Source organism: Rutilus rutilus (assembly GCF_951802725.1).
Source record: "Rutilus rutilus genome assembly, chromosome: 6".
Lineage (NCBI taxonomy): Eukaryota > Metazoa > Chordata > Actinopteri > Cypriniformes > Leuciscidae > Rutilus > Rutilus rutilus.
The window spans coordinates 7,630,805-7,753,141 of NC_140214.1; the positions used below are offsets into that span (position 1 = coordinate 7,630,805).

The 122,337-nt window shown below is 37.8% G+C and overlaps 5 protein-coding genes across 41 annotated transcripts; 3 read left to right on the top strand and 2 right to left on the bottom strand.

Annotated features, from left to right (window-relative positions):
• Window positions 1–1,918: 1,918 nt before the first annotated feature.
• LOC311292359 (E3 ubiquitin-protein ligase TRIM47-like) lies at window positions 1,919–4,887 on the top strand. Its single transcript, XM_084412031.1, has 4 exons — window positions 1,919–2,588; window positions 2,742–2,837; window positions 2,977–3,210; window positions 4,476–4,887. Exons 1-4 carry the CDS (start codon window positions 1,998–2,000, stop codon window positions 4,692–4,694), a joined length of 1,140 nt encoding a protein of 379 aa, XP_084268157.1. The 5' UTR covers window positions 1,919–1,997; the 3' UTR covers window positions 4,695–4,887.
• Window positions 4,888–9,530: 4,643 nt separating this feature from the next.
• LOC311292360 (delta-like protein C) lies at window positions 9,531–12,747 on the top strand. The gene is made up of 5 exons (XM_084412032.1): window positions 9,531–9,747; window positions 10,191–10,433; window positions 11,664–11,724; window positions 11,796–12,053; window positions 12,170–12,747. The coding sequence occupies exons 1-5, from the start codon at window positions 9,697–9,699 to the stop codon at window positions 12,361–12,363; spliced, it is 807 nt and encodes a 268-aa protein (XP_084268158.1). The 5' UTR covers window positions 9,531–9,696; the 3' UTR covers window positions 12,364–12,747.
• Window positions 12,748–18,421: 5,674 nt separating this feature from the next.
• LOC311291460 (E3 ubiquitin-protein ligase TRIM47-like) lies at window positions 18,422–22,819 on the top strand (the record flags this gene model as incomplete). Its single annotated transcript, XM_084410495.1, has 4 exons — window positions 18,422–19,012; window positions 19,189–19,284; window positions 19,377–19,610; window positions 22,793–22,819. Coding segments are annotated over 4 exons (948 nt in total), but the record flags the coding sequence as incomplete, so codon positions are not given.
• Window positions 22,820–32,161: 9,342 nt separating this feature from the next.
• Window positions 32,162–43,730, bottom strand: LOC311292358 (tripartite motif-containing protein 16-like). 3 transcript variants are annotated; one of them, XM_084412028.1, is made up of 7 exons: window positions 43,692–43,730; window positions 42,835–43,426; window positions 42,663–42,758; window positions 42,309–42,542; window positions 33,974–34,127; window positions 33,827–33,889; window positions 32,162–33,569 (listed from the first exon to the last, which is right to left on the bottom strand). In XM_084412028.1, exons 2-7 carry the CDS (start codon window positions 43,420–43,422, stop codon window positions 33,043–33,045), a joined length of 1,662 nt encoding a protein of 553 aa, XP_084268154.1. In that variant the 5' UTR covers window positions 43,423–43,426; window positions 43,692–43,730; the 3' UTR covers window positions 32,162–33,042. The 3 variants fall into 3 exon arrangements, with proteins under 3 accessions (XP_084268154.1, XP_084268155.1, XP_084268156.1); XM_084412029.1 differs by having other exon boundaries at window positions 43,662–43,693; XM_084412030.1 differs by having other exon boundaries at window positions 33,827–33,886; window positions 42,835–43,703.
• Window positions 43,731–48,023: 4,293 nt separating this feature from the next.
• On the bottom strand, window positions 48,024–105,550 carry mbnl1 (muscleblind-like splicing regulator 1). 35 transcript variants are annotated; one of them, XM_084411616.1, is made up of 12 exons: window positions 105,457–105,515; window positions 85,197–85,803; window positions 61,623–61,793; window positions 59,618–59,869; window positions 57,764–58,003; window positions 57,042–57,095; window positions 55,995–56,145; window positions 54,704–54,739; window positions 52,557–52,648; window positions 52,012–52,056; window positions 51,364–51,435; window positions 48,024–50,297 (listed from the first exon to the last, which is right to left on the bottom strand). In XM_084411616.1, exons 2-11 carry the CDS (start codon window positions 85,368–85,370, stop codon window positions 51,379–51,381), a joined length of 1,272 nt encoding a protein of 423 aa, XP_084267742.1. In that variant the 5' UTR covers window positions 85,371–85,803; window positions 105,457–105,515; the 3' UTR covers window positions 48,024–50,297; window positions 51,364–51,378. The 35 variants fall into 35 exon arrangements, with proteins under 35 accessions (XP_084267742.1, XP_084267743.1, XP_084267712.1 ...); XM_084411617.1 differs by lacking the exon at window positions 105,457–105,515 and adding an exon at window positions 102,295–102,424 and having other exon boundaries at window positions 52,012–52,038; XM_084411586.1 differs by lacking the exon at window positions 105,457–105,515 and adding an exon at window positions 102,295–102,424.
• Between the last annotated feature and the right edge of the window lie 16,787 nt (window positions 105,551–122,337).

A 122,337-nucleotide genomic window follows, 5' to 3' on the forward strand; every position in this document is an offset into this window, starting at 1 on the left:
ACAACAAAAATAGGGACACACGAGAAAGCCAAAATAGAATGCAAAATTTATTAACAAAATAGAACTATACAGAAAAATTTTTTTACGTACAACGGTAACAGCAAACAAATTCATAATCCGTGCACGCTTTCGCAATCGTTGTTTTGTAAATCGTCCTTTCGCAATAGTTGTTTGTAATATTCAGTTCCTGTGAAAAAATGTGGAATACTGTTCTAATAGGTGAAGTTACACAACAATATGCTGATTGATTACATAACAATATTTGGATGTAATATTCAGTTCCTGTGAAAACCTGCTCCAGCTAATGGAGTAGCCTACAGGTGATGAGTAATATTCAGTACCGGTAAACTCCACCCGTTGGAACAGTTTCTTACAGTAACTGAATATTACACAACATCACCTGTTCAGTTTTGAAAACTGTAGCCTACTCACAGATTTGTGACCTATTTCTTATTTTAGAAATCAGTTTTTCTGTAGGCTATATTGATTTGTTGTGTATTGTTAAGATGAATACAACTGTCTTAACTGAATTTTTCTATGATTTGGCGATGGGGTGTGTAACGTATAGATGACATGAAACCACATGTGGTTGAACTGAAACCCCTCCAGGTCTCCCGTATTTTGGTACCCAAATGTTGACAGGTAGGCTATATTATTAATTCGTGGCCACGAAACAATATTCACCTGAATATTCACCAGTTCACAAAAATATAGGTCTTTATAGCATTCACTAATTAATAGTATTAAACTGTTTTTCTTACCTGTGAAGATAACTCTTCAGTGAAGGCCGACTATAGTGTTTGTTCTAGTAGGCTACAGCTTTTTATTCATTTTGCAAAGAAATTGCCGTTTTTTAATAAGCAGGAAAAATTTCCGACTTTAAACAAATACCCATTTAAATGCTTAGGATGTTTGAGTTGTAAGAATGTACAGGGAGACTTTCGATTTAACGGTGTCTCCTTATGCAATGTTTTCTGTCAAATCATAACATTTCCTATTGATTCAAAAGAATTCACTTTCGTATGACTCTATTAGCACCGCAATTCACTCCGTTTCTCCCAGAAAAAGCACAGTTGTGAAAATCAAGATCAAAACAAAAACGCGACACGAAATACAACACCTAGAAATCCCACAAATGTATCCGTGTATTTCACTGAGTTAAATATTTCCGGACCGGGACTCCATCATTTGTCTGGTGACAGTCAGAATGACAGACAAATGTGAACGCGAGAAGAGAACAACGCTTATTCACCTCAGAGAAGAAGGTAGGCCTACATGGAGTGTATTTCCTAACAAGCCTACTGCATTATGAGGCACTTCCAGTTTGGGGAAGTTTCACTCAAAAAGATTAGTGACCTGAACATGGTGTCACTTTATTTTGGGATAATCATGTGTTCCTTATGTGCCATATGAATCTGGGGATCACAGGAATGACTCCCTCTGCATGGACAGAGAGCATCTTTACTGAACTGATAAGCTCCATCTAGAGAAGGTTATACAGATGATCAGAGATCAGGAAAAGGGTGAAGTGAGCCAAACTGAAAGATTAAAGATTAGCCAGAGCAGAATATTAAAGAACTGTGGAGGAGAGACGCTGAGCTGGACATTTCTAAACACTTAATGTGGCTTAAAGTCCTAAAACTACAACCAGGGACAACCAATTTCTCTTATCATATAAACACTATCTATTGCAAAGATAACAACACCATGATACAAGTGGAAAGACAATATTCTTACTTTAAATGTTCTCCCCATAGAGAACAGTTTTATAAAAAATGCATTCCTGGCTTCAGCGAGAGACTAACACCTAGTGGATGTTCTTTATTATCTGAACTAAACTACAAGTCACAGCAGATACACATACCTGGTTTGCATATTCTTGCAGTTTGGAAACTATTTTAGCTTTAATTTCAGGGAAAACGAAACCTAGGCTAAGTGTAGATAAGCTGCTGTATGTATCTGTCTATCAGTGTCTATCAGTTCTACCGTACAGTGAAATGGCAGAAGACCGTATTTCAGTGGCTCGGGATCAGTTCAGCTGTTCAATCTGTCTGGATCTACTGAAGGATCCAGTGACCATCGCCTGTGGACACAGTTACTGTATGAGCTGCATTAGAGACTACTGGAATAAAGATGATCAGAAGAGAGTTTACAGCTGTCCTCAGTGCAGACAGACCTTCACTCCAAGACCTGCTTTAGGTAAAAATACCATGCTGGCTGAAGTGGTGGAGAAACTGAAGAAGAAAAAAGTCCAAACAGCTCGTCCTGCTCTCAGTTATGCTGGACCTGGAGATGTGGAGTGTGACGTCTGTACTGGAAGGAAACGCAAAGCTGTAAAGTCCTGTATGATGTGTCTGGAATCATATTGTCAAAGTCACTTTGAGTGTCATGAAGGATCTCGTTCAAGGAAACGACACAAAGTGACTGATGCCAGTGGACGACTGCAGGAGATGATCTGCTCTAAACACGACAGACTGATGGAGGTTTACTGTCGCACTGACCAGAAATTTATTTGTTACAGGTGTGTGATGGAAGAACACAAAAATCACGATACTGTTTCAGCTGAAGCAGAGAGATCTGAGAAGCAGGTATGAACTGAAAACACATAAACTGAGTTGATTCTTGAAGTTATGCCAATTAATGATGACATTTTCACACAATAATAAAAAATTTTATATTAATATTTAATTAATTTGCACTGAGTCCATTGAGGAGGATTACAGTTATTTTTCGTTCCTCAGAAAAAGGTTGGAGAGATACAAGATAAATTCCAGCACAGAATCCAAGAGAGACAGAAGAAGCTTCGGGAGCTCAGAGAGGCTATGAAGACTCACAAGGTGAGACTCAGACTTACCAAGTACCCTACTTTCACCAGTCAGAGCTCAGTGTTAGACGAGTTTCCAGTTCTACTGTAACCCACTGTGTTTAATAGGCTGATGTTGAGTGAAAGGTCTGATTGTCTGTGTGTCCTAACAGAGCTCTGCACAGGCTGCAGTGGAGGACAGTGAGAGGATCTTTACTGAACTGATCCGCTCCATTGAGAAAAGGCGATCTGAGGTGACACGGATGATCAGAGATCAGGAAAAGGATGCAGTGAGTCGAGCTGAAGGACTCTTGAAGCGACTGGAGCAGGAGATTGATGATCTGAGGAGGAGAGAAGCTGAGCTGAAGCAGCTTTTACACACAGACGATCACATACATTTCCTTCAGGTAACAGAAATCTGATCAATAGAACAGTGTCAAGTCTTTTCATTAGTTACAGTCTTATTTTCTCATTTTACTGTAACATAACTATGATCTGAGCCACTAAAATAACAATTCAAATGTTAGATCCTTTTGCTTTACCAGATCCCATCATGAGATGTTTTTGTGGCACCTAAAATCAGTTCAAGTTTTGTCTAATACCCCAAAACAGTAAATCCTCAAATCTCTGTAACAATAATAATAATAAAAAAAAACAGTAGGCTAATACAAAAACAAGATTACAAACAAGCAAATAAAACACATTTGAAGAATTGTTGAAGAATACAAATTGGAAAATACAATGGAAAATGACTGCTTAACAACATCATCATGATTCATGTGACACTAAAAACCTTGAGTTATAGACATTCCCTTACATCCCCTATAACTTATAAAGACATAAAGACGAGATAGTACGCAATATTCATAACACCACCTGACAGAATTTCTGCCAACATTCTAACCAACTTCAAAACAACAGTTGGTTGGAATGTTGTCAGGAATTATGTTAGGATTGTGTTCTTACTATAATAATTTCATTAACTCTACAGACAGGGTTTTTTTTATACAAATGAAATTTCACAATGCTATACCACACCTAAAACTACTAGCCTAACTAATATAAAGTTCAGACATTATTAAAGAGAAAACACTAGTTATAAAATATGAACAACTGAACATATTGTAAGTAATAACACAAATAAATGGAATAGAACAAAAATACAAATGAATTAAACAGTGCTTTAAGTTTTATATGTCTAAGTATTCAGTTACAGAAATTGGATAGTCTTCAGTGTATAAATGAAATATAGATGAATCCTTTTTAAAGTTATTCAGTCAAGAGCAGTGAGTGTTTTTCTGTTTGTCTTTTATTGTTTGATTAACATTAATGAAACACAGACAGAATATTAGGCTGCAGTCACTTTAAGAATTAATTCACTTAAGACAAGAACATAAAAAGCATAAAAAGAGAACTCAATTCGGAGTTCTCGCGCTATCTGAGAGGTGGCTTTCTGTGCATGTGCTTCAGATGTGTGTGCACAGAAAACCATCTCAGACAGCGTGCAAGTAGCAAACTGAATGGTTTAAAGTTGCTTGAAAGTTGCTGGATGTACAGAATCACTACAGATTAATTTGGAAAAATAAGTGTGGTATAAATCTTGGGGAGGATGCTGGTAAAACGTTGTTGTGTCTTTGTATCTTTAATGTTTCTGTTTATTTATTTTCTCTAGAGTTTCCAGACTCTCTCTGACCATCTGGAATCTTCAGGCGTACCCAGAGTTACCAGCAGTTCTGTCCACCTTTATAATGATGTGAGAAAATCTGTCTCTCAACTGAAAGACAAACTGGAGAAGTTCTGTAAAGAGGAGATGGAGAAAATATGTGGTCAAGGTAAAGCGGCAGAAACATTGGCCGTTTCTCAATACCAAGTACGCAAACTTCAGACTTGAGTCCTTGGTAGTTCGGACTTGACAAGTTCGATTTAGGAGAACGAACTACCAAGGACGGAAGGACTCAAGTCTGATAATTCTGCAAATGGAACAGCGGCGTACTTGATAGCGTCACTCAGCTCGCTCTGGCTACTCCGGTTATCTCTTTATGTATATTTAGGCTACAATAAAACAAAATATGTTATAAACCACCACTCTGCCTCTTTTCATTTTCATTTAAAAAAATCTTAAACATATTAATGGCCACACAAATGTGGTTCAGGCAACAAAATTTATTATCTTCACTGCATACATTTATAACAACACGAAATATAAAACACAACCCCGACTCTTTTTGTTTTCATTTAAAAAATATGACACATAAAAAACATTACAATATTGATCATTAAAACTGACATTTAGCAAAAAGAGACAGGGTTGTGTCATTTTATTTGATTATATATGTAGGCTACATACAGTGAAGAGAATGGCAACATGTTTTAAATATATAAAATAAAATGACATAACCTTTTTTGTTAAATGTCAGTTTTAATGATCAATAATAGCCATTATAAAAGTATAAGTAGCCTAAAAGGTATAAGAAGCTATACAATAATAAAGCAAACGATTCAGTCAAACATAAGTCAGCTCTCTAGGCTACAATGTTAAAGTTAAATAGACTAAATATATAAAGCTATCAAACTTCACTTTGCCCTCAGCCAAAATGTTTTGCCAGGGAACAAATTATATATTAATGAGACAAATAAATAAATAAATAAATCGCACGTTAGATATACACAAGATGATTTATATCTCATGTTAAACCACTAGTCTAGAGACATCCGAGCCAGCGGCAAACGTCAGCAGCACTAACCGAGGAAAGGCTGTTCTCGGCGGGGTACATGAGCGCCGAGCGTCCGATTGCCTGGATCTCACAACTTCAAATTTGTGACAATCAATCAAATTTTCAAATAGGCGCAATCTTTATAAATAAACCAAAGATTTGAGCTTTAAACAACTACATTATCGCCTGAAAAACTCTTAAAACTAAATTTCGTGACACAATAACAGCAGTATTTTTAAATTTTCTGGGATACCTGCTCCTGCTGGCTGTCTCTCAAGTCCGCACAAGTCACCTCTCGATGCATCCTCGGTAAAAGGGGCGGATCAAGAACACATCCAGGGATTTGAACTGGACGTAATGAAATAAATTGAACAACTCATGAATTGCCAATCAGAAGTGTGTTTAGCAAGGTCAGTGACTTTTATTACAGTCTGTACTGTTCAGTACAAAAAAGTGATTATTTAATTAATTACTTGTTCAAGTGTTATTCAAGTGTTAATTATTCAATCAATTCCCCTTTTGACCAATTATTTTCTGCATTGTTCAGCAGATACGCCCAATATGTCCATAGAAGACTTGGAAATGTTTGGTGCCAAAAAGGCGTATCTGACGTTTTTTGCCATATGTTTTGGATTTTAAAATGTTTTAGAACATGTTCATTGTGTTAATATGCCATAAGTTTATTACTTAAATACTCATTCATGTAAGTATGCCTGTGGTTACAATGTTTGTGGTTTAAGGTTAATAATACAGGTGATTGAAGTGTGGTCAAAATTTTGTTTTGTCTCTCCTGTAAAGTTTGTCAAAAGCCACTTACGCCCCTCTGGCTCCAAGCCCTCATATTGATCAGGTACCTGCCCAGCAAACACAAAAACGTTGCAAAAACGTTTTTTTCACGTCGTGAAAAAGTTGTCACAACGTTTTTATCCTACGTATTTAATACGACAGATGTCGGGTTTTTTAAACGTTATAAACACGTATTTTCACAACGTGGCTGAAACATTTTTTTAACGTTATAAATACGTATTTTCACACCATTGATGAAATGTTTTGTAAAAAAACGTTTTTTTAAACGTTGCTTCGACGATATGCGTCATGTTCAACATTTTCAAAATGTCAATATCACGTCTTATGTGGTACTTTTTTTCCTATTGGTTTTTACCACGTTCACCCGAAAAATTCACTGAAAACGTTTTTTTGACTACCTAAAGAAAACATACCTGGTTGGTATTTTCACAACGTTTCTAAAACGTTTTATTTTGGTTACATAATTTTTTTAATTTAGGTGTGGTTTCTTAAACGTTTTTAAAACGTTGCAGTGCAACATTACCTAATTGCAACCAAAAAACAACGTTGTAAAAACGTTTTGTGTTTGCTGGGTGGTGCCTAACGAAGATCTGATCTGTCAAAACGTTGCATAGGTATGCTGTATGGAGCTGTAACTTCAGTGAGTGGAGTGCAGACTTTTTTTTTTTTTTTTTTTTTTTGCACCTGAGCCTAATTTGGGTATAGGATGTGTACACCTTTTTGTCATTTTCTACTCTTTATTGTGTAATGGGTTAATATATGCGTCTGCTGAATGTAGTCCATCATCCAGTCCTGGCTTCAGTGTGAGACTGACACCTAGTGGATGTTCTTTATTATCTGAACTAAATTACAGGTGAGTCACACCATATATACCTACCTGTTTTGCATTCGGTTCTTATTTTCAAAGATAACTAAACCTAAGTGTTGTTAACCCACTGTAGATGTCTTTCTATCAGTGTGTTCGTGCAGTAAAATGGCAGAAGCCAGTATTTTGTGGGATTAGTTCAGCTGTTCAATCTGTCTGGATCTACTGAAGGATCCAGTGACCATCGCCTGTGGACACAGTTACTGTATGAGCTGCATTACTGACTGCTGGAATAAAGATGATCAGAAGAGAGTTTACAGCTGTCCTCAGTGCAGACAGACTGTTGTTGTGCATCCATCGCCAGTAAATACCTCTTTGTTTGTTTACATTTTTGTCTTTTAATAATAAAATTGCATTTGTTCTCCAATTCAACAAATGTAAAAAGGTTGGCTCACCAGCAGGTGGTGCAAGCGCGTTTGACGAAGACCAGAGCAACAGTTAGGGCAAGTCATGCATTCATAAAACCGATTTACAGAAATGGAGCAAGCGTAAGTATTTGTGATGATTATCAGGGCCAGTATATACGTACACCAATGAGCCAAAACATTATGACCTAATATGCGGTTGGTCCTCCGTGTGCTCCCAAAACAGCACTGACCTGCCGAAGCATGGCCTCTATCAAGACCCCTGAATCTGGCAATGGATCTCCAGATCATGTAGCCACTCTGCAGAAGAGCTCAAATGTTCAGAAGATCCTGGAAAGCCAAAGAATGTGTAGTACCTGGAGGATTACTTTTTCACACAAGTAATGCAAGTTACTTTGTTTTCCCATTTACTGACTGACAGCTCTCCTGTCCCCATGTTGACAGAAATCGGGAGTAAAGTGCAGAAGCATGTGTGCGCTTGCTGCTTTGTTAACATAATTATTGTAGTTCTAGACCTAATGTGAGTATGCATTTACTCATTTCACTTGAACAGAAACAGATTCAGTATTCCTCCAAATGAATAAAAGCAGTTAAATGCAAACTCAAAATACTGTATTATGCAAACCTGTAATAAGTAAATGTTAAATAACACACACAATTATAAACCAATGTCTTTGCTGCTGATCTTCAGTGATACAAATCAACTGTAGCAAAAATGACTTCAGATATCATCACATTTGCTTATTTTATATTTTTTTTATATTGCTGAAGTAAGTGTGTTGAACTTTCTTATCCTGCTTCCTATCCAGAATGGCAGAGCGTTTGTTTGAGCGGCGCCCTCTGCTGTACAGGTGTGAACTTGCATTTCCTTCAGCCTGAGGCTTATTCATTTAACTTTTGGTGTGAAAGGGCCTTTTTTTTTTTTTTTTGCATAAAAACAAAAAAGCAAATCTAGCCCAGGTGAGAAAAAGTAACGCAAAAGTAACGTAATGCATTACTTTCCATAAAAAGTAACAAAATAACCGAATTAGTTACTTTTTTAGGGTGTAACACAATATTGTAATGTGTTAGGCCTACTTTTAAAAGTAACTTTCCCCAACACTGCTCATAAGCAACAATCATAAAACATGCAAAACAGCCATTGATCGTTGAGGAACTTTTATACTAACATGTAAATTCTGTATCATTTTGTCTTGTGGACTGTATATAAACAAGTTATGTGAAATGTCTCATTCAGGACAGTGCTAAAAATATAAAAGGTAATTTTTATGATCCCTCTTATTTTTTTAATGATAAACATCCTTTGCAAATTCTGCTAGTTGGACACAATCTTATGATATACAGTATATATATATATATATATATATATATATATATATATTGTGTAAGTTGTGTTTGGAATAATTTTTATTTAATTTCAATGCAGTTTTGAAAGCAGTGTGTTAGTGTTAGAAAAAATGTGCTGCAAATAGTGTCTTGCAGATGGTGAAGTATGAATGACAAAAGTGTTTATGGATTTTGGAAAATGTGGTCATTAAATGCATTTTGTGTGAAAGCAATGAAAAATTATTCACAGTTTGGTCCTCAAAGACTTCTGTTTCGCTGAATGTGTGAAGAGTTTTGAAAATATGGCTTCAGTATTGAATGGTGCTTGTTAGCAATTGAAAAAAAAAAAAAAAAAACAGCATAATGGGTATTAGCAATTGTAAAAACTGTGATTAATTTAAGCCACAATAAACTCACATTATTAATTTTGCTCAGTTTCATAAAAAGATTCACTGATTCATTTAGGGCCAGGCCATCAATACTGTTCCCATATACTTTCACAGAAAAATCTAACATCATAACAAGGATGTTATACAGCTTATATTACCAGTCTGTAGTAAGACGATGTTTGCTGTTCAATGTTCAAATGATGTTTTGGTGTTCAATGTTCAGAGATGTTTGTCAACTTTATTTGCATAGTACGCCATACTACTCCCACACTGAAGTCTATATAAACCACAAGCGCTCTATACCCTGGAGTTAGGAATACTTTTTCTTTACTTTGAGAGCTGAAATTTTACATTTTTTTTTTTCACTTTTTAATTTCTGTATTTTTTTCCAACTATTTGTCTTAACTGACAGACGTGCAAACGTGCAATGGCTCAGTTTTTATCAACATGCTTCTTAGTTTTGATATCAGCACAACTGGTGAGTATTTCTCCTTACATTAATGTAATCTTTTTATATATATATATATATATATATATATATATATATATATATGGCAATGATTAATCTCGATTAATCGCATCCAAAATAAAAGTTTGTGTTTACATGTATAATTATTTTGTATATAAAGAAGAATTTAAGAAAAAATAGTTTTTTATATATAACATATTTATATTTATATATAGATTAAATATAAATTATGTATAAATATATATACAGTGTATACATGCAAATATTCCATAAATATATATATGCATGTGTGAATTTATATAGGCCTATACAAAATAATTATACGCAGTACACACATATATTATGTAAACACAAACTTTTATTTTGGATGTGATTAATCGTTGCTATATATAAATCTTGTAACTGTTCTATATGTGTAGTGTTCTCATATTCACATCATATTATTTTTATAGGTCAAATCATCTGGTGTGTTTGAGTTGAAGGTTCACTCTTTCACAACCAACAGCAGCAGTGTGTGTAAACAGTCCAGAGAATGTAAAGGTTTTTTCCGTGTTTGCCTGAACCACACAGAGGGTGTCTTTTCATATAGGCTGGCATGTTCAGATGGCACTGGACTGACCGGAACATTCAGCACAGACCAGAGCTCCATTTCCACTAGTGCACCAATAACTGTGCCCTTTAACTTCAAGTGGCCGGTGAGTAGCTCAAAGTGAATGAACATTAAAAAATATAACAGATTTAATATCATGCTACAGTAGGCCTACATATAGCATAGACTTTGCGTAGGCATACACAACAAATGTCATTAACTGACAGATATCACTCAAATAGATCCTGAAATAATCACATCTTTCTCACTAATGCTTAAAAGAAATGTAACTGCGGTCAGAGTCTTTGTTTATCCAATCAGAAGACTAGCCGCTTTCTGCCAGTAAATCATTTCGCAGATTCAGCCCATGGGAATCAGGAAGCGGGGAAAGGCAGTTATCAGATTGTCATGTGAGAACGCTATCGAACTTGCTACCGTTGCGTTGATTTTGGATTTGACCACTAAAATCAAAATTCCAGTATAAAGTAGATTAGATATAAAGCCTTGTGAAGCTCTGAAAAAGCTTTCCTTTGATCATGCAGGGAAGCATCGACAACAGTTCCATCTGCTGATTCGTAACATTGACAGTAGCCGTAAAACCGATAATTAAAGGCAGGCGATTTGTTCCAAAACCATTTTTTATTATGCTGGTTAAAAGTCTCTTCACATCTTGATAGCAATCACTAAGTTAAGCTTTGGAGCCGCTCTGAAGAGAGGGTGTGATCTTATGCTTTCAAAGCTAGCTCACTATTGCTAGCCTCTCTGAAAATCGCCTACCCCACCTTTAATATGTAGGCTATGTGATTCTTCTTGCAGATGCCATTTCTTACAGAGTATATAGGCTACATCAGAGTTTACATCATAAACAAACAATAACTAAAATGTCCAACAATTAAAGGTATAGCGGAGGATCTTTCCGAATTTTAGATAAGACCCGCCCTCTCCACTTTTTGAATAAGTTTGATTGATTCACCAGAATGATTGACAATTAGGAGGACCAATAGTATAGGTGATCCACCCGGAAGTAAAAAATCCTCCGCTATACCTTTAAGTAAAGGTTTTTGATATATGCAATGGAGCCTTGGTGCCATATGTAACACAACTAATGTAAAGTTAAGTTCGCTGTTCGTGTATGCAGACATGATTTTTTTTTATTCTTACCTGTGACATTGAGATGATGCATTTTTGCTCACCTGTCACCCAACGCGACAAACACCGAAAGCCTAAACTAACACTCTGTTCTATTTCTTATTAACGGTCTGGCGCTACATTCGACAGTACAAATGGATTTAAGCGCCCAGTGTAGCACGGTGTTACAAAATTACTGTCATTACAGGGAACTGTCTCAGTGATAATTGAAGCATGGAACACAGAGTCCTCCAATGATCTGTCAACAGGTATGCCCCTTTTTTATATTTCACATTTTATTTAGAGACCAGTTTTTAATAATGCATTTATTGTTTTTCAGAGAATCTAAATAGTATGATAAGCCACTTTGTCACAAAAAGAAATCTTACTATTGGTGAGAAATGGTCCCAGGATGTGCATCTTGGAGAGCAAAATAAACTACGCTTTTCCTACCGCGTAGTGTGTGATGAATTCTATCATGGCGATGAGTGCGCCGATTTCTGCCGCCCACGAGATGACCCGTTCGGTCACTTTAACTGTGACGCCGCTGGAAATAGAATTTGCTTGCCGGGATGGGAAGGCAAATATTGTGCAGAACGTAAGAGTTTTTTTTTTTTTTTTTTTTTTGTCCATTAACATCAAAACAACCAATATATATATATTTTTTTTTTTGTATTTTTTTTTTTTAAATACATATATTTTATATCTTTTCAGCTATCTGCTCATCTGGCTGTAGTGAGGAACACGGTTATTGTGAGGCCCCTGGTCAGTGCAAGTGCCGCCTTGGGTGGCAGGGCCCCCGCTGTGATGAGTGTAAAACATATCCAGGGTGCAAGCATGGCACCTGCCAACAACCCTTTCAGTGCAATTGTGACGAGGGATGGCATGGGCTGTTCTGTGATGCTTAAAATGTCTGAATTCAGAAATTCAGTGTTTTCCTGGTTGTTTTTTCATTTATAATAGGCTGCTATGGGGAAGAAAACATCTGAAATACAAAAATACAATAAAATTACTATTTTCTTTTTCCAGGACATCAAAAATTATGATGTCCTGTTAACAATAAACAGTGTTTATGGCAAAATGTGACATTATTATTAAACTGTTTAAAATTGTGTGACATCAAAGAGACATTTCAACAGCAAATGTGCTCTATAATACAAAGAAGAGGTACATGTATACCCATCACACCCAAGTTGTGCTATCATGACCCTTGCTGGTAGATGTTGGAAGTACATCTTATGGCTGCAAAGAGCATCTTTCTCCATTGACAGTCATTAAAAAATATATGTGCATTCCGACAGAATTTTTGCTGGCAACAAATGGATAGTGAATATTTAATTTAATATATTTATATATCGTATATATTCACTTTAAAATACAAGATGCTTTACCAGGGACCTTTTTTGAAGGCTCTCGAGGGTTAGTTCATACAAAAATGAAAATTCTGTCATCGTTTACTCAACCAGTAAGACTTTCATTGATCTTTAAAAACACAAATGAAGATATCTTAATGAAATTGGAGACCTTTCTGTCCCTTCATTGACAGTCTACGCAATTACCACTTTGACGTTTCAAAAAGTTCATAAAGAGATCGTAAAACTAATCCATATGAATGGAGTGGTTTAGTAAAAATTTTCTTTAGACATTGAATTTGGGCTTTTATTCACATAAACAAACAAATCAACTCACACATGAATTATATGTGACATGTAGGCTATAACTGCAATGCGATATACAGCAGGTTATTTCTTAGTCGCCAATGCTAGCAAAGCAAATCTTTTTAATCCCTGATCAATCACAATCATTTGTTACACAATATTAGAAAACATCATACAATAAAAAATAAAAAAAATAAAAAAAATAATTTTTAAATAAAAATCCAGCAGGTTTTCCTTGTATTGGCTTTGGACACAGTCACCTACATTTTGTGTTGTAATGAAACGTTTAATGAGTCCAGTTTCCAGTTTGGGTTAAACTGTACTTGGGATTGTCACCGGAAAGATGGGAGAGAGGAAGCTGCTATCCACATTTACCACTCATTCATTTTTATCAGCATGCTTAAACCTGTATATAATACTATTATTCATAGAATCTCTGCAGATGACAGTTTCACTGTTGGTCCTAATTAAATTGACCCCAAATAGAGCGGCTGAGTGAATGTGGTCTGGGATACAATCATAAAGTTTCAAAATAATCCTTAGGAAACCAATAGGGCCTTCACCCTTTCAGGGCTTGGGCCCTAATAAATATGTTCTTGGGCTTCAATTAGAGGCACTTTTGACTTGAAATCTTGAAAAATTAAACTTCTTTAAACTTTGTTGGATCTATGTTAAACATGACCTTCTCAGCACTTAATGCCGAGTTAAGACTGCATGATTTTAGCCCCGATTTTGGCTCGCCGACAGGTTTTGAGAAATCGCCGACAAATGCCCGAAATCACAGGCAAATCGGTGCTCGTTCACGCGAGTGACAATCACGCAGTGCGAATGAGCAAAGACGCGATCTGAGAGAATCACCGACGAGTCGCCGACGCCCGTGAGATATTTGGCATGCTAAATATCTGGACCTGTCGGCGATTCAAAATCCTGCTGTGTGAAAAGTGTTCTGACTGAAAACTACATCGGCGATGACCGACAGCCAATGAGAGAGCAAGATACAGAGCAGCGAGGAGTTCGGGGAGGAGTTATAGACCACAATATCAGTATTTTAATAGATATATTTACAATTATATCAAACAGAAACAAAGCACAAAGCACAAACAAACAGCAGCAACAGCAACACATTGGAACATTATTTATTTACCCCAAACTCTCTTTGCAGAACACACAGTCCTTGCTCCCCTTAATTGTCTTCCCAGCCATTTCCTCACGCATAATGTTTTTCTTTTTCTCCTTTTCGCTGCAAATCAGTGCACAGACAATTTGGATCGCAAGCTTCTTGCAGGCTATCATTTTTAATAACAATTTCAGTCTTGCGCGAGAGCTGCGGTCTTACGCACGCGGGATTTTGCGTTATTTCCTTATCACTTCTCGCGTGTGTTTGGTTGCGAAACGTAGTTTGCGGATCAGACAGAAGTTGTCGGCGATTCTTCCTCCTGAAAGTTATGCAGTGTGAAACCTCCTGTCGCCGATGCATCGTGCAGTGTGAACACACCAGCAACTGAATCTTACTCTGCATAGTCATGCAGTGTGAAAAGAACAGTGACCCGACTCTTTTGAAAATCGTGCAGTCTGAACTCGGCATAAAGGTGCTCTAAGCGGTCCCGGAAGACGTTACTTCTTGTTGACGTTCGAATTGTTGTCAAACAAAACGGAAGCTAGCTAGACCCTCCCTCCTCCTCATCCCGTCTCCTCCCTCCTCCCCATCCCGTCTCCTCCCTCCTCCCCTCCCTTCCGACATAAAGGAAAGTCAAAGTAGTCACTACAAACAAAGTTAAGTTTTACTGATACTTCATTCAGTGTTATGTCGCCAAGTTAGATAAATGCTTTTATATAGCCTATTGCATAACAGAATGCAGAAAAAGAGAAACATTATCTTAAAATCGTTTCGCCACCTGAGGTTATAATAACTATAACTTAGCTCTCATACAAGGACGCAATAATAGCAAGATAACGTTAGCTTCGCGTTTCCCGGTGTCGAGTGAGCATAAACAACGGCGGCGCCGGCGGCGTAACGTTAAAAAATTTAGTCAAAGTTGTCAATAGCCTATAAATGAACGTTCAAACACGTCAAACAGTGGATGAAAACAATCGTTCACACAAATTGTCGCCCTACTGTGAATTTGCTTGATCATTTACAATAGAGATTGATCGATCGCTGCTAGAAACATACATGTTGTATTCACCAAAGTTAACGCAGACTGCATAGTTCTAGCTAATTACATCCTTGTGTTGGTTTGGCGAACATGAACGTCAGTATAGAAAGAAAAATAGATTTACCTGTTCTGCAAAAACAGAGCAACTATGTCGGATTGGAAGCCCTTCTGCCGGCGGAGTTCTCGCCACCTTTCGAAGGTTTTTCCGATGTAAATTCGGGACTTCACGCGTTCCTTATCCTTGTCCCTCTTCTTTGCAATTTGTTCATCGGAACGTCGTCTCTTTGGTCGTGTGTCGGCCATAATTCAAACTTCCCTCTTCATGCTTCTCTGTTCTCTCTCCTCCACACCCCCTTCACGTGCACGCGCACTAACCCTCCAAACCCCACCCTCAAATACTTCTTGTCGGTTATTGGCTGAAACACTGTTTATTATGTTTCGTGGTGCGGGTGAGCCCAGTTTGTTTTTGTTGCCGTTTGTGGAGCCTGTGGTGTCTAGAGAGACCGCGTTTTTTTACAGTGTGTTCAGGGGACAGGCAGCTAGCGGATAGTGAGGAGATGTTTGCTGTATGTGACAAAAAATGTTTTGGCCTAAAAAACGCGTCGCATCACTTAGAGCACCTTTAAGATTTGCATGACAAAAGTTTGGAATCACTATGATTTAAGAAACGTATACTTTTATAGCAAGAAAGGATGGATTAAATTGATCAAAAATGACAGCAAAGACATTTATAATGTTTACAAATGTAATCTATTTCAAATAAACACTGTTCTTTTGAACTTGCTATTCATAAAGAATCCTAAAAACAGATGCTGTATAATGATTTCCACAATTCATAAAGCAGCACAACCATTTTCAACTGTGAATGTAATAAGAAATGTTTCTTAAGCAGCAAATCAGTATTAGAATGATTTCTGAAGTGTCATGTGACACTGAAATCTGGAGTAATGAGCTCTGCTATCACAAGAAAAACCAAAAACATTTTAAAATATTAAAATACAAAACAGTTTGTAATTTTTTTTCCCAATATTACTGTTTGCTTTTTTAATCAGATAAATGCAATCTTGGTGAACATAAACATAAAGAACCACACACTAAACTTTGGACAGTAGTGTATATTATATCAAAACCAGCACAAGCACACTTTTCAATCAAAACATTTTAAAAAATTCAATTTGTTACATTATTTTGCTAATATATATAATTATATATATTTTTAATTATAATATATAATTTTTTGTGATCATCAGATTGGTTGCTTATTCTATTCCATAAAAGAATGTTAAGTTTTATTCTCATTTACAGTAGCCTAGTTGTACCAAATTACACTTTTGTCCTTACTATTTTGTTTAATCCAAATTGTAAGCTACTTGTAATGTATTAAAGCAACACATTCATGCTTGTGTGTGTTCTTAAGTTATTTAGCTTATACAAAATGTTACAAAATGAACAAGAATTTAAGAAAAATCACACCAGGATATATATATATATATATATATATATATACACATATATATATATATATATATATATATATATATATATATATATATATATATATAAAACTTGTTAGTCCACAGATACATTTATGCAGGTATATTTCAATTATTGCATTCAACAAATGACAACGAGTAAAAGACAGTTTTAAAGCATCGCAAGGTATAAAGGTGTATACAATGTATACGACTTTTGAAGTTTGCTGTGCTTTATCCTAAACACAAAGTGAATGCCTGCAATCATTCAGTCAGGGACGAATGCACAAAACGTGCAAACTAATAAAAATATCATAAACGGTTACGAAATGATACACAATTAAAGTGTATGCATAAGTTCGTGCGACACTGAAACTATTTACCTATTTTTGTTTAAAATATATAATCCATTAAACTTACTGAGACAGGCCTACAAGGAGGAGCGTGAACTAAAATTCTCAGTTCCATTCGCATGTCCAGGAAACTCATGAATATTCATAAGCTCCGCCCACTGAAACTCTCGTAACAACTGGCCCAGAGGAAGCCCCGGAAGTGACAGTGGAAACGCGGCTAATGATGTATGACTGAAGTTCTGACAGAACTGGAAACATTTCACATTAAAAATTAAACTCACCTGATGTGTCTGCACAGCCTCTTTCAGCACCCGATGCTCCTTCTCTATTTCCTGAATTCTCTGTTGGAACTTTGTTACCCAAGGATTTCTGTAACAGATAACAGCAAACTTCAACAATCCTCCCACAATTTGAACAATCCTCAAAGGGATAGTTCACCCAAAATAAAAAAATATGACATAATTTACTTACTCTCATGTTTTTTTCAAACATGTATGACTTTATATCACAAAATATTTATATAAAAATATCCTAGACATTATTTTCCATATAATAATAGTGAAAAGAACTAAATCCATGCTTATTTTTCTGGCCAAAATGACACAAAATCTTTTGATATCATTCAATAGCTTTGTGTGATTTTAAGTCAGTGAGAAGGACCTAGCTAATGCTCACAAATCTGTTTTTATAACAGTAAAAGCTCTTTTCATGTAGTCGCGATGTTATATTGTCATGTTTATAAAACTGATAAAAAAAACATAGACCCCACTTCGTTGATAGTATAGCCTATGGGTTTATGTTGAACTTGTACATTCTTGTACAAACAGACACTGCGTACTCGATGCGAGCTTATCACTACGAGTTCATCATCCAGCCCTGGTTTTATTGAGAGACATAGTAAAATACAGATGAGTCACACCTGACATGTTTTGCGTACGTCGCTTAAACACCAGGAAACGGTTTCATTACAGAGAAAACAAAACCTTTTCCTACGCATAGTGTAGATAAGCGGCTGTATATTTCTTTATATCTGAGTATTCATGCAGTGAAATGGCAGAAGCTAAAATGTCAGTGGCTTGGGATCAGTTCAACTGTTCAGTCTGTCTGTGTCTATTGAATGAGGTTAGCCAAAAAATAACGTTTTGTCTTAGTTATATTGTTACCATAGCCTACAATAAATAGATGGATCCTTGAAAAAGACTTTGGTCACACCTACAAACACAGCTCTTTTGCACACGTCTCGAGACAGTAAACACTTCTCAGTTGAGAGAAATTGAAACTGAAGTGTTGTTCAGCCGCTGCTGTATCTGTGTATTCGTGCAGTGAAATGGCAGAAACCCGTATTTCAGTGGCAGAAGATCAGTTCAGCTGTTCGATCTGTCTGGATCTACTGAGGGATCCAGTGACCATCGCCTGTGGACACAGTTACTGTATGAGCTGCATTACAGACTACTGGAATAAAGATGATCAGGAGAGAGTTTACAGCTGCCCTCAGTGCAGACAGACCTTCTCTCCAAGACCTGCTTTAGGTAAAAATACCATGCTGGCTGAAGTGGTGGAGAAACTGAAGACGACAAAAGTCCAAACAGCTCGTCCTGCTCTCAGTTATGCTGGACCTGGAGATGTGGAGTGTGACTTCTGTACTGGAAGAAAACGCAAAGCTGTAAAGTCCTGTATGATGTGTCTGGAATCATACTGTCAAAGTCACTTTAAGTTTCATGAAGAATCTCCTTTAAGGAAACGACACAAAGTGACTGATGCCACTGTACGACTGCAGGAGATGATCTGCCCGCAACACGACAGACTGATGGAGGTTTACTGTCGCACTGACCAGCAATGTATTTGTTTACTGTGTATGATGGATGAACACAAAAATCACGATACTGTTTCAGCTGAAGCAGAGAGGACAGAGAAAGAGGTATGAACTGAAAGCACGTATAAATAAGCTATGCTGATTCTTGCAGTCATCAGAATCAGAATAAGTGTCATTATGCCAGTTATTATGCAGTTAATGGTGACATTAATTTGAATGTTGATAAAAATATAAAGATAGTTGTAATAACCTTTCAAACAAAACTATTTTTCCTCCTCTAGAAACAGGTTGAAAATATACAAGGAAAATTCCAGCAGAGAGTCCAAGAGAGACAGAAAGAGCTTCAGGAGATCAGAGAAGCTGTGGAGATTCACAAGGTGAGACATTTAGTCACTGAGGAGTGAGGAGCACAGTGCTGGGCCACTTTCCCATCCCACTGAAAGTTCTGATTGTCTGTGTGTCCTAACAGAGCTCTGCACAGTCAACAGTGGAGTACAGTGAGAAGATCTTTACTAAACTGATCCGCTCCATTAAGAAAAGCCGATCTGAGATGACAAGGATGATCAGAGATCAGGAAATGGCTGCAGTGAGTCGAGCTGAAGAACGACTGGAGCGACTGGAGCAGGAGATTGATGATCTGAGGAGGAGAGAAGCTGAGCTGGAGCAGCTTTCACACACTGACGATCACATATATTACCTGCAGGTAACTGAGATCTTAATAACAAGACTGTTGTCATAAGCAACATCTCTCCTAATTTTACTGTAATAATAACTATTATCAAATCCACTAAAATAATAATACATAGGCTACCTGTTACATTCATTTGCTTTACCAGATCCTGTCAGAAGACACTGTATCTGTTTTGTCTAAATTTTTTGCTATACTGGTTGAAAGACTCTGTACTATGAAAGCTTGTTTCCGCCACAGAATAGAAAATAAAAAAGGTAATTGCAACTTTTTATCTCAAAAGTAGGACGTTTTTACAGAAGTTTACATCTCCTAATTCTGAACTTTTTTCTTAGAATTGCGTGATATAAAGTCGCAATTGCAAGAAAAAAAATTAAGAATTGTGAGATAAAAAGTCACAATTATCTTTTAAATTGTTTTATTCTTTGCCGGAAACAAGCTTGCATACTTTACAGCCTTATAGCAATCAATAATTGAAGTGGTCTAAATATATATCTTCTGTGAAATTCTCAGGACTATAAAATGTTAGTCCAATCATTGCATTCGGACCGAATGAAGGATACCTGCCTGTCAAGCTATGTATTTGCATACCTCTGTGCAGTAATGGTTCTGGCTTATTTGGTAGGCTTCTCTAGGTGAAATAAGACATGTCAAAAATAGTGGGTCACCACTTTTGAATAAGAAACAATATCAAGTCTAAACTCGTCAAAACTCTGCAAAACACAACAGGCATATCGGTTAGTACACACTCATAACATACAGTAGCCTACGTTTTTTGAAAATAGCCTAGTTCTGCTTACCGCAGGCTCTATACACTCACTCATCTCTCTCCTTATCCTCCTCACTATCATCATCAGCCACTGGAGCTGATGAAAGTCCTGCTGCTGCAGAAAACATATCTGGTATTTTGACACATTTTACAGCGTCTGCTTTAAAGGCCTGTTTCTTTTTTCACGCTATTTCGCTGCACATTCCTTGCGTTTCTTCTCCATCTCTCTGACTATTTTGACAGATACACATAGAGCTGGTAAGTCCCGCCCATCCGTAAAACCCCAAGTTGAAAAATCATCATTCAAGTGAATGTGAGAAAATAATTATTTTCTGGTCCCGTTTGAATTGTGCCATGCATGTGAACATATGTTGTCTGTGAATTTTTTATATAATTTTTCATGTTACGACTTTGACAGTATATTGTATGATTCTTTGGCTAGCAGTTGTGGAAAAGACATAACGAAAAAGACTAGGCCTACATGTCGCCTATGTGACGTCACCCCATAACACATTTTCCCTCCACTTGTCAAATCACGGTGCTAATGCTGCGATAATCTATGGAGACAGATCGAGATGCTTATGTGTTTTGTACCCAAATGTCACCATTCAAACCAAATGGGCTGTTCTTTCTTCAGATTCCCGTCTGAAAGCAGCGAAGAGTTGTAGTCCACAAAGTGCTCTCACACAAAGTCTAACCGTATCAAACTTCTACCCGCTAAATTGTAGCATTCTTTACACGAAAAATTATATTAAAAATTCACAGACAACATATGTTCACATTCATGGCACAATTCAAACGGGACCAGAAAATAATTATTTTCTCACATTCACTTGCATTGACGATTTTTCAACCTAGAGGTCCAGCGGGGTTAGCGGAAGGGGTGGGACTTACCCGCTCTATTGAACTGCACCATAGACATAATATACATTATGTCTATGAACTGCACGCTCGCTCAGAGCCCAAAGGGGGAGGTGTTAAATATATGATTGGGCCAGCCCAGTGTCAATCAAGAAAATAACCAATGGGCCGCTGATCTACGTGTTTCATGGGCCGGTCTGTCAGATACTGACATATTATCGAAAAGGATCGATCCTCACATAAAAATATCGATCCAAATGTGTGTGTTTTTTTTACCAGTAATTTTTTATTAATTTAGCACGCAATTCAGTGCGTAAAATTAGCGTCTAAGTGGAAAAATAAACGAATGTTAGTGAATAATTGTATTACATCTGGATACAAGACGAAACCAATCAATCACAGAGAGCGTTCGATGCTGGTGCCACAGTGGGGCCACAGTGCGTTTGGAAAACGAAGCCTTGCTTAGATGACAGAGAAACAATCGGGAGTTATTTCGCAATAAACAAAATAAAGTGTACATACCGGTTCAAAATGTTTACGTCAGTAAGATCTTTTTTATGAAATCAATATTTTTATTCAACAAGGATCGATGCATTAAATTGATCAAAATTGATCAAAAATCATCTTGAGCAGCAAATATTAAAATATATTTAATATTAGCATATTAAAATATTAGCATATTAAAATTAGCACATCTCATCATGAAGGATCCTGAAGACTGGAGTAATGATGCTGAAAACTCAGCTTTGATCACAGGAATAAATTACAGTTTACTATGACATAGAAAACAGATAGCCTACATTAAATTGTAATAATATTACAGTTTTTACTGTATTTATGATCAAATAAATGCTGAAGAGAATTAAAAATCTTACAGACCCCAAACTTTTGAACAGTAGGCTAGTGTACAATAGTGCATTTACTATAATTAGGGTAGTTTGGTTAAAGTCACTGACTAATTACAGGCGGGTTGAGAGTACAAATCACAAAATATTTAGTAGTCATGAAAACATATTCAGATTTAGCATATTAATGATGCATTCACCTCATAAATCATGCCACACTGCTCTGGCACAGGAAAGTGCATATGAGTTCAAGTACATGCTTTTAAAATTAAAAAGTATTGGTATCGGTATCGATATCGGCGATACTGGCCCTGTATCTACTTGGTATCGGATCGATACCAAATTTTGCAGTGGGCTATTGTCCACCCCTACTTTCTACGCACACTGCAACGGTGTAGCACTTAGCATTTTAGCATTTTCATTGTGTCAGTGACCACAAGACAGATGACAACTATATTTTGTTATTGAAAAATAATATTTAATCACTGCATTAATTCACATCTTTATACTCTGGAAAATACTTAAGAGCATAGAAAACACACCAGTGTTTCCTCTATGTAAACTTGGTGCCTGTCAACATGTCTGGTAGGCAAATAATAAAGTTTACCAGACAAAATATCATCTCATTTTGGTGTTTATTAAATATCAAGGGGAGGATGCTGCTAATGAAGTTTTTTCTTTTATAATAATCTTTAATATTTCTGTTTATTTATTCTCTCTAGAGCTTCCAGTCTCTCTCTGAACCTCTGCAATTCACAGATGTATCCAGAGTTACTGTCAGTTCTGTCCTCTCTTATGGAGATGTGAGAAAACCTGTCTCTCAACTGAAAGCACAACTAGAGAAGTCCTGCAAAGAAAAGATGAAAAAAATATCTGGTCAAGGTAAAGTGACAGTTTACATCAGAAAAGAGTTACAATATGTAACAAGCGAAAATAAGCTTGAGAGCATGATAGAAATAAATATGAAAGTGATACTTTTTGAAAAATAATTACAATCAAGAATTAGAACTATTTGTTTATTTAATTATTTAGCAGACGATTTTATCCAATATGTAAGTGCTGTTACATTAGTCTAGCACAGTAGCTACACATAGCAAGGTTTTTTTTTTTAAATAAATAAATAAATAAATAAATAGAAAGAAAAATAGATAGATTAGAAATAGAATAGAATAATAAATGTTAGTATTAATGGGTCAAGTTTTGACGAAAAAGATGACTTTATCAAAAAAGACTTGGCAGCTCGGGTTGTGATAGGCAGGTCGTTTTACCAGCAGGGAATAGGTCCATGAAAGTGATTTTGGGATGGCACCACAAGACACCATTCACTTGCAGAACGCAAGCTTCTGGATGACACAAGTCTGAAGTAGTGAGTTTTATAACTATTCTAATTATGTATATGTGTTTATTTTCTTAGTAACAAACATCAACGTCATTTCCAGTATTGAACCCAAGACTAGGGAGCAGTTCCTGAGTAAGTCATTATGAAAACACACACACACACACACACAGAGAGAGAGAGAGAGAGAGAGACTTGCATATATATTTCACGAAACTCTTAATAAGCATAATTGTGTTGAGCTGTTTCATAACACATTTTTTTAAATCAGGTTGAGGCAGATCATTAGCAGGTTATTAGTTTCTATATAGTGTTTCAGCAAAGTTAAACATACAGTATATAATGAACGGGAGTTTCAGAAAATTTTGTGTTAAATATGCCACCTTATTTTAGCCCAGACAAAGAAAATCCTGACAATTGTCAGTTTTTTCAAAATCAAGAGACAGATATTCAGTGCTGCCTCTCATGGGGTGTCATACATCTTAATATTCAGAACAATGTTCACAATTTTGCTTCTTGAAAGTTCAGAACAAAATTCAGTTAAAACCACGTAAGGTTATATGGCAAGGTAATGAATGAATAAATGAATATATATATTCATATATTTATGGAGGAGGCAAAGTCCTCAAATTTTTTATATATCAAATGCAAATGTATGTCCCTGTTACACTGAATTTTCCTGGTTAAATAAACATTACATAAAAAAGAGAGACCAAATACAAATCTATTTATTTCTTTTTATTTTGGTATTTTTAGACTATGCAATGTTCTATTTATTAAAACCAAGTATAAATTTCATCAAGTTGGTGTTTTTACGCATTTTTCCGTTTATTCCAAAATATTAACTCAAGGCAGTAACAATTTAAGCAATATATTTTTGTTTGTGAACTAATGTACAGCTTTTCTTTTTAATAGACATTATAGACCTATCTGACAGCGAAGAATCAGACTTCGAGCCGAATTCCAAATCAGCACTCAGGACCCTAAATCAGATCCATTTGGGATGCCATTCACTCTAGAAAACCCCAGCTAAGTACTTTATACACATGCAAGCTTGAAAGAGATGATAAAGGAAAAACATAGTCAATGATAGGCACTTTAGGCAGTGAACCCAAGACTAATGGAAGAAAAAGGACGAGACATCGTGACTCACACGAAGAAAACCACAAAGATAACGTTGATAAGGTTATTTGATCCCTGAGATATAGATACAGAAAAGACTTTCTTCTTCTTAAAGACCTTTGAATGACCCACAGACACGGGGTTGAAATCCACAGAAAGACCACAGAGACTGTTTTTACATATAAAAATGCTAGACGGACTTATAATAAAACAACTGCATAATTCTATATTATGTCTACAACCTATATGTGTGACTATTATGCTTAGATCACACATCATAATTCATGCAATTGTTATAGCTATTAAATGGTTTAATGGAAGCATGGAGTGTTTGATATCAGTGTGAATGTTGTCTGACCTCTTTAATTATTCTGTCAGTCATATCGGTGTAAAATATATTGTATTCTTATTATAGAAATCATGTCTAAACTGTACTCTCTAAACATGTCTACTCTCTGCTAAGAGCGGGAAAGCTAGGAGACCATCAGGTAACATGTGGGTTATTCTTCAATTGGGGTGGCAAATGAGAGGCAGAAATTGTAAAAATGCTTGTTTGTTTTCTTTTATAAAATGTATTGCTATGCATTTAAAATTAGTTTAATATTCTATATCCATTAAAATTGAAGCTTAATAACATTTAGATTTTTAAATAATTTGAATCAAACACTGGTGAAACAACCACTTATGTCTATGGTGTTACCAATATTTGAAGTAAAATGTTGGTTTGTTTTAAAATGAGCAGGGATATGCAACTTTAGGTAATAATTAACAAATACATAAATTACTTTAAGGACTCAGTTTCATTGATCATTTAAATTTCATTTTTCAAAAGAAATGTTTAATTGTTCATCTTGGCCCCTACTTTTGCCAATTTTTTTTTTTAAATACATAAAAAAGCAGGAAAAATGGTCTGTGCTATACCTTTATAGTCTTTATTCTAAAATGTTAAAACCACTTTACAGTCTAAAAACATTAAATTATAAGATTAAATGGCTCTGAAGGAAAGAAATTTCAGATAAGTTTTGAAGTAACACCACAGACGTAATATTGCATAAAAGGTTAAACAATTAAAAGTTTATTGAGCAAAAACAGACAAATTAGCCTAGATCCAGACTTTTCTAAAATGGATGCTGCCATCATGATGATTTAAAGATCAGGGGACATTTTAGAAATATGAATAAGTATTGTTGTATTACAAATTTATTAAAGGAGAACTCCGGTCAATTTTAACATTGAGCTCGTTTTTTTGTACATTTGGAGTGCTGTCAATACAGAGAACAACGACAAAAATCGGTGTTATCCTCTTTTTAAAATTTGCACCCTGTTGACTTCAATGGGGCAAGTTTTAAACCTGCTTTTAGCCTCTTAACATCCTTGATGTGTCATGACAAGTGCCCAGCCAATGTGAGTGCAACAGGGTGCAAATTTTAAAAAGAGGATAACACGGTGTAGGCAACACCGATTTTGTCGTTGTTCTCTGTAATGACAGCACTCCAAATTTACAAAAAAAAATTCTCCTTTAAATTTTTAATTTAGGTTCCAATACAATAGTATATAAACTGGGAAAGTTGAGTAGATTGAATTTATTTGAGGTATAGATGATGATTATATCAACTGTTAGAGTTTCCAGCAAGAGATTCCTGCTCTATTGTAAGTTAAATGAGTCAGATTACTGAGACTCTCACCCTTTGTCTTTAATGGCTCTTGGAGCCCCAGCCCCAGTCGTTGAATAGTTATGCTGATTGAATTAGGATTGGTAACACTCTAGAGTCTAGGCCGGGTTCCTAAACCTGTACACTTCATGCTTTGTTAAGAGTGTCTCCACCTCTATGTAAATCCCTTATATAAATGTATATAAATTGCAATGTAAAGTTCCTTTAGTCAGACTTGGATGACTACAGCGACGCACAGCGAGTTCTCAATAAAGAGTAACTTCTGCTTGAAAGACGTCTCCTGGTCTCTGCTTCGATGAAGGAAAAGTTTCCAACAGTTTTTATCAAAATTTTTATTAAACTATGTAAAATCTGCAAGTTATCAACATAACACCACAGACACTAATAAAGTGTGACACATGGAATTGTCATGAATTTAGCTAACTTTAAGAAAATGAATAAGAAAGAATGTACTCACCATGCACCCCTCAGATCAACCAGCACCTGCAATGACCTTTACACACAGGAAGTAATCCAAATAGATTTCCCCCTTTTCTTAAAGGGAAGACATCCATTGATGTAACACCACAGACATGAATTTGGGGGACACTATTTCTTAGATATTACAAAATATGTATTTTTTTTAAAACAATTTAATAAAATTGTACATGTTAAATAAAATCTATATTCACAATATATCCACTTTATTTGTGTTACAAATGTTATATTGTTGCAATTACATTCCATGATACCTCTCTGAGGTATGGCGGGAACATGCATATTTTGTTACAAATGCAATCTCTCAAACTCAATTAAATATTCGAAAAGAGAATCGAAAAGACGACAGATCAAGACAGCAGAAAATGGATTAACAGTTTCATTCAAGCCATAACGACTATAGTGTCATCTACTTTTCTTTCCTAGTTCTTTTCTTTCCGTAGAGTCTCGTGTTCAGTTAAGTTTTGTTAAATGTTAAGTTTTGCCGTAAAGCCCGCGTCAATATTCAAACCGGAGGCTGCATTTTCAGGACAGCAGTTCCAGGACCGCATTTCTAGGACCCTAGGTTTTTAGTGACAACGCCACCTACCGAATTAGAGGACCAGCGAAGATGGATGACAATCAGAGTGTGAGTATCAAATGTGAATCAAATTTATTTTGTTAAACTGTAAAAATAATTGTGATGCATTTCATTGGAAAGTTAACATAGCCAGTGTGATGGTGGTTTGCTAAATAGTCTTGAATGCATAGCCATATTAGCCTCTAATGCTGTAAAATGAATTGTTAGCACATTCATTTAATGGAACTGTTGCATGATAAGCCTGTGTTGACATATTGACAGCACAATAAACTGTAGCATGTTCGATCTGAAAGCCTCTGGTGTTCTTTTTCCAGAGGTATGCATGACAATATGTATATGCATGACAATAATATATTGTGCATGTTTCTGCCCTTTCAAACCCTACTGTATATTAAACCTTATGCTACTTATGTACAGACCTGTGTATATTTCAATTAACAATTTTCTTTTGATAGGCCATCATATATGGCCTGGCTGGGCTTCAGAATTTGTCTCTGCAGGATGCTGAGCAGGCCTTCCTCTCTGGTCCTGATTATCATCACAGGTAAGAGTAGAAAATGGAATTGTTTTTTATACAATGTCCAATGTATCCTTTTTTAAGCGTTAACAGTATTTCTGTTAACCTAGCAGTGATTATGTTCTCCACTTACTATTTCAGTAAAGTGGAAGAATTTAATACGGTGATAGAGAAACAATTGAGAAAAGAGGGGAGAGCATCCAGGTGGTAGGTAGTGCTGCTGCATACATCACAATGTGTGCTTTAAATATTTATTTATATATATATATATATATATTTAATGTATATATATACTTATATATATATATATATATATAGTATATGTATATATATATACCTTTCCTGACCATATATACAGTATATATATATATATATATATATATATGGTCAGAAAAAGTTGTGTCAATAATATCTTATTTCTATTCAGATTTCTTGCAGCTCTCTCTATTATTTTTTTAATTATTATTCTCTCTTTTATTATTTCTATTATAGTGTTTCAAGAACCTTTGTTCCCACAACATCAAAATTATTTTTTTCCAAATCTTTGAACAGTATGCAATAATAGTATTATGAAAAACCTACTTTGGTGCACTAGTCCTCGGCTTTTGGCAAGATTCTCTGGAGTCTGATTGTCAATAATTATCAAGAAAATTCGAAATTTCGCGGCACGGTCGCTAGGAGGTGCCAAAATTTTCTATATGTCAGTGGCCATATTTACAAAAATGGCTATAACTCATGAACAGAACTAGATATTTTCACCAAACTTGGGACACGTGTATGAGCCAAGCGGCAACATTCTGATCTGAAAAATGAAGCCTACCCGGAAGTGCGAAAAACTGCAATACATCGAAAATCCGCTAGGGCGAGGTCCCAAAAGGGAGCAAATGTCCATAGACCCCATATTAAAATGTCAGTTTTCACAGCATAAATTCATGTTTTTACAGGTTGGTCCCATGGACTTTTATTGTATTTTTCGATATCTTCCAAGTGCCTGACAACTGTGAGGGGGGTGAATTTTTTTCTAACTCGTTAACTTTAGATCGTATTTAGATATAAAATGTATGACAATAAGGGCGTGGTTAACTTTGATTGACAGCTTGATTGACAGCTGACAAGGCAGCGCCACGGAGAATGACAACATAAGAAGCGCCATTTTTTAATACAGTTGACATATAATACTACTGTTTCTGTATCATGAAATGTAGTTTTAAGAGTTTTTCAGGCGAGAATGTAGTTGTTTAAAGCTCAAATCTGTGGTTTATTTATAAAGATTTATGAAAATTGTATCCAGTTGTGAGATCCAGCGATGACCGGGCGCTCGGCGTTCATGTACCCCGCCTGGAACAGCCTTTCCTTGGCTAGTTGTTCTGAGGTTTGCCGCTGACTCTGACGTCTCTGTAGTGGTTAAACATGAGATATAATTCGTCTTATATCTTATATGTATATCTAACGGGCGATTTTTGGTCTCGTAAATCTATAATTTGTTCCCTGGCCAATCGTTTTGGCTGAGGGGAAGTTTCATAACTTTATAAGCTATTTATCTTTACCGTTGTATGGTTAACGTTAGACTAGATCGAGCGCTGACTTTGTATGTTTGACTGAATTGTTTGCTTTATTTGTATAGCTTCTTGTAACTTTACCTGCGTCAGAAGGTGGGCGGGGTTAGGATTTCCCAAGATTTTCCAAGATGGCGCCGCCCATACCCCCCATAAACGGCTTCAAACCAAGCGGGAAGGAAGTCGACCGGAAGTTGAAGCCGGCCGTGTGCCACCATCTTGTAGCAGAACTTTACCTGCTGTTAGCATCCCATTGACTCCCATTCATTTTGGCGTCACTTTGACAGCGAATAACTTTACATCTGAGGCGTTTGAAGACTCCATTTGTCCATTTTTTATTTCTAAAGAAACACGACAATGTATAAAATGCTCCATTACCTTGTAGCTTCCGTTATGGCCCCGTAGAAGCAGTTTTTTTAAAAAGTAGGCTAACGATTGCGTCATAACCACGCGACTCTCTGTCGCGCAGTAGAGAGATTACCGTATGGACGGGAGGAGAAGCTCGCGGGCAATCGGGGGGACGTGGAGGCAAAATGACAAAATAATTAATCAGAATACCTAGCAAAAGTTTCTCCTGCTCCAAGCTCATGGACAGCTCCTACTCACGCTCTCCGTCTCTGCAAGATTCGGAAGGGAATGATTCAGATTTCTCTTGGCACAGCTACTAGAAGACAGACGGGTTGCTCACGTCACATCTACGTTGTCAAGCTCTGTTTGAGTCGGTTTGAGTCTGCGCGTCAGGAACGGAAGTCCTAAAAATTCGCTAAAAATGGGCTTCACTTGTCTCAATTGAGTTCCAATGAGATGGCTCTGTCCACTTCTTATACTGTCTATGCTTCAAACCCGTTCTTCAGAAAGTCTATGGGTGACGTCACAGACGCTTTGTCCATATTTTTTACAGTGTATGGTATGAGCTCAATCTGAGGTTACTCGTGACGATTGGCCACTTGGTGGTGCCAAAAAAATATAAAAATGTCTATAACCACCCAACCATTAGCCCAAATGACTTGAAAATTGGCATGGCTGTCTTTGTATGAGGTGCCACGATAGTCTATGAGGACAATGGCGTATCTCAAAAAACATGGCCGCCAATGAAATTTGAGTAGCTATCAGACAAGGTTACCAAAGGCTGATCAGAACAAAACTTGTGAGCGAGCAGTAACTGCAAGCACTCTGAGTTCATTTAAAGTTTGTAATTTAAGTGGTTTTACTCAATATAGTGAAGTTTCAGTTATAGAAAGTATTTGAATGCAGTGAAGTTTAATTGTGTATTAAGAAATATCCTTGTTTGAGTGGACTCAATTAAAATAAGTTCAGAGTACTCATAACTATTGTTTTTTATCAAATTAATTGAATTGAGGTAATCAGTGTCCTCAAATGTTTTGAGTTAGCTGAACTTGTTGGGTTTTACAGTGTGCGGCTAATCGCTACACCTGTTTAGAATGTATAATGTAAACATTCTTTATTCATATGAAAATACTAAAATATGAAAATCACACACAAACCATCAACCATCTTATTCATGTGTTTATTATCTTCTTATTTCAAGTGTAGAAATGTTTCTTTGGTTCGTTCTTCACAGAGCAGGATTATGACTCGTGTACAATGATTGACAGCTGTAGAGATCAAATGAACGTGCGACGAGTCATAAACTGATGCAAATTAGGAAGAGGAGACAGAACTTGCTCTGAACGCTCTTTCAGCTCTTCAGATTGAATAATTCAGTGGGAAATAAATAAAAAGGGTATTCTATATGACAAAATATTTTGCAAACGTGGTAATAAATCAATATTTCTCCAGATATGCACACTTTTGAACTAAGTGCCCTAACGTACACTGTCTGCATGTATGTGAACACATAAACCACAGTAGACATGAGTGAATTCATATGAGTGTTGCTATTCTATTTCAAATATCATACATTACAGATGGATTATTTTGCAATCCTGACATAAATTAAGAAATGAATGTCACTGCAAACTAGTTTTATTATAAACAGAGGTCAAATATCACAGCTGGAGTCTTTAATCTTTCTAATGATACTCAAGTTTGTCCAGATCAAGTAAGTGTGATGTTTTAAAATGCAATGAATGTTTAACAACAATAATCTGGGGCCATCTGCAATCTTTTTAACCCCTATAAAGGGGTAAGATGGCTAAGATGGCGCATGCTCTGCTGCGACAGCACGGTCTGTACTTTGTTTGTACTTTCTGTTTGTATTATGTCTATTTGTATTATATTGGTTATGTTGTGTGTGTTAAACAAGTGCAGTGCTGTGGAAAAGAATTTCCCCCTGGGGACAATAAAGATAAAGTAAAAGTAAAGTAAATAACTATATCTAAAACACAAAACTACCACACAGTAGCAGAGGATAGCACTCATTGACTCATTCTGCTTAAAACGCTTGAACCCCGTTAATTGCTGCTTGCAGCTATATTTATTATTATTATATGTTGTATTTAAGTCACTTAAAAAAATGATGCACATAATTATAATTATGCAATAAGAAGGAAGAACTGGCATGAATATCAAATATATTTATGTTATTCTAATTTCCTCATTCCTCTCCCTCTCGTTTTGAACAGCTGCTCATCCGGCTGTAGCCATAAAACTAATCCATATGAATGGAGTGGTTTGGTCAAAATTTTCTGAAGACAGATTGAATTTAGGCTTTTATTCACATAAACATTCATCAGCTCACACATCAGTTATGATAAACGGAAGCTCAAGCATGTTCGCTTGATGTGCGTGAACCATTGAAGTTCTTTCTTGTGTTACGCAGCACGTTTGAGCTTCTTCAAGAATCAAAATCCATTTAGTTTTATTAAGGTTTTTTATTCATAAAAGTCAGAGTCAATTCTAACAATAATAAATGTGCATAAAACAAGTCTTTTAGAATGCAGCACAATATCTTACAGCAACTATAAGCAAAGGGCAGGTGTAAGATTCCATGGAGGGCGTTAAGCATCCAAGCAAGTGCTTTCAGCAGGCAGGACCACCTGTGGTTTCACCGTTAGGAACGGCCGACCAGCTTTTAGGCATTGTGTTTAGTGAAGGAAAGTGATGCTTTGGTTTAATAGCTCTTGTGCAGCAACCTCGAATGAGTAAAACGCTGACCTCAGCGGAGGATTTGACAGTTTTTATTCTTCATGCAGTTATTTATGTCCATCATATGACAAATACTGTGTTTTTGAAGGTGTATCTATTAAAAAAAAAGAAAAGGATTTCCCATGACAACAAGCCTAAAAACAGACTTATATGAATTATATGTGATGTAGGTTATAACTGCAATGCAATATACAGCAGGTTATTTCTTAGTCGCCAATGCTAGTAAAGCAAATCTTTTTAATCCCTAATCAATCACAACCGTTTATTGCACAATATTAGAAAACATCATACAATTACACCAAAAAATAAAATATATATTTTTTTAACCTGTTAATCTTTGCCAGCGCACCGGCGCACTGAAGCGTTTTTTTTTTTTTTTTTTTTTATCTAGCAGGTTTTCCTTGTATTGGCTTTGGACACAGTCACCTACAGTTTGTGTTGTAATGAAACGTTTAATGAGTCCAGTTTCCAGTTTGGGTTAAACTGTACTTGGGATTGTCACCGGAAAGATGGAAGAGAGACAGCTGCTATCCGCATTTACCACTCATTCATTTTTATCAGCATGCTTAAACCTGTATATAGCACTATTATTCATAGAATCTCTTAAGATGACAGTTTCACTGTTGATCCCAAATTGACCCCAAACCCCGGATAGAGCGGCTCAGTGAATGTGGTCTGGACTGTGTGGATGAGGGTCATTGTGTCAGAGACGCTGTAGAAGGACAGAATTCCTGCACTGTGATCCACATACACTCCTATTCTAGAGGAGCTGGAGATTACAGGGAGTTTAATTTCTTTCTGATTGTGTCTGAATGCACACCTCGAGTCAGAGCAAGACAATCTCCAGGACTGATCATTAAATCCAAAGACACAATCATCACCATCTCCCTTTCTGCTGATGCTCTTATATGACACTGATATTCCCACCCCAGCCGTCCCACTCCACTCCACCTCCCAGTAACAGCGCCCACACACACTCTCTCTACACAACACCTGAGAAAAATCATGAAATCTGTCCGGATGTTCAGGGTACGGCTGCTCAGTCCCAATAAAAGTAGCCGCTCTGTTGCCTTCAGAAAGACGGAGGTATTTATGTGCAGTGTTCGAATCCAGTGTGGGCTGACAGGAATCTGATTGAAAAAGAAAATTAATGATATAACATAATTTATATATTTCTGTCAATTGTATTATAGTCACCTGCATTGTGAAGCAAAACATGTAAGGGTCAACTTGGAACCATAAATTTAAGGGTCCACAAACCAACCATCCCCATCACTCACCCCCATCACCAGCAGACAGATAACTAATAACAAGTTAGAATTCAGGTGATCACTGATTTATTTTTCGTGAAGATTCATATAGAGTTTGCTTTAATAGTAACACTTACATTGCAAGAAGTCATCTCTGGTCCTGAGTTCAGTCGCAGTAACAATTTCAATGTATGTTACTACTGAAACCAACAGACATGTACAGTGTAATTCATTGGATATTATATGGTGTATGATTGAAATTGCTTAAATAAATGAATATTTACCTTTGCCAAATATATTTTCTGTTGCTTCTTTGCAGACGTATTCAAGTTTCCCTCTTAGCATAGAGACAGATAGAGTCAAATCATCATAAGAGAGGAGAGAACTGACATTGATGCTGTCTGTGGATGCAGGAGGAACAGAGAGAGACTGGAAACTCTACAAAGACAAACAAAAGAACAGATTTTAATAATCAATGAGTCTCATTCACTAATGCGTACACATGTATTTGTGCGTAAAATCTGTGTCCACGCATTTTTTTCTGAATTTATGAGAGTGCATGAACAAAGAGCAGTGCCAGCAAAAAGGACGGGGTGAGCTTGAATTTTTCCCCAAACCAGTTATGTGCAAGTTAACCACAAGTTATCCACAGCCGTTTAAGTGCAAGTTAATACTGAAAACATATCTGTCAAGTTAACCGCAGGCATTTCATTGGTTACCTCAATCACACATTTTTGGACTTTATGGATTAAGTTTAGAGTTCAGAAAAAATCATGGATGGATCAGATTGACAAACATACATTAATGCTGTCTATCAGGTTGTGGTGCCTACTCTATTATGGTTAGAGGTTTGAATTTCTTTCAGAGTTGTGCAATCAATCAGCACTGTGATTGACATGACCAATGAATGAACAGAGATGAGAGTCTGTCTGCTTGTCTTTTCACTGATGTCATTACATACTGATCATTACATACACACACATACTTAACTCAGCAAGTCCTGATTCATGGCACAATTACTGTCAGAATAACGACTGCTAATTACACGTCTGTTAAAGCACTAAAAAGGGTCCTATTATGCTTTTTCACTTTTTCAACTTTAGTTAGTGTGTAATGTTGCTGTTTGAGCATAAAAAAAGATGTGCAAGTTTACAAAGCTCAAAGTCCTCTCCAAAGGGAGATATTTTATTGAACAGAATCCACTTTCCAAGAACTACAATGAACGGCCCCTTTGGACTACAGCACGTTTTTTCCGGGCTTTGTGAAGTGATAATGTTCCTCATTTAAGTAATCCCCGCCCACGAAATATATGGAAAAAAAGGGGACAAGTCCTGGTTGAGCTGCATTAGAGAAGACAGTGTTGTGGCTGTCAAAGTGACACTGTTTTGTCCACCCTGTTTCCAAAACTCATTTGTTTGAAGGCTGACGAATGTTCCTGAACTTTATCTCTGTGCTGCACATTTTATGGAGAACAGCTTCCAGAACCACAATGCAGGCTGTAGCTTTTGCAAGGCTGTTCACCACCCCTTAGGAAAGTTAACATTGGTTTTGTGATCGATTACTGTTTGTATTACCATAGTTTCCGACAAATATGATTAAATGGTGTATAAAATCGTATCTAAACTGTATGAAAAAATTACACAAAAACAAACATCCTGTGAAATCCGTGCTTGCAAAGTCTGTGCTCTTGTTTGTTAACATTCTTTAGTCTGAATCAGGCTTGAATTGATTTGAAATTGACACCACCCTTAATATTTACATCTGAGTGGAGATTACGGTTATGGCAGGGTGGGACATTTCCCGAACATGTGCTAGGCGGTGCCAACACTGGGCCAGCTAACCAATCACAGCACATTTCGTATTTCGGAAGGAGGGGCTTCGTCGAAACCTTAAATAAACGACGCGTTCGAACCAGACTGGGGAGAGAGATGCAGTAATTATGTAAAATATGTGAAAAACAATGTTCCCTTTCGTCAGCAGGGAACTCCGACGCCTCTTCGGGGGAGTTCCCCTGACGAATTGGGATCACGCTAGGGATTGCCTTCGAGTGAATTAAAACGAGCCAATGAACATTGGCATGCAAGGTTTGCATTCCGCGGCCCGCCTACCAGTGCGGGTATAAGGCGGAATCAAGCGCATACACAAACGCTTTCTGCTTCGGAGCCGACCGGTTGTGTCCTCTCTGAGTGAATGAGTTTTAAGATTGTATTTATCTTACGCTCTACGAGTCTGCTGTTTCGGGAAGGGACCTCTCTGTGTTGGTGAGACGGCGTTTCAGCGACCGCGCGATTTCCTGTCTGCCGGCTGCGTCTACACGCTGTTAATTCAAAAGCTGTTTTTACAGCTGGTAAACGGTTGAGTGCGCACAGCGGGCTTGCAGTTTCCCCGCTGTGTCGCCGCGTTGGGTCCCTGTGTGCTTCAGCACAATAAAGAGAGTAATTTCTTCCTGAAAGAGCAACACGAGTGAAGATCGCGTCCTTTTCAGGATGACGTCTCACTCGTGTGTTTCTGGATGCGATCGTTCCTGTCCTTATTTGACGGCCACGTTAATTGTTTCACATGCCTAATCAGTGTGTGAGACTGCGTTCGTGGGTGGTTCATGTTCTCTCATGAGTGCATGACCACGTCGGCACGTTGTTCGTCTCCCCTTTTTAAAGGCTCGAGCCGCTCAGCGTGCCGTGTGCCGTCGAGCGCCGGTTGACAGCGTGGGTTGTCACGGCAACCCAGCGCGCGTCATTCGGCGCTCAAGATGCGTGGTCAAGATCAAGACTCGCGTGCCTCTATGAGTTGAGTCCCTTTGCTTGTTTCCCGATCTAGTTTCTCTTCTGGTGCACCAGGAGAGGGCTACTTTGGCAAATAACATTGGTGATCTGAGGGTTACAGTGCGGAATGTCTCGCCATGTGAAAGACCCTCACGAGCTTCCCACTCCTCTAGCGCATCACAAACATGCTGAGACTGTGTTCGTGGGTGGTTTGTGCTCTCTACATGAGAGCATGACCACGTCGGCACGTTGTTCGTCTTGCCTGAGGGCTTGAACGCTCAGCGTGCCGTGTGCCAGCGATGGCCACGTTCACTGTCTTGCATTCCTGGTTGACGGCCATGATCGCTGTTTCACATGCCTAATCAGTGTGTTGAGACGGCGTTCATGGGTGGTTCATGTTCTCTCATGAGTGCATGACCACGTCGGCACGTTGTTCGCCTCCCCTTTCTCGTAAAGACTTGAGCCGATCAGCGTGCCGTGTGCCGTCGAGGCTTTGAGTGGGATTTTGGTCCTTATCATGAGGGACCAAGCATTTCATTCGGGGCCCCAGGGGAGGACAGATGTCGATTGCTACATCGGAGAGAGGGCTGTTATACTCTGAAAATGATGCTGAGTTCCTACTGTAATGGTGTGTTCTCATGCTGAAGGTTCAGACTTGACAGCCACACTTCCTGGGTCTAAAGTGCCTAGATGTGTGTGAAAAATTTTGGCAGTATGGAAGTATTTTGGTGCCAATATGGCAAGCCAAACATGCCTAAATCTGCAGAAGTTTTTCCTCTCTCACTACCCCTGCACATTCAGTGCACGTGGGTAGTTCTGACTCGGAGTAGAGCTGCGCTTTATGACTGACCGTGATTAGTCACAGCGCTGGCCTTCGGTCAGACGATGTCCACACTGTGGTCCAGAAGCGCCTTAAAACCAGCCCGCTCGGAGTTCGTTTCCCCCCCAGCAAAAGGAGGGGAAATGACCCTGAGAGGAGCGACCCAGAGAGTGTGACGAAAACTGCTCTTTGGGAGTGTGTGTCATCACCACTCCTTCCCCCGGAGGAGGGCCGGGTGGAGAATCCTTTGTTAAATTTTTCTAGTTTCTGTTCCACCGCCGACCAGCTGGTCGGTGGTACCCAAAACCTAAAAAAGAGCAGTTTCTTCCTCCTCTGGGTCATTCACGGTTGGGACTGCCGAACATGCAGTCTCTCCCGCTCAAGAGTAGGACGTCAGTGTGCGCCACCCTCGGGTCTCGCCACTCTCAGTCCTCTCTCCCCAGCTCTCAGATAGCAGTGGCGCCACCTCGGTCACGCCACTCCTGTCTGTCGCTGGGCGGGAAGGCGAGACCAGCAGCCGCCCTCGGGCCTTGCTCCTTGTCTCCTCCCCTTCCCTCGCCAGGCGACAGACCGCAGCAGAACACTCTCGGGTCTTCTTTGCCGTCTGTCCCCCGGTGGAGGCAGGTAGGTGTTGTTCGAATACACACCCAGACCCCGCTCTCGGCCGCCACAATGTCACCAGAGCCGTGTCCCTGCCCTCCACCTCGCTGCCCCTCCGCGGGAACGCCGGTCGTGCGGGTGGGCTCGTTGCGGCGGTTTTTCAGAGCCTGGTTAGAGCTCCCGAGTCCGTCGCGCTGGCTCATCCGCACCAACCGGCTCGGCTATGCAATTCAATTTGCACGCCGGCCTCCCAAGTTCAGGGGCGTCCACTTCACCCATGTGCGTCCAGTGGATGCCCCGGTCTTGCGGAAAGAGATCGACGTCCTACTGGCGAAGGACGCGATCAAGCCGGTCCCTCCAGCCGATATGAGGTCAGGGTTTTACAGCCCTTACTTCATTGTACCCAAGAAAGGCGGTGGGTTACGACCAATCCTGGATCTGCGAGTATTGAATCGGGCCCTGCACAAGCTCCCGTTCAAGATGCTCACGCAGAAACGCATTTTCGAGTGCATCCGTCCCCAGGATTGGTTTGCAGCGATCGACCTGAAGGACACATACTTTCATGTCTCGATTCTTCCTCGACACAGACCGTTCCTTCGGTTTGCTTTCAAGGGTCGAGCATATCAGTACAAGGTCCTACCCTTCGGGCTGGCCCTGTCACCCCGTGTCTTCACGAAAGTCGCGGAGGCGGTCGTTGTTCCCATGAGAGAACAAGGCGTTCGCATTCTCAACTACCTCGACGACTGGCTCATTCTGGCACACTCGCGAGATGTGTTGTGCGATCACAGGGACATGGTGCTCCGGCACCTCAGTCAGTTGGGGCTTCAGGTCAACTGGGACAAGAGCAAACTCTCCCCTGTGCAGAGGATCTCTTATCTCGGTATGGAGCTGGACTCGGTCGCCCAGACTGCGCGCCTCACGGAGGAACGCGTCCAGTCAGTGCTCAACTGCCTCAAGTCTTTTCGAGGCAAGTCAGCGGTTCCACTGAAACAATTTCAGAGGCTCCTGGGGCATATGGCAGCCGCAGCCGCAGTAACGCCGCTCGGTCTGTTGCATATGAGACCGCTCCAGCACTGGCTTCGCGATCGAGTCTCGAGGTGGGCGTGGCAGAGCGGCAAGTTCCGGGTCAAAGTCACCCCGAGCTGTCGCCAAACCTTCTCCCCTTGGTTGGATCCTGGGTTTCTACGGGCCGGAGTGCCCCTAGTCCAGGTTTCCAGGCATGCTGTGGTTTTCACAGATGCTTCTGCCAAGGGCTGGGGGGCCATGTACAGAGGGCATGCAGTCTCGGGTCTGTGGACGGGGCCCCAGCTGCATTGGCACATCAACTGCCTAGAGTTGCGAGCAGTACACCTAGCTTTGTGTCGCCTCAAGGGGTTTCTCAGACACAAACACGTACTGGTCCGTACGGACAGCACTGCGACCGTTGCGTACATCAACAGACAAGGTGGTCTACGCTCCCGTCGTATGTCGCGACTCGCCTCCCACCTCCTCCTATGGAGTCAGAAGCTTCTGAGGTCGCTTCGTGCCGTTCATGTCCCCGGGGAGCTCAATCGTGTGGCCGACGAACTTTCACGTCGGTCCCCCCTTCCGGGAGAATGGCGACTTCATCCCCAGGTGGTCCAGCTGATCTGGCGAATCTTCGGAGCCGCACAGATAGACCTGTTTGCCTCTCCGGACACGACCCATTGCCAGTGGTATTACTCCCTGACCGAAGGGACTCTCGGCACGGATGCCCTGGCACACAGCTGGCCCCGGGACCTACGCAAATATGCGTTTCCCCCAGTGAGCCTTCTTGCACAAACTCTGTGCAAGGTCAGGGAGGACGAGGAGCAAGTCCTTTTGGTGGCCCTGTATTGGCCAACCCGGACTTGGTTTCCAGAACTCATGCTCCTCGCGACAGCCCCTCCTTGGCCGATTCCTCTGAGGAACGACCTTCTTTCTCAGAGACGGGGCACCCTATGGCACCCGCGTCCAGACCTCTGGAAACTCCATGTCTGGTCCCTGGATGGGACGCGGAGGTTCTAGATGGCCTACCACAGGCAGTGGTAGATACCATCTCTTCAGCTAGAGCCCCCTCTACGAGGCGCCTCTATGCTCTGAAGTGGAACCTGTTCGTCGGCTGGTGTTCTTCCCACGGGGAGAACCCACGAACTTGCCCGATCGGTGTAGTGCTCTCCTTCCTACAACAGGGGTTGGAGCGAAGGCTGTCTCCCTCCACCCTCAAAGTGTATGTTGCCGCAATAGCCGCGCATCACGATGTAGTTGAAGGTAAGTCCGTGGGGATGCACGACCTGGTCATCAGATTCCTCAAGGGTGCTAGGAGGCTAAATCCACCTAGCTACTTGCACCCTGTACCCTCTTGGGACTTAACTTTAGTGCTCAAAGTCCTCCTTTTGAGCCTTTGCTGACAGTCGAGCTTAATATCCTGTCCATTAAGACAGCACTCCTGTTAGCATTGGCTTCTTTCAAGAGGGTGGGGGATCTGCAGGCTTTTTCGGTCGACGAATCGTGCCTGGAGTTCGGGCACGGCCTTTCTCACGTTGTGTTGAGACCCTGGCTCGGATATGTGCCCTTCGCGGACCAGGTAGTGAACCTGCAAGCGCTGCCCCAGGAGGAGGCAGACCCAGCCCTAGCTTTTCTCTGTCCCGTCCGGGCCCTCCGGGTTATATAGACAGAACGCAAAGCTTTAGGACCTCAGATCAGCTCTTTGTTTGTTATGGAGACCAGCAGAAGGGGAAGGCTGTCTCCAAGCAGAGGTTAGCCCACTGGCTAGTGGATGCTATCACCAGGGCTTATGAGTCCCAGGGTGAGCCCTGCCCACCCAGGTTGCGGGCTCACTCCACTAGGAGTGTTGCCGCTTCTTGGGCTCTGGCACAAGGCGCCTCGCTAACAGACATTTGTAGAGCTGCGGGCTGGGCGACACCGAACACGTTCGCTAGGTTTTATACCCTACGTGTGGAACCTGTTTCCTCCCGAGTACTTGCTACGGCCAGTAATTAGAGGGAATAGGTGTGTCGGCTTGCGACGCCATTCCGTGAGTGGATACGTGCGTCTTTTTGCTCCGTTGGTTACCCAACAAACGGCTAACCTCGTGAGTTCCTCCATCACCCCCTCCGGTGCCAGGCGTTGCGGACCGCCCGGCACCAGGTCTGCTACCTTCAGTAAGGAGTTGCTAGTAGACTGGGTGTTTTTCCAGTGGTCCCTGCGGCGACCCATGATTGCCACGTGCAGTTCAGCCGTGTCTTCCCCTTGACAGACTCATTCTGTCGTCCTTGTTGAGTATGCTCCTCACTCCTCCGGACTGGGACTACCTTCAAGGACTGCCATATGTTTCACTACCCTACGTGGTTAGTACATATGTGTATTGAGGGCCTTCTTCTAGGCTGCCTCAGCTTCCGCAGCGTCCCCCCCCCCTATTATATCCTTGGGGTCGGACACGCTTTCCCAGTGTTATCCAATATCCACTGATTGGGTCTTGCGGAACAGCAGTGTGATTCCCTAGCTAGCTCCCGCAAAATTTCTGGAAACTGCTGCAGGGCTGTAGCTTAGCTGGGCGCTGGAAGGGGCCAGCACCATGGCGTTTTGGTAGGGATCCCAATTCGTCAGGGGAACTCCCCCGACGAGGCGTCGGAGTTCCCTGCTGACGAAAGGGAACGTCTCGGTTACGTATGGTAACCCTCGTTCCCTGAGTCCAGGGAACGGAGACGCCTCGTCCCGTCGCCATGCTGCTGTACCTTCGCGGAGGACTGGACACCGTTCGGCTCCTCAGCGAAAAGCGTTTGTGTATGCGCTTGATTCCGCCTTATACCCGCACTGGTAGGCGGGCCGCGGAATGCAAACCTTGCATGCCAATGTTCATTGGCTCGTTTTAATTCACTCGAAGGCAATTGGTCTCCCTAGCGTGATCCCAATTCGTCAGGGGAACTCCCCCGACGAGGCGTCTCCGTTCCCTGGACTCAGGGAACGAGGGTTACTATACGTAACCGAGACGTTTTTTGAACAACATAAAAGCATATTCTAGTACACCCCAAAAACAAAATCAAGACTTCACAAAAGAGCATTAATTAAATTAAATTAAAATATAATTAAATAATTAATTAATTAAAGTGCTACACATAACATCTTTTTTCCACCCTCAATATCTATTGTTTTTATAAAGGAGCATGCAGGTCTTGAAACAAAATGAATTGAGGTTACTTCATATATAACTTTATATAATACTTTATATAATATTTATTACAGCAAAAATACCAGAGGAAATATCTTAAGCAATGTAATAGGGGGAATTAAAATTGTTTTGGACAATGTGTCAAAAAGACTGAAAAAACCCAAAAAGAGTCAAAAAGATTGAAAAGCGCTGACTTAGTTTTATTTTTAGAAACTCTTTCACTGTAATAATAAGATAATCTTAAATGTACTGCTTCTGAAATCAGTTACCTGTAGGAAATGTATGTGATCATCTGTGTGTGAAAGTTGCTTCAGCTCAGCTTCTCTCCTCCTCAGATCATCAATCTCCTGCTCCAGTCGCTTCAAGAGTCCTTCAGCTCGACTCACTGCATCCTTTTCCTGCTCTCTGATCATCCGTGTCACCTCAGATCGGCTTCTCTCAATGGAGCGGATCAGTTCAGTAAAGATCCTCTCACTGTCCTCCACTGCTGCCTGTGCAGAGCGCTGTTAGGATACACAGACAATCAGACCTTTCACTCATGGGCTTCAGTGGGACTGGGCTCCTCAAGTCCTTACTAGAGTCCTTAAAGAACCTAAAACATTTCCGACTCCCCTTAAACTTACCTTATGAGTCTTCACAGTCTCTTTCAGCTCCTGAAGCTTTTCCTCTCCCTCCTGGATTCTCTGCTGGATCTTTCCTTGTATGTCCCACAGCTGTTTCTGTAAGAGTAACAGATAACAGCTCTTACTGTATTGCATCAGAAACGTGTATTTTACTAAGATTTGCTTTTCATACCTGTTTCTCAGATCTCTCTGCTTCAGCCGAAACAGTTTCATGATTTGTGTGTTTGTCCATCGTACATAGCAAACAAATACAATGCTGGTCAGTACGACAGTAAACCTCCATCAGTCTGTCATGTTCAGAGCAGATCATCTCCTGCAGTCGTCCAGAGGCATTAGTCACTTTGTGTCGTCTACTACCTGAGTGAAATTCCTCATGTCGCTCAAAATGAGTTTGACAGTATGATTCAAGACACACCAGACAGGACTTGACAGCTTTATATTTCCTTCCAGTACAGACGTCACACTCCACATCTCCAGGTCCAGCATAACTGAGAGCAGGACGAGCTGTTTGGACTTTTGCCTTCTTCAGTGTCTCCACCATTTCAGCAAACACCACATTCTTGTTTAAAGCAGGTCTTGGAGTGAAGGTCTGTCTGCACTGAGGGCAGCTGTAAACTCTCTTCTGATCATCTTTATTCCAGCAGTCTGTAATGCAGCTCATACAGTAACTGTGTCCACAGGCGATGGTCACTGGATCCTTCAGTAGATCCAAACAGATTGAACAGCTGAACTGATCCCACAAAATACTGGCTTCTGCCATTTTACTGCACGAACACACAGGCAGAGAGAAACATAGCCTAGAGCTAATCAGTACTTGAGCTTGAGAAAGGTGTAAAAGGTGTGTTTAACTCTCAACTCTAGAATTACAACTACTCCAGTGACAGCTTCTTCTCACAGAGAGATAATTTCTTACCTAAAATAGTTCCTAATACCTAAAATCTAGAATCTGAAATGTTGTTACTACCTACAGACCCTACAGTGAGTAAGACAATAGCCTACCAGAGAGAGAGAAATCAGGTTTCATTTTACCTAAACCGAAGAGTTTCCTGGTTCTGCGTTTGAGAAACTGAAAGCAGTTTGTGTAAATACGAGGTTAAAATCGACCGGTAGAGGGCGTTCATACACTGCATTTTCATTGACTGTATTGTGCCAGACCTGTCTCTCTGTAAAATTAGTCAACCAAGATAAAATACATCATAGTAAATCTTATACACATTATGTCCATAGTCCATAGTGTAAGACTGGAGAAACTGGAATAACTGGAAAAGAGAGGGCTACTCCTTGAGAAAACAAAGGAAATTAGCATTTGAACTCTCTTGCTATATCACCATCCCCATTCTAGACACGATCACACTTGAGTTGAACACCTCCCAATTTACACATCTCCCATCCTACCTGAATTCACCCAAAAATCTAAATGGTTTACTATGAACAATTATCGTACAGTATTATACATGTTTGGTATTATTTGAAATGTCTGCGACTGGTACAGAGGTCTCATTCCCACAAAGGTAATAAGGTGTGGAGAGTTTAGAGACATCTTGTTAACTGCTTTGGGTGTGCCCCAATGTAAATCAACTGCTGTCCCCAGTAAGTCTGGAACGGTGATTAATGCAAATTCCCACTGTGAACTCATGTTTACATTTGAAAAGAAGTTTCTGCCTTGGTCTGAGTATTTAGGGAGATGCTGAAGAAGGCTCGTGGTGATTTGTAGCTCAAATTAGCCTGTGATGCAGAGTGTATTCCAAGTAGATTGAACCAATTACTGCAAGTTTTGCGTCAGATTTGTGACGACTAATGTTTGGCATCAATTCAAGTGTACATGGATTGCAAAGACAAGAAGTGAATTTCCGTTTAGAACAGCAAATGCTTCTTGAAATCTGGGTGTGTCTTACCTCTGTTTTAATTTAATGTTACTTTAGATAAATGTACATGGGAAACCACGGCATGGCCAATCCAAAGCTATAAGAGAAGTAATGTTGGTCAGCTGTAATAGTGGCCATTCCTCTACTGAAGTAAACTTAAAGTTAATTTCAAGTGTATGCAATTCCATGGGGGCTATACCAAAGTATCTTTGATTGTGTAAACCGTGAATGTGACCGACCTCAGGTATATAGCAATTAGCCTACCTCTGTTTGGTGACCAAAACTGATGGGCTTGTGAATGGGAGACCCGTGTTAAACAGAAGAGGTGAGGACCTCTGAGTGACATAGTTTCCTAATCTGAACGAGTAAAATAAGAGTTAAAAAGAGTTAAATAGAACAATCAAATATATTGTTAAACTATTATATAATTGACCAATAACCAACTGGCAATCTAACCTAAATTCGAGGTCGTGATAAAATGGAGTCAGATAAAAGCTTAAATGGAATTAAATGACTTTGCCACGTGGAAAGACAGTAAGTAACACACCCCATTTGGACCGATAAACGGGCTTACAATAGTGAAATATTGTTCCCAGAAGTGTTATATTTAGGCGGGGTAGCCTATGCATTGACATAATTTTCCCAGAAAATGTTCCGGATTTTAAGTGGCAAAAGAGGCTGCTGTATGACTGGATAGAGGAAACTGCGAAACCCCGCGAGTAAAACAAACGATTATCAGTTTAAACTAAAGGACGGACTCGACATCGTATTCCTTACATCTTACCAAAGATCCAGTGATTCATGGATATTGACATGCAGCCAGGAAACGTGTTTCCTGACAATGTGCTTGATTTCGACGTCGGGGAAATGCAATATTAATATAACAGATGCATGCTACATACATCCCTGGTGTAATACCCAGGGGGGGCAGGGTTTCATAAAATATTGAAGCTTCCCCGGCCGCCGCCATTGATTAGCGGACCATCACCTGCTGTTAGCATTCCATTGACTCCCATTCATTTTGGCGTCACTTTGACATCGAATAACTTTACATCTGAGGCATTTAAAGACTCCATTTGTCCATTATTTTTTTCTAAAGAAACACGAAAATGTATAAAAGGCTTCATTACCTTGTATCTTACGTTATGGCCCTGTAGATGCAGTTTTTGTAAAAATAGGCTAACGATTGCGTCATAACCACGCGACTCTCTGTCGCACAGTAGAGAAATGACCGTATGGGCAGGAGGAGAAGCTCGTGGGCAATCGGGGGGACGTGGAGGCAAAATGACAAAATAATTATTCAGAATACTTAGCAAAAGTTTCTCCTGCTCCTAGCTCATGGACACCTCCTACTCACACTCTCCGTCTCTGCAAGTTTCAGAAGGGAATGATTCAGATTTCTCTTGGCACAGCTACTAGAAGACAGACGGGTTGCTCACGTCACATCTACGTCATCAAGCTCAGTTTGAGTCTGCGCAGTACGCTCGACCCCCAGGAAGTTAGTGCTTCTAATTGACTTCAATTGTCTCCATTGAATCCAATGGGGTCGCTGTGTCCAGTTTATATACTGTCTATGATAATACCCAAGGTGTATTATGCTATCATGACCTCTGCTGGCAGATGTCGGGACTACATCTTCAGGCTTCAAAGATCATCTTTCTCCATTGACACTGACAGCAATTCTAAAAAATATCTGTTTATTCTGAAATTTGTAGGCAACATACGGATTGTGGATATTTCATTTAATATATAGTATATATTCACTTGACAATAGAAGTGGTAGTGGTTGAGAAGAGATCCCCTGATATGATTGTAAAGCGCTTTGGGTGTACAGTAGTAGGCCTACATATAAAAGCGCTATAAATGCCTCATTTACAAGATGCTTTGCCAGTGACATTTTTGGAGGTCTCTCAAGGTGACCTATAACCTTTCATACAAAAATGAAAATTCTGACATCATTTAGCCTACTTACCTTCATGCTTTTCCAACCCGTAAGACTTTAGTTCATCTTTGAAACACAAATGAAGATATTTGAATGAAATCTGAGACCTTTCTGTCCCTGTAAAACTTGATTGTGTTAGTCCAAATTTTCTAAAGGGACTCGATTGCTTTATATGATGAACAGATTGAATTTAGACTTTTATTCACATATAAATATTCATCAACTCACACATCAGTTGTGGTAAACAGAAGCTCATGCATGCTTTTGCATGAAAAACCAAACAAAACAAGATGACTATATATACACACAAGACAGAACACGATCAATTAACAAGACATACACCTGTGATCATGGAGGACCACAGAAACTAAACTTCAGATAATAAATGTGATTTTAAACAACAAAAAAGACACATGAAGTTCAGTATTCAGAAAAGGAAAGACTTTTAAGCACATACACTACATACACATTTTAAGGTTTAAAAATGTATAAAATCACCACACAAGAACACACCACGCCACACACACTCTTGAGCAAATCCATGTTGTTTTATTAAGTTTTTTTTTTTTCAATTCATAACAGTAAGAGTCAATTCTAACAATAATAAATGTGCATAAAACAAGTCTTTTAGAATGCAGCACAATATCTTACAGCAACTATAAGCAAAGGGCAGGTGTAAGATTCCATGGAGGGCGTTAAGCATCCAAGCAAGTGCTTTCAGCAGGCAGGACCACCTGTGGTTTCACCGTTAGGAACGGCCGACCAGCTTTTAGGCATTGTGTTTAGTGAAGGAAAGTGATGCTTTGGTTTAATAGCTCTTGTGCAGCAACCTCGAATGAGTAAAACGCTGACCTCAGCGGAGGATTTGACAGTTACATTCATTTTGTTTTGTTTTTTTTCGTTGTGTGGTCGGTGTCCTTTCCCTGCTGAAGGCACGTTACAAATAACAAAGCAACTCTTGTGTTGTTGTGTGTTAAGTGGACGTCTTTTGCTAGCATCTAGAGTCGGTTCGAAGGCCTTTTTTTATAATTGTACTGTTCTTACGGTTATACTCGGATGGATTACCGGTGAACGCGCCTCAATTCAGGCTCAGATATCGATCGAGATACTTGATTTACACTATGCTGTGGCGATGATAGTTACGGTACTGTGAGAAATTAACTTATCTACGTACTTATCTATTATGAGAGTTTTACTGTTCATTTTTATTCTTCATGCAGTTATTTATGTCCATCATATGACAAATACTGTGTTTTTGAAGGTGTATCTATTTGTAAAAAAACTGATTTTCCCACAGTGGAAATCATGACGAGGCGGAGTGTAGCCTACTGCCAATTCAGACTCTCGGTACGTGTCGGTGCAGGCAACGCGGAGCTTTATTTTTTTTTTTACTGAACGTGATGGCCGGAAATTATAATAAAAGAGCTGTGCCATATTTCTGCAAGCATCATTTGTTAGCTGGACTATTATACTAGTTCTTAAATTATCCTAAGAAAATTTCTCATAGTTATAGAATCTTTTATTATTCAAAATAAGATCTCAATATTATACATGTTCCTTTTCTTTTCTTTATATTGACTATGTACAGAAGTGCAAAAAGTCAACCTTCGTCCCTTAAGTTATGGCTCTCTCTCTCGTTTGCAGCTCGAGGCCGACCCGTGACCTCCCTCCTTTGTTTTTCATCTTTAAATATTCAGAAATCTCTGATGCTGCTCATTTTGGCCTGGCATTGAGGGATGGTTTTTTTTTTTTTTTGTTGAAATATTACAAGACGATTTTTCAATTCTGAAATGCATACAGTAGAAAATAACTTCTTTTACTCTATCACGTACAATTGATACGTCAACCAGCTAATTGTAGACGTGGTCTTGATTTGACACAAAATAAAGGGTTAAAATATCAACCTTACCAAAGCTACAAATAAACTCTTTCTTTGTCGTTTTTCACTCTCTTTTAAGACAAGATTAAACATTTTGTTCAACAAATTCAAAACCAAAATCCATTTCAAAAATTCTACCATGAAAACTAACATGAAGAATTAAGAATACATCACTACTAGCTAAACATTATGAACTTAAAATGATGTAAAAGAAAGTGACAGTAAGAAAAACAATATTTCATTTCCTACATTCTAAAACAGTTCTATGACAATATTGTCAAATACAAAAAAAAACAAAACAAAAAAACAAATCTTTATAGTATGCCAACAATAACACAATATATTTCTAACAAAGGCTTTGAAACAGAGTGAACGTTAAGTGTAACATGATTAATAAACACGTAAAATAAGAGTGAAGAATAAAATCTCATCCGCTGTCATTTTTTTCCTTTGTGATTGAGAGAATGTTTTTGTGGGTTCAAACACTGAAATATAAGGCTTTAGTGAGGAAACGGAGATGGCGTGCATCCTTTCAAGTCTGTGCACCTAAACCAGGCTGAAATCCAGACTCAAGAAAACGTGAATTTCCAGACAGATGAGCCGAGAATCTCGCGTTCATTAGTTTAATCTTGAGTCTGGTTGTGGCGCGAAAACCCTTGTTTCCTGGTTTACAAGCAGCCTATACAAATTATTCACCTTCCGTAATCAGCATACCCAGTCAAAACACATTTAAATATTAAAAAAAGAGAGAGAGAGAAAAAAAAAAAACTTTGGCACAACTTAATATTCAAAACGTCTCATTATATTCTCCGTTCCTCTTTTCCGCTGTACGGCGGCAAAACGACGTTGTTTAGAAGTCACGAACTATTCGAAAAAACAAATGGAAATCAACACAAATGAGAACTGAAGATAAACCCTGACCCAACACTAACCTCATCTTTCCGTGTACCTAGTCTCGAACCCACAATCTGTAACGAAATACTCAAGCAGTGCTTTTCCAGCATGAATTTTAGAGTCCTCACAAAGACTGGAACGCAAGCGCTCTTGCCGACGACCTCCTAAAGACACGCGGTGACTCTCCATACCTTCTCCGCTCCATCGCGACATTCTCTCGATCAAGGCAATTTAAAGAAACAGGGCATTAGGAACAAGGCAACCCTGTTCTCATAGGAGTCAAAAAGGCTTCTTAGTTCTACAAGGCCTAATGGATGATCGACAAAGAAAAATGGCACGTTTCATAGAAAACCCACACTTGTGAAATTATGTATAAAAACAAGCGCTGTAAAAAACATTAATCTCTGGTAAACATAATAACACTGTTGATATAACACTCTAGATCTGTGTCTGGTATTCAGCCGGTGGTTATGGTACATAAAGCTTGCAAGAATGTGCTTTTGAAAGGTCTCAGGTGATCAGTTTCTACCCAAAACATTCATCCGTCAATCCCGACTCTCGCTTACAATCTAGTTTGACTAGAAGCCAGAACTAAAGATACAGAAAACTACATACATTTAATTATTTCGCTGGAGGTTTTTGTGCCATATCGACTTTTGATTCGCTTTTCAATTCAAGGTGCACCTTTTACAACTTTGTAAACTATCAGACAAATTTCGAGGAAAGATAATCAAGGTGTGAATCACAAAAAAATATCTCTTGGTCTACTAACATGCCAAAACGGTGTTAGGTCAGACATGAAAATAACTTTTCCTACTAATCCGGCTCGAGAGTAAAAATGCCTCAACGTCCTGTCTGACATAATGATGTAGTTTCACTCAAATTCTACATATCATGTGGAAGGACACTCAGTTTCACCCCAGTAAAACTCTACCATCATGTATGACCAAATTCTAATCTTCATAGTATATTCTATCCGCCGGTGATCTTGATGTTAAAATTTTGAATTCTGTTTGTTTGCCTTTTTGTCCAGGACAACAGCACATTCCTTTGATCTGAGGAAAAGTAGAAAACAATAGATTTAGAACACACGAGAATGAGTATTATTTACTCCATTCGGTCATTATTTACATTATTTCAAATTTTGAAGAAGTTCTTTCCATACGATGACAGTTAAAGAGGCCATATTTGTGCCCTTTTACAAAGTCTTGATTTTGTTTTTGGGGTCTCCTAGAATAGGATTTCATGCTTGAATGTTCAAAAAACGTTATTTTTCACGTTTTACATTATTGCAGCACCTCTCTTCCCAGTCTGCCAGTAACGCTCTGTTTAGTCCTTGTCTCTATGAAGCCCCTCCTTCCGAAAAGCGCAGTGTGCTCTGATTGGTTGGCTGGATCAGTGTGTTATGATTGATCAACCGTTTCAAGCATGTTAATGTCACGCCCCTTACCATAACCACAAGTTTCTAACGCAACTCAACCAGTCCTTTGCGTATGCCCTTGGGGGGATTATTTAAATGAGGAATAGTGTGACGTGTTCGTTCCCGGAAGAAAACTCAAGACTACAAATAGAGGCGTTTCAAGGAGTTCAGAAACAGTGCTTAGTGATATAGAGAGGATAAAGGTCCTTGCACACCGCGTTTTTTCGTATTCGTGATTCGGTGGCTCTGAATTGTCAAAACACCATTCAAAATGCTTGCTACGGATGCGAAAAACGCAGAAAATCGAACCTGATCCGAATTTTTTTATGACGGCCACAAGTTTCGGAGGCAGTGTGCAAACGTGATTGACATAACGTGTGGTCTTGTGTAATGAACAGCCTGAAATGTTTTTTTTTTATATATTTTCCATACATATCCCCCACGAAAAGCATCATAAAAGTGCTCCATATGGCTGAAATATGCATGTTTTTTGGTCATATTTGGACAATAACTTCTTCAGGATTTTTCCTTTATGTTCTATAGAAAAATGACATGAGGGTAAATGAGAGTAAATAATGACCAAAATAGGGGAGCTTTTGCTTTAAATCAAACATTTCAATTTAAATTTTAATGGCAGGTAGCAGCAATCCAGCAGTTTCTGGAAACAATGAAAAATAGAAGAGGAATGTGTGACCACTCACTGTTGAGGACTGGAACTACATCTGCGTCAGGTACTTGTGACTAGTCAGATGCTCTGCAGATATTATTGGAATCTGAAGATGAACAGAGAGAAATGCATGAAACGATTCAGTGTGACCTTTATTATTTAAAACAAAAACAAAAAAAACACTAAAAATCATTACAAAGACTAAAATATTCTCCCTCACCCTCACTCCCTCCCCATGACAGTTAAGAAGAGAATAAGTCAAACAAAACACAAATTAAGAAATGCCATTAAAGAAAACGATGAACCATTGCTTATTAGCATAAATCTTTCTCACGTGAGGCACATTCCACATTTCCAACTTGTTGACCTTCACTTTTATTTCAATAATTGAAGGTATTTGAAATAGTCTATAATAATGTTTCAAACTAAGAAGAATCTTTGCAAAATGGTCATATTTGTAAATCATATCATTTAGTACAGACTATTATGTCATGGTGGCCTGCATCGCTACTTTGTATTGATCATATGAGCAGGATTTAAGCTAGTGGAAACTCTTTTCTGTAATATTGATCAGCAAAACAACAAAATGAAGCAGGAAACAATGAACAAATCTGATCTAATTTATACAGCCGGCAAAGATGCACCCGAAGCAAAACACTAAGAAAAACTACCTCATACATACCAATTGCATGTATTCGTTGGTAGTCAGCTTTGATAGAGAAGAGTCCTCAAAATAAAAAAGGACAAAACAAACAATATTAAAATGCTATTCATAACCATCAAATATAACATGAAATGGTACTGCAACGGCGCATTAATTGAAAATGTAATTCTCATTCGAGCTTCAATTACATTTAACACCATTTTCACAGCGCTCAGGCAAATTCAGAGTAATTTTACTGTAGTTTGTGTGTAAACCCTGTACAGACGGTACTTCAAACAACTCAATTTACTTGGGCTCAAATGTTTAATTTTTTTTCATTCTCTTGGTTTTCCCTCAGCCAGTGTCTGCAGTGAGAAAATTACAGGTAAAATAAACATTTTTCATTGTGAATCTGTTGTTTGAAGCACCATAAAAAGTTTACGCCTTATCAAAAACCCGTGTAGGCCAACAAGGGGGAGAGATCACTTTGAAAGGATCACTCAGACAGAAAGAGAAAGATAGAGAGTGTCTGTTTATGTGTGTGTGAGAGATTGAGAGAGAAAAAAAGCCATAAAAGAGCAAACCTGATTGGCTGATGCAGATGCGAAGGGAACACTTGTGGCAGATGTGGTTGCTGCGGACACAGCGGCCGGGGAAGCGCCGTGCATCATGGGAACTTTTCAGAGGGAAAATGGTATAAGCACACGTACAGGGAGTGTGGCCAACAGGTGCACAAACATGATGAGTGAGTGGACACAGAGGGGTATGGAAAGAAAAGTGAGCATTGAAGGTGATATCAGCAAACGGCAAACCAAAAGTGGTGGCAAGAGAGATTGTTCTAAAGAAGACATAAGGGCAGGTAAAGTGTCATATGAGCCAACACATCAAGAGCTACAAGAACAAGGAAACAAAGGCATGGCATCTCATAAACTTTGCATTTAGGTTTCAGCTTCCATCTACTATAGTACGTTAACATTTAACCCTTGTCATGTTTTCTGTTACTTGAACATCATGCTCAACACTGATTATCTGAGCTACAAACAAGTGCAGTGAAAAATACTATCAACTACAAAGTGTTCAGGATAGTTCACCCAAAAATGAGTCTTCTGGCATTATTTATTCATCCCCAATTCATTCCAAACCACATACTGTTGTTTTTTGTGTGGAATACCTAAAGAGAAACTTTGCCATCCGGTGGAATTATGGGTTGTTGTTCTTTAAAGTGCCTGTATTATGCTATTTTAAAGGTTCCTAATTTTGTTTTGGAGGTCTCCTACAATAGGTTAAATGCATTCAAGGTCAAAAAATACAAATACAATTAAATACAAATATAATTTTCTCATAATAAACATTGCACAAACTCCTCCTCTCCTTTTCCTAACTCTGCTCTGATTGGTCAGACGGCCCAGTCTGTTGTGATTGGTCTACCGCTTACAGTGTGTGTCGGAAGCGAAACACACTATTACCATATCCGAATTTCAACTCCGGAAGCTTCCTCAGCACTTGTATACACAAATAGTAACATCTGTTGGAAGTGCAAGTGGATTCGCAGAACAGAAAACAACATATTCTCGACAGCCAATGAAGACCATGGGCTGGCATTATGCAAATGTATTATAAACCTAAGCCCTATTTGGACAGGATTAGTTTTACAAGGTAAGATGAAGTAATGTTATTTTACGCTGTCACCTCCCTGTCGTCATGTGCGTATTATGTTGCATCCTGATATCACATGCGCAAACACATATAACCTATATATATATCCTATACATAACAGTTAGGCCCGGTCAAACGATTTATCAATTAAATGAATTAAATTCTGATTGGATTATGTTGGTAATAGGCACTTAGCTAAAGCTAAGTTTCGTGCCTCTGACAAGTGCTTTCGACCTTCTTTTATATGATATGAATGGTATGTGGAAAACACTCGAGTTTTGCCACAGACTTGTCCCACCGTCTAGAACGCAACTGAATGCTTTTTCAAGCGCCTCCATACTTGAAAAACATACTTTGATAAATCCATACTTTGTTGTGCACTTTGATGTTTGAAACTTTGCACACCTTTCTATTCACAAACAACTGTGTTACACACTGCATGAAAGGTAATATTCGAAAGAGCATAATAGGGGCACTTTAAAAATCACTCAAATTTCATTCTTCATTCCGCCCATTTGCACATGCATGGTAAGATTATTCAAAATTTCTCCTTTTGTCCTCCATGAGGGTGAACGAATAATGAAAGAAATTTCAGTTTTAGGTGAATTATCTATTATTAAAAAAGCCACCAAAACCCACAAAACAACACACAGATAGCTAGAATTGAAACTCACAGAATAAGTTTGCATTTGTGTATATTAAAAGTCAACATGAAATCAAAATGCTATTTACTTTCTTAATATGCATGATTATTTTTCAGCCGCCCCCTCCAATTCCCTATTCTAATGTCTAAAAGCCACTTTTCACAATCGCATGCAATTCCTGATGGATAAAATCAATTTCTGCCACTATATATCTTCTTGAATATTCCGTTTCACTTGGAAATATGTCATATTATGGAAGTAAAATGTGTTGCAAATGCCGTTTCATGTTGACTTTTACTTCAAATCACAGATATACAAATGCTTCATATGTGAAGCGCTAACAAAGATGCCCAGTTATCAATGCCTGTTTGTCGGCCATGTGGATTTTGAGGGCGTTACAAAAACTAAGAGGACGAAGTCTAGAAACCTACCCACGCTTGCTGCAGGGGTCATGCACAATATTGAGCCTGCCCATCATGCATTGCAACAGGAAGTGGATTGGAAAGGGAGAAGAATCACAACAGCCCATCACAAGGTTGGTTAGAGTGAAGAAATCATAATTAAAGGAAGACAATAATCATTACAGTGATACAGCATGATGTCCATAAGAGACCGATTAGTTGACAAAACCATGAACTCAGGAAGGGAGAATGTGTATTTGTGAGCTCACAGAAACATGTGTATTTGTGGCAGTCATCATAGCAGACATTAGTATGACTGAGGGGCATTCCAGGTTATTGGCAACTATATTTCGCAGTGAAAGCCATGAGCCCAACTACAAGTATGTACCAGAGTAGTAATGTGATACAATGATGAGGTGATACAGAGAAACTGACAGACAGCCTCATTTCTTAGTTTACTGTGCGCAAAATGCAAGGTTCCCACACCTTCTGACCAAATGGATTTTCCTAACTTTTCCAGGAGTTTGAGATTACTGGATAAGGATTTTTAGAAATCCTGTTTTAAGGAGAGACTTGCACCAGGTGTAAACAGCACTGCATGCCAGCACTTTGATGGAACCATTTTTTTTATATTTATAAGTATAGTAATAATACAATATATTATAATAATATAAATATGATAATATATATAGTATACTTTTTTATAAATATTGTATAACATGATAGTATGGTATAATCTATTGTAATAATACAATTATTATAATAAAGTATGAATATTATATACACTATTGTATATATTGATATTGTATTCATTATTTTTATAGTATTTTTGTTTTGTTTTATTGTATTTTCTGTTTTAAATAAAACATAATGTATATAATACTTATATTATCATAATATATTATATTATTACTATATACACTATTTATATTATTATAATTTCTTTATTTAATGAAATTATACTATAATTATACTATATATATATATACTTTGTTATTTACTGTATTATATTTATATTATTATAATAAATATATTACATTAAAATATTGTCATACGTATATATGACACAAATATGACAATACTATTTATTATACATTTATATTATTAATGATCAAATACTGATTATATTTTACTGTAGTATGTTAGTATTTACACCAGAGTGCAAGAAATTTCCCTGATACTCACAAATTTTTTATGGCTGTGGGAACCCTGTCTCTGTATAATTTTTTTTATAATTATCCCATGTCTTTGTGCATCCCTCGTGGTTTAGTAAGGTCAAAGGTGAGGTCAAGGGGTGGTCAGGGGTGACAGGAAGTCCTACCTGACGGAATAAAGGCTTGCTGCTGAAACTGCATGTTGGCCAAAGCCTGCTGGTACTGGAGCATGCCAGTACTGAACATGCCCGCGGCACCGTTGGCTTTCTCAAGCGCAGGCCGCTTTGGTAAAGGTGGCATGACACTGTGAGGAATTCCCTGCTCCGATAAGACCACAGGGAAGGGGGAGTGGAGGAAAAGGGGAACAGGTTGGGACGTGTAGAAGAGAGTAAAAACAGGAAAGGAACAAGAAAAAGACAGAATTATCATCAGAGGGCAAACACATCACAGGGCTTGATTCTGACAAACAAGCAAGCAAGCGGCAGCTAAAACATTTCTACGGCACAAGCAAAAGCCAAAGAGCCATTTTCTCTCGCTATTACTTAAATTAGCACTGAGCATCTGTGATATACATTATTAGTTTTACATCAGGAGAATATTAATTCATTAACACTACAACATCCATACGGCTAACTCAATGCAAATGAAGCAAGCGTAGCACTACTCAAATGTTTTTGCAGACAAAAGTGACGAAAAAAAAAAAACTCATTAAAAGAAACAGAAAAAAAAGAAGAAAAAAAAAAAGAAAAGAAAAATAAACTGCACTGCTCACTCCATGATAAGTGTGAGAAAGAGACTAGATCTTTTCTGTTGCTTTGGTGGTGGAGCTTTAGTATTCTTCTGATGCTACCCCTCCCAAAGACACATGCAATATACAGAGATACTAAACATGCACCCTGAGCTTAAATGCTGTATAGACATATAGAAGCCATGTGACTAGAGTTTAGAACATCTGGCCCTGTCCTCACGCCCTGGAATAACACACATGTGTGATGATCTGATTGCGGCAGACTTGCATATCTTGCTTCTGGTTAAAGCCGAGCATATGCTCGCCGCAGTCAGTTGATCACACGACATGGTAACATACAACACAACAGAGGCATTAAATAAACACATAACAAAAAGGACTATGCTTGCAAATTATCTTTCCTTTTTCTGGTTAAGACACTACATTAAAGCAACATGCCAAGCAAAAAGGTGAAAGGTCATAGTACCAGGTCAAAGGTGGCTTCGAGGGGTCGCTTCAGTGATTTGACAGCCGACTGAGTCTTAATTAGCAGGCAGCGAGCACATGATGGCAATGGGCCAATGGGGTTCAAGCGCATTAACATAAACAGCAAGCAGAGGTGCATCATGGGGGCAGCAGTGCATTTTGGGTAGGTGAGAAAAAAAACAAATAAAAACAAATCATTGGAATGCAGTATACAGGGGGATATCAGGACTAAGGCATGCAGAAATACAGTCCATTCTGTTTTAGGAAACTCTGTACTGAGATTAAGATTAACAAGTACATCAATTATCGTAACATTTACAGGGTTTCATTGACAATAAACAGTTGTGCAATACGTCAACAGTGGATAACATTGAGCTGGATTGCAAACATACATTTAATGTGCAGAAATGATTACATAAAAATAATTATGACACTGCTCTCTGCTCGACAGGATGTTGAAATTACGTATTTATGCAGTTTAAATGGGAATGGCAATGACTTGAGGTATAGAGCTCTGTCAAAAATATAATGCATAAGAAACATTCCTAAAATGCTCATAAATCCTTATTTAAAGACTCCTGATTTTTTTTTTAAATGCATACTTTACAGAGTGTCAATGTTAACCCGAGATCAAATATATAGCATCTGAGAAAGTGTTGATTGTATATACAGTATGATGAATGGGATACAGTAAGTGTGCTGTACAGTAGAGAGCGTGCTCACCATGGCAGCGGCGGCCGTGGCCTGATTGACCTGGTGTTGGGCTGCTTTGATCTTGGCCTGCAGATGTGCAGGAGGGTGGAAGTATTTGCACTTGTCTCTGGAGCAGCGGCCCTTTATGTAATCCATACACACCGTCACCGTGTTGTCACTGGGGTCGATCATTGTGCTGTCGGAAGGGTGGGCAAACCTGCAGTCCGTCTCCCCACGAGAGCAGTTGCCACGCTGGTATTCACGACACACCTGAGAATACACGCAAACATGTTTGTTCCACTGTTTGCATATTGAGAGATCTTATATTTTGTGTTAGTGTAAAAAAGGTGCACTAATAAAGTTTCATTAATGAAGAAACCCTGTAATCTTAAATTTCATGTAATTATGTTCAACATGGAATGCTACTATTGAAACAAAATAGTGTGTGCATAATATGTGAACTTTCTGTATGCGTGGAATACTTGGATGGCGAAGTACATTGGACAGAATATCGTATCCCACAATGAAATGCAATTTTTCTTATTATTTGCCAAAAGTTAAGACATTTTCTATAAAAGTGTATTAAATTGCAATATTGCTCAAATGTGTAGTATACAACCAGAGTACACTCCAAGGAATGCTTATGTCATTTAATATAATATAATAAATTATATGAATAATAATAAAAACATTTAACCTACATTTTATACCAACCTGAACCTACCTTGTTGATTTACAGGCAAACAACGTTTTTATGAATACATTATAATACACAATATAATTAAATTAATTTAAATGTATTATACAATGAAAAACATTTAATATTAATAATAATATTAAAAACATACAACCTTCCATTTCCATAGTTATGATGGAAGTAATATCAGCCTTAATTTGAACTGCAATCCTCTTTTTATTTGATTTTACTTTTTATTTGATTACTTGATTAACTGCATTGAAATGAAAAATAAACCCTTATTTATTCCCAATAAATGTGGCAGTGTAGCATACAGCTTAAAGGCAGGGTAGGTGATTTGCTCCAGAAACATTTTTTATTATGCTGGTTGAAAGTCTCTTCACATCCTCCTGATAGCAATTACTAAGTTAAGTGGTCTAAATGTATTTATATGCACTGAGCACCGCAAAAGAAACAGCAGCACCTTTAACAGTTCCTCCTGAGCCAAAACAACCAGCTTATGCTGCATTCACTTTCGCAACTTGAATATGTTTCAATGGCAACACTATCAACGCCGAAATGAATCTGCAGCAGTCAGGTGGGACAGGCCAGCGCTCTTTAATTTTATGTTCATTATCATTGTAATGTTATGTGCTTTGAGACATGAGGTAGTTTAATGCCGTCTCTCGTGATGCTTTGCTCCCGACTGTGTGTGTTCATGTGTTTTGAAGGAGGTGTGGCTTTGGAGACGCTCTGAAAAGAGGGTGTGATCTTATGCTTTCAAAGCTAGCTCACTATTTCTAGACTCTCTGAAAATTGCCTACCCCACCTTTAAAACATTTACCGGTGCATACTATATATTTTTTCTAAAAACAAAACAGTAGGCAGCATATAGTACTGTGTAGTACACTACATACTGTGTAGTATGTAGTGTGCAGAATGTATTTATTTTATTAAGAACATAGCCGATATTATAACACTGTCTCAGATGGGGAAATGTGTTTTTTATCCAGTGGTCAGCAGGGGGCAGCAGCTCCTTTATTTCTTAAAAACTACCCATTGTGGCTGTAACTTCTTAAAAAAAAGAAAAAAAAAAGATGACTAACTTGTAAGAATAGTCTTAGCAGTTTATGCAACCGGCCACTGGTGTATGTGTGAAAGAAAGATATATAGATTTGCTGTTTCATCGCTCTCTGATGACCTCATACCTCCAGGCGGTCTGTTCTGAGGAGTTTCTGGGCAGCCACAGCTGAAGCAGCAGCGGCTGCAGCGTTGGCAGCGGACGGCATGGATGCCACTGCAGGGTTGCCCGCCATCAGCACCTGTGTGTTGGGCATGATCTCTGCCGACATCAGCCCAGGTGACACTGGGCCCAGGTACGGATTGAACGCAGCCGCGGCAGCCGCTGCAGCAGCTGCACTGGCGTTGGTTGCAAGGCTTGGCGCGACTGAAAACATAGGCTGAAACAGACAATAAATAACAACAAATAAAACTTTATGTGACTTGTGTAAATAATACAATCAAGAGTCAAAAAATAATGTTTAGTTGACTATTATCCATGCTTACAAAAAAGGACTGTGGCAGTACAGGGTTTAATGGTATTATTTATTTTAATTCATATTATCACCATGACATGTCCAAAAAAGCATATTCTTTCTTTTTTGTTAATCATTTATGACATAAGTACATTTTAATATAATACATCTGATATAATATAACATAAATTATTATAATTTATTACATTAATAAATTATAATACATTATATTAATAATAATAATATCAAAAAAAACATATTACCCATATATTATACTACAGTATTGTCAGGAATGGTTGTTGTAGTAACACGCACGACGAAAGGAGTAGAGAACAAAAACAGTCTTTTATAAAGCCTGTTTTTCAGGCAAACTCGGGTAGATGGGAACAGGGAAAAAAGAACCAAAACACACTATACATGTGACAAATTTAATAGAAGTCATTATAATTTATTATATTAATATTAATATAATAAATTATAAGGAATATTTAAAAAACACATATTTCACGTGATAAATGAACTTAATACAATATAATTCATTGCAATTTATTATATCAATGCATTATATTAACAAAAATATAAAAAAACACATAGTACCAATATTTTATACCAACCCACCTTGATAAATGTAATAAATGAATACAACATAATATAAAGAATTCTATACAAAATATCAAATGTCTTTGCAAGTTACATATGTAATGGACCTTTCTTAAAGGGATACTCCACTTTTTTTGGAAATAGGCTCATTTTACAACTCCCCCAGAGTTAAACAGTTGAGTTTTACCGTTTTTGAATCCATTCAGCCAAACTCCGGGTCTGGCGGTACCACTTTTAGCATAGCTTAGCATAGATCATTGAATCGGACAAGACCATTAGCATCTCTATCAAAAAAATGACCAAAGAGTTTCGATATTTTTCCTGTTTAAAACTTGACTCTTCTGTAGTTACATCGTGTACTAAGACCGACGGGACATTTTTGGTCCGATGGTCATCTTTTTGAGAGAGATGCTAATGGTCTTGTCCGATTCAATGATCTATGCTAAGCTATGCTAAAAGTGGTACCGCCAGACCCGGAGATCGGCTGAATGGATTCGAAAACGGTAAAACTCAACTGTTTAACTCTGGGGGAGTTGTAAAATGAGCTATTTCCCCAAAAAAGTGGAGTATCCCTTTAAGGCTGTTCACACCAAGGACAATACCTATAATGATAATGATAAAGATATAGTAAAAAAATTTTTACTAAATATAATAGAATAGCAGAGTCTACACCACAACTTTAACGATAATCGTACAGAGAAATGATGTCTTTGGAATCACTTTCAAAATGTTTGTTTTTTCTGGCTGAGGAAAGATAAAAACAATGACAGCCAATCAGAATCCATCCTTTAAAATCCATCCTTTCCAGCTTTAAAGAGCTCGAGCATTTAAAGTGGCAGATGACAAAACCACAGCTTGCACTTAGAATAAACAGAATGATATTGTCTGCTGATGTGGACGCTAATATAGTTATCATTAGTTATTGCTCTTGGTGTGAATGGGCCTTTATACTCCAAAAGCCAAAGGTCTCTACTTTTTGGGGCCATTATAGTATATATACAATATATACAAAAAATGCTTATGTGTGGGTAATCACTCTTGCTTTTTAAGGGGGTAGGTTAAAAGAATGGAGCCTCACCATTGGCTGAAGCTGACTTCCAGGCATGATGGCATTGGCTAGCTGCATCTGCTGGGCGAGCATTGCCATGTTCTTCTGCTGGATCAGATTGTTACGGCCGTTTATCTCCAGCTGAGTCTTCAGGTGAGGAGGAGGGTGCAGGTACTTACAGTTCTCTCTGGAACAACGACCCTGAGACAGAGGAAGAACGTCCACGTCAGAAAGAAAAGAACATCAAAAATATTAAACCTTGTGTTTTAGTGAGTCTGATTTGAATGTTTTTAAGTTATATTTGTACCTGTAAAAAATAGTAGTAATTAATTTGTAATTGTATAAAATAATAATAATTTAAAAATAAAAACCAAAATTAAATTAAAAACCAGAATTAAAATACAAATATAAAAAAATGACAGCGCACAGATAAATATTCTGTCATCATTGAATCACCTTTTTCCCAAATCCACATTATAATATTATTTGTTTATTATTATTATTATTAGGCAGAATGACATGATGAACAAAACATTTGAAAATGATGACAGAATATAAATTTTGTGGGTGAACTAACTTTTCAACATCTTATTTTCTCCTGTCTTCCTCAAATATGTTCTCCTGACCCACTAAGCAGATATTATTGAAGCTTTATCCCTCTTTACTAGCCTAGAAATCTAGACGCACCCTAGCGGCAGCAAAATTTATTTTGCAGCCAGGGTAGTCTAGCAACTCTCCATTGACTTTCGAGCTGCAAAAACCTAAATTGGGTCAGGCCAATCATGTCGTGTATAGAGTAGGCGGGGCGGGCTTAACATAATGACGACAGAGTTGCGACGGTTTCCTGCTACTTGAAAACAAAGAACGGCTGCTGCTGCTGGCGAACAGTCTTTCGAATCGGCTTTGGCCGCGACTCTGGAGGACTTGGAGTTAAGTTTTTCTCTGAGAAAAGAGCAAAGAACGGCACTTAAGTCATTCTTAAAAAAGGAAGATGCGTTCGTAGTTTTGCCGGCCAGATATGGCAAAAGTTGAATCTATCAACTAACGTTAGCTCCGCTGTTGGGAAAACGCTCTGGTTGGTTGAAGCGCTGTCCTATTGCGTGCAGAGGGAATTTGAAAGACAGCCGTTTATCCCGCCCCTCGGATTGAGCCGTGTCTATGGTGAGTTGCCAGACCCAACATCTTGATGTAGGTCTGGCTTGCCAGGCTACCTCTTTACAGCAAAGTGGACAAATGTAAAAAGTCATTTTAAAAGTATCTAGTAACACATACTGCAGAAACGTACAGTAACACAGATCAAAATAAGCAACTAGCAAGGGCATAAATAAATCTTTTATATTAATATATTATTAATAAAAACATATTTTATACTTATATATGTATATGGCATATATATATATATATATATATATATATATATATATACAAAAATGCTTATATATAGAAACTGCCTGTAAGTAATCAAGGGTTTATACCAATCGGGCAAATTTGCATCTGAAAATTCATTGCATTGACACTTGACAGTAATGGCATGCAACTGGCATCTCCTGTTCTGGTTCACTCTGTTAGGGTTAGTAGATAAAAGGAACACCCTGTTCCCATTCCAGCTGACAGTATTGAGTGCATGGGAAAGCCCTATGCTCTAATGCATCTGAATGTAACTTCGCAGCAGCTTTCAGCCCATGTGGAATCGGCCCTGACATAATGTCACTCAATTGATCAGCGGAGTATTGATTAACTAGCCACATCAGTGCGAGAGAAATTCATCTGATGAGTTTATGGATCTACAGTAACCCCGTGTGACCCGAGAGGATGAGCGTCTGTCTCTGGGCTGCGTTGGTGAGAGCATGTCCAGTGCAGACGGTAATTAACCTTCTCTTTTCTGACGCTGTCATCATGTCTGTCTGCTGTGACCAAAATAAAGCCTTTTTGCCATTTTCCGTGGTTAAATGTTCAATTATCTCAGCAACCAGCACTTTGACAGTGTTATGCAGTTGTGTACTATGCAGACCATCCTATCTGGATGACCACACAGGGCTAAAACCTTTCTGGAAATGGAATTCACTCCTCCTCAAAAGTCACAATAAAACAAAAATATGCATTACCATTCAAAAGTTTGGGGTCGATAAGATTGTTTCTGAAAGTCTCTTATGCTCATCAAGGCTGCATTTATTTGATTCAAAATACATTAAAGAGTGATGAAATTATATATATATATAAAACGAGCATCTTTCATTTAACCCTTCACAATCCAACACAAACTAAATAGGCAGATTTGAAGGGTTTATTTCCTCAAAAAGATTTAGATGTTTGTTGTCAAATGGTGAATTCCTAAAATAACATTATAACTGATGACTTTTTATTTAAAACAAGTTTTGACACTATAACTTAAAAAAAGCCAGCAGAACTGAGCTCCAACCCTAATTAAACACACCTGAACCTGCTAATCAAGATCTTCAGACTCAGTAAGTAGAAACTTCCAGGGAAGTGTGTTGGAACATAACTCTGCTGGACGTTTGGCCGTCAGGAGCAGGACTGGACAGCCCTGAGCTAGATCATGTCCATAGTATGCGGGAGACATGTTAGACAAACATTGTGGACGAGAGGTCAGGTCAGTTAATTCGAGGGAAAAATAGCAGGGAGTCAGATGTCGCCCACAGTATCACACACACAAACACCCCACTAAATGTTAAGCCCTCTCTGGGTTTGTCTTCCTCCACTATCATACGTTGACAGGCATGATCGATTCATCCTGGTCGCTGATGACGTCACGAGCGAAGATCTCCACAGGCTGCAAATACTATAAATGAGGGTTTTCCCAACACAAATAATCTAGGAACTTTTCTATAACAAGTCTTGATTTGATAATCACATTCACACAACAACACGACACATTAGCAGTTTGGTAACGTATACACTCCAAAACAACGTTAGAGGATTAACAATAGCCTATTGGAAATAATTCAGATTGAATTCACTTTCTAGAACCGGTCAGCAATACACTAGAATTAGAGGCTAAACCAGATAGCAGAACATTCTAGAACTGTGAAGTAAGTTTGATCTCCTATCTATGCAGTTCAGTATGTAATAAATAAATAAAACGCGCACGTCCTCGGCTGTGAGCTGGCCAATCAAAGAGTGTCTGGCTGGTATTCTGTGAGCTGAAGTTTCTACCATCTGTTTAAGACATTAGAAAAGCTGGCTTCTGTGAAACGACACTGAGCTATGAGAGGATGAACACTCAAATATATCTTTCTCAAAACTCTCTGACTTTATTTGCTACTGCATTTCTGCAAATTTGATTTATGCAGCTCAAATGAAAGTGACAAAGTATCTCGTACTCAAAAATTAATTGACCTTTGCTAAACCCGACTACAAATTTTACTGACCAACCCTACATTAGCAGCTGTTGCTGTCTGCCATATTGTTATTATTATTATTATTATTTAATTCCTTTTTCAATGTAAGTTTCTATGTGTCTATGCATTTAAAATAGAATTTTATAGAAAATATAAAAAAAGGCAAAACAGTGATAAGCCATGGTTTTAAATCAAATGTACTGCATTTTACACTTTTTAAAGGAAAATTGCAGATTAAAATGCTTACTTTTTTTTTACTTTAATAATTAAAAAATATTGTTGGTTATTATATTAATTATTACAATTCAATATAATAATTATACAATATTTTATTATATTATTTTACTCAATGAGTAATGTTTTTATTCAATTATTTATTCAATTATTCCAATTTATTTGCCACAAATTCAGACAATGATCCACTAACCAACTTCTCCAGCCTGTTAAAAATGTTATAAATATATTTTCTTCATGTAAAATAGTAAAAATATCCCTGCATGCATGGACATTATTATTCCCAGACATGGAGTCACTGACACGTAATATTTGCCAGCACAATCAAAAATGGGAGGAAAGTCAGATCCAACTATAAATGTAAGCAATGAAAGTGGTTATTGGATCACAATGTGTGTGTGTGTGTGTGTGTGTGTTTAAGCGGGTTCGTGCATGTAGAAGGGTGTGCGAGTGGGGTGAGAACATTCTGTGAAAGGTGTGACACAGCCCTACTGAGCATGTGCGAGAAATGTACTGTACTCTCACTGACCTGCCGAAAGGACGAGAGCAAGGAAAGAAAGGAAAGAATGAGGTTGAAGAGTAAAAGAAAAAAGTGTTTATGGGAGGTGGGTGAAATGGGGCGAGCTGTGCGAGTCGAGTTGCATTGACCCCAGCTAACCCCATCACTCACCCTACCTGAACCCTTCTGCAGTACAGCAGCATAGGGGCTCAGGTCACATGACTGGCACATGCAAGGACATGCTGCATTCACTGATTTTCTGACATACTGTGTTGTTTTAAAAATGATTCACACAACTGAAAAGTCATTCAGTGGGAGAAAATTAGTTCTGGGGTGAGATCTGGAGTTATGGAGTTATTAACCAAACCTTAAGTCAACCTAGAATTGTAGATTTTCTCTCTTTCTTTTGTAGTTGCAAACACTAAATCAATCATTTCTGTTCACAATACTTTATGAATGATGATAAGTGGATTAAAAGTGGCCATGTTAAAAATAAAACACAAGTGAACCCCAAAAGTATTTGGAAACTAAATATGAATATTAAGATAAAATGCAATATAATGCAAATATATTTATAAAGAATGAAGATAATGAATATATTGACAAAATATACTTTTAACAAAGTTAAAAAATATATATATTTTAAATATTGTTCAATTATTCTGGCCTTGTTTGCATATATGAAAATATGCATATATAAAAATAGGTAACACTTATAAGGTTTGATTTGTTAACATTATTTAACTATATCAATTAACATGAACCAACGATAAACAATCCTTCTAAAGCATTTATTAATCTTAGTAAATGTTTATTTCTACCTTTACTAATACATTATTAAAATCAAAGTTGTATCTGTTAACAAAGGTTAATAAAAGCTGTAAAAATATATTGCTCATAGTTAGTTCATGTTAACTAATGCATTAACTAATTTTAACAGATGAGACCTTATTGTAAAGTGTTACCCATAACTATACTTCCATTTTGAGTGAATATAACTCTGTATGGCAAGTTCATGAGGTTACAGTATATAGTGCTAATATAACTCTTTTTTTTTTTTTTTTTGCATGTGTTGTTGGTATTTTTTTTTCACAGGAGTGAAAAACCTTCAGTTGTGCACTGCAGGAAATGCAATGAATTGAAACAGGATCCTCAGACAGAGTGCATTATAGACAGCGCTGTCAGTGAAATCAGAGAGGCTAGAGAGAAAGTCATTCCTGACCGTCACTCGGCCACCCAACAGACAGCTGAGAGAGAGAGAGAGAGAGAGAGAGAGAGAGAGAGAGAGAGAGAGAGAGAGAGAGAGAGAGAGAGAGAGAGAGAGAGAGAGAGAGAGAGAGAGCGCACTGGTATGGCAGGTTGTTTAGGTCACTGCTTGCATATGGCAACATAAGCACTGTTCCAAAAAATAGAGGGTATGTGCATCACCTTAGTTGAGGCTAAAAAGATCGTAAAACTAATCCATATTGAGCAGTGTGAGAACCAATGAGGTTCATTCTTGTGTTACGCAGCACGTTTGAGCTGCCGCAAGAACCAATGAGGTTTGCTCTCGCATGTCAAGCAGGTACAGATGAGCCTCTGTCTATGTTCACTGATCAATGTTTATATGAGAATAAAAGCCTACATTAAATCTGTTCATCACATAAATCGATTGAGTCTCTTCAGAAAATTTTGACTAAACCGCTCAATTCAAATGGATTAGTTTTACAATCACTTTATGAACTTTTTGAAGCGTCAAAGTGGTCGTTTTACTGTAAAACAAGAAAGAAAAAACAATTAAAGTGATAGTTCACCCAAAAATGAAACTTCTGTCCACATTTATCCACCCTCAAGTTGTTTTAAATCTGTATGAGTTTCTTTCTTCAGTTGAACACAAAAGATGATATTCTGAAGAATGTCGGTATTTATTTCCACAATATTTTTTTTTACATAATGGAAGTCAATGGGGTCCATCAACTGTTTGGTTACCTATATTCTTTAAAAAAAAAAGGAAGAAAGAAATGTATACAGGTTTGGAACAACTTCAGGGTGAGTAAATGAGGACAGAAACAATGAGGATAGTTTTTGGGGTGAACTTTCCCTTCAAGAAACTAATTTCTTTCTTTTTTAAGTGTCAGTGTTAATAAAGGGTTCTTGCATCAAATATTATTTAGTTCTTAGAGATTTAGTTTTACGTGACCATATCCACCCTCTCTGACCCTTTAAATTAAACAAATAACCAGAAACGTCCTCTCTTCCTCGTTGATTTGCTGACGTTCCCTTTAACAGCTGGACTGAAATTCCAGAAAAAAATCAACTCAGCCCATCTCAAGTTTCAGAAAGTTTAGCTGACTGTAAAAGGATAAGATAGACATCTAGAAGTCTAAAGGCAATTTTTTCTGCCAATAGTCTCTATAACATGATACAAAATGAGTTTAGCTTGAAGTTGACAGAAAAAAAACAGTTATACTGCATTGCTCACTTGCAGGATTAACATGATAAACAGCTAGTTACAGGGAATCAAATAATATTCAAATGTATAAATGCAGTGTCACTGGCATGTGGATACAATTATTAGCACAGATTAAATAATGGTGTGTGTGTGATTTTAAGGGGATAGAGGAAGGTTTCATCCTTGTGTATAGTGTCAGCCGCTGCTGTCCCTCAGCAACAGAGTCCCTTTGTGCTTGTGCTGACTTACAGTTTTCTGTCGGACATGTTTTACAATGTGTGCGCGTGTCAGAGCTCAATAGCGATTTATTTTCCCTTCATTCTGTGCGTGTATATTACTGAAATAAGTCCTGCTCTTCCTTTTCACTAATGAAGTGAATTCATTCTTATAGAAACTGTTATCCAACACATAAGAAAAAAAAAACATGCTTTGGTAAATCATAATTATTGAGACACTAAGTCATAAGATGTAATGTTGAAATGCAGAAAACAAAAAGTCAAAATTATGAGATTCAAATATAAGACAAAAAGTCAAAATTATAAGATACAAAGTCATAATTACGATACAAGTCATAATGATGTAGTCGAAATCGACAAAAACTATTGAGACAAAAAGTCCAAACTATGAGATAAATAGTCAATTGTAATACAAATATGACAAAAAGTCAAAATTATGAGATACAAAGTTATAATTACGATATAATTCATAATGTATAGCCTATAGAGTCATGATTTCAGCTTTTTATCTCATAACAGTTTTTGTCACAATTTACCAACGCACTTATTTTTTCTTATGTGGCAGAAATGTGTGCAATTACTATTGCTCATATTTAGGGCTAGTGATTTAAACAGACCCGTTTAATTCAACTCATTTAGTTACACCTTGGTGTGAAACTAAATGAACTGATTTTGTGCCAAGGATATGAATGATACCTCAAATCATGCGGCTTTTGAAGAAAAATGTGCCATCGTTTTTCTAAGCAATCGGCAGGTTCAGATCAGTGGACTGGTTTTACATTGTAACAGCTCAGAACACCTTAGCAACACCATAGCAACCACCCACAACAGTGTTGATAGTTCTACACCATATTGTTTATATTCTTCTGAGCACTGTCCACCTCTCGCTCCATCTCTGACCACAGTTTTGTGGCTGCCGGGGAAAGAAAGAAAGAGAGAGAGAGAGAGAGAGAGAGAGAGAGAGTCAGATCTTGGTCATCTGTGCCAACTCTTTTCTCGTTAACAGTTTCTTTGCCTCTTTATTTTTTCCTCGATGCACAGCCCCTTCTGACACTGCCAAGAGCTCTCACGGAGCGCGTTTGTTGTCATTGTCTCACGCCTGTCAAGATTTACTTACACATATCTCACTCGACCACACGCCTGGCTCATCTGGAGCGAAAGGGTAGGGGGTCAAAGGTCACGGAGCTGTCTGCCGTAATTAGCGTCATTCAGATACGTTTACTTCCATACATAGATGTTGGGGACTTTTCTATTGAGACAATGATATTTTCTATCCCTTAAACCCAATACCATGCGTTTCAGACTAAAGTACGTTTACATTTTCAGTAAGACATGAAGATCATTGGCTGGTCCCTCATGTAGGCAATAACTGGTGTATGTGACACATTTAACTCTCTGTATGATTACCTTATCAGCGTGAGATTACGTGGATCTCAGTAACAGGATTAACAGTGTTCACAGTGGCTTTAGGGCGCTACAGCCGATTAGCAGCAATGTGAGCTGTCCAGTGTGACATAGGATTAGGATTATAATCCCGGGATTATCCGTATAGTCTCCACGGGATTATCCGTTCCTCCCACCTTTACCCTCAAAGTCGGCGTGATCTCTTTCAGGTCCTGTGCAGGGCTTCTTAAATGCATCTTTGGTCTGTTCTAAATACTTTCTACAGTTATTATTATTAGATATGGTGCATAAAATGTGTGTGTGTGTGTGTGTGTGTGTGTGTGTGTACTCACTACTGGTCAAATCAGCATATTATAATGATTTCAGAATGATCATGTGACACTGAAGACTGGAGTAATGATGCTGAAAATACAGCTTTTGCCAACACAGGAATAAATTGCATTTGGAAAGATATTCAAATAGAAAACAGTTTTGTTAAAGGAGAACTCGGCAACTCTAGCGAACTCTAGTCACTTCTTCGCTGATTTTCCCTTTTGTTGTCGCATGTTTTCCCCACGAGCTCCCCCTACAGCTGTGGGGCGTATATTTCACAACACGGTCGTAAAAACTCAATTTTGATCGGAGCAAGCCAACTGTATCGTGTGGAGCTATGTCTACTGAGGTGGGTAATCTGGTAATACATCATACATGCGTGTGTGTTTATGTCGAATTGCTGTTAAGCAATTCGTGTTTCGCGCTCGTTCTCGTTCTCGCTTCTCATGAGACTTCCAATTTCCATCTTGCCGGGACGGTAGTCCCCAATTTGCAAGGTTGGTTTTCCGCCTGGGAACGCTGGGGGGAGCGGGGAAAGTCACCAATATCACCAGAACAGGTTGTTTAACCATCCAAATGATTTCTAGACAGTTTTATTAAGTTAACAAAGTTACCAAGTTCTGCTTTAAATTGTAATAATATTTTACAATATTACCATTTTTACTGTATTTTTGATCAAATAAATGCTTTGGTGAGCATAACAGACTTGTTACAGAAACTTTAAAAAATCTTAATTATTAAAGACTTATGTGTGTAAATATATGTACTGCATCATTTATATATATATATATATATATATATATATATATATACACATACATACATACACTACAGGGCTGTAAAATACTTGAATCTGATGAACGTTCTAAGGTGTGCAAAATTATTTTCAGGGAAACGCACGGCTAAAGTAGTTCCAGGCAGGTCTTGACCACATTACAGCTCCATATCACTTCCCAAATGATTTCAGTTATTTCAAAGATCCTCACAGCCCACAGCGACACTGACCAAGCAAATAAATATAGTAAACAACAGGATAAAAACGACATATTATTTCCACTTTTTTCCATGACACAATCACGTTTTATTCTCTTTCTCCCGCTCTCTCTCCCACTCAAACACACACACATACAGTAAGGACACACACTCGCACAGAAACGTGTTGTCAGCGCTGCTCTGACAATAATATCAGTAAAATAGCTTAACAATTTAGAAGATACATGACATTTCTCACAAGCGAGGTAATAACGGCACTGTTTTTGAAGCAGATACATTTACAGTTTCTCTATTCGTAGAGACACTGCTGCCAAACAAAATAGGTAATTCACATGCACTTAATCTCTCTCTCTCTCTCTTTCCAATAACTGCATTATTCTGCTATCAACGGCTCGAGCCTCAGTTACTAGCTCTAAAATGACTCCGTCATGGCTCCGTTTTGGATTGAGCAATGGAGGTTGTGGGATGAGATGCATTAGAAATTAGTCCTGACGCACACAAGAGCGCTTTAAGGGCAAAAACCTGACAAATGTCTTGAAATACATCATCTGAACAATGATTTATGGACTGCAGATGTAAATTAGCCTGTGGCTAACTCTGGTACAATGCATCAAATGGTAACATTTATGTTGGAAATTGTACATGGTCCTTAATAAATAAATAATAATAATAATGTTTTGCAGAGTGGTAACCGTAGTATAAGTGGAATAATTGACTCTGGTCCATTGAATTATTAAAAAATATTGCACACCTGAAGTGTAACTTTGCTTGCTTTTCTAATGATCCATGGCCCCGTCGTCAATAATTCCTTACATTTATAAATTGAAGTAAATTCTAATTTTACTTATTATTCCATCAGACTGCCAAAAGATAATAGATTTTTAAACAAACCTGGACTAAAAATACAAGATAATTTGATGCTATTTGCTGGATAAAATATGCAACGTAGTGGGGTAATGTGAGAATAATTTTAGTGCGTGTAATGTTTACTGTTGCATACTGCATACAATTTCACATACTATTTAAAGTAGGGAGTATAAATTGCTAAGTATACATAAACACTATGCTCATATTGCATTTTAAACATAGCTCATGTGAGACAATGTAGCCTCCAGACCGCCGGTTATTACCGCAAAATAAACAACCACATGTTGATCAGGATCTTGTTTCATCCTGAAGGAGTTTATTTTGGGATAATGTCCAGCTGACTGTATATTAACCTGCATCTTCTTAGCAAATAAAGAACTAAATGGATACGAATATGACGATTGCCCAATCAAAATTAGATATAATCAATAACTACATACTCTGTAAAATGCATTATCTGAGTTTGTGCATGTAAATAAATTTCATTTACAAAGATAAAAGCATTAAAAAAGCACTCCTTTCCTCTCTCTTTCTTCGTTATTCAAGGGCTTTGATAATTGAATTCAGTGTGTTTTCTATCCTTTTTCATAAATACACATCAGAATGAGCTGGGCTTAGATGGAGGGCTCTGTTGCTAGGAAACCATGACCACGACAGACACGAGGTTTGAGCAAACAGTCTGTGGAGGGCTGGTCACATCTGTACCATCGCTTGTGTGTGTGTGCGTGTGTTTTTAAAGAACCCCACGCGCACAACCTCAAAAATGTCTGTAATTATATGCATTTCACCTATAATATGATGCTTCACAAACACAAAATGTGCATGATTTGCTTATTATGGCACTGCAAAGTTAATTTTGTTTGCTTATGTGATATGAGAAGAATTGTATCCCCTAAAATGGAGGGCTTCACGAGTACTGTTTGTGTGTTGCGGTCACCGCGCTAATGAATAATGCATTTCGGTGACCCCTCCCTCTTAATGATTGATGCATTTCCTGTCAGTCAGAGCTTTGATGACTCAGCCTGTTAAGTTCTACGGGAAGTGCAGGGTCCAATTCCAGAGTTCTCTAGAAGCTGAGTCACGCAGCAGTGAAATCTCTCTTTTACAGCGACACACACACACACACACACACACACACACACACACACACACACACACACACACACACACACACACACACACACACAAAAATAGGTCAGGGTCAGGGTGTTCCTGATAAGCTGTCTAACTAACTCTTTCAGGGGCCAATTAAGGTTTAAAGTTTTTAAAACTAATGTGCATGTTCTCCAGTACCAACATGACACTCAGAGTGTTTTGCACTTGAGCAAACCTTTTTTATTTTTTTTTGGGACAGCAAATTGTGGTGTGTGATTTCTTTTTAAATCTTACAGTATACACCCTACAAAAAGTATTATACCATAGTATCAGATGGCAATTTGTAGTTAGGCTAAACATGGCTTCCTCCACTTCGCGCTAGTAATAACTAATGTACTAAAGCTGTGTTGAAAATCTAGAAACACCTTTGGTGTTCCCGGTCAAAAATGACCGACCTTTTAAAAATTGCTTGTAAATCTTTATTATTACCAAATATTGATTCAATTTTTTTGTCAGCTTGTTTTCTTTGAATTAGGACGGGATTTGATTAAACTGATTGATTGTAGGCCTCATTGATCTGAGCTTATGCACCTCAGTATAAAAAAAAAAAAAAGCATCATTTGTGGATAATTTGTTTCACATTCAACAAAATATGGAAAAAATTTGCACTGTTTATCACACTAGTGTGCTTTAATGTTTAACCAGGAAGTTCATTTTGAAATGCTTTTATTTTGTACAAAATGGAAGAAAGTCACACTTGGTGTTCCCGGTCTAAAATGACCGGCCTACAAAAATAGCTTATAATTCTGTCATTATGCTAAATACCCACTACTTACAGTTTGTTCACATATCTTTTTTGGTTTTCTTCTTCTTTTGAGAGGTGATCTAAATATTCCTGGCTTGAAACTTTGAAAATTGTCTATGGATGCTCTGCCCTCCAGGTCTCCATGACTGTCATGTGACTGAAAACTATAAATACCAAGGATTGCAGTCTTTGATATTAGACAACTTGGCCCACTATATAAGCCCTTATCTTTTTATACTTGGTAATACAATGCTTCCTTTGACTGAATGATTAACATGTTCATGTAGCATGTTATTTACATTAAACTCTGGGTGATTCAAAGAATACTACGGTACTACCATGGTACATGTCCAAAAAAAAAAAACTAAAACGTAATGCACTGGTAGATATCCATAAAAATCATGATAGAGCTATGGTAAAGAGCAAGAGAGAGAGAGAAAGAGAGGGGGAGGAGGCAGGATTTAGATGATTGTTATGACACATTAGGACAGTATGTCAGATAAACAGTTTTCTCAGTCTGCTGTTTGTGTTCACGCTCTGTGTGTGTGTGTGTGTGTTAGATCTCAGTGCTGGCTCGTTACTATGGCCTGGTCCAGAAATGAAAACGTCCTCTGTGGATTTACTGCGCCCATGTTTATGCTTTCAAACAGTCATTTATTCTCTAATGAATGCCCAGTGTGTCTGTGTTTTCTGTGCGTGTACATTCCATGAGTGTGCTGCTAACAGCGGTCCGGCCGCGGCAGGGCATTCGCGGTTCTGTCTCCATACATGGTGAGACGAGTTCAGTCCCCTTCTCCAGTGGCTGTCGAGTGTGTTGAGGTGGATTGCATTTGCTTAATGTTATTGTAATCACACATTACTCACACAAGACCACTGAGCACAAGATACATCTATCTGTATTCAATCTGCATCATCACTGTCTGTTTTTAAAAGTTAAAAACTATATATATTTTTTTGGCATATAATAAATGAGGAAGTTGTATTGCATTGTGTTTTTTTATTTTATTATATTGAATTGTCTTGTCTTGTTTTTATTGTGCAGCACATTGGTCAACCTAGGTTGTGATTAATGGTGCTATATAAATAAAATTGACATTGACATTGACATTATCTATCTATCTATCTTAGATAGATAGACAGACAGAATGATAGACAGACAGACAGATGGATAGATACTGTAGACTGACTTTGGTATCTTTACAGCAAAGTTTAAGACAAACACTTTCTCAAACAAAAAAAAGAGTCTTAAATCTGATAGCTGAGAGAAACAATTCAAATATTAAAGAGCTCTCATTAACTTTATGAGTAAACCTAACAGATGGAGTCGTACATTAGTGTCTCAGTGCACTAAACTGACTTTAAAGTTCAGTAGCAGAATAATGTTTAGATTTGATTTTAATAGGTGTTCAGTGTAGTAAAAACCCTGTCAAGAGTGTTGTGTGTTTGCCATTACTTAACGAAATGTAAACAGAGCGAGACACACACAACTAAAAAGACCCTCACCCTTTAGTCTCAGACTCTGGAATGTAAGCTTGGTGTCAAAAATAGCCAAATACAGAGAGAGTGAGTGCGTGCGCACACACACACACACACACGCACGAGTTGATACGGGGTCAGAGATGACGTGAGCTTTAAAAGCCGTGAGTGTGTGCAACATGAGATTGACCCGACCGCCACGATGACTTCTGTATTGAGTTTGGCCGAGCGCTGGGAGCAATATTCCCGAAGCGCTGAGGTCTTCAGACGTACAAGATCAGCTCCTATAAAATGATCCCAGGCAACAAACTCCCTTAAGAAACTTGCGTGCTAACTAAACAAGATAAGAACAACAATCTATTATTCAATATTGTTCTGCAAGAAAAGCCCAGAGGTTCTCAGCTGAAATATGTTCCAGTATCAAAGCATCAAGATATTTTTCCTACAGTTCCTCAAGTTAACAAATAATTCAGGGATTTTAAATGTATGTAGAACATTTTAAAAACATAGCTCAGATAATTTGGATAATTTGGAAGTAATTTGTGAATGATATTCAGTGTGATTTTAGTATTATTTATATAATATTGTAGTATTAAGTATTTAAATGTAAGTTTTCAATTTAATTTTAATTAAAGTTTTAGTAATTTTGTCAATTTTATTAGTTTTTTATATTTATATGTAACTTATTTATTTAAATTTTTGTTTGTTGACAAAGCATTCTAAAATGTTTTTAAATTTTTAATCTAATATTTATATTTTATTTTATTTCAGCTTTATTTCTTTACAAAACACAATTCTTTATTAGTTCGCTTTTAGTTTTACTAACTGATTACACCTCAAATTAACAGTCTCTTTTTACTTTAAGCTAGTAAATAACTATATAGTAACCACTCAAAACACCCAAGGAACTGCAATGCAAAGGCAAGCACAATTCACATTTTCTCTAGGAAAAAAAGGTTCCCATTGTTCTCTAGAAAAAAAGAAGAAAAATAAAGATATAAAAGGTGTGCTATTTGTGTTTTTTCTTCCCTAAGAGTATCAAGCTTGTGGGAGAAAACATATTGAACCTATACTGAAATCATCATAGGCATTGGGTCGATCTGAAAAGAGGGCAGACAGGGACATTCAGCCATGTGTCGCTGATATATAATCATAGATGCCTTCCTTAAAAAAAAAAAAAAAAAGGTGTAAAACCATCTAAGAAAAAAGAAAAACCCCTCTGAATTAGTTGCCATTTGGCATCTCCAGTCAAGAAAATCCAGATTAAATTATTTGCTGCCAAGACTGAGTCCATTAGCTGTAAGAAGACTTTGCTAATGGATTTGCAGACGTCAGTTTTGAAGCTGGTAAAGTCATACATAACAATGCAAAGCTCTTAAAAGGCAATTAACATCAGGATCATGTCAAAAAATGTCTATAATGTTATGCAACATCACTAAAGTAGCGCAACATTCGTCTGAGATTCAGGCTTCCACACCTCGCCATTGAAAACAAATCCCATTAACAACATCTTTTCTCAGCATCTAGCCTTTGTAAATGTATTCTTCTGTTGTCCCCATGTAATCTTGGCCTTGTTCTATTTGATTTATAGAACAAGGGCAGGTTCATGATTGATGGATGAATTCTAAGCTAACCCTGAAAGGTCCTTACAGCCAAATCAATTTAGGTTTAAAGCTGAAGTGTGTCATTTTATTGCGTTCCCACACAGCAACATGAGCTCAACCAATGCTGTGAGTTTGGGGCGGGGCAATCTGTTTGTCCAACCAATGGCAGATGGCGGGAGCGTTCAGGAAACCTGTTTGAAAACAATCATTATTTTAACACGTTTTTGTGATGCTAGCTACACAAAATGACACCTAGAAGTTCTCTAAAAACCATAGACTCACAATTTAAAAAAGCTACATAAAAAAATTATAATACTACATTGTATGATGGTGATATATAATGGCTAATCCTCATTCAAATAGCTGAAATTAAAATAAAAATGTAAGAAAATGTCTGATCTGCAGACCAGCACCAACCTAAGTAACCAAGGGCCAGATTTACTAACAGCTTGCGCCAGTGCAAACACTCTTTTTGCTTTAAAAAAAAAACACTGTCGGGATTTACTACAGACAAGCAGTGAAAAATGAGCAGGGTTGTTTTTGCATATTATTGCATATGCGTTTATAGGAGTTTCCCTTTTTAGATGCAACATTTATGGGAGGAGAGCATTTAAATGAATCATGCAAGGTGATTTACTAAGGTTTGCGCTAGTCAATTTACCAGTATTTGCGCCAGTACCTAACGCCTCCCAAAAAAGCACGTCTTAAACCAGACGTTAATTTGCGCTGCTCTTGGTAGATTGAGTTGGTCATTGTGGAAATGATCTGACTGGGACGGTTCTTTAATGTGCGTGTCGTCAGTGGAACTTTCAACTTCCATTGGTTCTTTTATGGGATTGCGCTCTCACGCTAATTTGCCCAAGTTTCTAATTAATAATGATACTAACAAAATAAATAAATATGCCACTATGTAATTCAGTTCATAGACTAAATGTAGTCTATATAAAATAAACGTACAAAACAGAATTCAACTGATGTGCGGTTGCAGGTGTACAAATATCGGCTATTTTACATCGGCTTTGAACATCCTGTTCAGCATTCAGATTCGTTTTGTCTGACTGAACAAGGTCAAAGGAGTATTCGTTACCAGCAAACAGCGCCATTAAAATGAGAAGAGCCCTCTGGTACATCATATAATTGCACAACTCGAGCCAAAATGGAGAGATACGCGTTAAAGGGGAGTGCTGGTCCTCTCTACTACTGGTTGATCTCAACTTCACCTCTGTCGGATTGAGCTTGTGAGGGCTGTTGGGAAGGCGAAGCATATTTGACTATATTCAGGCAAATGATTTGCATGATATGCAAATACACATCGTTGAGAGCATAGATACTTGAGTTGTGTTGTGTTTCTTGATGACTATGTGTGTGTGTGTGTTCCCGCATAAGTGTGTTTTAGATGCCTAGTCATGTGATACCTGTTCTAATTATATCATCTGAAAGAAGGCCATCCACAGTCTGCTCTAATCATTAAGCTGCGAGCTGCCCTCATAATGCAGTGACACACATAAAAACATATGAAACATCCTTACTATGACTGAAACAGTGATGTACACTATCATTGAAAAGTTTGGAGTCTGTAAGATCTTTTTATGGTTTAATTTAAAGTAAAATTGTGAAATATTATTACAATTTAAAATATTTTTTTCTTTTTTTTAAATATATTTTAAAATGTAATTTATTCAAAAGAGGAAAAAATTACCCCAAATAGTCTATTTGTGATTAAATCAGAATATTCAGTGGGAAATAATGTAGGGCAACTATATATTTTCCCATATTCCTAAATATGAGGTAATGTGATTTTAGCCAGAGTAAAATGTACATGTTTGGCAGTTTCAGATTTGATTGCTCTCTTCTTTTCAATTTCAAAAACATGATGCTTTTTAGCAGTAGTTCAGCAAAATGCAAAGCAAAAATGCGCATTAGGTGTGTAAAAAGTGTATTTAGCTGAGAATCCTGGGAAATGTAGTTTTGTCTGTCGCCTCATAGTATCTATAAATGTGTAGCATTTTCTGGCAAACTTTTCGCTTTTCTTCATGAATAGTAGATAAAATGCATATAAATTAAACTGTACTCAACTTTTACAAATAAATCTCTATGACTTGGAAAGTGGGTCTAAAAAAGAGCTCCCAGTTGTAATTTTGACATTAAATATGATCATTCTGACCAGACAAAACCATTTTCCACTTCAAAATTACAAACACTGATAAGCTGTACACAAGCCAGGGACATTTACATCGGGATAAATGCTCTCTGGCCTCATGAAGTGGTCTTTTCATGGATGAGGAAGCACCTACTTGGTCTGTTTTGACCCACACTTAGATCTTCCTGTTTCTCTGTTCCCGCCAAAAGTTTTGCAGTGGCCATTTCTGCGGACCATATGGCTGGCCTGTTTCTTGTTAGAGATGAGGAAACTGGCCAGTCGGCTCAAACATCTCTCACCCACGTCAGCTTTACTCAAAGCCACTTTTCCACTCTATGATCTTCCATTTCGCTTGAAGCAAAAGTGTAAAACAACACCGAATTCATAGCTGTTCCTCTCTCTCTTTCTCTCTGAAAATCCCTGTTATTTTAACAGGTTCCTTTTTCCTCCACATTAAAGCTCTCCTTTTCTGTCAGTTTTATTTACTTAATTTGTGTCACATTCTCTATCTCTGCCAGTCTGGAGATATTTATACAGGAAGAGATAACAGATCTATCATTCTGTCAGATGGAAGGATGATAGATAAAGCTGAGCAGTGTGTGTGTGTGTGTGTGTGTGTGTGTGTGTGTGTCTGGCAGTCAGCGTCAGCAGCCTCACAGTGTGCTTTTCATCCAGCCAGCATGATCCAACATGGCCAAAAGAGCTGTTACACACACACACACACACACACACACACACATACACGACAATGTTCTTCTGTTCACATCTGCACTGAAACAATTTCTTTAGATCTTTACCTCTCTTTCTCTCTCAAACACACACACACACACACACACACACACACACACACACACACACACACACACACACACACACACACACACACACACACACACACACACACACACACACACACACACACACACACACACACACACACACACACGCGGCCAGCGTTAGAGTCACGGCTCTCACAGGCCTTTTTTCACAGTAAATCTTCACACGATTCGTCTGTTTTTACTCAACCTCCTTTAGAAAACAGTACTGTGGCTTCTAGCTGTGAGGTATGACAACATATATTTTTAATTGTAACAAATGATCTTGTCCTTTAGTTTGAATTTGCAAAGGTTAATGCAATGAGATTAATGTAATGAATTACTCAAAAGCAACTGGAAATCTATTTAATACCGTATATATAATTTTTCTTTTACTTATCCAGAAAAATCATTACATATACCATGACTGTGCTGTAAAATGATAATAGTAATGATAATAATAATCATTAATATATATACTTATTAAATACTATAACTATCATATAACAATATAATAACAATATAATAATATTGTAAGAAATATATTTAATATATATATATATAAAAAAAAAAAAAATACACTAACATTTAAAAGTTTGGGATCAGTAAGGATTTAGGAGTTTGGGATATTTTTATTCAGCAAGGACTCGTGGATCAAAAGTGACAGTAATATATAATGTTTATAGTTTAGATAGTTTATAATGTTACAAAATATTTTTCTTTCAAATAAACCTATCACATTTATACAAAAATATTAGGCAGCACAACTGTTTTCAACATTGATGAGCAGCAAATCAGCATTTAGAATGATTTCTGAAGGATCATGTAATAATGAAGACTGGAGTAATGATGCTTTGCATTCACAAGAATAAGTTATATTTTAAAATGTATTAAAACAGGTATTTTAGAAAAACATAAAAATTAATGGTATTACCAACCATACCATACCACAGTACTTTTTTGTAAATGCTGTATATTTATTGAAAGTGTCTCTACTACTGGATGTGTCTAACATAAACAAATATATTGGTTGGTGTGTGTGTGGAGGGGAACACCTGAAACATTGCCACAGTTTCCCAGCAGACCCGAGATTTAGCTTGAACCCCCCTGCCAGTGTGTGTGTGTGCGCGTATTTGCTTTTCTCCTGCCGTGTAAAAATAGATGGAAAATTACAAAGTGGCATTCCCTACTGCTCTGGAAGGAAGTGGTCATGCACACACGCACGCACACACACACACACACACACACACACACACACACACACACACACACACACACACACACACACACACACACACACACACACACACACACACACACACACACACACACACACACACACACACACACACACACACACACACACACACACACACACACACACACACACACACACACACACACACACACACACACACACAGAGAGTACATGGAGTTGTTTGAAAAGTCCAGGTGATACAAATGAACAGCTAATAAACTCATAACTTATGTTTTTAATATTTCAGCATATTTAGACATTTTAATAATTTATCACATGTGGTCTTTTTAATATTTAAATATATTTAGTTACATCAATAATTTAGTAGCTCCACATTAAGCCAAACACTGGACGATATGAACCAGAGTAATGGATTGGTGGAACTTCACAGAAGCTCATTCTGGACAGATGTAACATAGCTCATAATTCATTTATCAAAGCTTAAGCTCTAAACATTACTGGAAAAACCTTTTAGACATCCTTGTTAAGACAAGTTTACTTTTATTTCCACTCATATGTTGGGAATTAAATTAATTAAATTAATTTAATTATGCACTATATATATTTACTATATATGTATCTATATACTAAAAATGATTATATAAAATTGTATTAATTACATAAAATAAAACGAGTAAACTTGAGCACGTTTAGTTTTTTTGCCAGTACTTAAAATAACAATCATCCAGCGCTTCAAACATCTCGTCGTAACAGAATTACGTCTTCCTTCTTTAAACACCAAACCGTAGATTCATCTAAATGGCAGAAAGTTGTGAGAACCCGAGTTTCTTCTGCTAGGCATTACAGACTTTTCAGTCTCTGTTGACTCAGACTTTCGGAGAGGGCCGATCTTGGGGTCCGCACTGATGGATGTGATTTTTGGTGTTATTAGAGGGAAAAGCGGAGGGCTCATGGACGAGGATCAGATCTCTGTGGAGTTAGCAGTTGGTATCAGCCTGTTCATCATTGAGGATTTTGTTCTGGAGAGAGCAAATACTCCGTTCAGAACATGGGACATGAAATGGGAATGACGGAAACGCATGCACGAACGGCCTCTCTCTCTCTATATATATATTTCTCATATTTTTGGGATTTGTACTAATACCAGTGGCTTTTTGCTGAATACTCAAAGGGTTTAAAAATACAATATAGCCATATAATTATCAAAATGAAATGAAAACCATTATCGTGAACACCAGATCTCCAAAACCTTTTGGAGTTTTGAGAGCTTAATGTTGTCTTGCTCGTCCAGGCTCGGGTGCTGGTGGTTTTAGAGTACATAAGCTGTGCTGAGTGTCTCTTTGACTCTGACCAAATGAGGAACTGAACTGAAAAACTGCAGAAAAGAGCAGCGCTGAGCAGAAACGCTCGAGCACCATCTCACCAGGGTAATTCCACACATAAGACCTCATCCTCAGTCTTGTCCAAACATAAGAGATTCAGTGTGTCATTAAAAGGCAGCAAAGCACAGAATAATCAGTTTGTGTTTAGTCTTCTCCTCTCAGAGACCTGGATTTGGACATTTGTTGAAATGTTTTGCAACTTTGAGAGTTTGCAGGAACTTCTATGCAAAATGCTGAGGATTCCAGTCATATAAAGGTCAAGAAAATGCTCTTTTACTCTACATAAGACTTGTGGTCTTTAAGTGACAATGATCATCACAGTTTCAATCACGCCAACAACATTGGCGTGTTGCTCCTCCCATAAGTCTTGTGGCCTAGACCAGTAGTTATCAACTGGTTTGGCAATAGACCTTATTCAGAGCAGAGGCATGACAGGTATGAAAGTGAGGCTGTGAGGGATAGACCATGTTTTCAATGGCACCCGCTGTAAAAAGCTGTATAAAGCTCCTAATCATTTTCCACAGCTCATGTTGTCTGGAGTTTTTTTTTTTTGTCTACTGAAACTTCTTGGAAAGATATTTTTGCAGTTTTAAATCCAAAAACACATTAAATAACAGCAAAACCCACTGAAAAGATGTATGTCTATCTCTCACAGCCTCGCTTTCATTGCCGTTAAAAATCAAAGATGGCGCTGCTGTGAATAAGGTCTATGGGGCCCACATTTTCCAATGGTCATTAAGCCGCGACCCAAATTTTGGGGAATTTGAACCAAGCCAATTTATTACTCAAAAATGGTTAACACACATGAGTACCGTCCCACTTTACTTAACACATAAATTGTATGAATTTCACTAACACTGATAAATAAAAAGTATTACACGGTAAAGCTATTAAATAGCAGTCCCAAACTAGTTAGTAAGTTGGTATGAGCCACCACAGTCATCAAAAATATAGAATTGGTGATATTTTGGGTTAAGGTTACAGAAACAAACTGTTTATAAAACATATGGAGACTGATACTGATGAATAGAATGAACATCATACCAGCATGCAAATCCTTCCAAGCTAACACATGACATACTGTACTACTTAGGTAATTTATTGGGAATTTTGGTATTTGACAACATAACTACATTGCTGTATGCTCTTAATTTTGACTGCAAAAATGTGTTCTGTGTGAACTGGTCCTAACAAGTTATGTGTTAATGACACTGACATATAGCCTGATCATCTCATCTGACAGCAGATACAGAATCACCTTTTTTTTTTTTTTTTATGTGTAAAATAAAGCTTGTGGTAAACATAACTAGACGATACTTTGACGTCTTGTTCTACAACAATTACCCATAGCGAAAACGTGAATTTTGAAGCAGTTATGTTCATTTTTGAAAACGTACATTTTTGATAAGTAACTAAATAAGACAGTTTGGAGTGTGTGTGTGTCTGCAGTGTATGTCGTAGAACAAAATGTCAAAGTATCATCAAGTTGTGATTACCACAGGCTTTATTTTACTTATAAATTGAAAAACCCCATTGGAAAATCTCGAAGGAATTAGACTTCCCGGTTTCTGCACCATTCTATGGAAATGGAAATGGAAATGGCAAAAAGATGTTTTCTGGCAGAAGAGCAGAGTGTTTACAGAAGAGTCAGAAGAAAACAGCTTTCACATGTCTTTGTCAAAATGAAAGTCTCGCATCAGAAAAAATTAACCACTCAAAACGGTCTTGCAAACCATCAGAGAAACACTCGTCTAGACTACTATTTTAAAAGAAATTCCTATATAAAAATTCACTGTGCTTTACAGTACAGTTGATTTGCATTTTTATAAACTGTGTGGAATGCTCATGTTAGCATCCAAGTAGGAAGAAGGAATTTATGACTAAAGCCTCAGCCGTGTCACTCTAAGGTAAAACACTGGCCCATTTATACAGCCAGATAATATGGAAACTAATCTTGCTTATTTTCATGCTCATAAAAGTGCTATTTGACTAGTAAAATGAATAAATTAGTAAAACTTGGCAAAAATGTATAATCAATGAATGAATAACTTTGAATATTTGCATCTTTAAAAACAAAAACTGCTAAACTAGCGGTTCTAGTCTACTAGCAGTGAGAGTTCTAGTCTAGCTAGCAACACTTTCCAGTCTCACTTCTCTTCCTGTCCTCTCTCTATCATGGTAAAAAGAAAAAAATATAATCATGTAAACAAAAGTGTGAGAGTTCTAGTTTAGCTCGCAACAATTTCTAGTCCTGCCTCTCGTCATCTTTTCCTGTCCTTTCTTTTAAAGTTACAAAATAAAATGTGTCAAAGGTCAAAAATAAAAAAATATAGTTAAATAAATATAATAAAACCATACAAATAAAACAAAAACATAATACATAATGAGAAAATAATAAATATAATCTATATTATAAAATATAATTCTATTCTAGCTTGGTACATTTTTCCAGTATGGGCTCTCCATCTTTTTCTCTCCTTTCTCTATCATGATTATTTAAAAAAAATCTTTAAAAAAAAAAAAGATAAAAATTATAAATAATAAATATAATCATGTGACCAAAAGTGGGCATACTCCGTTAAGAAAGAACAGAAAGGCTTCAAGATTTCAGATTTCAACCAGAATAATAAAAAATTTAAAATTATCAGCATATCTATATACCTAAAATACATGTAAACGGCAGTGACGTTCTGACTGTGCACACTAGAGTTGGAAGTCTGAGGCGTTTCTTACCTTCAGTGAATCAAAGCACGCAATGACTCGCCCGTTCTCCACCTGGCAGCTCTTGGCAGGATGCGCAAACTTGCACTCAGCATCGGAGCGTGAGCACGTTCCCCGCTGAAACTCTCGACACACCTCCAGCGTCAGCCATTTCGTGTCCCGCATGTGAGCCATATTCATCGCCATCTCGCTTTAGCGGCAAGCAAACTTCAATTCCTTAAAATCCCAAAGTGCCTTGGGTGTGCTTTGTGTTTTTCTCAAAAGCAGTTTGTCCTTTTTACTAATGTTCTCTTTCTTAGATCATTAAGCTCCTCTTTCCTCGTGGATACACGCCAGGCCAAAGCAGAAAGAACCAAAAAAAAAAAAAAGTTGCTTCGAGGAAAAACTGAACTGCAGTAATGGATCCCAAAGCAAAAATCCTTGACTCTGATTGGCTGATTCAATAGTGCCCACTTCAGCTCTGTCAGGTAGGGGTCGTTCGGGGTCACAGGGATTGTGGGGTTGTGCGGGCAGTCTTTCACTGATGTGGGCAGCAAGCAGGCAGGAAAGCTGAGGCTGGTACTATAAGCAGCTCCAAGCAGCGGCAGACGCAAGAGAGGGCACGATACTCAGTACCCACCTGCAACAGAGGAAAAGAGGGGGAAAACAGCTTTATACCATCTTCCTGGGGGCTCTGCAGCAAACATTTTCATAATTCGAGTGTGTGATTCGATTATTTCACTGGGAAACGAACCGAATAGGCACTTTCGACAATCTGAAATCTTCGTCTTCAAAATATTTCTCACAAATTGTTGATAAGTGTTGGACATGCAAAAACAACATGTTAGCTTGCAGTCCATTGTTATCCAGTATGTATGCATTTTTTTTTTTTACAATTTAAATTCATTTATTCATTTATTAAAGTTTATATATTACAATCTGAAACTGAGTTTATTTCTTCTGGTTTCTAATATACAAATTAAGAAAAATCCTAATAAAGTTACAAATTGAACGCATAAATACAAATAAATATCTAATGAATATTAAGTTCTCAGGAAAAGGTGCAAAAAAAGAACGGTCCTCATTTATTTATTTATTTTAAATAAATGTATGGCAAATTTCACCTTAAAACTGTGAAAAAAACTATCTATCTATCTATCTATCTATCTATCTATCTATCTGTCTGTCTGTCTGTCTGTCTGATTATATCAATCCATCCGTCCATCCATCCGTCCGTCCATCCATCCATCCATCCATCCATCCATCCATCCATCCATCCGTATTGCAAATAAAAAAATCAAAGCTAATATCATTTAATTTTTATTTATTTTTAATCATCTTAGGGGACGCAAAAAGTTCCCTTAACTGAAGAATCACCCATATAGTGTATAATACGTACTATTTTTTTAAAAATAGGATGTGATATGGAATGCATTATGCAACAATAACCATTTCAAATTAGCATGCTACATTCTCATCACATGAGCTCCTCATCACGAGGCCATCATATGACCCCTGTTTATTTCCTCTGTCCCGTTATCATCTCAGAAATAAACATATTGTGCATTTTTCATCCAGTTTCATGTAAAAATAGATCCAGTATTCATGGAATGCCAAGTTGGGTGCATTACATTACTGCATACACTGCATATTTTGGCAGATGCAGCAGAAGTAGATTATCCAGGTATTCCACGCATACGGAAAATGCACATTCTGAAAATTCACTGCAAGGAATTGTACCAATTAGGACAGACAGCATGAGAAGAATTGGGACGCAGCCCATCTTCCACTTTATCTCACTGCCTCTCTGTGTTTCTCACTCGATCTCTATTAGACTCTCACCAGCTGCATAAATCCTTCACACCCCTAAAAATGCCAGAAATGCACTGAAGTCTGCAGAATACTGTTAGTCAGAGCAAATAAAACATTGTCACTCACATTCCTGGACTGACACACATACACACACTGGTCTCTGTCTTATACAAACACACACACACACACACACACACACACACACACGGGACACATACAAAGCAACCCTTCAGAATTTTAAGTTTCAGTCCAGGTTGAGGAAAACTGAACCAAATAGCACATCACAGCTACAGCTAAAGAGCTGTGACGTATCATTTAACAGAGAACGAGAAGTTGGAAAGTGAACGGCGAGGTCATTTCCTGTTCTCTAAAGTATTGCGCGACTCGCAGTGAGCCAATCACAGGCAGAGATGTAGCAATGGTCCGGACGCATGCCAGTTGAGAGCAGCAGCTCAGTCTGAGAGAGGGTGAGAAGCGACACCTTTACAAAAATCTACCATCATTTCAACTTGAATGACATAGTTATTCCATTTATTGTTAATAAAACCATGCAAGATTGGTATTAGCTACCAGTTCCGTAGAAACAAGAAAAGAAAATGACTACATTTTAAAAAATGTGTAACTAGAGACCAGAATAACAGAGACTTGAGAGTGGCCTCTTTTAACTTGGGCCAGTAAGTAACCACCTAGCAACCAATCAGAATACCTTAGCAACCATCCACAACAAGTGCTAAAAACCTCTCTGAACAGGGTCTGCATGTGCAAGCGCCACTCACTTCAAAAAAATGGATAAATATAGTAATTTATTAGTGTTTTCCAGTAGTAAACAAACAAACAAATAAATACATATTTATAATTCAATAATATGATATATTATAAATAAATAAAAAACAAGGTAAACAAATAATAAAATAATAATTTAACTTAAATATACGTTTATAATTCTATAATATATTCGAATAAATAAATAAATATTAAAATTAATTAAATATATTTAAAATTCTATAATATATTATAAACAAACAAACAAACAAACATGGTATACTACAAAATCCATTAACATGTTTACTGACATATCGCTTGAGACTTAGTGAAATAAAAAATATAATTAAACTTTATTTGGAGAATTTATTTATTGCACAATGCACATTTCTTAATATTAAGCCTGAAATGTGTTTTAATATCACTATTAGTAAGGATAGTATGATCACTGTATAATATCAGTCTTTAAATGCAAGATATTTAAAGTCCATTTTAGCACTTAAGTATATCTTTAGTTGAACCTCAGCACTACATTTCTGGAAACCTAAAGTGTAGTAAGTACAAAATTAGTTTAATTTAGCAGATTTTAAGTTTATCAATTTAATATAACAAAAGTACAACTGCAGAGTATTTATATTAAGCACAGTACATACCTATGTAAATGTATTTGTAGTATATTTACTTAGCATAAAATAAATGTATTTCAAATATTACTATTTTATCAGAAATATGGTTACCATGGTACATTTTTGTAAGAGCACTGGTATGCTACCTTGGATCAAGTACATTATAAAAACAAACACACATACATACACACAAAACACAGCCCTGTTTATGGAATGACATATTGTAATCCGATAAGATTTCAGTGTGGAAGCAAACTGGATCCTGGGAACACTGAATACTCAAAATAGGCTGAATGATTTTGTGAAATGAAAAGTAAGCGATCGCGCTGCTAGATAATGTGAATTCATGAGCCTTGCAGCGTGATCCTGATCTTGCATTAAACAGGCTCATGCCTGCGTTATCTGTGTTTACTGAGAAGAGGAATAATCGCCATGACAATTAAAGAAAATTCATGCTCAGACTTGGATCCCACTTTAAGATCCTAGTCTTCACTTGATCATAACGATGCTGTTTCTTTGGTCCAACTTTTCTTTTTTGGTTAAATGATTTGGCTATTAAGTCACCGTCCATCTCCCACAATCCTTTGCGGTGGAATAACAGAATTCTTAGAAGTTGCTGCAAGGTCAAACAAGGAGAGAAAATAAGAACGAGAGAGAGAGAGAGAGAGAGAGAGAGAGAGAGAGAGAGAGAGAGAGAGAGAGAGAGAGAGAGAGAGAGAGAATGATCTGGAAGTATGCCAATCAAAGCCCATTAAAAAGTCAAACATTTTTGCCACTGGGAGGAGAGCTGGATGTTATGTTCTCTTTTAACAAGTGGAAACTATTTCAATGATTCACATGAATGAGATATTAAATGTTTCATTCTTTTTGCACTTAGGCTCATGGCTTTATTTACGTCTGTACTGATGTCTAATATGCTCCTGCTGGTGAAAAATGCCTGATTGAACATTTTTATTTCCAGTGGCTCTGTTTGTTATTTGGCAGCAGTGCGATATTAAAGGACTGATTTTTAAATGGAGGAATTATAATTAAAGGTTAAAATCAGTCTGAGTTTAGTCTGTTAAGGAAACAAAAACAAACTCTCCCTGCATAGATCTTTGACTCCTCAAATATGCATCATATTAATATTGAAACAGCAGTTTTTTATGAGCCTGGTTCACATTTGTAAACATAACAGCTAATACCTAAGTATATGGGAAACTGTTACCGTTTAAGGATCTAAAAGTATGATGACCTGCACCAACACTTTTATAAACAGAACCATATACTGTAGGAACTAAAAACTAGAAACAAGAAGGATTTTTACAGTATGATGTCATAGAACCTGAAAGTTCCACAAAGAACTCTAGTTCTTTAGAAAACCATAATATGAACTTGAAGAACACGGAAACCAATCAGCTGATCTAAAGAACTTGATGAATGTAACATCAAGAACTTCTACAAATCTCTAAAGAACCATATACAACCAAAAATGCCAAGAAATACAAAATATTCAGCTTTTTCACTAAATTAAGGTTGTGTTGAACCTAATGTGATGCACATCACCTTTATTTTTATGACCAAACCTTACAAATAAACATTCAAAAACAAACCTGTATGTTTATTTCAGAAAAATCCCCAAACCACATAACTACAACCTTAAAGTAGCCTACAGCTCATTTTTCAGAACCTATTAGACTCCACCACAATCTGAGATATAGAATGAATCTTTATGATGTCGCTCTGCAATTCAGAACTCAAATGCTTCTGATCTGGAATCAGGCAAGATGTGAACGCTCTAAAATACTGATTATATTTACTCCAAATTCAGCAGAACCCAAATCAGCATTTTTTCCATGCATGAAGGAACTGGCCTGGATCTGGGTGGAGTGCTCGATCAGAAAGGTGTGCGGGCAGCAGAGATGGTTATCTAAACCACAGCATTACATCGTTTGACTCAGACGTGTGTAGGTGATGATTGCCATGTTGGAAAGGGTTGAAAATAGTATCATCACCATGGTTACACAGCACAAAGCCCTTCTACCCAGTAACTCAGAGAAACATGCACGGTTTATAAACCCTCAAACGTTCTGCAAAGCTGTGAGAATCGAAAAGGTCGAAGGTTAATGGTTTTCAATATATTATTTATTAACTATTCAAATGACAATGGTTCAGTACGGTAAGACTTCGAGTTTTATTAAAACACAAGTATTTTTCTACAACGCCCTCTAGATGTTAAGCGCATAAACATCTTGATACATTCAACATGCAGTCGTCATCAGACATATTTCATTAGTGGCATTAAAGACAGCAGGCATCATTAGCATGCAAAAACACAAAGCATTCCTTGGCAAATGAAAGTCTAGCATCTGAAAACCACAGAAAAGCAAAGACAAAAAGCAAGAAAACCCTAGGATAAGATGTGAGATGGCGCCAACAACCAGATGTGCTACGATACCTAACGCAGGTGCAATATGTTTATCGTCGCAACAGTCGCAATAGGGTAACAACTTATTTTAAGGTGACGTCGTTACACTTTACTACATGTAATTACTATAGTAATAACAGCAAATTATGCATATTTACAAGTAACTAACCCTAAACCAAACCCTAACCGTTAACTTTATAGTAAGTACATGCAGTTAATTCGTTTTACGCAGTACTTATTTGAGTAAGTACTATGTAACTATGTCACCTTAAATAAAGTGTAACCTATAATAGCTAGCATTAAACCACTTACAAAAAATATTTCTGCATCCATGATTACTCACGGTTTACTAATGCAGAATTCTGCTAAAAAAAGATTTAGAGCTAGTCTGAACAGAATCTGAAGTGAATTACAGAGAACTAAAGTGAAGTGTGCTTCCCTATAAAGTCTCCAGCATGTGCTTATTTTCTTGACACTTTCACTTTCTCAACTACAGCGTGCCGTCGACAAAACCCAAAGACTTGGCGCCAGACCACCCCCGACAGATTATTTGTTTATTTTCCTTCCTCCCCCTCCAAAAAAAACCATGATCTTCAAACAACTGAAACAATGGCTTTAATCACACACACCCTTCTCAGCGACGATATTCTTTTCTCATTTTCTGATTTTTAACAGTCTGCAGCACGATGAAACAATAACCCGCCTATGAAGTGCCCTAAAAGTCAGCATAACCTGTTCTTAAGCAATCTTTTCTTACATGTTTACGTTTCCCTTTAGCGCAGGAAAACCACCGCGAGCAGCCGACGCGCAGACTTGCGAGAGCTCGAATCCATATGTTTCTCTCTGCAGTGAGAGCGTGTTCAGCGTTTACTTACATGACTGCATGGAAGAGTGACGCACTCAGACAGAAGTGAAAACCTGCGTCAACATCTCTCTCCCCTCTCTTTTCCCTCTCGCAGACAGTTACGCTCTCGCACACACGCCCCTGTGCAGTCCCAGGGTGCCTGACTGGGTCCTACCGCTCTGAAATCTAGCACGAGCCATATTAGGAAACAGCAGTTAAACATGTCACACGTAATTTACATGTGAGGGGAGTGGAAAGAAGCTCTCGGGCTCTTACGACAGAGCCCAAGAGCGTATGCAAAAAAAAGAAAGAAGAAAAAAAACATGCACACGCTGGGTACGCGCATAAAACAAACAGAAGGGAAGTGAGACCCGAGAGGGGGGCTTAAAAAAGGAGAAGTGCTCTCAGGCTCAACAGTTAACCAATCGCACGGTTGCCACTGTCTAAACAAGTAGCCGGTCGCGGAGAGGTGGGGGAGTACCTGCGCGAGGGACGTTTCCTGCCAAACGCACACGCACAGATGCAACCGCAACTTTTTAGTACGCGGAAAAAAACACTGCTGAGATTTGTTTGCAGTCCCCAAGACATAACAAACTCCAGTTAACCACAAAAGCACCCTATAAAGTCAAAGGCAGCCCACACACACACACACAGAACAACCCCCCATCCTCACACAGCAAGCGTGCAAAAGTGGTGCAATGCTTCAAGCCTCGGCTGTTAGAACAGCGAAAGAGAGACAGACAGGAACGTGAGCGCGAGAAAAAGCAGTTCTTACCTCTCACATCATGATTACTATTGAGTGCGCGTATGTGTGTGAGAGATCAGACACGGGCGGCAGGCCGCGACAGCAGAGCCTCAGGCACCGGGTGGACCATTCTCAGAGAGGAGGAGAAAGAGAGAGAGAGACAGATAGAGAGACAGCAGAGCGCGTGTGGCTGCTGGTTGCGCCACTGTGTGTGTGAGTGTGTGTGTGAGCCTGCGAGAGCGAGAAACATCAGCACTGCGCAGAGCACTGAACTCAAGCGCCAATCACGTTCACTGGAACCGCCCACCCACACAACCAGGAAGCGCTGCTGCTAATGCTTTGAGTTCCTAACCAAAGAGAGAAGAAAATGAGAAGGGGAGGGCACAAAAGGAAGGAAAGGGAGGTAAAGAAAAGAAAACGAGTGTGCTTGTGAGATTACATCGTGCCTTCCCAGGAGCCTGTCTGCGTTCAACTCCAGACTGCAGTGGGACACGCATACACACACAGCTGTACACCTGGTGCATTGTGCGACAAAGTTATCTGCTGCTAGGAAAGAGAGAATTTGGGCTTCATTTGCCTCTGAATATGGGTAACGGTCATTTCAGGAGAGGAACATATCATCGCAGTGACTCTGCATGAGGCGTTTTCCCTATAATCCGCTTTGAAAAGCATGATATATTTACACCATAAGCTATTTATTAAATGACACAAAGGAGAACTGGGTTGCCTTCATTTATTTCACTGATGTTAATACTAACAAACTCCCACATGGCCGGGAATTTAGAGTCCCTTCAAACTAAACAATATTTTCCTGGAGGGCCATAAAGCGTTGAAACTCGGGCATTAATTCATTATCTTCAAAAAAAAAAAAAAAAATGCTTTATAGCATTATTTGCATACTTGAGCCTCGCCCAGCAACGACTGCGGTTATGACTCCATCAGACTACTGGAAAAAATGGTACATAGCTCACAATGGAATAATTATTATAATAAAAGACAATCAGCTTTTTTGTGTGTGCAAAACCTTGCTTTTGTTCACACACACTAAACACAAGGAATTCTTTTTAGAACTGATTAGAGATTCACTTACGCAGACGGTTCACGGATATGTGAAAAGCTCAGGTGTGTCCTGGGTCTTTTTGGCTTTACAATCAACAGCATGTGCATGGCAGAAAACTGCTAAAAAGGGCTATACAACCAGTGTTACTTTAGTATTATTTATATACTTTACTTTAAAAAACTTCTACTTTAATTGAAGTTTTAGTAATTGTGTTTTTTTGCTTTTGTCATTATTTTTTGTGTTTTTAGCTTTGCAGATTTTCAACCTGCAAATTATTGCAATGTATTGCTACATTGTTGGTAGTAAACGAACAATGTTTATTCATTCACAGTGTTACCCTGACCGAGAAATTTACCTTTATTTATCATAAAAAATCCTTTTGACAGCTCCAGGGCTTTTGTAAAAAAAAAAGAGGCAGTTTCTTTGTCCTAAAACACTGTGTTAGTGGTCATCCAGTTCGAAATGTTGACTACAAATTATGATTCTTTGCCGCCTTTAGCCGCTGCCTAAAACGAAATTTTACTAAAGGTTAACTCTTTGAATTCTTGTACCTGGGAACAATACAAGTTTGCTAAGAGGTATTTCCTACTAAAGCAAGGCGGTATTTGACTCTGGTAAGCGTATCCATAGCAGACTGGTGGCAGTGGCCTTGGATGGCAACAAGCCCAGTGCATAAAAAAATTAATAAAAATAAAAAAATCAACTGTCTATAGTATAGACAGCCGAATTGTATTGAAAGCCCATTTTTCCAGTGGTGGAGTACCCCTTTAAACTTATTTCACTTAAGTTTTTTAAGTTAAGTTTAGGTTTTTCCATCTAATATTTATATTCTATTGTAGTTCAGATTTATTTCAATTAACAAACTTTTTTTTTTTTTTTTTTTAGTTAATAATAACAACACTGTTATACATACAGTGGACATACTAGTCTTTTAGACAGATGTTTGTTTTATACATCTGTTATCAACAGCCTCAGAATCACTTTTAACCACATTTAGCAACACATTAACAACTAAACTGAATATTCATATTCATATAGTTGAACAGAAATGAATATTCAATGCAGCTTGAGCTCTATGTGACATACTGTTACAATTAACAGAGAAAATAATTTAAACTTGGCAAGTTGTCCCATTTTGCAGTTGGACAATTTGGATAAGTCTGGCCCATTTGCAGCTCATTCAGGCCAAAATTGTTGTTTTTAAGTGGCATTTCTGCCAAAATGCATGTATATAAATTTAAGGGTGGGTTTATCTGAAAAAGTTGGTAATTGTTTATCTGTGATGGCTGATATACTAGTGCTGAAGCTGAAACAGAAACAGAAAACAACAAAAACCTAAAAAAATTATTGCAGAATGCGGAAAGTGAAACCTAAATGCCAATCAAAATGTCTTTATGTCCAAGAGAAATTTATATTGATAATTTGAGTAACTGAGTAGATGGAAATAATTTTACAGATAAAAAAAAAAAAAAGTAGAATATATACTAAGTGCTTTAAACAAAACCCTAAGTATCTTTCAAAGATTTGATACTTGAAACTTTGGCAACTAAACTTAACTAAATGAAAGACTACTGCACCAGTTTAAACTCAAGTTTAGAAATGTTAATTAAATTCAGACTGGAACCTGCATTGTAAATGTGGATTCTGTAACATTTGTCATGTATACCATAAATAACCTATTATGCATATGCCTATTTTAGCATCTACCATAGTTTCAGATTTGTGCTTATATCTTATTTGTAAATAATAATAATAATAAAAACATACCCTTACTTGAATATAAATGGAAATAACTTTTGTAAATTCTTGTAAAAAGTATAATTGTAAAGTTGATTTCCCCATGTCTAGACATCAGGGTGGTTCACCTAATAAATGCAATTTTGGTCATACACAATTACCAAAGCAATGTTACTTAGTTACCTAATAATTTAAAACAGTCATGTGAACTACACTAGGCCCGATATCAAAATGGTTAGCCTGTTCAGGTACCCTCTGGCTGGCATCAGCAATACATTTATGATAATTTATGCTGTTGACTCCAAGACCAAGGGAACAGTCCAACTCTGGTTTATATTAACAACCACACACACACACACTCTCATTTCACTCTGCCTACCTCTTTCCCCATTTCCCTCAACTGACCGATTCATTCAGATATTACACATAGGGAAAATATGTCTTATCCAGTAATTCCTGTCTTCTTCCTTTCCGTATACTTTTGTGTCCTCATACTTTTAAAAGGTTGTTTTAATATTAAGAGTGACGATAGTGGCAAAAATAGTCACACAGTAAGAGAATATGGTCATACTTTCCACTGAAATGACTTTCGCTCGCTCTCAAGCTGAATGACAAATGGAACTCTATTAGCAGACTGTTAAAATGGCCAAACACTCTCAAGTTTTGCATCCGCATAATTTTACATGTGCATTTCTCTAAATGACTGTGTATGGGTGAGCACCAGTGGGCAGATCAAAAATAACTAGCTAAAAGTATCGATGCTGGTAACTTTTTCTAGCATCTTAAAAAAAAAAAATAATCAGTAACCCAACTTTATTTTACTGTTTCCAAAACAGTCAAGCTTTGAATATTGCAGTGCTGGGAAGTCTGATTCATTTCAGTAATTCAGTTTTTTTCGCAGTGATTCATGTAAATAATCGTGTAAATACTGAAAGCTCCTGTACAACACTAAACTTTCGACTTTAGTTTTATAAGAGTAGGGGGTTGAATAAAAGATTGAATTTCTTTCAAAACCTTGTGAATGGTAGTGTGTATTTATAAAGATATTAAATAGCTATACGGTAGTTTTTGTATGTTGGAGCGCAGCTAGCTACTTTTTCAAAAGGGCAGCTTTGTATTAATAATGTAACTACTTTATATTATGATTATCTTGTAGTTTGGCAAGTTACCGTTTCAGAGTAATTTCCCCAGCAACACACACACACACACACACACACTAAATGGGGACATTCCATAGACATAATGTTTTTTATACAGTACAAACTTTATATTCTGTCCTCTTACACTAACACTACCCCTAAACCTACCCATCACACAAAACTTTCTGCATTTGAAAAATTACTTTTTATACCAGATTTACAAATGAAGACGTTCCTAAAGGGTGTTTATTTGAGATTTTGTCAGGTTTTGGCCACTTCTGGGAACAAATTATTCCCCACAATATAGTTAAATACGTAGGTACACACACACACACACAGTCGCACAATGAATGCATATTTATGTGGACCGTGTTTTTGTGTGGAATCTGTATGTGAACATAATACGGTATCAAACAATTTATATCAATGGATAGAAAAGTGAGTTAAAGCCCGAGCTGTGTCTGGGGTGACCTGATTTATGTTGGTTTGGCTTCATGACATCAGAACATTCACAGTTTTCTTGACCTCTCTTCGCCAAATACACTGACTCACCAAACAGACATCTAGACGAACGCATGATCGTCAAACACGCATTCAGAAGGAATTTTCTTACTGCAATCACACAGATGTCCTCCTCTCTCTCTCTCCCCCTCAACCCCTTATACTGTACCATCTCTCACAGGTTTCTCTTCAATGCGTTACCATTTACAGCTTAAACATGTCTGAGCAAACAGGTCAAAGAAAGGAGTGAAAGTGTTTGGGCGTGGCTGTTTACACAGTAAGTCAAAGTAACTGGGATTGGTAGTTTATAGTTTACTGAAAGAGCGTATATTGGTGTAAAGTAGATGTATGACTATTGATATAACGTCTGATACTCAAAGCAGCATATTCTGGCAAAGAACACTCAGTTGAGACAAGAAGAGATTGTCTGACCTGCAATAACCTTCAAAAGTTTGGGAGTGGTAAGAATTTCAAAATGTTTTTGAAAGAAGTCTGTCATGCACACCAAGACTGCATATATTTGATCAAAAATACAGTAATAACAATAATATTGTGAAATATTATTACAAATTGAAAATAAATGTTTTCTATTTTAATATTTTTTACATCGTTTTGCTTTGCGAGACATGAGTGCAGTTGTCAAAGATGTCCATCTAGCGCATGTTAACATAGAAAACAATGGAAAAGGTGCGCCGAAAACGTGTTCTGTATGAACTGCTGTGAACGATTCGCGTAGGGTGGTTCTTTACCTCCACGTCGTGCATTAAAATCGTTTAATGCACAGCCGTGAATTATCCCGCTTATACCATGGTCATTTGCCAGCATTGATAACTTAAAGCTGTTACTGATGTTTGCAGTGCAATATTTGCTCGTAAGGGTAAAAATGACTGTTATTTTCATCAGATACGGCTCGTTAGGTCTAGCATTCTGCCCGCTTTGAATCAGACACAGAGATAAAGTAGTGCATAAGATTACATTTATTTAAATGAATGAAATATAGCATTTATTTGAATTAATTATAGAGAGAGCGCGCGCGAGAGAGAGAGATGAGATTTGCGTACCTGCGTCTGTTCAGCGTATCTCTCTATTAAAAATGAAGCTGTGAGTTTAATTAGTTCAAAATAGCGATGTAACCCCCTCATAGCTGAGAAATATAATTGAGCAATTCAGTAGGGAAGCTATTTTATTACTAAAAGTCACGAGGCAGCGTTAACAAGTTTCTACGCTCCTGAATGTTTCTGTGTGCGCGCAGTGCGATCTCCGAGTGTGCTTCAATGAAAACAGCGCAGTAACGTAGAACGGTGATTAAACGGTCGGGTCAGACAGACCATGGTGTAAATGTTTATAAATGCAGCCCAAGCATACATACAGGCCTATAGAATGGTGCGTAAACAAATTTACAAGGAAAAAAATTATAAATCATAAATCAGCTCCATAAACCCATTACAAGGGTCCCGCCAGTAGTGGGCACTCATGCAACATAAGCAATGACGTATATCCGAGTGAACGAGACGGAGGGAAGTTAGAGGATAAAATAAAATAAATTGACTTAAACGCAGCCACTGACCGTGTTTTTTCATGATAAAACTGTAAAGCTGCTTGCTTTAAAGCATTATATTGTATAAAGTGCTATATAAATAAACGTGACATGACTTGACTGGAGTGCCGAATTGTAGAGCTGGTGCAAACATATCTGCAGCATCGCTATGATCAGATGCTTTCTTAACTGCTGTTTTCTCACACTGTCATGTTTTGTTCTGTGTTTATTTTATTATTGAGTGGAGTATATCGGGGAGTATACACCACATCCACTGGGTCTGGCTTTGCTCGGCCCGCCACATTAAGCATGGTGGTGCGGAGAAAAAGTCCCTGCTGATGTTAAAAGAAACATTTGGAGATCACAGAGTTACTCATGCAGCTTGTGTGAAACCGGGGCCATTTTGAATTGTGCAAAATATGAAAGTCACACCTGTACATGGTGCAGAGACAGGAAGTTTGCCTTTTGAACAGGAAATGAAAACCATGAGGTGACAAAGACAACTGCGGCACCATCTTTATCAACCTTCACGGGGCAGATCATTGAACGACGCCTCCGTTTGCCTCATTTTCAACAGTAGCTCCTGAATATGTGCCAACAAAGTACAGACACACACACACTGAACAAGGCAGAAATTTTCTGTGCACAAAAAAGCTCAGTGTTTTATAGCGATGCCTGTTTCTCTCTCTCAGCACTGGTATGTGTCAGGATACTGTAAATTGTGCTGGCTGGTGGATGTGAACTCTTGCTGGGTTAGAGAATATTCTCGTTACTCAGTAAGTCTGGACACCTCTGTACAGCTCATCTCGCCATCGAATAACCTCGTGTAAACCCTGCAAACCACACCCTTTCTCTTTCCGTTCGCTCCCATAATTTATATTTTATCACATTATCTGCACAGAGATACTCGAAGCTAAATGATCTATTAAATTATTCAGTAACATCCCTGCTTTACGGAATATTACGCTGTTTCTCAGCACATTTTGCTGGACGCAAAGATGAAGCTTACAGACATCAGCCATCATCTGAATAGCGTAAATGCGACTCAGGTTTCAGAGTTGGGCATCTCCGTCTAGATGCATTGCTGAAAGTCACCGGTGATGTTTCACATGTCCTTGATAAAAGCAGCATTGTGCTGGCCTACTTTACTGATTTATCGAAGGCATTCAGGCCTTGTGTTACTAAAGCACCCAAACTAAAGCAGTGCCCTACATCACAATGCTAGAACCACTTTTCTAGCAGAAATATCTTTGATGATACAATAATCGGTTTGCAAACACTGTTAAAGGATTTCTCAAGCTGCCGGTTCATTATATAGCACTGAATAATCTAAAGCAGTGGTAAACGGAAATGCTAAGACAGCAAAACGTAAGGTGTTTTCCAGGTTTACTGATCTCAGGGGGCCTATCTACTCATTGGTAGCAACACAGATGCTTTATATACAGCTAAATGTTTACAGTTCTGTTGTGCAGCATCTTATTAAAAAAAAAAAAAAAAAAGTTTCAGTATTTTCAGTTGATTGCATTTTATAATCTTGATCAAATTGTTAAAGTTTATATAAATTTGTATGAATTCATAAAACACAGAATAAAATGTGACCCTGGACCACAAAACCAGTCATATGTGTCAATTTTTTTAAATTGAGATTTATACATCATCTGACGTATATGATTGATGTATGGTTTGGTAGGATAGGACAATTTTTGGCCGAGATACAACTATTCGAAAATCTGGAAACTGAGGGTGCAAAAAAACATTGAGAAAATTGCCTTTAAAGTTTTCCATTTATGTTCCCGACTGTGCTGCATTCACTCACAAAAATAAATGTTTTATACATTTACGGTAGGAAATTTACAAAATATCTTCATGGAACATGATCTTTACTTAATATCCTAATGATTTTTGGCATAAAAGAAAAATCGATAATTTTGACCAATACAATGTATTATTGGCTATTGCCACAAATATATCCGTGCGACTTATGACTGGTTTTGTGATCCAGGGTAAAAAATGGAAAATACAGAATTTTGGGGGAAAATATTAAATCTAAAATCTAAATTAAAAGTTAGCTACTCTATGTAGTTTAATTGTGAACAAACAAGTTTACATTCATTATCAAGGTCTAACAAATATGTGGAAAACAATTCCTTCCCCATTAATGGTAAATAAATATTGTGATAAATATCGATATCGTATGACACGGGAAAAAAATATTGTGATAATATTTTTGCCCATATCGCCTAGCCCTATATATATATATATATATATGAAGAGTTCAGATGCAAAAGCCTCTAAGTGCCATCTGAAATTTTCTTCTAAAATTATCATTTTTATCAAGCTCGTATATTTAAGTTCAGTAATTTCACTTAAATGACAATTAATAGGTCATTTTCATTCCCATTTAAGTGAAATTACTGAACTTAAATATACGAGCTTGATAAAAATGATAATTTTAGAAGAAAATTTCAGATGGCACTTAGAGGCTTTTGCATCTGAACTCTTCATATATATATATATATATATATATATATGTATATGTATATATACACACACATACATATACATACATGCCTTCTTCATTAAGATACAATTAATTTATAAAATATATTGTTCTTTATGTACTACAACTGTTTGACATAAAAAATTAGACCAAAGACTCCACAGTTGCTAAATTAGGAAACTAAACTAGTTTCACTCGCTCAAACTGCTCAAGCAGCGAGAAAACAGGAAGTTTATGAGTAACTGTGAGTGAGAAGTTCTCAGTTTGCAAACGTCCTCTTTTGGAACACAGTCTTGCAAAACCTAACAAAGCCTAACACTGTTTGACCCAACGTGTGTTGAGAAAGAAGCATTTCATTTACTTTGCGAGATGTGTTAAGACTGAGAGAAACAGGAAAGAATGACAACAGCTCTCAATGACTAAACAGAACGGCTGCTCATCTCCTCCCGCCAAATATTATCAGCAGCTACAGATGTATCGCACTAAACAAAATGCAAAATATCACGTCACACCTTACATAAACACCTCTCAAGAGTGTCCTAAAGAGAAAAACAGCTGAATGCACTTATACACTTTCAAAGCTCTAATACATTGAGGCAAATTCGCTGGTGTGTTTTACACGGCCAATGGCGTTTGGCAGCAGATGCACACCCCTGATTCTCTTGAAACCGACTTTAAATATAATCAGATAAGTTGTGGGGCAACATCAGAGGAGAGTGAGCGATTAGTAGCTATTATGACTCTTCAACAAAGTCCAGCAACTTCATAAAATGGAAATTTACAAAGTGCCAAAGACACGTACGTAAAAGTCCATGTAAATAGTTTGCATACTAGAAACTGCACTTTCTCGAGACAAAGAGACACAAGAGGAAGCGATCAAGCATGTCAGAATACATGCTGTAAAAATGATAGTAATTTTAACAAAAAAATTATGTACATTTTAAAGCGTACAATAAGTAACCTTACCATACACAGCGAAAAATACTTATTTGAATATATTTTAAAATTTAGATTTTACTAATTACTAAATGTATAGTATTTAATTTAATATTTATATGCTTATGTTTATGTGACCTGTAAAATATATAGTAATCAAAATGGCTGAAAAATATATTATTTTACGGTCACAATCTGGCAAACAAATCAACCTGTTTTTTTTTTTTTTTACCATAAATTACAGTGTACAGTATATACATTCTGTATACATCAACAAATTGCTGAAACAACATTCTAAATTAAAAGTGTAAATCAGCAAACAACTCACAATTAAAAAAAGGTCAAAAATCTACATCGCAGTGTGCAATTGTTAGCATATATATATATATATAAAAAAAAATCAGTACGAAAAGCACATTTTTCCAGATATTCTCTCTCAGTCATACAAATTTAGTAATATACGTAAACAAAACATTTTCAGTAAATGTGTATATTTGATTCTATTTGCATTCGGTAAGTTCTTACCCGTGTGTGGTGCAGTATCTCCACTGAGAGTGAGACAGGAACTCACACATGGGTCACCAGCCAATGTGGCTTACCGCAATGCATTCTGGGCCAGATACTAACGTATGCCCCGGTGTGTCACAGTGCACAACCAAGCAGAGAGTAGCATGCATGCGAAACACTGCATTAAGATGTGTAAGTGTGTGTGTGTGTGTGTGTTTATGGTTTCAATGTGTGATCACATGATAAAGCACGGACTGAAGCAACTGTGTGTATGTGTTTAGCGATCATTCTCTCTATCGCCATGGAAACCTACTTTTATCTTATTTGCATCTGGGTGTACCAGCCGCAGAGAGAGAGAGAGAGAGAGAGAGAGAGAGAGAGAGAGAGAGAGAGAGAGAGCTGTGTCATTTTCACCCAGAAAACCCTACTGCCCTCCTCAGAGACTCAAGAAGTTTGCCATAGAATCCACAATCGTTTCTCACACGTAAACACTTTCCCCGAGCGTAGTGAAAACACGGCTATAATCCTGATACTTATCAAAATCTCATACTAATTTACTCGTCCTAAAAGTCAAACCTTCAAAAAAGAGGAAACAACTCTCATACACTGCTAAAGATAGCCTTGCACAGGAAGAGGCTTGTGTTTGCTTTATACAGAAGCCCCGAAAAACTATTTGAACGTGAGTCACGCTTAAAAGTGGAACAAGAGATTTGAAAACCTACTGTGACAAACTTCTTTTTGTGAAATGTTTTGCTTGAAAAATGTGTTTGTGCTGTCTTTCTTTAAAATAAATGCCAGCTGGTTTGTTATTTTCTTTTATAATGCAAATAAATGCATTCGTTGTTTTAGTATGTAAAACAATGTACGTGTGTGTGAAAGCATGCACTTGTGTTTGCATGTGAATTAGCATGCATGCATGCATTGTGCGTGTGTGTGTGTGTGAGGTTACTTGAGGTCTGCAGTTCACTCATGCCAGGTGTGTTATCTCAGACGTTCCACATGACTGAGTCGATGGTAGAGTTCCTCTTCTAAACTCACTCACCTGATCTAAAAACACTCACACGTCCCACTAACGCAACCCCTCGGGTGTTATTTACACTAATGACAATTAATGACAGTGAGAAAGAGAGAGAAAAACAGATTCAAGGCTAGTATATTCATACAAAAAAGCCTCCATCCTAATGCCATTGAACAAACTTTTTGAGCTATGATAATCAATGATTTTCTGAATTTCATGAATTTTATTTCCTCAGTACAGTGTTATTATTAACTAAAACTAAAACTAATAAAAGCCATTTGGTCACACTTTAGATTAGGGTCTAATTCTAACTATATACTAATTATTAACTACGACTTTTGCCTCAAACTCCTAAATGCTGCTGCTTATTAATAGTTAGTAAGGTAGTTGTTACGTTTAGGTATTGGGAAGGACTAAGAGATGTAGAATATGGTCAACTAAAGCTGCGTATGTCGCCAGTGGCTGGCGAGTTGGTCGCTAGTGGGCGTTCCCACAACTGGTACCTAGTAATGTTTATGAGTGACATTCACGGATGTTATTCCATGTTGTAGACAACAAATCAGTTTTCTTGCAGTTAAAACACACATTCTGGAGGGAAATTACTAATATATATGAAATCATATTAGTCTGACCTAGACAAGCTCCACATCTGTGGATCTAATGGGTGGAGGGATAGAGATATGGGTAGGGTTAAGGTGTGGTCGGACCTTGTAGCTCCACCCATTACGCCCAGTTTATATCTAGAGAGAGGGAGCAGGACTTCAAGCTCCGCCCATGGCTCTGCAGTGAGCAGCCTGTTGAGCCAAGAGCCATGGGAACCGAGCGAGGCCGGTGGAGCGAGTGTTAATGAGCGTCACCTGCGTGCCACACCGGTCTCCAGTCCCACGGTGGAGATCCGGAACGATAAAAGGAGGAGTGACCACAGTGAAGGACGAGAGAGGACCAGGCCTGGACTTTATGTTGGTGCTGTATTTTAGTTTATTTACTTTCGAAATGTATTTTAGAACTTTACTTTTGTTCTTTATGTTTATTTTATTATTAAAGTTGTTTAACATTCACCCGTTCCCGCCTCCTTCTTCCCTTATTAACAAACCCTGTAACAACAGGGCTTAACTGAAACAAGTTTATGTTGAAGCACCAACATTTCTAACTGAAATAAAAAAAATTGTTTTAGAAATATTAAATATAAAATAAAATATGAAAATATAAAAATATCATCAAAACTTAGTTTAAATAATAATAAAATTCCAATAAGTAAGTTAGTTCCAATTATGTTATTTTGAGGACGTTTTTAAAGATTCTCATGATGCCATAGAACTGTTATAAACATTCCATATGTTCCAATGACAGTGGATTTCAACATTTTTAACTTCAAGGCCACAACAATATTTAAAGTCCCTTCCTTTTTTGTTGTTTTAGCTTATTTCAATAGTTGCTTTGTCTTATTTTAAATAATTTTAAGTCATCTTGAGAGACCCCCTTGGAAGTTTGTTTAGGTTCCCTAGCTGGCCCTGGCCCGTGGTTGCGAACCATTGACATAGGAGAACGTACTGTAGGAGACACTTAAAGTACCTATAGTCCCATAAGAGAATCTTTGTAAGTACTTATTATGGAATAGAATAACTGTTTATGTTCCAATGATTCCAGTGAACTTCCAAAGAGAAGCAATCTGTGGTTCTTGAAGGCACCAGAACAAAGAACCATTCATCTACTGGTAAAACCGATGGATGGTACTTAAAACCAATACAGTGTTCTGAACCAATGACGTAACAACCAAAATGTATTAATTTTAAAATAACCATTATAAGTATGTACAACAAAAAATGTGTGCAGATAAAATACTTTTCTCTGCTGAACCAAAGGTGCTTATAAGAACCTTTCGAGTGATGCAGAGAAAGACAGAAAAGGAGGAATGAAAAAAGAGGTGCATGGAAAGGAAAGGCTCACATGAAGAAATGAACCACAGAGAGTAAGAAAGCGTGCTCAACACACAATGCCTCATTTCAAACCTTTCCGTGCTCACTTCTAACCTGGCACGTCGCTGAATATCAGGACGCCAAATATCCTTAGCTTGTGAAATACCCATTCCAATAGCTTTCCCGAGCCACCGGTGGACAGGAAGTCCTCGTCTAGCCCTCTTGAGTAATGGCACACGGTCTTACCTGACTCTGAGCCGCTCAGATCCAGTCCCGTATGTCCTCTCTTCTGTCTGCCGACAGGAAGCACACTCAGTCCGTCCCTATTTACAGTCCCCTGGCACTGCAGTACGGCTCACAGCTGGTGCATTCCTGCCTCAGCTGATGGAGAGAGGAGAGATAGAGAGCAGACACGGCAGGCAGGGAAAGAGGGAGAGAAAAGGAGAGAGTCACAACGCAGTATGAACATGCTGTACAAATCATCTCCTGTGAATGTGAGGTCAGCAGATGCTGATCAGCCAATCAGAGTCCTGATCTATAACAACTTGAGCTAACTGCATTATGCATTTCTTATTGTTTCATCCGTTTGATTCATGAACAGAAGCACTGATTCGAAGCAGAAACATCAGCAGTTATTGATATCTCGCTGATGATACCTAGAGCACCAACTATTATGTAACAAGGCCATTTTCTTGTCCTAATGTCGGTTAGTCATCGCTCAAATGCAATTAAAATGCAGTTAAAGACCAGATGACTTCATAATTGGAGTTTTATGGTCCATATAGTCCATGTCTGTGAGTTTTGAGGTCATGGATATGCTATAGTGCACTAGTGCAAGTTGACAAAATAGGCTACTCTAGCGTTCAAAAGTTTATTTTTAAAATAAATGAATACTTTTATTATGCAAAGGTGCATTAAATTGATCAAATGTGTCAGTAAAGACATTTATAATGTTGCAAAATATTCCTATTTCAACTAAATGCTTTTGAACTTTTATTCATCAAAGTATCCTGAAAACAGCATGATAGTTTTCAGCATTGAAAATAATAAGAAATGTTTCTTGAGCAGCAAATCAGCATATTAGAACATATTTTGAAGCATCATGTGACATTGAAGACTGGAGTAATGATACTGAATATTCAGCTTTGCATTAGAGGAATAAATTGCATTTAAAACATATTAAAAAAAATTTGATCAGAAATACAGTAAAAAAAAGAAATATTACGAAATATTATTAGAGCATAAGAGCATAAGAGGCTTCGTTCAAAACCATAAAAAAATATTAACGATCACAAAACTTTGAACAGGGTAAACTTTTAGTATATATGCACATTTAAAAGAATGGCCCAAATTATTGATGACTCATTTTGTTTATGGGGAGATGCAAAATTATGCAACATTTGATAATAATTGGCTTTCTTGACCAATTATTATAATTATGAGATGAAAACTCACGGATTCTTTTATGAAGTGTCCGACCCAGAAATGATTACTTTCTATGGCAATGCTAAATAGGTACCTATGTGTAGAGATAATTATAGTAATTTATATGTATTAACATTCATAAAGTTTTGTAACTTGACTCACGTCAGGTGAAGACGAGGATCTGCAGTGTCAGTCACAAAGCTTGGGTGTGATGGTAAACGAATAATTAAAAGTTGTTAAAAGTAAAAAAACTAAAAAACATGTATGCTAGTCCAATAATTTATTCGATTTTTTTCTTTTTTTATTTCAATGGAACATTTATATACAGACCCTTTCCAAAAAATTTGAATATCATGGAAAAGTTTATTTATTTCCATAATTCCATTCAAAACGTTAAACTTCCATAGATTATAGATTCAGGGCCCACAACTTAAACGATTTCAAGTATTTAGTTGTTTATTTGTACATAATTTGGGCTTCCAGCTCATAAAACCCACGAAAACAAGATTTAAAGAAATTAGAATATTACATGAAATCACACAGTAATTACACAGTGATACCATGGTCATTGAACCAGGTTTTGGTTCTTTTGGCAGTGTGGGCAGGTGCAAATCCTGCTGGAAAATGAAGGAAGCATGAAGTGCTCTGAAAATGTCCTGGTAGACGGCTGCGTTGACTCTGGATTTAATAAAGCACAGTGGACCAAAGTCCTCTTTTCTGATGAAAGCAAATTTCACGCAAAAAACGCAGCTGTCTACCAGGACATTTTCAGAGCACTTCATGCTTCCTTCATTTTCCAGCAGGATTTGCACCTGCCCACACTGCCAAAATAACCAAAACCTGGTTCAATGACCATGGTATCACTGTGTAATTACTGTGTGATTTCATGTAATATTCTAATTTTTTTAAATCCCGTTTTCGTGGGTTTTATGAGCTGGAAGCCCAAATTATGTACAAATAAACAACTAAATACTTGAAATCGTTTAAGTTGTGGGCCCTGAATCTATAATCTATGGAAGTTTAACGTTTTGAATGGAATTGTGGAAAGAAATAAACTTTTCCATGATATTCAAATTTTTTGGAAAGGGTCTGTATATATACTGTAGCTCACACAGCATTTACAAAACTTCTTAGGTCTTTATAACCATATTGTGATCTTCAATACAATGTTGAACAATACTGAATTCATAAAATCCTACCAGTGTCTGCGTAAACAGAATGCTTATTTCCAAATAGTTTTAAGAAATGCACTAATTATCATAGCACACAAAACTTCAAAGCTCCAGATGGCTGTCTGAATCATCTCAGCTGTTAGGATGCGTTTGATTATGAATTTATTCCTTTGTAAATAGAGAAAAAGGATTAGACTCTGAGGAAGAGAGACACAGAACGAGAGGAAGATACCAGACAAGACTAAGCTGTCTCGAGGATACACATTTTTTCATTCTGACATAATCGTATTGTTCACGCTCTCTTGCTTCCCAGACGATCACTCCTAGCAAGTTAATGAATGGTACATTCGTATGTGGTACACGTCTGTTAATGCCAAGCTCTCTTCATTCTTAAAACCATGATGGTCTCAGCTCATGATGTCATTTGGGCTTGGCCAATTAGATTAAGGACAAACACACTGAATGATATTATGTACACTGATGGGCTGCTGTGACTGGTCAGATCAATCTAGTAGTGCTCACAGGCGCTAGACCTTCTGTCCTTCAGAGGTCTTTAAAGGGGTGGTTGATTATGATTTCACTTTTTTAACTTTAGTTAGTGTGTAATGTTGATGTTTGAGCATGAAAAACAACTTCTGCAAAGTTACAACGGTCAAAGTTCAAAGCAAAGGGAGATATTTTCTTTTGCAGAAATTGCTTTTTAAGGATGGTAGGGACTAAAATGAGCTTTTTAATGGGTTAGTGACATCACTAACATCACACAAATTTACATAAACCCCGCCCCCGGGAACGCAATTTATAGATTATCATGACAGAATATGCTAATCAATGACTAGAAGATAGTTAACTCCACATCAACTACATATATTCATCAACTAACCATTCAGAAATGTCCTGTTGCATTCTACATGTTGTCATTTCTTCTTGAGTCTCTCCATCATCGTCCGATTCCGGTTTGAACATAAAAGGCAAAACGTTTTTGAAATTTTCAGTGTGTCTGTGTTAGTTAATTGGAGCTGCTAACACATAAGCTGTTGAAACTCCGCCCTCTGTGCAGGGGGCTGCAGCTCATTTGCATTTAAAGGGACACACAAAAATGGCACGTTTTTGCTCACCCTCAAAAAGTTACAATTTTAACATGCTATACAAAAATATCTGTGGGGTATTCTGAGCTAAAACTTCACATACACACTGGGAACATCAGAGACTTATTTTACATCTTGTGAAAAGGGCATTATAGGACCACTTTAAATACATATATAATAATTAATACACTTCTAACACACACACACACACACACACACACATTATATTCAATTTTAGACTTTGAAAACACTGAAAAGTTGCACAAAAGTAAATTGTTGACGTAAACGTCAGTAAGAATTGTGCAAAATTCATTGAAGTGTGAATGTGAATTGAATTGGCCACATCCCAAATAAAGTTGAATTGGAATGACAGGAGGAATATACTGAACTCCAATGCAAAGAAATTCAACACAAGTGATGCATTCCAGGAAAATAAGTGTTAATCCACCAAACGTTTATACAGACAGAACGCAAAGTAGGCAAAATGATAGATAGATAGATAGATAGATAGATAGATAGATAGATAGATAGATAGATAGATAGATAGGCAAAATGATAGATAGATAGATAGATAGATAGATAGATAGATAGATAGATAGATAGATCGATCGATCACCGGACTAAAAGCAAGAGAGAGAGAAGGGGGGGAATTCTCTCAGGCATAATTATACCCTCATTGAGCCAATCACATGACAGCGCCTGAAAATAGCAGAGGGCCACGCCCAGACCAAGCAACAAACGCCTTCTATTGGGATGTCATTATCTGCTTTTAGGATTCATGCATATGATGAGGGAGAGAGAGAAAAGGGAGGGTTAGGAGAAGAAGAAAAGGGGAAAAACAAACTCCACAGACCTGAGTCATTACCACTGAAGGAAGAGGGAGTAGTAGAAGGGAGAGACTGAACGTGAGAGAGAAAAAGACTGACACTTAAAAACGAATTACTATACACTTCTGGGCAAAAAAATGGGCCAAGCTCAAAATGGCTGAACACAAAGCTTTTAATTGTCTTAAGCACAAATTATTGGTCAGCAAATTAGCAACGTTTTAAGCAAATGCGCTACTTAAAAAGCCATTGCTGTCTCAGAAAAACATCAAAGACAGAATTCAGTTTTTGGGAAGTTGTGTGTGGAGTGATGTATCACAATGAAACACGCATGGTGAAAGTTGTATGGTGATGCTCCAGAGCGGTGTATTCGAAAATCTGCTCAGAAATATAATAATAAATGCATACCACAGTGAAGCATGGAGGAAGTGTGTTATTGTGTGGGGAGTCTTTTCAGCTGCTGGTATTGGTGAGATGCTTTACTGTGAAAAGTCATTTAATGTTCTGGGGCCGTATTCACAAAGCATTTTATCTTACCACTAGGAGTTCTCCTAAATCGCACTAAAAGATTTTAGCTATAGGAGTTTTCTCTTAAAAGTTATTCACAACGCCTTTCAGACCTACTCTTAGTAAAGAAAAATGACAACTCCTAAACTAAGAGTGAGTCTTCGTTGCTATGGATGACGTCATTACTCATGCACGAGCTTGACTGAAGTGACCACTTTGATTGGCTGATGATTGTAACGCGGGAATGATTCCAAACACCTCCCCTACGATGATGAGTGACAGGTGACAGGTCTGAGAATGCGTGCGCTACACAAGTAGTGCGAAGGACGGAAGATGATGAATAACTGAATAAATAGCCTAAATGAATAAAGAGTAAGGCAAAACAAATAGCCTAGTAGCCTAATGAAACATATGGATTGATGCAATATCTTTGCAACATTATTGAATTAATCTGTCACTATGCCTCTGCCTACGTTTGCAAAGAGAAGAACATTTTAATTTGATTCACAATGAAACGTTACAATTAGTTTACATGCAATGGGTAGCCGGTTGTTGTTGGTGGCGTTATTGCATCCCTAGTTATGCCTACAATGCAAAATTGTTCCCTCGCGATTGGAAGCTCCTGTAGCCGCCGCATACGCATTTCAAAACATCGCAACGTGAAATGCCACAAAAAGCGCTTTGTGAATAGTGCTTCGTGAATTACTTTTAGTCAAAAAAATTAGGAGTCCTAAAGTTACTAGAGACACGCCCATTATTTTTAGGAGTTGCTCCTAAATTCGCCAGTTAGGAGCTACTTTTAGCCTTAAAATTCTTTGTGAATACGGCCCCAGGTGTGCATGAGAATATTGCAGAATCGTTTGCTTCCCACAAATGAAAAGTTGTTATAAAGAGGAATGATTAGATGTTATTTTTCAACAAGACAATGCTTCTGTCCAAATTGCAAAGACAACCAAGAAATGGCATGTTTTGACATGGTCAGAGTCCAGATTTGAACATATAGTGAATATTTGGTCTCACATTAAACTCAAACGAACTGGGAGACATTTTTCAACCATGCATAAACTGTTTGAAGCCATTAACATTGAGCGGAACAACTCTTCTTCCTGTAAAAAGCTATCTGCACGTTTCGTTCTAAGTTACTTTATCTACAGTACTGTGCAATTTCCTGACCAGTGATTTGTGATTAAAATGGTTAAAACCATTAAAAGACCACTTTTGGCTTGGCCCAATCTTTTTTACCCAGGAGTGTATATAAGTTATTTGTCTTGTGTTGTCTATGCTGCCACATGTTTTCTAGTGATCATCTTCGGGTTTTTTTTTTGTTTAATAAAAGTGCTGCAATTAGATCCTTCTCCTTGTTTTGCCTGACCTCACCGTGATTATAATATATTATATATGATATATATTATAACTGTTTAGGGGTCCAAGTAAGAAATGACTTAACGTTCAGATTCAGAACATTACTTAATTACTAAAATTATATATGTTATAAAATAACATTTATTTTGAAAGGTATATCACATTACAAATATTAATGAATATAATAATATAATTACATAATATTATTAATATTTTCTTCTGGTTTCTACGGATTTATTTTATAGGTTAGTATTTTTTATTAAAGTTTGGGGCTTGTCTTATTATAGATTAAAAACCTAATTAGTGTGATTTTATTTTCTAGCAATAAACATCAAATAAATGAAATAGAAATATACAAAAATAGCTATCAGGGTTGTACATTTTGCTAAATTAAGCTGTCAATCAGTAGGTTGGTTTACCAAATGTTGGTTTATAGTTATTGATACATTTACATTTCCCATGAATTAAAGAAAAGCATTTGTTTGATTAACTTCTTAAGTTACAGGGTTGAATGGCTGAGCCTTATGAATGCAAATGGAATGAGATCATTGTCTTTCGCAAAAAGCTGTTGAAAGGGTGCAAATGATGTTACTCACAAAGCATAAACAGCTTTGCTGATTACAGTTGGAGCGATCTAGTAGTTTTCTCACATCACTCGCTCTCTGTGTAGAGGGGGTGAGAGACGAAGAGAAGTGAAAACAACAGGAAAACAACAGCCCACAAAATAGCTGAGCTAAAGACAGTTATTTGCGCAACCCACACATTGAGACACCGATGCTTTCATCACACTGTGTCCAAACACACTGTGGGTTTAATAACGCAGTGACATCACCTGTGTGATCAGATGATACAATGTGTGAAATTTCTAATGTTATCATCCATGCCCGAGGGCAATGAGGTCTACAGATCTTAACAAGAGTCCAGTGTAAAGTTACGTCTAGATTTAACGCTACAGTCCGACATAAAAAGGTTATAGAACCAAAAGGGTGTGAGAGCCTGATGTCATAGTAGAACCTTTTAATGTTCCACTAAATCTAACATCTAAATATATGGGTGATATAAAGAACCCAGAAACCAATATGATCTGCAACAAACTATTCAAGTCCAACAAACCATCACTCAACAACATTATACAACAAACAGTGCAGGATCAGCCTTTTCCTGATCTGATGGAGTGATCTTAAAATGTACTTTTAAAAGAATAAACAGATTAAAATAGACAGGCCTAGCCATTGTGTTCCATCAGAAAGACAATGTATTTTTACACTGACAAGAGTTGTTTTTGGCAAATGAACGTGTAAACCGAGGGTGACAAATTACAGTTCTTCCTTAAATAATATGCTTACCTCAAGACGTATTTTTATTTAAAATTGCTCATATATAATAGCTTCACAAGAATGCACAGTGGCCCTAAAAAGACTATGGAGACTTACAGTAGGTCATACTTATAATATCAATGAATATCACTTAATTAGAAAAATATAAAACAATAAAAGGGCTTTTCACACACTTAACCCCGGGTCATCGTAGTTCTAAACCCCACATTTAACCCCGGGTAAAGAAAAGTTTCACGTAATTTAGAAGCAGGTTTAACATCGCATTTTACCCGGGGTTATGCAACCCTGCTCTGGAGAAAGGCTCGCCCCGCTTTTGCTGTGTTGCATTGCAGTTCCAAACATGAACAGTGTGAAACGATGCGCTGCCTCATATTCACAAGCTTTGGGAAGTCACGGAAACACAGCGAGTCGTATAGACCAGTGATTCCCAACCGGGGTGCCACCGTCTTGCAGAGTATTCACATAAGCACAATCGTTCTAAGTAAACATAAACAGTTCAGAAAGAAAACCCACGTGTATACTGGATACGTGCGTCAGGTCTTAAAGTGAAAGCAGTGCTAATAAACGTGCTGCTCTCTATGTTGTTACTGGTAATCACTGATTAACTTTTGCAACTTTAATTGATTAATCTGTATTTCATTTTTACAATGAAGACTATCCAGTGTTATTTTACATTTGATTACTTTATTCAATTTCTGTAGTATTTCTTACCTGAATAGCCCTACTACTCTTAGACTAACCTTTAAGTAGTTTATTTAATATGTATTTTTATTCTGTTGTATTTATTTGTGATATCCTTTGTTTATTTGTTCACATTTTATTGCTGACTATTTGCTTGTCTTTTTTTCTTGTCTTCCTGTGCTATTGCAACAAAATTACAACAATTGTAACATATACATTGAGGGCCCTACTTTAACGATCTGAAACGCAAGTATCAAGCGCGAAACGCAAGTAACTTTGTGGGCGGGTCTTGGGCGCTGTTGCTATTATACCGGTGGGATAAATGACTCTTGCGCCCGACGCAAATCTAAAATGGGTTGGTCTGAAGTAGCTTCATTATTCATAGGTGTGGTTTGGGCGTAACGTAAAATAAACCAATCAGAGCGACATCTCACATTCCCTTTAAGAGCAGGCGCGCTTGTTCCATGGCGGATTGCTATTATAACATCGGATTTGCCAGGCGCACGCCAGGAACGGTTCACAGCCGTGGAGACCGACGTTCTCGTCAGGGCCGTAAAACACAGAGAAGTGACATTATGGGGATGGGAGAAAGGCGTATAGGCGTATAATAATTTGGGTAAATGTGTAAGCTAGATTTATGCCTATTTTTTGGACACAACAATGATTACCCTCGTATGTTAATATTTTTCCTTGTAATAATGTATGGTTTTCAAAAAATGAGAACTGCTGCATCTGTGTGTAGATGAGAGAATCAAAGTGCATGCGCGTTGTGCACACACTACATTGATTATGGCCGAGCATGCGCCCTTAAAATAGCATATGAATAACATGCGCAACGCGACACTGACTTTAGACTAGGTTTTTCCTGGTCAGTGGCGGAATTGTTTTCTAAACCTGCAAAATAGCAACAGGGAACGTTTGCGCCGGAACACGCCTCCCCTTTGCGCTGAACCGCCCCCAGGAGCGCAAATTAATTTCCTAATTTACCGATGTGCGTCTGTGGAGGGAAAAGTCCGCTGTGCGCGGGTGCAAAATAGGAATGATACATGCGTCGGTGTACAAAGTCAATTGCGCTGGGTGCAAGATAGGGCCCTGAGTGATCAAGGCTTTCCTAGGCTTTGCCTAGGCTTTCAATGGATGGACAAAAATTTGATATTACAAAATATCTATATGAGTAAAGTATATATGGCAGTTCTTCCCCATGGTATCAAAAATGGTATTTTGATTATCAATACTTTTCAAGGTATTGTCTCGAAGTTAGAAATTCCAGTATCGTGACAACACTAGTGTTGGGTGCCACAAATTACTGAAAAATTTCAAAGGGTGCCGTGACTGAAAAAAGGTTGGGAAACACTGGTATAGACAATAGTTTCAGCGTTTGAGTAGAAAAATGTCAAATGGTGACAAAAACCGACAATTGAAGTGAAAAAGAGACCATTTCGTTTCATTCAGTCAATTCAGCATAAACGTACAATCCGCAATATATAATAAAAGGATGTGCAACGCTAGAGCCTTTATGTAAACATATCTGCGTTTGTCCAATCAATGACACTGACACTGCAAATAAAGACATTAACCCAGGGTTCAGGAATGTACAGTGTGAAACGTCAGCTTGCAGAATTAATTGTTAACCCCGGGTAAATTATGAGCAATGTTACCCAGGATTCTGTTTACCCAGGGTTTAGGACGACCCAAGGTAGACTAGGTGTGAAAAGCCATTAAGTGTACAAATTCATTTTATCTTACTTTTCTATTTTAGGTTTATAATTTAAAACGTCTTTTTGTGAAATGTTTGGCTTGACAAATGTCTGCACTTGATTTGATTTTATCTAATCATTTCAAAGTGTTGCTTTAGTGTCTTGTTAGAGCCTGTATCATATATTATCTGTGATCTCTTATCAAACAGGCTCTGCACCATTGCTGATCTGGCATATCAAGGAATATATTTTTCCTTTTTTTTGTAATTCTTGATAGGCTACTTATTGTTTGAGTAGCCCAACAGCTCTTACTCTTTTTGGTTTAGTATGCAAAAATTATGCAAAATATTTCAATTTTATGATTATTATACAAATAAAAAGGATCTCTAGCAATTCTGATACAAATGAAATCCACTCTAAACTGAATGCCGAGTTAGGTTTTAGCTGTGAGTTCTGTCTGATATTATTGCTTACTTGCAGAATCAAGTCGAGTGATGCACCAGGACGGCCCGTCAGTCACATGGACAGCCTCACTATTGATAAAGCTGACAAATGAAAAAGCTTCACAAAAATAAAATCAGGATTCTGTGTTTCTGCAAGGAGAACCATTACACGTGGATCGAAGGCCACGGGCTCAGCAGAAGAGGGATTTGAAAGAGAGAGAATGAGGTTTGGGGGAAAGATGCAGTCCTGTGCGTGACTGCACTCTCTTTGATTTTGCCTGATGGATGATTGATTATTTGTGGAAAGTGCTGTGGAAATTCACAGATGTTCTTTGAGTTCAAGCAAACTGGGATAGTCGCCTGGATCCCAAATTGCATTTGTTTCTTATTCCCAGGGTCATGAATTTGACTGCTACTGACAAAATAAAGAGAAATTCAAATAACACGGTCTCTCTCTCCCAACCTTTTTATCCTCTATTATTTTATCTACATCTATATATTTCAGTAGTACTTTTAAACAACAGTACATTTTCTTTTTAGGTAAGGTGACTACATTTTAAAGCAACACCATGTAAGTTTTGCTCTCGGGGTCCCCCTACAGTTGGGAAACAGTATTGTCTTCTACTACTGTCGTAAAATCTGTCATGGTTACACCAGGGGATACACATGCATTTGTTGACAAGCCGATACCCCCGAACTCTGCAAAAGGAGATCTCACGTCTTGGGCAGACTGCCTGCGTTGCGGGTGAAATGTCTTCAACCCAGGTACAGTGGCATATATTTCAGCATGTCATATGAATATAATTTCATGGGTTTTATTTTTTCATCGAAAACTAGCATGTTAGCGTTTACTAGCTACCAGATTGATAATTCGCTCCTCTACTAGCACTACTTGATTCATGAAGATAAATGGAGGACCAGATAGCTTCCGTAACATAGCCAGGCAGAAAGCAAATTAGAAAAACTAGAGATAGTATACAAGCAATATACTTACTAGTCCAACAGCATGACGACCAAGTCAGCATCGGTCGGGCACCCCTCCTCCTTCTTTAGCTCACGCCAGCGAGCGAACGCTGGACCAATATTGATTCTCGTCCGGCCTTTGATTTTGTCACTCTCCCTTTTTCTCTTCCTAGTCTCCTCCGACAAAACCTTTGCCTTCTTCGGTTTCGTTGCTGCTTCGGCCATGACAACATCATACACACGCTATACCAGCCGGCAAACAAACGCTAGTTGGGCTCTCACGTCCGAATTTGAGGAAATGGGGGGTGGGGGGTGGTGGGGGAAGTGAGGTATGCCGTAAAGCAGTCAAATTTTCTAGTTCTTTTTGTGCCCGGAACCCCGAAGTCCGTAGTCCCAGTAAAAGCGATACAGACCCCGTCAGGCTATGACAGACGTGTCATTCAACCTATTGTAAGTCGATGTACCATCACAAGGGTCTTGGAAATATATTATGAAGGTTGAAAAACTACATGGTGTTGCTTTAAAGTGCCCCAATTATGCTTTTTCGAATACGTTTCATGCATATATAGCTGTTTGTGAATGTAAAAGGTCTACAAAGTTTCAAAGATCAAAGTGCACAATAAATAAAGTTATTGTCTCCAAAAAGAAAGAAAGAATACCAAAACAGGTCGTCAGCAATTCCATCTCACTTCCAGTTACATACCTACGTAACAATGTAACAAATTCGCATAATGTCAGCCTATGGTCTTCATTGGCTGCCCATGAACAACGTCTACTTTGACCAGCCCTAGTTGTAGCTGAGGCCTGAAAGAGTTTGGTTTGTGTTGCAAACATGTTGAGAAGAAGCTGTTTTCAGCGCTGTGAATTCACTTTGCCTGCACTTCACAAGGATGAGGACTCGCGCTGGAATTAATGCGGTAAAACCGACGCCATTTTACTCTTCGTATCACTGTGTAGCAATAGCTGAGGAAGATCCAGAGCTGAAACTTAGATATGGTAATGGTCGTTTAGTTTCTGACACTCGCTGTAAGCGGTAGACCAATCACAAAAGACTACACCATCTGACCAATCAGAGCAGAGTATGTCCTCGAAAAGGAGGGGTTTAGAGGGACTGGATCTTCGAACAAACCATTTTCAGACTCTTTGAGAAATGAATTGATGCTGGAATGTATATTATGAGAAAATGTAAGTGTTTTTAGACCTTGGATGCATGTAAACCTATTATAGGAACCTTTAAAATAGGGGCACTTTAACCCTTTCAGCCATTTTAACCCTTTCATGCAGAAATTAAAAATAAGCTGCTATGTTGACAAGATTTTAAGACAATTAAAACAATCTCAATCAATCAAGTTTTTGTCTTTGTAATGTTTTATCAAAGTGTAATATTTTTTATCTGCCGCCACAATTAAAAAAAAAACTCAACTCATTATATTATGTTTGTTATTTGCATGGGCTTTTTGGGGTTTTACTTGCACCCAAAAGTTGAGATAACTTTTTTTTTTTCGTTAGTTTCGTTAGTTCAAATACATTGGACAAATCAATTTGATAAACACAGTGAATGAAGCTTAGTTTACTTAAATCAAAAACGTATTGTTTTTACAGTGCTTTCTGATGAAACATTCGAGCCCCTGCATTGCATGGACATCTGAGACCTTGCATACTAAAATATTTCTGCAATGCTAGTGCAAATTTGGTGACATTTAAAATGAAAAGCACATTAAAAATCACATTATAGCACTTAGGAGCATTCGTAAGAAAAAAAATAGCCTTCATTCCTTCATTAGCGGCCCGTGTTGTTTGCCGCTGACCCCTGCATAGAAATGCTGATGCACTCAAAGTCCTATATTTAGACTTTATTGGCAATATTAAATTCCACCTCAGATGCTTTCACCACAACGTCTGGAAATAGTTCACAGCCACTATTAGCGTCACAGTCATGTGTATAAAACAGATAAATAACCTCAATAACTTATTTCTCCAAAGGCAGGCCATAATTAACGAAGCAATCATTTAAAACGAGACAGAAATCATTATGAAATATGAATTATAAATGAGTCGTAATGAATAAATCAGTGCATTGAATATATGTGCACAGACCTTTTCTACTTTTGTTGATGATTTCTCGCACAAATGCACTTTTAGAGGCACTTTTTTAACTTTATACTGACATCCTGACAATGTAAACTAAGTAATAAATTGATGTGATAAATGATGCATTGTGAATAAGATCAGTGAACTAAGCCGGCTTACGTTTTCCCATGAAGTTTAAGTGAAAACAATAACAGACTTGTGAACAATGACAGCCTGAAGGGACTGTCAAGCCATACATGATATTTCTTTAAGTTGTAATCTAAAGCCTTTGGACAGGTTTATCTCTTTCCCACCACTATGCCTGTGTTAATCTGGTGTGAGGTGGTAAAACTGTTTTTAAACTGACAAATTGCTCATAACTGTTCATAATCGCCCCCCATGTCAGTTTTACTCTTCCTTTTGAGCGATTTATGAAGGCAACCGAGCTGATCTTCCATCCAGAAATGTAAGACTCCAGTATCGTGATGAGTTACGCAGCAAGCCAAGTGCCACGACCAACTCCAAAAATACATGTAGCTGACCAATGTGCATTTGAATATCTAGACATGACCGCATAAAAATCCCCTTCTGCTGACACATTTATCAGAGAGTACAGACGCCCATGCAGCCACACCCCGTCACTCTCCTGCCTTGTCTTGTCTCTGTTTCATTTGTGTCTTAACTCTTGAGCAACACAGTTTTTACACCTAGGTGTGAGGTATCCGACATCATCACTCCAAAATGCTGCCTGGAAAAGTTTGTTGGGTTCATTGCACAGTAGCACAGCAAGTAGGCCTACAATGATCTACTGAACTGATACAAGATGTTTAATTTGAACTAAATTTAATTTAGTTTTGGGTCATTTTCGAATGCTATAGTAAGAAAAAACTTGTGCCAAGAGAGATGCTCAATTTCACCTATGTATATCAACTGTTTGTGCACGTGTTATTGGAGAAACTCTTTTTGCACCAACAAATACCAAAGAAGCAATATATATTTAATTATATCAAATAGCCACCTACCTAGTATTTAAGGTATCCAACCATTTGGCAACAACACCGCATACTTGTCAGTCAGCATATGATTAAACTACTAGACTGCCACCTGCTGGTTGTGATCGGCATTCACAAAACAATACCAGTTCTGTCCTGAAAGGAATAGTTCACTTAAAAATGAAAATTCTGTCATCATTTACTCACCTTCAAATTGTTTCAAACCTGTATGAATTTCTTTCTTCTGTTGAACACAAAAGAAAATATTTTGAAGAATATCGGTAACCAGACAGTTGATGGACCCCATTGACTTCCATAGTATTTTTTTTCCTTCTATGGAAGTCAATGGGGTCCATCAAATTCATACAGGTTTGAACAAACTTGAGGGTGAGTAAATTATTTGATTTAAAAAAAATGTATATATTAATATTTAAAAATGTTCATTTTTTAAGCGAACTATTCCTTGAAATACACCTTTGTGGAAATCAAGTCTTTAGCATAATCATCGGAATTAACGTTCATGTAGTCAGTGCTAAAAGTTTTATTTTACATTAACATCTAACATAATGTAGCAATCACAAGATTAGCTTTTATAAGTGCACTGCACTGCAAATCATTATGAAGGCCCCTGCAAAAATAAATAAATGTAAAAATAAATGAAAGAAGAAATACAAAAAATGATATGTTAATTAATAAATTGAGTATTACAAAAAATAATTTTAGAACTAAATTGAATGAGTAATTCATGTATTTGTTTTATCAAGAAATGTATTCCATTATTTATTTTCCTTTTATTCATTTATTTTGCAGGTTTGTGCCTCTATATATCAAAGCATGATCTGTTAAACCCTTAAAGCAATAGTTCACCCAAAAATGAATGTGCTGAATTTTGTTAGCCAAATAGTTTTCCATTTCCATTTATGGACAAAAAAAAAAAACACTGAGATATTTCTCTAAGTATTTTGTTGTATGTTTCACAGAAGAGAGAAAGTCACACAGGTTTGTTAATTCCTCATTTCATTTCAGAAGTATGCATTAGACTACTTAGATAGAAGTCTACTTACCATATGCCTCACCTCAATGACTATTCTCATGTTTTATATTTGCATATTACATGTTTAAAGACTAGCAATCATAGCACAGAAATGCAGGAGTTTTTATTAACTATTAAAGAAATGCATCTAATGTTGATTAGTAATCCACCATGATTCAAATATATTCTCATAATCAAGGCTCTCTCTTACAAAGACCATTAAACAAGCAAAATAACTCAATACAACAGTCAAAGGGTGCAAATATGTAAGAGAAGCCAGTCTTCAGATTCAGCACTCAAACTGCCACTGAGGTAAACGTCATTTTCGTTTCCTAAACATCAGTGCAGAACAAGTAATCTGAGACCAGATCCTCTCAATGCACCAGATGCAGCCATAATGCACCAGAACGCCCATCACACTCCAGCTATCAGTGGGCAGGAGCCAATGATTAGGAAGCTATGACTAAAAGAAGCAGGCGGGCAAATTTGGCTACTCTTATCATGAGAATCCTTGGAATTTTTACTGACCAGAGCAACCTCGGTTTCCCAAAGGATGACGCCTTCTTACAGAAGTGTCCTCATTACTATACTGGGGCATGAAAACCCATGCAGATCACAGGCTGAACACCCCCTGCTGGCTTCACTAACACCTCACTCAGAAACAACATTAGTAGCTTAATGGGAAACCAGTTAAAAACAGCAGGGTGATCGCTACAATCAATGTAAGTTGACATGGTTTAAGAAATAGCGTATAATTACCCACACACAGACTGAACTATCCAGTCCAAAGCGCATAAGGACCCAGAACATATGGATTGTGTCAGGCAATGTTTGGATTCAGTACTCACAATCTAGTGTCCTACGTCTGTGTCCATGTCCGGTCATCAGATGCAGATGGTGTGGCCTGGACCTGCAGGGTGAAGGGTGTTTATTTTACTTTGTACTACACATTAGCAGTTTGTTCTATTATCCATATTCTATATAACATTTCTCAAGAATACTGTAACTGTATACAATGTTCCTATTGCCTAAATTGTGTTACATGATGATAAAGTTGAAAAAAGTTAAAAGTGGTGAATCAGCCTGTGGTTACTATGTTCTCAAGCTCTGGCACTAAATATCAAACATATGAGCATCTGTAAACATGAATACAGGAACCTTTCTCAGAACATATATGTGTGTGTGTGTGTGTGTTTATGCATGAGTTACCTTTTATTGATTTCCTTTTTTTGTGCAATGCTTTGCTTGGAAATTGCGTTTGTGCTATGTAAAATAAAGGCCACTATGTTTGATATTCTGGTAAAATAATGCAAATATATTATGAGTGTTGCTTAAATTTCCAAAAACCTTTTGGTCCACTGCGTTGTCTTCTGTAAGAATAATAAAGTGCTACTTAATTATTTACATGTTATTTGTCAACTATATCTGATTCAAAACAAGGAAACTCCCGTAAATGACCAAATTAACCTACCAGTAAATTGCTCGTAATGTTCCTCATTTGTAAGACGCTATGGATAAAAGCGTCTGCTAAATGAC

Coding starts and splice junctions, on each gene's coding strand:
- LOC311292359 (XM_084412031.1), top strand. CDS start 1,998: ATGGCAGAAGACCGTATTTCAGTGGCTCGGGATCAGTTCAGCTGTTCA. Junction 2,838..2,976: donor AGGCTATGAAGACTCACAAG/GTGAGACTCAGA, acceptor GTGTCCTAACAG/AGCTCTGCACAGGCTGCAGT. Junction 3,211..4,475: donor ATCACATACATTTCCTTCAG/GTAACAGAAATC, acceptor TATTTTCTCTAG/AGTTTCCAGACTCTCTCTGA.
- LOC311292360 (XM_084412032.1), top strand. CDS start 9,697: ATGGCTCAGTTTTTATCAACATGCTTCTTAGTTTTGATATCAGCACAA. Junction 9,748..10,190: donor TTTTGATATCAGCACAACTG/GTGAGTATTTCT, acceptor TTATTTTTATAG/GTCAAATCATCTGGTGTGTT. Junction 11,725..11,795: donor CTCCAATGATCTGTCAACAG/GTATGCCCCTTT, acceptor ATTGTTTTTCAG/AGAATCTAAATAGTATGATA.
- LOC311292358 (XM_084412028.1), bottom strand. CDS start 43,422: ATGGCAGAAGCCAGTATTTTGTGGGATCAGTTCAGCTGTTCAATCTGT. Junction 34,128..42,308: donor ATCACATACATTTCCTACAG/GTAACTGATTTC, acceptor TTGTCTTTGTAG/AGTTTCCAGTCTCTCTCTGT. Junction 33,890..33,973: donor AGAAAATATATTTGGCAAAG/GTAAATATTCAT, acceptor TGTTGGTTTCAG/TAGTAACATACATTGAAATT.
- mbnl1 (XM_084411616.1), bottom strand. CDS start 85,370: ATGGCGATGAATATGGCTCACATGCGGGACACGAAATGGCTGACGCTG. Junction 56,146..57,041: donor TCGAAGCCACCTTTGACCTG/GTACTATGACCT, acceptor TTATCGGAGCAG/GGAATTCCTCACAGTGTCAT. Junction 52,649..54,703: donor GACCCCTGCAGCAAGCGTGG/GTAGGTTTCTAG, acceptor CCCTCTGAAAAG/TTCCCATGATGCACGGCGCT.